Source organism: Coffea eugenioides, chromosome 1, assembly GCF_003713205.1.
Source record: "Coffea eugenioides isolate CCC68of chromosome 1, Ceug_1.0, whole genome shotgun sequence".
In the NCBI taxonomy this organism is placed as follows: Eukaryota; Viridiplantae; Streptophyta; class Magnoliopsida; order Gentianales; family Rubiaceae; genus Coffea; species Coffea eugenioides.
The window spans coordinates 2,525,154-2,638,993 of record NC_040035.1 but is presented as its reverse complement, the minus strand read 5'-3'; the positions used below and the strand labels follow the sequence as shown (position 1 = coordinate 2,638,993).

The following is a 113,840-nucleotide window of genomic DNA, read 5'->3' as shown; positions in this document are numbered from 1 at the left end:
ATAGTGTGATCCAACGGTTCAACCCGTGACCCACTGGTTAAACCACTGACCCTCCAACCCGGTCCTCCTACCGGGATGATGCCCAGTTGGTAATAATAACTAAGCTTTATCTAACCATCTTTTTCCTTCTCTGAGAAATAGGTGGCATTTGCATCTTTTTGCATCTTTTGATAGGTTTCTAATCAGGTACATCTCTATTTCATTCTTATTTTCTTTAGCTATTTTTTTTCATTGAGATGTTGCATATTGATGGGGAAGGCAATTTAATTATATATCTAGAAAGTGACTTTATTTATATAATAATTTGTTATATCTTTTGGTTTTCTATGGCCGCATTGAAATTCGGTCAGCTCTTGTACTACATTTTAGATTTTAAAACCACAGATTTTGTGACTTAGATAAAATGTAGGTATTTTTGCAAAGTATTCTTGTGTCCTATGATTAATGAAAGAAAGTAATTTATCAAAGAACAAAAACTTTGATTAATATATTATCTAAGAGAGGCCAAGTGCATCATCTGATAGAAAGCTAATAATAACTAATGGAAGAATCCAGCAAGATGTTGATTACATAAATTAAGTGAAAGCATAATCACAAAATGAGGAATATTACATTTTGATGGAAAAGTAAGGGCTTGATCTATTCGGAACAACGAAATACTTAAAATCCAATCTTGTACCCTTGTAGTTCTGGGCACCGTTATAGTTGGAGGAACAAAGACTACGAAAGACGTAAACTTGAGGGGATACCTTTAGAGTTGCCGCACGTGTCAAGTGCGGCAAGGTTAAAAAAAAATTAATTAATTGTCCAACGACTAGTTGCATTAAGAAAATAAAATTTTAAAAACATAAATTATATTAAGTTGTGCTTAACTTAATTAATACATGCTATTAATTGAGAAAATAAAATTTTTAATTGCATTAATTAGGAAATTAGGCCTAGTTGAATTTTGAATGGCATAATTTGTGTAAATTATGCGACCAAAAAATTTATACGCCTAATTTTTAAAAATATAAATTGCATTAAGTTGTACGTAATTTAATTAATTTATGTTATTAATTAAGAAAATAAAATTTTCTTAATTACATTAATTAGGAAATTAGGCATAGTTGAATGTTGAATAACATAATTTTTTAAATTATGGGACCCAAAAATTTATACACCTTAATTAAGGAAATAAATTTTTAAAAATATATTAGGTGGTTAAGAGTAGTTATGTTGGAAAATTTTAACTTATTACGGTAAAAATTAATTTTTTATAAGGGTAAAATTGAAAGTTTATAAAATGACAAAAGGTGTTTACGCCGCCTGTTATCCTTTAGGCATTATACATTATAGAGGAGTTCTACAGTACCTTTTGGATATCATATCCATGAGTATTAATTCACTGTTGTGTATGGAAAAAGATATATCAACCTATAGATGAATTTAGGGGTTTAAATTATTAAATTTTACTGCAAGAGTTTATTAAGTTAGGATCATGGATATGGTATCAAAAATGGATGGTTGAATTTTCTTATGTTGTATACATATAATTTTTCATCAAAATTTTTTCAAATAATTCTGTCCATAACATATACATTTTTTTTTAAAAATTTGTCTGCTGTTGCACAGCTTTGGTGGTGAGGCAATAAACACATTAAATTTTTTTTTTTTTAAAGTTCATCTGTTGCCGTATAGAGCTGCGCGGCAACATACAAATTTCTATTTTTTTTTTTTTTTTGTTAAAAAAAAACTTTTTATTTCAGTCCCCCAGTCCAAAAAAAAAAAATTACAACAGTTGCTGCACAGCACTTGTGTGGCAACACTATGTATTGCAAAAAAATAATAATAATAAAGAAGGATGCTTCTTGGTAACCATATGGTGAAGAAGGAAAAAAAAACCTTATTTGAGGGTTGATTTTTTTCATAGTGACTGCTATTTTAGATTTGAAAGTTATGAAAAAAAATGTATATGATTTGAAAGTTATGTAAAATTTTTTGGTTCAATTGAAATCCTAGCCTTACAAGGTGAAAAGGAAGGTAAAAGAGTTTGAAAATCAAAATATAGTTCAATTGAATTGAATTTGGAATGGTAAACGTATGACTTCGACATGGCAGAGTTCTTCCTCATATTCTCCCCACTCCTTTCACTTCCCGTTTCCACCTCATTTCCAGTACCCACGGTTTACCCGTGGGTTTATCATATTCTCTTGCTTAAAAATCTAAACAAATAGCCATTGCTTTTTTTTTTTAAAAAAAATTATATACCAAATATTAGTTTACACCAATCTAATAAAAAAGTGTTGGTTCTGGGCCAAAATAATCATATAATTAACAATTATTTCTCTAAGAAAATTTAACAAAGAAATTAACAAAAATTTCATACCTCAATATTATATTAAAAAATGCAAATAATTTGTACCATAAAAAATTAATTTGGCATGGATTAGATCGCTCTTTTTGAGACGATTCATGCCCTTACGGAGTATCTTTCGGTGTAGTAGGTTTCAGTACGCTGTCTCGAGAATACAACAGCCCAGCCTATCTCACTGTAATATACTCCAATCTATACTATTGGAGTAAGATGAAAATCTCACGCAACACTATTTTTTACCCTATAAAATTCAATTATAGTGAGAAAAAGAAAAGTAGAAGATAGTCTAGAGATGGCAAAGTATATATCAAGTTTGGTTGATAGATGCCTCTATTTATAGGTTAAAAAATTAGGAGTATTAAAATACCAACATTAAGAGGAATTAGCACCTCATGTTTCAGCTATAGATTGAAAAGTCTAGGTTCATTGTATAATGGTAAAAAAATTTACTAAATGAATTCATAAACCTAATCATTACATAGGTTATACAATTCAAGACATAAATCTCATTTTAAATACGTAAGTTACACTTTTGAATGGTTTTATTTGTAGCTGAAAATTCATTGAACAATTTGTAATTTATAGTGTTTGAATTCAAAATAAATATGTGATATTTTTTATTAAAATATCCAACAAAAAGTACATGTATAAAAGTTACAGCAACTTAAGAAGTGTAATATGGGTGTAACACTAACTTATATAACCGAGGATCCGCTGCCACTTTCAACTAATTGGTAAGTTCATGTTTCTATCACTTGAATTGGATTTTAGGGCAACTCTTAACAAGTTGGTTACGCACTTTTAACAAGAATATAAGAGTTTCTTTTCATGTTTTCATCATAGAAATTTCTCCATTTTGTTTTCCTTTTCTCGAAACAATGGGAGCCAGCAAAGCAGCAATAAGCATCCAAGAGCGAATGGATTGATTTTGGCTCAACCATGAAAATCTCAGTCGAGTGGCGAAGCATCGAAATCAACTCAAGATTCAAGAAGTTCAAGAAGGCATGCTTCTTCTTCTCATTCTTCAGTACAGTTGGTTTTCGTTTGAGGTCGACTTCAATATTTCAATGATCAGGGACATTAACACGAACCTAGAAAGGATCAATCGACAAGCCAATGACTTAGGACTGAACGTCAAATTCCAAATTGAAGCTGCACTCCCTGCTGCTGCATGAGCCACAGCAAGCCTCCTGGTTGACACCAATTTTGTTCCATATATAGGAAGAGCCAAAGATGATTATTGAAAAGAGATGTTTAACAAATTGAAAGGATGTTATAATAAGTTAGAATGCCAAAGAAGTGTTCAATTTTATTGCTTCTAAACAATCTTTTCCTCTTAAAGCGCAAATCAAAACGAGGACCACTCGGAAAAGCTTTTAGCTAAAGGAATACAATGATTTCCTTTTCGTTGTAAGCAACCTAAAGCAGTTCTTACCCCAAAAAAGAAAAAAAAAAACCCTAATGCAGTATTCTGTGTACACATAGCATTGAGGGCTATGAACTGCTGTATATGATTGTTCTCAGAAAGTGACAGGGGAGGTGAGAAAAATTATGTACAACTTGAAAATTGAAAATTTGTCATCAAGATTTGTTGTTTTTTTTTTTTTTTTTTTGTAAGAATCAGTGTTACGTGAAAAAGTCGTGGTGGTTGTAGGATGAAATAAAACAAAGAAGAGATTGGCCAGCAATCTTTTCCGAGATTCATGGGATTCTACTGCTTCATGCAATTCTATTAAGCAAGTTTCTTAGGCACTTGAACATTGCAGTATTCGAGTCTTAGGTAGTTCATGCTTTTCTCATGTATGCTATTTCCCTCTTTTTCTTTTTCTTTTTTTTTTGTTTTTGTATTGACTTATTTCAGAAGTTGTAATATTTCTTTGCATAATTTTGACATAGAAGCTTCAGTCAACATTTTGGTAGTGTCCAAAAGTATTTTTCATTTTAAGGAAAGCTACTCTTTATTGTCACACAGGATTTGTAGAGATTAGAGGTTCAATATTACTAACAAAAGTATTGGATTATAGTTTTCCTTCTCCTAGACTTGTTTGATGTGAGATAAATTTAATATAGTTGGTTTCTCTACCATAATTTTCTTTGGACATGTATAACGTTGCAAATCTGAAATATTACACATTTCAGAGATATTTCTGAAATCTTTGAAAACAATTTCACTTTCTTAGGTTCCAATTTCTGAATAATAGGAAGGAAGATTGTCCATTTACTCCCCATATCTTCATATGTTGAATCATTTTGTTTCTTTCGTTATAATAAATGGTATTGAAAAATATTTAGATATCAAAAAAAATTGTTAAACAATTGTGTTTGGTACAACCAAACTCTATGATTAGGTTGAAGTTCTTAAGAAAGACTTGAGAAAGATAAAAACGAAAGTTCCTAAGAAAAATAAAATGCTTACAAGTGACCATCATGTTTGTTGCTATATTCATTTTCACCATCGGCATTATAGACCATGAATTAATTTTTTTTCCCTTCTTCTACTTTCCGTTCTTAATTCTTGAAAGTCAAGATGGTTTAATTCTCAAAACTGGAATAAAAAAAAAATTGTTCATTTTTACTGCTTCCTTTCAGGATATTGCACAAATATATGTGATAGCACTCTGGGATTTTTAAATTGCATGAGATAGAAAGGAAGTCAATATTGGTTTTCTTGTAGTTTAACGTCTTTTTGCAATTATTATTTAACTATAAATCTATTCAGCTGCTTGCATTTTCAGTGCCAGAGACCCTTTGTTCAACTATTCGTAGTAAAATTAACAAAAGCACACCAAAAGAGTAAGAAAAAAAAAATCTTTTGGTTAATTGTTGATTATCTATTTCTGGATGCTAATACTAATTTGGTTATATTATGTTCCATTCATAACATGCTTTTTATGCTTTTGAAGTACTAATGCCTTTTTATGCTTTTGAAGGACTTTATATGTAGAGCTGAAAGATAAATCACACTATTTGATACTTGAACCGAGTTTAACTTGGTAAGATTTCATTCGAGTTTGGTTCGTCTACTAGTCAAGTCAAAATTAAACAGTGTTTTATATTTAATAACATTCAAATTTGATATAAAAAAAAAAGGTCGTTCAAGTTCAGTTCAGGAAATAAATAAATTAAATTTGAACAAAATTTCAAACTCATTAAACTAATCAACAAGCTTGAATATTAGAGTGTTTGGTTTGATTAAATTCGTTTACACCTATTTATATGGTTCTATATGTAAAGACATGAATATATTTGCTCTCTAGGGTATATAATCTAACATGAATCAAATATGAAATCTAAAGATTGTGCAAATTGGCGCCACACAAAAGCAAAAACACCATATGAGAAGTGAAACCACTTTGAGATATAAGATAAATTAGATGGCAACAAATCTTTAGTTACAGCCCTTGTAGAAGATGTCAAAATTTTCCTTTTAACGAGTAAAAAGAATAAAAAATTGAGAATTTATTTTTTTCATATGTTGATAATATATACATTTTTACACTAGTGCTCCAAACATTAAAGCAGACATTGGCCGACTTGCTTAGCCAAGTCATTCTCAAATCCAATAAAACCGTCTGGTGGTTGGATATAATATGGTTATTAGTAGGTAAAATGTTGTCTCACATCTAGAAGAATCGTAGTTTAGATGACTCTAAACTTGTGAAATACAATAGAGACCCTACTTATAAATAAATGTTAGATGACTATGCCTGGGTTGAAGGTTGTCTTCTGCACCCCTTAAAAATCGCTTTCTTTCTTTTGGGTTTTTTATCCTATTCATTTATAAATTTTGATTGTCCAAACTTGTAAACCTTTACAAGAAACTTAAAATGTATACTTCCTATTTTGAACAGAAAATGTTGACATATTATGAACGTATTATGTCATCCATTTATTTTGACTTAATGAATAGCCTTTAAGAAAGTATAATACTCCAATTTATAACTAGTGCTCAAAAATTGTACTCGTTTTTAAGGCTTCAAACAACAAGGAAATTAAATTAGTACCGAAGCTACACATGCCCATTTGTAAATGTATGGTATTAGGAGAAAATTAAATGAGAGAGTAAAATTGATTTGGAGCAATTATCAGCAGAGAGGATTCTCCAAAATAAAAGTGGCACAAGCTAATATATTTAGTGTATAGAGGATGACAGGTGATGGCTAAAGTATAGCCATCGCCTTGTAAATAATTGTTACTTGCTCAAGTTCCTATGTTTTAATTATTATTTCATTTGGTACAAAAAGAGTAGAATAAGTAAACTTTTCTACCCAAATTCCCAAGTCCCTATAAATGCACCCCCAAAAATTTGCAACAAGACATCCCCCAATACAAAACTATTAGGTAATATACTATTACACAAGCTTCAATGGCTGCAATTTCAGCTCTCCATATCTTTGCCATTTCCATCCTCATTTCCTTTATGGCTATTCAATTCACTCTTGCTGAAGAGTACGAATTTGTTAAATCCATTGATCGGAAAGCAATCAAACTGACAAAACAAAAGCTAAGCCATTTTAGGTTCTTTTGGCATGACATTGTTAGTGGACACAATCCAACCTCAATTACAGTGGTTCAACCACCAAAAAACACTACAACATTTGGAGTTCTGAATGTTGTTGATAATCCACTAACTCTGGGACCAGAGCTTAGCTCCAAGATGATTGGAAGATCTGAAGGATTTTATGCATCGACTTCCCTAGAGGAGGTGGCTTTGTTGGTGACCATGAACTTCGTTTTTCATGAAGGTAAGTATAATGGGAGTACAATCACCGTACTTGGGAGGAATCCGGTATTCGACAAGGTGAGGGAGATGCCGGTAATTGGTGGAAGTGGGCTTTTCCGATTTGCTAATGGTTATGCTCAGGCTAGAACTTACACCTTTGATCCCAATACTCGTGATGCTACCGTTGAGTATAACATATTTGTAATGCATTACTGATGGTCCTGTGTATCATTAATTTGTTGAATTGGGCGTTTGCAGTATTGAATAAATATTTGGTTCATCAATTTCGGATCTCTACTGCTTTATTCCCGAGAGAATTCATAGCTTGATCCAAAAATGCATATCGATAAAAACTGGATTAATTTTCTACAAAAATACTGCTTATAAATCATGGTATTAAAACAAATCCTAATGTCATTAATATGGAAAAAAAAGAATAGGAAAACTAGGACGAAAACAGGAAAGTGGCTTGATAGCTCGTGCAGTCTGTTGTGCATTCCTCAATGAATTTTGCTGTAAAAGATGTTTGCCTATATTAGGCCTCTTTTCACCTTATTTGCCTGAACGAACATGTGCAAGACCCAACGAGTCTTGACCATTTGTCCCCTGTCAACTCGTCTCTCATTCTTTTTTTGGGTTGATGAGTAAAAACTGTGTGTCGGAAAAAATAATATATGGGATAAGGGACTTCATTTCAAGATGTATTTGCATGTTCCATAAAACCTTTAAATTATATATGCCAACCTATAAATTGAAAGAAAATTATGCTTATAGTTTAGTAAGTTGGGAAATCACATGTTCTGTTGGTTCCAACTAGAGGTGTCAAAATGGGTGATTTGGACGGGTTTGGGTTGGGTAAAATGGGTAATGGGTATAAGTGAGTCAACTCATTTATACCCATTTAATTAGATGGGTATAAATGGGTAAATCAAAAAATGAATTGGGTAACCCAATTACCCATTTATTTTAACTTTTTGTAAACTCATTTAAATTCATTTTTACAAACTAAGTTATCAATTTATACCACTCTTTGTACCCATCATTAGTTTTAAATATTTATTTATAATGTTCAATAAACTTAATTACCAATTTTTTTTCATTTATACTCTATGTCACAAAATTACCTATTATTTAATAATTGAATAATAAGAATATAAAATTTTGAACTAAGTACTATAAAAATTAATATAAAAACTTAATCCAAAAATTTTGAACTCCTAACATTTTTTTCATATATAAATTTAAAATTTCATTTTAGAAAGATAAGAAAATAGGCTAAAATTTATCATAAATTAACGAGCAAGTTAACAAACTAAGAGAAAATAAAATAATAAGATAAAACCAACAAATAATAATAATAATAATAATAATAATGAAACAAAAGTAGTTAACATCATGACAAAATGAAAAATTTGAAAAAAAAAATGGGTGGGGGAAAAGAAAAGACTTGGGGGGAAGAGAATTCTAAATGGGTTAATTGGGTTTGATGAATTACCCAATAATACCCATTTATTAAATGGGTATTATTGGGTAACCCATTTATACCCATATACAAAAATTTAAGATACCCATACCCATCTATTCATGGGCGGGTATGGGTAAATTTAATTAAGTGGGTTGATTTGCCACCTCTTCCAACTTCTAGGGAACACCATTGTGGTACGCAGGATCTTTTGCAGATTCTCTTTTTTTTTTTTTTTTTTTTTTTTGCAATTCTAGAATGCGTCTTCCAGGATCCAAAAGATCCAAAATCACCTAAGTGGCTACAAGAATATAGTTTTAGTTCTAATCTTTGTTGTTGGATGTCAATTTGAAATTTATGTGTATAATTCATAACAAACATGTACATTGCATGTACATTTTTTTTAGCGTGTGTGTGTGTCTATATATGTATGTATGTATATGTATATGTATATTTATGTATGTAAGTAGGAAAGCATGTCAATGGGATCCTGTTAGAGAGTCATGATTCTAGATAGGATCTAATTTTTTATGATTTATATCCAAATCCAAATTCATATTAGACCCTACATAGATTCATGTATAAATTATATATATATATATATATATATGTAAATTTATAAAATAATCTACTATCTATGGCCATCGGATCGCATACAATAAGATTTCATGACTGTTGGATTAAAAGATATGCTCATAATTAATCTAAGAAAATACCACCTAATCTCACCTATTGATTATGTGCCTCTATGGATGCAAATGAAGCTTTAAAAATAATAGCAGTAAATGAAAATAATTCTTTCCTTGAATTCATTCAACTTCTTGAATATTAATTTTATTAGTTAAAAATAAAAATTGGATGGTATTTATATTATTTTTGAACTTTGTATATTTTTAAAATATATTTACTTTAGCTTTTCACTATGTTCAGAAAAATACTCACGAATACCCAATAGATACCTAAACCCATAAGGACCCGTGTCTGCATCAAAGAAATATAACTCATATCCTAACTATTGATATGCCTATAAGTAAGCTTATTAATGGATAAAGTTTGGAATGAGTTCACTTGATTCAAATCCAGACCCATTGAATTTATTAGTACCTACCTAGAAACTCAAGGGTCTAAGAAAAAAAAATTCCAATTCTAGACTCTCACGGGTTTGGGTACCTAATAGGTATCCACAAGTACAATAATTATTGTGCATATTTTTTTTTTTTTGCACGAGAAGATACCCTCGCTTTTACTTGAGATTTTGTGAGAATTAATCCAAGGTGTAGAGATCTTGTTCCTTGTTGATAGTTTTAAAAGATGAAAGGAGCATTCGTGCAGGCCAAAATCTAGTTGATAAATAAGTCTGTCAATTATAAAATTGAAAACGAACATCTTAGGTGCTAATCTTTTTTTGAGTCAATTAGACGGAAAAACTTCAAATACAAAACATGGTAAATAAACTAACGTTGGATTTAATTTAAACAACCAAGTTAATATGTTTCTCACTCATTTGATCATTTATTAAAATGATATAAACCAAGATCGGGAGGCTATATATTGTAATTCGTTTCTACCACAAAAGTAACGTCTGGCCACCTGCTTTCAAACGACGACGTACGGCTGAGAATTTTCTTCAATGACCATTGCAAAATGTGATTATGAGATAACGTTACTAGCACAAATTGTTAAAAATAAGTGGACTAGGAGACTTTGTTTATAATTAGTTAGATTCATGATAGAAAAACTGTTTAAATCTAATAAATTTTCTTCCTTTTCTCTAATTTTCCCTTGCAATTCACAGGGATTCCTAGTGTAATTTTTTTTCTTTTAATTCTTCTATTGCTTTTATTGTATCTAAATTTTTCTTTATCAAATTTGGTTGTCAAATTTAGGACTCCTAAGATCTATTTTCTTAGACGAAATCTAAACTTGAAACAGTTGATAAGTAAATCTAGCGATTGGAAGCACTCATAGATGTTTTAGAATTGCAGTATTTTCTACCAATTAGTACTCATTTGTTATTTAATGAATTATGATGTATGTTGTCAAAAAAAAAATTGATGATAGTATTCCAAAACAAAAGATGATGCATTTAAACCATGGAGTTTACAACAAATTTATTGATCCATTCCTGAAGGAAACGGAGAGAGATGGACGGATAAAACACAGACCAGAAGTCAACAAAGCGAAAACAACAGAAAGGAAACTGACAAGAAGATTGAAATTCCAATGCAACTTGACATGACAAGCATGGAGGATATATTCGCACTTTTCCCTGTTTTGGGTGATTCGGGCTTACCGACCACCACATTGCTCTTGGCAGTAAGGATCATCAGCAAAACAATCTGGTTTATTTTTACAACTGCAATCGCAACGTGGGTCGGGGTGGTTATGGAGGAGTCTCCGTCCTGCATCCGCCACTTCATCGGCCGCGGGTAAAGAAGCAACTGTGAAAGAAGCTGAATCATCTTTATCTTCACTTGCCATTGCTGACAAAGTAAAGTGGCTGCAAGTGCCAAGAACTACAAAGCTGATGATAAGCACTGGGAGAACGAGTCTTGCGACTTTCGCCATCTTCTTTTTTGCAGAAAATTTTATTTCTTACAAACAAATTCAACCCACGAGTGCTATGTTTCGTGAATGATGAGTAAATTTATAGTAATCTGGATGCCGAATTCGGAATCTGGGGTCCTTAATTTTCTTGCCGGCTTGTGGCCTTTTTCTTTTTGGTTGTAGTTGTTGTTGTTATTGTTCTGTAAGCGGCTTGCGCCTTTATACCTGGTAGATTCGGAACTTTGTTTCAGTTGGCATATATGAACAAAGTTTCAGAATGTATCAAATGTGGGGCACGAAATCCACCATTCAATTGTCGAATTTTTTGTTCTCATTCTAGATTTTGATTTCTTGTCCGGAGATTAATTAATTGTGATAACAAAGACTAACCCTTTTGTTTTTTGAAATACAAATTGTTCGCAGAAAAGTGATACTATTATTACTCTTGATTTAGGCAACAAACTATTTTTTTCCCTACTTTTCATGCTTCTACTACAATACCATACTCAAATACATAATACTCGTACAAGTGTGAATACACACACGCATGCACGCAAGCATACACTCTTGCCCTAAGAAATGTTGAAATTTTCAGTTAAATTTTAGATAAATCTTTCCCTGACCCTTAAAATTTTTATGCAAGTAGAGTTATATGTATATCATGTGTACAGAAAAGAAAGTTTTCAACTATAATGTACAGCACAAACAATCCTAATCTCTTTTTTTTTGTGTAAAACATGTCGTTAATCGTTCTCTCTTTGTAGAAAGTTTTCTACACAAGCTGTCTAGACCTTGACAAATTTTTGCACAATAAGTAGTTTTGTGCATATCGTGTGTACAAAAAGAGAATTTTCAAATATGAAATGAGATTGTATGATGTGCAGTAAACAGCTTTGGTAGCGAATTTTCTACATATTGGGAAAGATTAATTACATGCCGGCCACAAAAAATAGTGTAATGATTTTGTCATATATTATAGTTAATATTAAAACTAAATCATCATACTTAAACAACATGGAAGTAAATAATTACATATAATTGCCTTTTTCGAGGAAGCCTTAATCTAGCAGTTAAAGTTGAAACTACAAGATTTAAAGATTCTGGTGTCAAAATTTCTCCACCCCCTTTCTTAAATCTCATCCATCTTCTGCTAGAATTTTAAAAAAAAATGCATATACTTACTTTTTTCTTCGATAAGTAAGCACATATAGTCACTTTGGAAAGAATTTATTCCTACTTTTACCTTTACTTTTTTTTTTCTTTTTTTTTTTGAACCTGTGCTGTTCATTCTTTTGTCCTTCATTTTCTTAAGAATTGGCCAAGTCCAACTTTGATATCTCCTCCTCCTAAACATCGAGGAAAGTTGCATAGTACGATCTTAGGCAAAAGGGAATAAAATTAATTGAATAAATATCGTATGATCTGTTGGACAGATGAGATAAGTTTAACGTTACGAATTATGCACATACAACAAAAACCCAAACGAACATTAAATGGTTGTTACAAACAGTCTCATGGAAACTGAAATAGGTGAATGATTAAGGCCATTTCTGGCTAAGTGAGGTGGCAGCAGAGTCCTAAAATTATGATATATATATATATATATAAGCGCAATGATTAATTGCGAGTCCTGTGACTCTGGCTGTTGATTAATTATGAGGTCTAGACTTCAAGATGCGTAAGACACAATTTGGCTGTTGATTTTGTAGGTAAATTTTCCCTTTTTATTTTTGGTTATTGAATGTATATTGTTGTTGAAGGGATGATATGTGTGTATTTCTTCTGTTTGTGTCAGTTTGCATGATAAATTTATAAGTAATGCAAAAGAAATTGTGTTCATATAACAGATTTTCTGAAAGTACAAAAAATTTATTGATCCGCATCCAAAGGAAATGGAAAAAGATGAAAGGATTGAAAAAAGAAGAAGAAAAAACTCAGCGGTTGCGTTCTTTTAACGAAAAAACATAAAGCTGCAGATTGAAAGGAAAAAAAAAAAAGTTGACAATAAGATGGAGCTCCACGATCAAGGGTTCCAATTGGGAGACCAGATTTGTTGATGAACCTGACGATCAAGGACTCGTTTTATACCCCAGTCCAGTGACTCTGCCCATTTTGCAACTGGGAATTTCGGTCTGCAGTAAGTTTTGTACCCAATCCACTGACTCTGGCCATTTTGCAGCAAATTACTTGTTTAAAACAATCACGAGTGCCGTGATTAGTGATGAACATATATTTCATTTATCGAGAAGGATTATGATTTCCAGATGTCGGGTTTAGAATCTCCCATACTAACTATAAATGGGAGTGTAGACAAGAGAGTTCTAATAGATCTAATAAATTCAGATCTATAAAGTCATAATCAGATCTGATAAATTCAGCAGTTTCCAGAAATTCAAAAGAATAGTTCGAATGCCTACAATCAGAACTTTCTTCTAATTGGGGCCTATCCACGTTCATAGAGCATTAGAAAAGAAGGATTTTGTTCTAGAAATTTCCGTCGGACATATGTTTTTTGTTGTCTTAGTCGGCTAAGTGGCATGAACAATTTTTAGTTGTTTCTTGATGTGTTTATTGTCCAGAATGCATCATGCTGATTTTTCTTTTGCTAATTTCTTCCGTTGTTGAATTGAATTCCGCTTGTATTACTTTGTATATATGTGTAGTTTACAATATATTCTTTCCCTTTATTCAGGTTTGGGATCTATTATTATCAGCGCAAACGGGAATAGTTCATTGCTTTACTAACCAATTCTTGCAACATAGGTCCACTAACTCTAGATTAGATTTCAATTCTTCCCTCTAAGCGAGGTAAATATAGTGGCTTGTATTCAGATCCAAGGCACTATTTCCTACTGATTTGTAGTTTTTTTGGAGGAAGGGTTCTTCTTCCCATGTAAACCGTAAATTTATGAATAAGCCAAAACCCCACATATCAAGGTGGTATTTCTTAAAAATAAAATAAAAACAAAAAAGATGATGCACAAGAAATAGAGTTAGTACTAGATAATTAGCGAGTAAAATCTTTTTGTATTTGAAACAGAAGGAATAAAAGCCTAAAACTTTTTGAAAGGTACTATTGTCATTTTTAATTTACGTACATTATCTGCTGGCACATTTTCTATTTCAAGAATTTCCTAAAGAGTCGCAGCGTATGATGTTGTGTTCCTCTCACTCATTAAGATGCAAGTTCTTTGTTCGCTCCCCTCTCCTTCCCCACCCCACCACCACCCCCTCCCCAACAAAAAAAAACCCCTTTTAATAGTTTGCAAAGGGAAGACTACATAGAGTGGGATTTTTGATCGTTTAAATATTTAATTATAGATAAATACACTATATATATATATGACTAATAAATACAAAAATATTTATAAAATCCGAAAAGTCTTTAAGAAATTATTGTTGTCTAACAAACAAAATCATAACACAACAAATACAACCTCAATGTTTCCAACAAACTCAGTTCACAAGCATCAATATAGAATACCAAATTAAAAGTATACTCAATTAAAACATAACAAGCTTAAGTAATAAAGTCAGTAGACGAACTTAAGCAATAAAACTTAAAATTCTGAGTTTTAATATATTTTTGCTTGAAATTATGAGATGTTATGACTTTGGAAATGTTCAAATTATAAGTCTAATGCTGATTTTTTTTTTTTTTTGGGTAAAGGTCTAATGCTGAATTGTTAAAACCTAACGCTTATGTTCCTTGAAAAACAAAGAAAAGGAAAAATGATTAGTCATCTAAGTCTAAAGTCCAACTCATAGATTAGCCATCCAATCATTTTACCAGAGAATAATCATCTATTGATATCAAGAAAAAAGTAAACAAAAAAAATGTCGGAAACAAAATTATGGAAATAAAATTACGGATTTGCGATTGAAGTTTAAAAATAAAAACTAAAAAGCCCAAAACGCCAGAAAACCCAAACGTTCACTCATTCAACAACGATTCCCATTCCCAAGCTTCTGATTTTTTAAGGAATTATTGATGAGAATTACAATATCCTTGACAACTAGGATCGGAAGGATAACAGACTTCAGGCACATCCCGGTCACAGCAGCGTTCGCATTCTTCCTCCTGAAGAGTGAAGAAGCTTCCTTCCCGAACCCAAGACAAGTTTATTCTTGGTCAGGCCACTATCTTCTCTATGAAGCTGATTCAGTAAGTTATCAGGAGTAACACAGTCTGGAAATCCTTAACCACAGCATTGTACCTCCTTCCACCAGGCCATCACTACTCATCGTTGCTTATAAAATCTCCAACTTTAGAGGTTACAGTCAATCCCCAGGATTTAAGCAAGGATTCTGGGGTATTTCAAGTATATAGGACCAATAGGATGCCAATCGTCGAACCAGAAAATGTATTACCACTATCGCTTATAGAGATTCTGATCAATGGTTGAACGAGAGGTCTTAACTGGATCAGCTTCCTCCAAATCCAGGAACTGCCATTAGCTATTTTCATTTCCCAAATACTACGACCCTTCAACATCACATAGTGCAGGCATCTAACCCATAGAGTCCTTCTTCATGCAGATATTCCAAATGAGTTTCAACAACAAGCACTTATTCCACTGAATATTGTTCTGTATCCCAAGTCCACCCTTCCAAAGGAAAGAAGTGGAACAAGTGGAAGTCCCAAGCAGGTATAGTGTGTTTATCAGTTTTTAACATTCTTTACTTGTGATTTGTATGCATCAATTTCACGGCTACTTGTAAATACAGTGGCTCTAATGACTTATTCGACAGTCATATTAAGTATTATATTAAGGGTAAATTATATGCAAACCCCCTATGGTTTCATCTGTTGCACATGTGACTCCCCTAACGTTTCAAAATATCCATTTTACCCCCCTATGATTTTATATAAAAGTGGAGACTTGATGGAAAATAACTACATAATATTGTTAGTTGAAATATCAATAGTTCCCTTATTTAAATATTAAATTAATCGAATCACCTTGTATAAAAGTATAGGGAGATTACGTGAATAATGCAAAAATCACAAAATGGTAGAGTGAATATTTATACAAATCATGTATACAAATCATAAGGGGATTATATGGATATTAAGATTTTATCACATAGGCTTTTAAAGCACGTTTGGTATAAACGCTATAACTAATTGTGTATTCGGTCCATTTTTTCACTTTACATAAAACTATAGGGGGTTCTGTGGCTATTTTAAAACCTTAGGAGGTCATCTGGTATTTTGTAAAATCACAGGGGTAATAAGTAATTTAATTGCTACCATTTTTATAATTAAGGGTATATTAACTAGATTCAAAAAGTAAGAAACACTCAAGGCACTTTTATATATAGTATAGATGAATCTAATGTCTGGTAGACTGTTTAAATGGCAATTTCTGATATTCTTGATTGAGGATAGTATGAGGTAGAATCCGGTTATTCTAGTTGTAAGGTTGGAGAATGAATGGAATAGGTGATTTACCTTTCTTTCTTTTCTTTTCTTTTCTTTTTTTTCTTTTTGTGGTTTTGACAAGAAAATTCCAATTGCAAGAAAATGCATTGAAATCACAGAGTTTACAACGAATTTATTGATCCATATCCTAAGGCACTGGAGAGACATGAAAAGAAATACACACGATTGACTTGGGAGTTCACTCCTATTCAGCAGAATAAAGACAAAATGAAACTGACTCTGACTAAAGGTTGAACTTAAGTGGGTATCAAGGATTCCCACTCCCACACTTCTAATCTGTCGATGAATATGGCAAGATCAACGATTCCCATTTCCAGGCTTCTAAAGTTAATGAGGAGAATTACAATATCCTTGGCAATCGGGGTCCGAAGGCAAGCAACCTTCGGGCACACCAGGATCACAATCGCATACACATTGAAGGAGCTTCCTTCCCGAACCCAACACAAGGTTATTCTGGGCCAGTTGATCATGATGAGGGATGGCCTTGTTGAAGAAGGGTGGTTCATTGCGAATGCCATCGGCCATGGCTATCACTGGCAAAGTTATGAAGTGGCTGCAAAGTGCTGAAAAAATGCACAAAAGCACTGGAATTGCTAGTGCCGTGACTTTGGCCATTTTTCTGCAGAAACTTTCACTTCTTACTTTCTTACAAAGACAGCTTTAGTTTATAATGAGGGCTAGGCTTCATGCATGCAAAAGCCAATTTATACACCACAATTCTTGTCTCAGGGTGCCGAATTCTCGAGGATCAAATTAAAGGACTTGCCAATGACTGAATGGTAAATTATTTTCAGGTGTTGTCAGTTAGGAGAGACTTGCCGTTCTTGCAAACCCTTAATATAAGCCTTCTAGATTCGCCCGCTTGGGCCTTGAAATCCGGCAGAATCAAAATTTCATTTCATTAGTTTAGTATTTAATCATGTCTATAGTACATTGAAAGGATCGAGAGGAAAATAAACTACCAAATCAACTCATCAAAACTTGTCGATGAAGTATTAGTCTACAGGTATTATAACAACTAAGATTGATACCTTAAGAATTAGAGGTGCCGAATTCAAGTTTATTAAGTTCATTAGTTTAATGTTGGTTACTTATGATTTGTCTATATCAATTTCATTCATTACTTGTAGATGTAGCTGTCAAACAAACCCATTTAATTAAGTTTATCCATACCCGCCCATGAATAAATAGGTATGGGTATCTTAAATTTTTACATATGAGTATAAATGAGGTATTATTGGGTAACCCATCAAATCCAATTAACCCATTTAGAATTATCTTCTCCCAAACCTCCTCTCTCCACCCTTTTTTTTTTCAAAATTTTCATTTTGTCATGATGTTAACTACTTTTGTTTCATTATTATTATTATTTCTTGGTTTTATCTTATCATTTTATTTTCTCTTAGTTTGTTAACTTGCTCATTTTTCAGCATTACCAATTTATGACAAATTTTAGCTTCTTTTCTTACTTTTCCAAAATGAAATTTTAAATTTACACATGAAAAAATGTTAGAGGTTCAAAATTTTTGGATTAAATTTTTATGTTAACTTTTATAGTACTTAGTTCAAATTTTTATATTCTTATTGTTTAATTATTAAATAGTATGTAATTTTGCAACATAGAGTACAGATGAAAAAAAAAATTGATAATTAGGTTTATTGAGCATTATAAATAAATATTTAAAACTAATGATGGGTGCAAAGGATGGTATAAATTGGTAACTTAGTTTGCAAAAATGAATTTAAATGAATTTATAAAAAGTTAAAATAAATGGGTAATTAGGTTATCGAATTTATTTTTTGACTTACCCATTTATACACATTTGACTCACTTATACTCATTACCTATTTTACCCAACCTGAACCCGCCCAAATCACCCATTTTGACACCTCTACTTGTAGATATAGTGGCACTTAATTAAATGCAAGGCACTATATCCTGCTTTGTAATAAATTTTCATTGAGTGGGTTCTTGATTCATGGTTGTTAACACAAGAAATTATACGCCATATAAGTAACTTTAACATCTTATAATTTGCATACCGAATTACAGCAAAAGGCTGTTCAAACACTCGAGTAATTACTGTAAGATTTTAGGGTTCTTAGGCATGTGGTAATCTTTGCCTAAATATAGATAAGGACAAGGAAAACTTTAGAGCAGACTAAACTCTTTAAAAAAAAAATAACTTTGCAATTGTTTCGCACGCATCGATCACCTAACTACAAGGCCAATAATAGACAAAATCAATCTCTTCTTGACTTGATCTACTACTAGATAAGAGATACAAGTCGACATAACTTTCTAAAGTTAACTACCAAACCAATTTCTATGCAACTTTAACAATTCAAGCCAAGTGAATTTTTGTGCTTACAATAATTAACTTCACTATCCATTTTTCTTGATACACAATTATTTTGAATGGTATGGTATTGTATCAATATCCGTAGTTTTTGTTTAGAGAGTATTGTGCATGGTTAAAAAAAAAAGAATAAATCAAGAACATTAATGCTTTAGCATCTTACAAAACAAAGATTTTTAGTTTTCTTACTATGCCACTTTCTCCACTACCTCCGCTATATATGGAGATTTTTTTTTCGCTATATATGTATATACATGGAGATAGAGTATGATTCTAATTCTTCACTATTGAGAAGCGAATCGATAACTTTATATTTATAATTATTCATACATCTATCTAAATGTTTTGAAACATTCATATGTCTGATAATAAAAATAAAGTCACATGCATTTTTTTAAAAATTTATCTAAAAAGAGCGACTCTAAACATACAATACGACTAAACGATACATACAAATATAAGAATTCTTAAATATGAGAAGGTGAGTCATTTTTTAACTTATGTCTATCCTATAAGTCATATGTCAGTTAGTATAAAATTTTTCTTTGTTTTGTTATTTGTTATAGTTAACAGTTTATCAAAAATTTAGTGGGTCAAAAAGAGATTTCAGAAAATATTTTGTCAACTTATCGAAAAATTTTAGTGGTCCAAAAATTTAAAGATGGACACATGTCTTTCTTTGATTGAACACTGCCTTTCTCTGCTATAGAAGACTCAACCCAGAGTTGCAGAAACCTTCTTCAAAACATGGCACGGTGAACCGTATAGCATGTGGCAACAGCATGCCATCAAAACTTCGCAAAATTTATACTTAACTCCACAATTCGGCCTTTCAATTGATCAAGAATGAGTGCAAAGCTAGCAAATTCCGCCATCAAATTGACGGGTCTAAGCATCAAAACGCAGACAGAAGCACCAAAATAATGGACAAAGATGATCCTCGGAAGTCAGAACCATTAAAACCAGTGAACCATCAATGATCTTTTGATCTAGTAAATATGTAGGTACACAAACAAATGTTTGTGTTCATCGGCTAGTAGGAAGGCATGCGGTTAAAAAAAAAATCGGTGTTTATACTTTTTTTTTTTTTACAAGATCAACATTCAAATACCATCCAATTTTTTAGTTATTAATTTAGATATCAGTCATTCAGTTGCAGCCAGATAACTAGTAATTCCATTAGATAATATTCAAAATTTTGATTTGAATTCTCTAGCTTACATTAGTGTAGTATATTGTGATGTGCAATCAACAAGATAGAGGTCACTAATAAATTAACTAATATGCTTCTAAAGTTACATATTTCTAATCTTTAATCAACAAGTTTGCAAAACACATTTTGTGAAGCAAATTTTTGAAATATTTTAGTGTTTCTTAAAACACATCATAAAATAGAGGCTTTCAAATGTTATTGTACATAAAATTTAGGGCAAATTCCACTTTACCCCCCTGTGGTTTAGCATTTTTTAACATAACCCCCCTATGGTTTCAAAAGCTATACATAACCCCCTTATGGTTTGGATTAAAGTGTCAAAGTAATGGAAATAGTCACTCGTAACGGCGTCACCTAAAATGTCAAAAATACCCTTATGTAAAGTTGAAATTTATGTATTAACCAAGGGGGGTTATGTGTATATTTTGAAAATCATAAGGGGGTTATATGGTAAAGTATTAAACCATAGGGGGGTTATATGGTAAAATATAAAAATCATACGGGGTTGATGTGTCATGTATTTATAAGGGTAATTTTGACATTTTAGAAGTTCCGTTACGAGTGACTATTTCCGTTATTTTGACACTTTAATCCAAACCATGAGGGGGTTATGTATAGCTTTTGAAACCATAGGGGGGTTATGTAAAAAAAGGGTAAACGACAGGGGGGTAAAATGTAATTTACCCTAAAATTTATCTTTAATGAAGACATGAATTTTAAGTTGTAAAGCATAATAGCATGTATACTAACCGACACGCAGTCATTTTGAACTCGAGCTTGAATTTTAGGAACAGTTGAAAACAAGCACCGTAATAAATTGGAATAGCATGTCTTGGATGGAGATGCATTGAAATCACAGAGTTTACAAATTTATTGATCCCTCTACCCAAATCCATCAATGGATAGAGATGAAAAGGAAAAACACACACCATTCACTTGAAGGAGCTGCTGACTCCTATTCTGCAGAATAAAGAGGGGAATAAAAATGCCACCAATGTTGAACTTGAAAATTAATGATTCCCACTCTCACATTGCGAGTTTGTTGATAAACTTGACAGGATAAAAGGGTTAATTCCCATTCCCAACCTTGTGACCTCTATGGGGAGAATTACAATACCCTGTACAATTAGGGTCCGAAGGATAACAACCTTCGGGCACATTCGGATCACAATTGCATACACATTTTTCCTCGTGAAGCAGCTTCCTTCCCGAACCCAAGCGAAGGCTATTCTTGCTCAGTTCATTATGATGGATGGCCCTGTTAAAAACTGGTGCATTGCCAAGTTCTTCGGCTGCAGCCATTGCTGGCAAAGTTGTGAGGGCTAGAACTAAAAGAGTACAGATGAACGCGCTAGAATTGATAGTCCTGTGACTTTGGCCATTTTTTTTGCTGCAATTTTTGCTTACTTCTTACAAAAACAAATGCACGAAGCTTATGGGGGCTAAGCTTCATGCATGATGAGTAAATTTATATGCTACGAGGTCTGGTGGTCTCAGGATGCCCAGTTCTCGAGAATCACCTCAAAAACTTCGATCCCATCCATTGCTATTTGCACAGGAATCACCGTCATCTATAGTGATTTGCCGTTCTTGCAGATCCCTTGACGTTGGCTGAAAAGATTCCCCTAAAAGTTTTCAAGTTAAATTTACTTTTGCACTCTAGTTTCAAAATTAGTTAGTAATAGAACTCTAGTTTTGTTTTTACCAATTAAGAAACTAATTTATTTTATTGCTTTTCCCGCCTCTACTATCGAGCAGTATCACTTAAACTGTAATTGTACAAACCACATTGATTTTGATATGCTAATGATTTTTTTTTTTTTTTTTTTTTTTGGGTTTCGTTAAGTTTTAGGATTAAACTTTTCCAATACCTAAAAAAATTTCAAACAATTAAGCGGGCTTATATTCATATCGTGTTTACAAATCAATTTTAAGTTCAGTTTATGTGACATGCACATAAGTTGCTTGTATGAATTTTTTTCTACAGAAACAATGTAGAGAGTATAAAAGATTAATTCATATTTATATTAAACCTAGACGAGTGTGATTGTTACATTGTATATCAAAATCAAAAGTCAAAGTAAAAAAGTATGTTGTAAATTAAATATATGATATAAAAGATTGCATACAAACACTTTGATAAGAATTCATTATTTTTTGCATTAATTTCAATTTTCCTTTTTTCCTTCTTTCTTCTTTCTTCCAATTTTGTCTTTGATTTCATCCTTCATTTTTTTGAAGAATCCACCCTAACCATCTAACCAAGTGGCCGAATAGGATTTCAGACCAAATGCATAAAAATTAATTACATTGAATGTACATTGTCTACGATTGTGTAGATAAGAGGATAGTTCGATGTTACGCTTAAAATTTTTTAAATATTCACAAGCTATAAAAATCCAAAAGGTCATGGGATTGTGCTTATTCCTATGAATTCGAAAAGAAACAGCTATTGCCGCCTGCTTGTGCCTTTGATACCCTGCACAATTTAGAGTTTTGTTTCATTTGGTGCCCAAAAATATATACACCAACAAATCAATAAGTTAAAAAAAAAAACAAGAACTTTGTTCTCATTCCATATTCAAATACCAAAATAAATTATTTAGTATATCCAAAAGAACCTTTACTGAACACACTTCAGTAAACAATAACTTACAAATTCTTTTAGTATGAGATTAATTAAATATAACTGAATATTGACTGCCTCTCTTTATTTTCCAAAATACACCACTATAATTGAAAATTAATAAACTAATAATATTTCTCGTATTTTAATTAATGAATCAATATATTCTTTGCTTTCATGCCTTCTACAATATATATGTTACTTAATTACAAGTTATATTACAAAAGAAATAAAAAAATATACAAGTGTATGATGTATTAAATATAGTTAGACTTAGTGGTTGTCCAACCACCTTAATTTTAATCTTACAGTAACAAATTATATATTGTGTCTTAATCACTTGTATAGAAAATTTTTGACACAAACAATGTAGGAAAGATTAATTACATCTACATAAAAATTGGGAAGGAATTGATATGTTGTACATTTCAATTAATAGTTAAACTAAATTGTATATGAACTTGTGCGGTGCTCTATCATACTTTATCTTGTTATCTATCCCGAAAGTTTCTAGGGTAGTCTGCCATGGCGGCCGCTTGGCCGCCGAACATTGGTGCCAGCACGGGCACCGTGCCGGCAAAATCCTTTGCCGCAGTGGTGGGGAACCCATGCAGCGCGTTGACGGGCCCAGACCTAGGTGGGCTGGGTGCATATCGCGGCGAGCCTGCGCTGCTCCTGTCCAGAAGCGAACTGTCGTTGCTGGCGGAGCCTTTCAAGAACGCACTGGTGGGGCGTTTTGCCCTGCGCCGCCCATCCATGGAGGTGATTAGGAAGTTCTTTGTGACCCTTGGTCTGAAGGGGGAGTGCTCGGTGGGATTACTGGATGCGAACCACGTGCTGATTCAACCTTCAACAGAGGAGGACTACACACGGCTCTTTGTGCGGCGGACCTGGTTCATTCACAACTCTCCAATGACTGTTTCTAAATGGACGCTAGATTTCAAGTCCAACAAAGACTCCTCCATAGCACCTGTATGGGTCTGCTTCCCGGGCCTTCTCTTACCACTCTTCACTATGAAGTACCTGATGAAACTGGGGTCGCTGTTGGGTCGCCCCTTGCAAGCAGATTCCGCGACTTCCTCCTTCAAGCGGCCGTCGGTGGCTCGGGTTCTGGTTGAAGTAGATTTGGCCATGGAACCTGTCAAGCGTATATGGATAGGAGACGACACCTATGGGCACTGGCAGCAGGTCGACTACGAGAGCTGGCCTGCATTCTGTTCCTTTTGCCAGCGCGCCGGCCACGCGGAAGCGGCATGCTTTAGGAAGAACCCTGCGCTCAAACCAGCAAAGGGTGCCGGAACTCATGGGCTGAAACCCACTGCTACGAGCAACAAGGAGGGTACGACAGCAGCTATCGAGGAGACAAACGGCAGTGAGGAGTCGGACAAGATAACTATGGGAGATGCGGTGACTCCCACGGAGAGGCCTGGGGCTCTTACTCTGACTCCGGAGGTGCAGCGACCTGGGGGCAATGCCTTAGAGGAAGCTCTGGAAAGCGCGCAAGAAGAGGGCGAGTTACGGGTTGAGCATACATCGGCAGGGACTGTCCCATCGCCTGGGGTGCAGCAGGTGATGGATGGTGGATACTCTCCAGCGGCGCCCCCCTCGCCCCAACCCCAGCAGCCTGGGTTGTCTGTCGCTGCATTAGTAGAGGAGACCATTGTTTCTACCGCAGGTGAAATCATTCATAAGTTGGCTGATCAAGTGTTTCGGGAAACTGAAGAGATGCGTTCGGTAAAGCCCCAAGCTACGAACCAACTTGATGAGGGGGAATTCACTGATTCGGAGTCTGAGGATGGCCATTCACCAGCTAATAGAACATTCACAAAGGCTGCATCGAAAGAGAAGGCGATGGATACTAGCGACTCTTCACAGCAACGTAAGCAAATTACGTCTAAAGTGGGAAACGATGCACTTGAGAAGGTAGACAAAAGTCATGATCCACATAATGTGGTATTAGTTGGAGACACACCCCTTGTGGGTACAAGTACAATAACAGAAACGGAAAAGTCCCGGTTTGAAGATGTGCCACAGTTTAAAGATGTGTTCGAAGAGTTTCAATGGGAGAAATTACATGGTAAGATTCCTCTCATTCATCTAAAACCTTTTCTTCATTCAAGTACAAAATACAATGATAACAAAAATGAAGAGAGAAATGATGATTCACAACGTGATAACGACAAATATCACGACCAGAAACTAGTTCTCGAGCAATTTACCCAAGTGATATCAAAGAAAACGAGGAAGCAACTCTCAAAAAAAGGTAAAACGATGCAAACACGTCAAGATGTTAAACCAAATTTCCATGCTCGCTCACAATCCCACAAATGTGGGGCACCCTCATGTGGATGATTTCGTTCGATTGATCTGTTATGTGTTTTAATCATATTGGTTCTTTTATATGTTTGATCCATAACTGTCTTTCTTTTTTACTTCAACAGAGGTCAGGTTTGGTCCCCCTCTAATTCGCTGTATTTCTTTTTTCGATATAAATAAATTAGGGGATGGCATCCCTACCCCAATTTGGGGCTTTAAAAAAAAAAAAAAAACTAAATTGTATATTCCATTTTATTGTTTTGATGGGCAAATCTGTTTAAATAAAGGAATATAACAATTTGCACAGAAACAATTTGATCACGGTTATTGGGGAAAAATCAATATACTTTTAATGTCGAATCGGGATCAACTAGGATAGAAATAAAGCATTGGGTCGAACTCTTCTTTGGTGTCAAGGTAATAGCTATGAATAGTCATCACCTTCCAGGCAAGAAACAGAAGTATAGCACAAGACTGACCATGATCATAATGAAGGCCTCATGAGAATGTTGTTCAAGATCCATACCTAACAAGACAAATATCAATCAACAGTGGGGATAGGAATCACAGCTACAGACAATGCTGGCCAACTACAAGCAACTTGGGCGCTCAGAGAAAGAATGTCAGGTGATTCATTACAAGATCAAGGAGAATCTGTGAGACTAGCTCTATTGAAAGCTGTCAACCAAGGCTGGAGGAACATTAAAGTGGAGCTGGATAACAGCAAACTTGTGGGATATATAATGGAATCAAGACACAACTACTGACGGATTGCTACACTAATTGAGGATATTCAGTCCATTTGTAATTTGTTTCGTCAGTGCTCTCTCTTTTGCCAACTCAGGGAAAGCAAATAGTATTAAGCTGAGCATTTATACTCTTAACATTTGGTTAGATGAAGAATGGATAAACCCCAATCTTAGATGCTAGTGCATTAATGAACATTGTAGGACTGTTGTCTCTTTTGTTTGAACCCTTGTCCAGTTACTGTAAAGCTTTTACAATAAAATATAAAGCTAATGTTTCGATAAAAAAAAAAAAAAAAGATATTGTTGTTATTTTCCTTTCCTTTCCTTTCCTTTCCCCTCCCTATTTGGTTTTCTCTCACTTTTTTTCTAATAACCTTGCCGTTGATTTCTTCCTTCATTTTTTAAAGAATCCGTTTCAACCTCGATCTCTCCTCCTCCAAACCATCAAACTAAGTGGCACAGTAGAATCCAAAGCCGATTGGTACAAAAATAATTGCATTTGATATATATTGTATGGCCGGCAAGACGTATAGTATAATCCAAAAGATGGTTACGTAGTTATGTACAAAACTTCTTATGAAAATTATTAACCTAAGTGTTAAGGGCAATGCAGACACCTGACTATATGATGTCTCTACACAGCTTACATGAGAAAGCTACAGATGAGAAAAACACTGGACAGAACTCAATGATCAAGCACTTCCATTCCCCTACTTCTGTTCTTTTATGAACATATTGACAATCCAAGGAATCGAATTTGCAAACTTCCGGTGTTTTGATGAACTAGGGGCAACAGACTTCTTAGTCTTTTTTGATTAATTAAGGGTAAAGGAATTATCGCAAATCATATGGCAGCAAGGGCGGTTGTTAAGATCCCAATGCAAGCCCTCCTCCGGCCGACAATCTCAATTGCAATCTTCCAGGATTTCCAAGATATTGTCATCCTTAACCTGACCATGCTGTTGATCAACGGCTGAGTTGATTGTCGGTGCATTGCCGACATTGGCCATGGCGCCTGAATTAGCTTAATGATCATCATCTTCATTTGCCATTGCTGTCAAATATTGAAGCTGGCTGTGATGTGCTATAAAACTGATAAGTACTATAATTGTACTTAGTCAAATATCTAGTGACATTGGCTATATTGCAAAAATTTGTTTCTAAGATACAAATTAAAATTATGACTCATGAGGGTTATGCTTCTTCTGATGAGTTTATTTATATAGAACTAGTCTGGTCACTGCAAGATGCCGAATCAAGAACTGCATCGGATAAGTTCAGCGAGTTAATTACAGCCATTCTAGAAGTCAAAGAAAAGTTTGAACTGAAATTTGGGTGGGAGACTAGAATCAGAACTTTCTTCTAGTTGAGAGATATATATACGTCTTTCAGAAAAGGTAGGGAAGAACCCAACAAACTAATCCCGTCCAACTTCAGTCTAATTCGAGAGAAAGTACATTCAACAATATGAATTTTCATTCCTGTGCCTAGCAATTGGGGATGGAAAGGGTGTCGAGAGAAATGAGAAGGTAGGAAAAAAAATGAGTTGTTGGAAAAAAGAAATTTAGTTTGGAAGAGATTTCTTGTTAAATTGTGCATACTTTTGATACGTTTTAAAGCTTTTTCACTTTAATACTAACTTGTCTCCTTAAGAAAATTGTGTTAAATTAATCAACATAAAATTTTAATTCATGGATATTCTTCTATACAATAGATGGGATAAGAAGGATCGTGGTTTAGCAGATCGACTCTCGATTTAAATCGTTTATTTTAAATCTTATTTTTAAGATTTAAAAAAATTAAGGAAAAATTATTTTTAAGATGGAACACTTTTGGTGCCAATTGTCTGGGCAATCAAGTTTAAATCAGACCCAAGTGGGACTATTCTTTTTTTATATTTATGCATTAAATCAAACACAGCAGGAGATTCTAATGATTGGATTAATATTGAATATTATAATTCCAATTTATTAATGCGAACCAAGCGACACTTCAATGAGTAGCCACAGAACTTTGGGTGGGCCTCAAACAGAACACAGGGGAACTCCTCGTAACCAGCCCGATAATCATGTGCCCGGCTAAATGGACCAATAGTGTTTCATATTCAACAATTCATGAGATAAATGGGCCTCGTAATACTTGCCTACTGAATTTTAAACTTGGGCCCACTTCATTTCATTTTTTGTTTCTTCATGTGCATTACCATTTGCAAAATAAGTTAAAAGAAGGGTTAAATACCAAAAACCCCCCTGTGGTTTGACTAATGTTCACTTTATTTCTCTATGGTTTGGAAACCTACAATTTGACTCCCCGTCGTTTCAACTAAAGTAAAAGTCTGACCAAAAACATCTAAACTAACGTCTGAAAAGAAAATGTCAAAATTGCCCCTCTATAAGTCAAACCCTTGGAAGAATGTTTCATGCATTTGAGAATGGGTTAAAAACCAAAAATCCTCCTGTGGTTTGCCAAATGTACACTTTACCTCCCTATGGTTTGGAAACCTACAATTTAACTCCCTGTCGTTTCACCTAAAGTGAAAGTCTGACAGAAACACCGTTATTGTAGATGTTTGGGCAAATTACATTTTACCCCCATGTGGTTTAGCCTTTTTGTACATAACCCCCCTATAGTTTCAAAAGCTATACATAACCCCCTCATGATTTGGATTAAAGTGTCAAAGAAACGGAAATAGTCATTCGTAACGGAACTTCTAAAATTGTCGAAATTACCCTTATAAATACATGACACACTAATCTTGTATGATTTTTATATTTTACCATATAACCCCCTTATGGTTTAATACTTTACCATATAACCGCCTTATTGTTTTCAAAATATACACATAACCCCTTTGGTTAATAAAAAATTTTCAACTTTACATAAGGGTATTTTTGATATTTTAGGTGATTCCGTTACGAATGATCATTCCCGTCATTTTGACACTTTAATCCAAACCATGAGGGGGTTGTATATAGCTTTTGAAACCATAGGGGGTTATGTAAAAAAACGCTAAACCACAGGGAGGTAAAGTGGAATTTGCCCTAGATGTTTTCTGTTAGACTTTCACTTTAGTTGAAACGACAGGGAGTTAAATTGTAAGTTTCTAAACCATAAGGAGGTAAAATGAACATTAGTCAAACCACAGGGGGTTTTTTGGTATTTAACCCTTAAAAGAATTCTATGTACTTGCCTAGAGAGTTTTTTACACAAGAAGAGTTAAATTTATTTTAAACTAATGTGTCATGCATCTAATCCTGTCTTTATAAAAAAAAAAATTTACACTGTGTAAAATAATTTAATCCATATATATAACTAAAAATATTATTCTAAATTTTTTGAATTAATCCTATATACGTTAAATGTATGTGCGCTATCATAATTGAATATATGACACATATGTAAAATTTAGATTTCAATTTCAAATTCAAATCAATTGTCATACTTCCAATAATTATAATATATACACTTCAATGATCCAAATTTTTTACGCGGCAAATTTTTTACTCGGCAAATATGTCTTCATCCTCATATCACAAACTGTCAAGTCGAATCAATTAGCATGATGAAGTTCACTTTGAAAGGTAATCATTTAGTGCTGAGTTGGGGATAACACCACTTTCTTGTAGTCAAACTGCCAATTATGTTAATTAAGAATGATTAAGGTGATAGTCCATCAGATAACATAAGGACAATTGACTAAAGGATTAACTACCAAATGACCGGAGCAAGTGTCCACACGGTCTAGCTCAAAAAAAATGAAAAAACAAAAAGAAGAAAGGAAAAAATAATGAAGAATTTCTTGAAGTTCTTAAGCTTTCTCTCTCTTTTTTTTTTTTTTGCACCAATATATTCCGAATACACGAATACTAACATCTTTTTATTTTTCTTTCTTGAAAAGGGGGGAAAATGGCTTACTTAGGAAAATACATGACAATCTCAAATATTGTTTCCATGGCTTAAAAAACTTGTCATCGTTGCTAATATTGGAAGGATTCTTTCCCAACAAGAAAAGTTAGTACAAGGAGATAACTGCTTTATTACCAAGGGAAGGAAAAGAGAAAGATGAAGGGTTTCAAAGTGGACCAACATTTGCTATTCACTTTCGAGTAATATTCCACCTTACCATCACTAAACCCTAAACCTTTTTCTACATTATTCCTCTCAATCCCCCGTGCAAGTGTCTATGGTCGGTTATAGGTGGCATGATCACATTGATCAGAAGAAACTGTATATGAAAAGAATCTATGCCACTAAAACCCTACACTGTCCTTGGAAGCATCCTGACTTTGGATATCCCATCTCAAAAAAGTCGAATCAAAATGACTCAAGAAAAGAGAAGTTTTTTCTTGGTTAAGAGATGACACCAGTAAATCATCTGAAGCCAAATAATTAAGCACTACCTAAGAACTTTGTGACACTGATCTCATTTCTTATCAAATTATCCTCCCTTTTTGTTGTATATGATTATTGAGAACGAAAATTTAATGAAATGTCATAACTTAGTCTTGTCAACCATGTAATATTACGAGAGAGGATGACTAAATTTTGTCATCAATTTAAGGAATCCTTTTATCAAAACCATATAATTGGCCCTTAATTTTTACTAGCATTTTTTGTCCGAAAATATGAGATCTCCTCTATATAAACCAATCCCCACTTGGAAACATTTCTTCCTAAGCACTCCTACCCTTGTATCCACAATACATCACACCATCACCTAGCTAGCTTTCTAGTACATCTCAGCTACAATACTACTCTTTGTAATAGACATCCAACTCTCCTCACAACACTACTAGCTACTTCCAGAATCAACCACTATGGCTACATATTACAGGTCTTCATACAACCATTATCTACAGTACCTTTCTCTACCCATTCACTTCTTCTTCTTCTTGCTCGTAGTTTTCTTGTTCTTGGTATTCACATGGTACATCAACTACGAGAACAAGTATGAAGACATACTACAGGAGTTGAAGCTTGTGCTGCTGATTTTTCCTGTGATTTTACTCCTTGTGGTGCACTGGCTATCAAGGGGCGAATATTCAGAAAGTGGTCCATCTGTGACATCTTCACCAGAGGAGGACTCACCTCACAGGGTTGGAGGCTCTCCAGTTGGGGTTGCACTTCTGCTCATTTTTCTCCTATTTATGGTCTCTCACCATACTTCTTTCCAAGAACGTTGGTTCCCTTTATTTAGCAGAAGATAGAAATATGTAGTACTACATAGTAGTCGCAGTAGTTTCTATGTATGGTACGAGACTAGTTTCTTGTTCATTTTTAGTTTCCAGTGCAATATTTGGGTTGAAGACCAGCAGAATTTGACCTCTCATGTGTAAATATTTAACGTTTATCAGTATTAGAAGTTTAGTATACAACCTGTTTTGGGTTTTTTTTTTCTTTTTCTTCTTTCGAGGGGGTTAAGAATTGGGTTGTTTAAGGGATGTGAGTTGCTGTTAATCATGTGTAGAACTGAGAGTAATTGTATACCTATGTTTTCAGGTTTTTGTGTGTTTTCTGTGAGAAAATGTGTTTTCTAATCATGCTACTATATATTATGCCATTCAAAATTCAAATCCAAATAAGAAAATGGTAAATTGGTCATAATTTTCTGGTGTTCATGTGAACCATAAAAACACTTGTATCACTGTTTTATTGATTTAAAGCAACCTCCCTATGTTAATCAAGGGAAATTCTACCATCCCTTTAAATGAGTAGTTAAATGATGTAAAGTTGAGATGGATTACAGAAGAAAAAGTGGATTTATGCATCCCGTTTTCTAAAACAAATGCACTTTGCCAATATGAAAATGATTGATGAACTAATTATCCAAGAAAAGAAAAGATCAATATGATTAATTAACTACTCTAAATGGTTAAGATGGACCTTTATCTGAATCTCTAAAGATCATTGGGAATTGGAGCAAAATCTTCACCAACAATGAGACAGACAAATGATGAACCAGAAGCTTCAGTGTAGGGTAACATATAAAGTAGCAGTACTAAAGCAAGCACATGGGGCATTCTCAACAAGTTTCAATACGTTTTCCTAGTTCCCTATTGCAGTCAAAAATATTTTTGGTTAATTTGGAAAATTAATTAAGCTATTAGCCCATTAAATGATTAGATTAGAGTAATTAAGACTCTGTTTAATAATTCAATTCAATATTTAAATACGTTCAGACATTAAGCGTGTTTGATAACAAAAAAAATAGAACATTTTAATTAATTAAATAATTCTAAATTACCTTATGCGAAACTTACTCTTAAACTAAATCATACAAATGCTCACTTATCATTTACTACAAAATACTTTCAATATTAAGATGAAGTATTTAACAATTTTATAAACTTAATAGATTCAGATATCAAGTTTCAACTTCAAAATTCAGATTTCCGTTTTATTAAATGCACCTGAAATAACAAACTTAGAAGGAAATCCAATTGGACATGATAAAAAGAAGAGTAATAGGCCCCTGCGCAAGCATGAGCAACCGTTTCGAAGTTAGAGAGAAGTATGGAGGGAAAGAAGCTGGTGTCCAGATTTGAAAGAAGAGTGGGGGAAAGAAGAACTTGAAATGTGGTTTATCTCCTCCTGTTAATTGTGTTGTGTTCCTAAAACTTCTTTTAAGAAACTAGAATCTTGCTTCAAGGTTTAAACCAGTATTGTTAAATGAAAAAGGGATCAAAAGGCAAATTTCAGCCTTAAGCCTGAACCCTTTGGAACCAATGAGCGTCTAACTTCAGTCTTCAACTTATAAAGATTCCACCATTTTGGTTGCCATTAGATCAGTTAATATTGGCATCAAACAAAAGAATTTGGGGTACAAAAGGGACCATTTTTGTCTGTTCTTTTGTCCTCTGGAAAATAATACTGAACGCTGACAATAACACAGGTTTCATGCATGTGATTTTCGTTGGAACGATTCTTGGACAAAGTAGCTAACTAGTTTACAAAGGATAGCTAGGCGTTGGGATTAGGATCACAAACGAATCGAGCCGCTCAGAAATAATTCGAGTCGAAATTGAATTGGGTAAACCGAACTTGAACTCGAGTTCAAGTTCAAAAATATTAAACTTGTTAGCTCGCTATCTCGAATATATTTTTTTATTTTTTTTATTTTAATAATAAAATTATATATATATATATTCCTAATATTTTATTATTTATTAAAAATATTATTTTATTTATTTTTAAAAATTAAAATAATTATGTTTTATTTTTTCGAATTCGAGCTCGAGCTTTAAATTAGCAGCTTGTCGAGTTTGAGTTTGATAAAATAAAGCAAGCAATTAAGGTTTTGTAGACTGTCAGCTGTCAAAACACATTCAAAGGGATGTTAAATCTGCAGAAGTGACGGTCAGAAAGAGAGGTTCCAAATTGCAGTATAAGTTTGTACACTCAGACCGTGAGCATCAGCTGCCAAACTAATTCAGAAAAAGAAAGCAGTTCTTATACCAAAATGAAAAGTTACTAACATCAAATGGCATCAAAAGCCCCAAAAAAAAAATTGTATTTCCACATTTCACCGGACACATTCATCAGGGATGCCGTTACAGAGGTCAGCTTGATTAGATATCAGGACCAACAATAGGTCAGATGAGCATCTCATGAAAGCCACAATATTTCATCTCTAGATATTTTAGTTGTGACTTAAAACTGTTTACTGCTCTAGCAAAATCCTGAAAAAAAAGGTTCATAACCTTAGAGAACCAACAGGAAGAATAAACTCAATTTGCTAATCACACCCTGGCATGCATAAATTATGTATTCTCTAGATTGCTAGAGCGTAGCCTCCCGTAATTGATGCTCACCTACAACAATTATATGACCTAGATAAAAAACCAGGAAAGCCAGAACTGCAAGATTAGAAGGAATAGGAGCTCTGCAACCTGAAAGTACTTCTGTGATTTCCAAACAAAGGCATTTCCTCTTCCTTAACCTACAAAAGTCAGGTCCGTTGGTCAGCATCCTTTAGAAGAGACATGCAGTCACGAACAGACAATTAGCTATCTACACAAACAAGGCCATGCTTATCATCCTTCTTATCACGGTTGCAAATGCCTAAATCACATGAATAAAGCTAAATAGAGTACATTAATGTTGTGATAAAGGGAGCAATACTTCTCTTAGTAGTGGATCCTCTGGAATTGGGAGCATTTTCTAACAAATAATCTCATTGTTCTTTAATCATCTTCGCAATTCATATACTCGTGCTAGCATGCAGCTTTCAGCATGATATTGTTGCCTGCTGCAACTTTTACTTCATCTGCCACTGCCCACCAATCCAATTTGCCAAACGTCAGAAGAAAATTAAACTGATTGAACACTATAACTTAAGAAGAACACTGGGTCCAGAGAACTTGGACCACATAAATGCTTCTTTTATGATTTTCAAATCAAGGAAATGACTTCCAGATGAACATAGCATTGCATTACGCATAAGTATGTCTAGAGCACAAGTGCATCCATAAGGAAACCAAAAGGCAAGAGATAAATGGCCCATACCCTTAACAAACTAATTCTGAAAAACTCTTATGCAGTAGAGAGCAGAAGACAAGGTAGCAATAGGCATAAACAACTAACTGCACACCACTGCCAAACAAAGCTGAAGCTTGTACTACTGAAATTTGGCCCTAAAGGAAAATATCATCTCATATTTTGCATGAAGATCGAGAATCTTTCACTTTTCTTCCGTGCTCAGGCGGAAACCCGTGGTTTCTTGTCTGTTGTAATTGTTTCACATGAAATTACAGACATGATTCCCTTGCAGTCTGTTACAACTTAATTGGTTCAGCAATTGGATACTGAGCAATTTTATGCACATAAACAATTAATGAAAGTCCCATTTTCAAGCCATTTAACTGCAAGAGCAAAACTTCTGCATAATTCGGTGCTCCAATGAAACCCACTGCAATAGAAGAATCAAGAGACCATGTAATCAATTGCTAGCTAGACTCTAAACTTCTGTGTATCTCATAAATAGGTATTCCATACTACACCAACTACAACCACAACAACCTCAAATTGCCCAGAAGCATTCCTGCATGAAGGTAATTCATGTCATAAAAGCTTTGCAACTCAAACCATGTGTCATCTCTTCCAAAAATTAGTTTAGACTCCAAGAATCCTACCAGCAAACAAAGATCATTTGATTGCAGAAGCAGAGAGCTTCCTCTTAACATCATTATTACCAAGAAAACTAATGGCCTTTTGAACTAGCAAATTGTTCATCAGCTCTTCAGAAAGCAAGTCTCAAGCCATCTGAACCAGAAAAGGAACTTATGGCCTTTTCACCAGTTTCCCGGGATTAGGCACTAGACAGCTGCACCCAACTGCTCCCTGGAACCTTCTTTAAACCTTTTTCATTCATGGAAACTCTAAGGTCATTAGTGTCACTCCAATAGCCAGAAAGAGAGCACATACTCCCAGCAAGCACATAATTTGCTCCAACATCAGGCTCTATTTTAAGAAGAAGTTGCTTAAGATGTTTTTCTTCACAAACAATACGGCCATGATATCTGCATGAACTGATGAAGCTCCTCAATACAATAGAATTAGGCTCCATAGGCATGCTCTTTATAACATGATAAGCTTCTTCGATCTTTCCAGCACGACCAAACATGTCCACCAAGCAACCATAATGTTCCATGGTTGGCCTGATGTTATGAACCTTTACCATTTTATCAAAATAATCTTTTCCCTCATCAACAAGACCCATGTGACTACATGCAGAAAGAACTGCAGAAAATGACTTACTATCAGGCTGCAGGCCAGCTTCTTCCATTTTTGAAAACAATGACATAGCTTCTTCCCCAAAGCCATTATCTGCAAGGCTAGAAATCATGACAGTCCAAGACTGCAAATTTTTATGACTTGTTGAATCAAAAATAAGGAACGCTTCCAGCATGTGACCACATTTTGCATACATCTCAAGAAGAGCAGTTCCCAGTTCAACATTCAATCCAACACCGTTAGTTAGAATGTGGGAATGAATGGATTCTCCAAGCTTGACATTGAGGAGACGAGTACATGCAGCAAGCAGGCTAACCAAAGTGATGGAGTTTGGCTTCTCATGTTGTATGATCATGTCTTGGAAAACAGTTATAGCATTTACAGGACAGTTACTGTAATCATTCAAAGTCAAGTAATAAGTCAAACAAAAACTTCAAGACTATAAAATGTTAAAATATTGGAAACAGAGCCTTAACTACATGCTAAAGAATACAAAGGAAGTAAAAGATAATCCTTAGCCGACAATAAAATCATCAGATACCATTCCACCACTTCAATTTTCATTTTGAGACCAACAATCAGCGCAATTTCACAAGACGACTGCCATGAGTCCCCATATAACAAGTTCTCAAGGGTGTCTAGCACTTAATCGATCAAGCTAACTTGTAAACAAGGTCAGCTGTAAACAGTGTGGAAGAAAGTTTTTTTACAGTGATCATATCTACATCCATACAAGCTATAAGGCACCTAAAACCTAGAAAATAGTAGATAATGAATTGAAGGAGCAGCGCCCATAAAGAGTCTTGGAGTATAAATTTTAGGCACCTTATATTATAAACATTAAGAATATGCTGCAGTTAATAAGATTGAGACTCATTCATTTGGAAAAGTAGATTAATTTTTATTGCCTTTTCCTACCATATACCAAAACCTTCATCTTCAATTCTTGATAATTAAATATTATAATAATGTTTTCGGGAGTCCAGTAATTAAAATGCAATAAGTTGTATATAACTCTATGATCGTGTAAAAGCATATTGTGACTAATAGAGCTTGAACAAGTTGTTTAGGGAGTTAAACCATATCCCCTGGCCAGAATTAGCAGAAAGTAAAAGCAAAAGAAAGAATGAAGAGCATAAGCAAAGTACCACAAGATCAATTGAAGTATGTACGATCTATGCACAAGTCATTATCCTTCAATGGATTTTGTGCAGCATGATATTTACGCATTATAATAGCCTTTGTTACTGGAAGCCAAAAAAATATTAATAATATTAATGAACGTCCAAAAACATAGGAGTCGACTAAGAAGTCTGACTCCCATACTCCAACTGATTTTCTCCTTCCCTTCCCTAAAACAAAAGTACACTCCGTAGTTGGGCTTTCTCCCATGAACAACCCCACTACGACTCATTGCAAAGGAAGTTAGGTGTTTCGAAGATAAATTACGAACCCCTAATTGCTGAGACAAGTAAGAAGGAAATCAAACAAAAGAATTAGCATTACTTCGGTAACTGATTAAGGATAGAACGTACCAATTAACATAAGAAGCAATCATAGAACTCCAAGAAACCACATCTCTGTGAGATATTTCATCAAACACTTGCCTCGAATACGCAATCAGATGAAGCCCTCCATACATTCTGAGCAGTGTATTGCATATATGTAAATCCCAATCAAAACCCATTTTCAACACCATTGAATGCAGAGTCCCACCTAGTCCAACCATTGAGAAACGCCCGCAAGCTTTGAGCACAAAAGGGTATGTATATTTATCGGGTTTTATCCCGATTCTTTGAAGATCAACGAACATTTTTACCGACTCTAACGGTATTGAGCTCTTTGAATACCCTTTAATCAGTGTATTCCAAGCAAAACGTGATGGTGTAATCGGTGATTTGTCAAAGATTTCTCTTGAAATTTGTAGTGATATTAAAGACGAGGCAAGTATAAGTCTAGAAAAGAAGTGTTCTTGATGATCTAGAGCCGTTTTGATGCTGAGAGATTGCAGTTGAAGAAGATGACTAGTGGTTTTTGACCGTTGTAACAGGGTCTCAATCTGGCGGGAAATCATCAGACTTTACACCGATTTTTTTTTTTCTTTTGCCGTTCTTGATGAGGACCAATTTTAACTGAATTTTGATATCATTATACAATGCAGTAAACTTGTGGCATTTGTACCTGCGGTTTCCAAATTACCGTATACTATGTCAGAAGGGGGCACATGACATGACATGTAAATTTAACGAGTTGGAGCCTGAATTTGGTGTAATCTGTGATCACTCTATTTTGGGTGAAAGTGTGAAACTTCATATGCTTGACAAAATCGATGCCAGTAGCCAACGATCGGATCGGATCCGAAGTAGGGCAGTTATCGAGTCGAATCGAGTAATTAGCTATTCGAGCATTAATTAAATAAAAAGGTAAAAAATCTCAACGATCATTCAACTATTGACGGGATCATGTTTTGACCATCAAACTATTTTTTGTCAATAATTGATCACTAAACAATTTAATCCGTAAATTCGTGACCATTTTACTGTTAATTGCTCTTAAATTCTGAAATTAGCATTACACGTCGTGGCAATATCCGGAGGCAATTTTGTCCAACAATTTGCTAAGGACACAGAGGTACAATCAAAACAAAGTGATTGGTCCCTGCTACTAGTTTGGAGCCTATCTTGTTTGTCCTAAATCGACATTTAAAATTGTACTCGAGCACCAATTAGTAGTAATACTTGATTAATTAGGAGGCCTGGCCGGGGTGGAGAAGCGATCTCAAGTCTCTACTACTGTCCACGGTGTCTAGGATCCATGGCGCCCATCGGAAGTGGTGGTTGCGGTTGCACCGGCTTCCTGCTTTTGGCCTTATACAGATATCTACGGTCACCAGAAAATGTCCTCCAATTACCTGAGGGGAAGAATATCTAGCAGAAGAAGAAGCGCAGCGAGATCATTACCCCGATACTCCAACAGGTCTAAAGCGGGTGCTTCATAGCTGAGCTGCAGGCAACCGGCTATCTCAGCTGAACCACCACCACCACCACCAGGACAAAGTTCGGTACTCCTCCCCCACGTCAACAACGGCAACAGGCAGCAGCCCCATCTCTCTACTACTACCAAACAAGAAGCAGCAGCGGCAACGGGAGAGGTTGTGATCATGTGATGAGTCCTGGTTTAATAGACTACTTTCGAGTATCGGAGGATTTGGTCCTCCGATCCGAGGCTGACGCTGGGCCTTCGCGCTGGTTTTGTCTTTTGGACCGCCTCTCCTGCCCTCCCTCTCACTCTGCCTCTTCTTCCAAAAACCACAATCCTCTCTTGCTTTACTTACCAGATCAGCAGTCACTACCTAATAGGAGTAGTAAATTGCTGGACAAAATTGCCCCGGACATTGCCACGTGTAATACTAATTTCAGAACTTAAGAGCAATTAACGACTAAATGATCACGGATTAAATTATTTAGTAGCCAATTATTGACAAAAAAATAGTTCAATGGCCAAAACATGATCCCACCAATAGTTTAATGGCCGCTGAGATTTTTTATCCTAAATAAAAATATTCAAACTCGAATTTAAACTGATTGAGTTCTTTAAAATTGAGCTTGAACTCGACAAAATCGAGCTTAATTGAACTCAATCAAGTTCAATTGAATTTTTAAGATTAGTTTTTAATAAATTTCAAAATTTTAAAATAAATAATTAAAAATTATATTATAAATACACTACTCAATACGCATTACGAATACTCGAGTTTTGATTTTTTTTTCACTCGAACTAAACTCAATTACCTTATCAAGTAACACGAACTCGACTCGAACTTGGCAACTCGATCAATGTCGAGTTCGAGTCGAGCCTTTAACCCAGTTACTCGCAAGTCTAAATCAAATAACATGATTAATTTATATTTCTAATTGGAACTCGAATAGAATCAAATAAATCAAGCAAAATCTAATTTTGAGAATCAAATAATATGATTAATTTATACCCTTAATTAGAAGCACTAAACATAAGTGTAATAATAAGAAATTCTAAAGGCTCTCAAAAAAAGACCTCTCTCTTATAGACAGAAACACACACATCCAATTAAATTAAAAACATTCAGAAAGTTAACAGCTAAACGACTCAGAAGAGTAATTTAAGGAGATGCATAAAAAACCCACATCCAATTAATTGATGACAGGAGGAAACTCCTATAAACCCTAAACCCAAATTGAAGAATGTTAGATGTGGGAGGGAAGGTCCCCCGGGCATCCCACAAACAGCGCACCCTCACCAAATTCTTCTCGTACCGAATTGAATCGCGTGAAAATTCTTTTAAGCAAAATTTTGGGGATGGACGCGTATACTTTGTCCAGCGCTGGACGTGTCAGATTTTCTTTCGAAAAGTTGTGGAACTGTGACCTATTTCGGACATTTTCCATTCCACAGCTCGCAATGACTAGAGTTTGGTGACATAGATTTGTCGTTTGCACCTTGGGAAAATGTAGGCCACAAACCACATGTCATTGTCATGGACTCGTGGGGTCATTGTCTGCTTTTGTCTTTCTGAACTTTGACCTCTTGAACCATTCTGAAATCTGAACTCTTTGCATTTCACTATACAGATACACAGAAGGCAGAAAGCTACAACATGGATGAGCTCTTGAACCCCTTTTGGAATCCTTCTTCTATGGATCATTGAAAAACCAACAACCCTTATTCGAGTCTTTTAATTGGCTAAAAGAGGGGCTTTGAAGGACAATTTTTGAAGCTAGGAAATGCAATCCCAGACAGTATCAAAGATGGAAAAAAACCAGTCTTTACTCATCCATGGTGATGATCTTAGAGGAAGATATTCAGTTTCTGAGTTCATCAGTCTCATGCCAAGTCAACTTTCTCTGTCAGACCAGAAGTCCATCTCCCATCTTATGATCTTCTGTAGCCAAGATGAATCTATTCAATTCAACAACAACAAAGGGATTGAAGCAATCAAAGAAAAGATCAAATCTGCACTTGAGGGTTTGGATGTTTTTCTCTTCCCCACTTTAGTGCAACTGTGGATGCCCAAAACAATAGGCACCCAGCAGCTTCTTGAAACTACAGATCTTCCTTTTGGTATTAGTCTGCTCACCGAAGGACTCTGTTTGTATAGGAAGCGTTGTTTGGAACACAGATATGAGCTTGATTGTCAAGAAGAGCTTGGTCCTGTTGGACGGGTTTTTAGAAATGGGGTTCCAGAATTTAGTCCATATGTGTCTTGTTACTCATCTAAAGAGTTTAAACTGAGGGATTCTGCTGTTAGATGTGGTGTAAATGGATACTTGGCTTTGCCAGTTTTTGAGTCAGTTAGGGATCAATGCGTCGGTGTGCTTGAGCTGGTTACTTCTTGGGATGGGAATTGTTACTTTACTGATGCGATTGGAAAAGTTATTGATGATGCTTTCAAGGTTCGATCTCTAGCTCAACCCATTATTCACCAAGGATAAAGTACTAGCATGTTTAATTCCTCTCTTCATATGGAAATTGTGCTTCTATTGTAAATTTTGCTAAAAAAAACCTGCTAATTTTTCTTGTAGTAAATGTTTTGGTCTTGGATGCAAGGGGAACAAGCTTCTCTTTTGAGCTTTTTCTGTTTTGTAACTCCTTGTTCTTTAGAAATTGGAAGTGACGCGAAGATCATTTCTTCGTTTGTTTTCTGCCAGCAAATAATATGTTTATTCAAAAGAATCAGCTAATTGAGCTTTTACAAAGGTTGTCATCAAATTTCATTACTTTCATGCCCTGAAAAATTGTCTTAGCAAGATTCTCATATCACTGGATGAAATCAGGAAGTCAAAAGGATTGCAAAAGTTCTGTCAGTTGAAGTAATCAGTACTTCTTGTGCTACAGAGTCATTTTCAGATACATTAGCTGTAGGCCTTCTTGGAACTTGGCTAACACATTTCCTGCAATGTCAGCTGTCATCAAATAATTGGAGTTTTTCTGAGCTGAAGCTATCTATTTTGTGCATAATTGACATCTCTGGCTTGAAGTGGAGGATATTTGAAGTGGCATAGCTTCTGCTGAACTCTATGATAGTGAAAGTTCTTATGAATTCTTGCTTTCGCACTATAACAATGACTTATTCAAGTCTAAGCTATGATCTATGGTCTGAGCTATAACTCATGGTGTTGGAAAACTTTTCATGTGAAGAACAAGAACTTTCTATTTGACTTGTTTATGTTTCAATTACTATGCTGTATGGCTGGCATGATGATCCTGTGAAGATCCCCCGTTAGTGAAGATCCCCCTTAAATAGCAAAGGGGTTTCAGCTTCACATCCATCAGATAGGATTCTGTGTTAGTACTGTTCTTGTTGGGTTCTTGTATAGTTGAATCCGGTCATAAAGCTGTCATGTTTACCTGCATTGCATGCTACAAGTCTTAATAGAAAATTTCATTCCAATTTCTGAAATCATTTCGCTATGATAATCTCAAAAATGTATAGTGATAGTTATATTCTTTCCTGCAGGCCGTAGGACTGAGGATTTGTGATGCACATTTGTCACTTCACAAGGATAGAGTAAGTGGTGACTGCATCTAACCACATTTTTTTCACATATATCAGTTAAGTTCTTTTATTGCTGACTCACTTTTCGTACTGTATGATTCCTTTTCTTACTGATAATGTCCAAAGCAGATTTCTCAGCATGAATTTGACCTCAGTCAAATTGAGAACGGTTTGAATGCATTCTGTCATGCACACTGTATACGTTTTGCTCAGACCTGGTTCACAAGCACTGGAGAGAACCATAATGAAAGTGTCATGTGCACAAGTGAAAGGGGATCAGTTATGTCAGTCAAGAAGGTTTCCTCCTTCCAAAAGGATTGCATTCAGTTTGGCTTAAAGAAAGGACAAAGTGTTGTCTGGAGTGCATTTACATCTGGTGCTTCATGCTTCTGCAAAGATGTGAAACAGTTAAGTATTGATGAGTACCCCCTAGTACTTAGTGCACGCAAAGTTAACTTAACTGGCTCTTTTGCTGTCTGTCTGCAAAGTAGATCCACAGGAAATGAAGTTTATGTGCTAGAGTTTTTTCTGTGCCCCTACCAACCTTCTTATGGGAAACCATGGACCCTCTTGAAAGCTTTTTTAGCTGCAGTACAGCAGAACTTTCAGAGTTTCAAGGTTGCATCTGTACAAGAATCAGGGGCGGATACACCTTTGAACATAATTAAACTTGATAGACTGGATGAATCTTTGGAAATGTGTGCAACAACCGGATCTCAACCGTTGCTGAGATTCTCACATAACAAATGTGAGAATGTACGAACACAGGACAATCTTCCTGTTCTTCAAAATAATGAAGACATGGTAAAGGCACCAGGATTGAAGGTTCTCAGAAACCAGTCAAGAAGGCAACTTGAAGATGCTGAGTGTATGTCTGATAGTGAGTTTGCTATCTTGAATTTGAACCTAGCTTTCAGTATGACTGCATTGTTCATTTGCTTATATGGCTGACAAGATCACCTGGTATTAATCTTGATTCAAATTCTCATTTTTACAGTTGTCATACATGAAGAAAAGCAGTTATGCAGAGAGCGTAGCATTGATAGACAGACCAACAAGAGAAAAGCTGATCGTTCCCTTTCTCACGAAGATGTAGGAGAATTTGAAAACCACAATAAGAGAACACGTAATAGAGACCAAGCACGTTCTGATTTACCTCCTGATGAAGGCACTACTTCTGTTTCTCACCCTGCAGCACCAGCACCAGAAAATGAAGGCACAATTATGATAAAGGCAGCATTTAAGGAAGGCATGATTAAGTTTCCACTCTCTCTCTCATCAGGGATAATGGATTTTGAGAAAGAAGTGACAAAGAGGTTAAATTTGACAACTGGAAGCTTTGAGATCAAGTATCAAAAGGAAGATAATAACTGCATTTTAGTATCCAATGATGTGGACTTGCAGAAATTGATGTTTGATATGATGTCACAAAGGAAGAATACAGTCAAAGTTCTTCTTGAGCCTACTCAGAATCAACACCTTGAAATTTCCAGGGGTTCTGTTGGGAGCCCTATGCTGCAGATAAATCCAGTGCAGAACGAGAGTATAAAGGCACCATCAGCGCCAGAAAATGAAGGCACAATTATGATAAAGGCATCATTTAAGGAAGACATGATTAAGTTTCCACTCTCTCTCTCATCAGGGATGATGGATTTTGAGAAAGAAGTGACAAAGAGGTTAAATTTGACAACTGGAAGTTTTGAGATCAAGTATCAAAATGAAGATAATAACTGCATTTTAGTATCCAATGATGTGGACTTGCAGAAGTTGATGTTTGATATGATGTCACAAAGGAAGAATACAATCAAAGTTCTTCTTGAGCCTACTCAGAATCAACACCTTGAAAGTTCCAGGGATTCTGTTGGGAGCCCCATGCTGCAGATAAATCCAGTGCAGAATGAGAGTATAAAGGCACCACCAGCACCAGAAAATGAAGGCACAATTATGATAAAGGCAGCATTTAAGGAAGACATGATTAAGTTTCCACTCTCTCTCTCATCAGGGATAATGGATTTTGAGAAAGAAGTGACAAAGAGGTTAAATTTGACAACTGGAAGTTTTGAGATCAAGTATCAAAAGGAAGATAATAACTGCATTTTAGTATCCAATGATGTGGACTTGCAGAAGTTGATGTTTGATATGATGTCACAAAGGAAGAATACAATCAAAGTTCTTCTTGAGCCTACTCAGAATCAACACCTTGAAAGTTCCAGGGATTCTGTTGGGAGCCCTATGCTGCAGATAAATCCAGTGCAGAAAGAGAGGATCATGACCATAAAGGCAACATATAAAGAGGAGACTGTAGAGCTTCAGGTTTCCCTTTCTTCAAAATTGATGGAACTGAAAAATGAAGTCATGAAGCAGTTCAAGTTAAGTAGTGACAGCTTTGACATCAAGTGTCTAGCTGAGCCCAATGAATGGATTCCATTGACCAGCGACAATGATTTGCATAATTGTGTGACTATCATGAAACCACAGGAAAACCCAACAATCAGACTTGCTGTTGAGCCATGCACCAATCAGATTCCTGAGGAAGTTGCTACTTCTGCTTCACCTCCTATGCCACAAGCTATGACAAAGCAAAATGAAAGCCTCATGACAATAAAGGCAACATACAAAGAAGTCATGATAAAGTTTCAGCTCTCTCTTTCATCTGGACTGATGCAACTCAGAGATGCGATAAAGAAACGGCTCAACCTGAGTGGTGAAAGTTATGAGATCAAGTATCAAGATGTCAATAACAATTGGATTTGTCTATCCAGAGATGCAGATTTGCAGAGTCATTTAAGAGCTATGAGATCATCAGACAGGTCAACAGTCAGACTTCATATTGAGCCCTTGAAGGCATAGCCTCAAAAGGTTCACTATGCTTACTGTTTCAGTTTGAACTTCATTTTGTGGAACATATATACGGGAGCCACAAATAATTTCTTAATCTTCAATATCTAGCTTGTCTGAGAGGGATCAACCTACACATAAATTTTATTGTACAATTAACTACCAACCTGTTGGGGAAAAAAATCTACCTAAATTCTACAGGATCTTTTGTTCCAACTAGTCAACAAGTAACATAGGATAATGGCTAGGGGTGGGCGCGGGTCGGGTACCCGCCCTATTCACCATTTGGCTGACCCGACCCGCACCTTGCGGGTCAGCTATTTTCTGACCCTTACCCGCCCCGCATATCAGCGGGTACCCTATAACGGGTACCCACTGAGATAGGGTCGGATCAGCGGGTACCCGCCCCGCCCCGTTTATCATTTAATTTTTTAAAAAAAATAATTTATACCAATTTAATTTTATATTTTAGACATTCATCTAAGATTTAATAATTTTTTTTTTCTAAAAAAAGGTTTCCCACCAAGAAACAAGCATACGAAGAGAATATAAGATAAAGGAAAAAAATTAAAAGAATTCAAAATCAATAAAAGTTTGAAATAAGTAGCACAATTTTTAATATATATATTCCACATTAATTAAACTTTTTTCTATAAAATATAAGATCATGAGCTTTACAAATGAATCTTGTAAATAAACTATAGTCTCTCATATTTGTAATGTAATTTGTTCAATAAAATTAATTACTTAGTTCTAACTTATTATTTTATAGTGTGTGTATAAAAATAAAAATAAAATATATATATATGTGGGGCGGATCGGGTACCCGCGAATTTTTAATTATGTGACCCTAACCCGCACCGCATCTTAGCGGATACCCGACCCTCTTTTGACCCGATCAAATAATAAAAATCGGATATCCTAATTTTCGGATCGGATCGGATCAGATATGACGGGTTTTCGGGTTAGCGGATAATTTTGCCCACCCCTAATAATGGCAGTATTGAAACCATGCCCAGATAAGCACCAGAAAGTAATTTGTTTGGATACCTCAATTATTCCAAATAATATTTCGCTTACATCATAGACACATTTTCCAACCCATTTTTTTATATTTCCAACCACCTTTTTATCTCACATACATCACATCACAAAAAATGATACAGTAATTATTCCAAATAATATTTCAAATAATACACTATCCAAACAAATAGTTCTTGAATTGAATTTTTCAACACAGTCTCTCTTGCAAATTCTCATATAAATTTCAAAAATTCAAATTTCAAAAGATCATCTTTGAGAGCTGCATTTTATGGGGGAAAATAATTCAACTGTGTGGATATCCAAATGAACTTGTTACAATTCAAATTAGATAGATGCCGGAATTTATGGTAGGAGAGTTGAATGGATGCAATTTCAAATGCAAAACCATGCTACCACTGAAAATCACATAACAAATGTTGGGCATTCATTGGATGCTCTACTAGAGGTGTCTAGATATTTCAATGGGTAGAGGTGTTTAGATATTTCAATGGGTAGGGTTTAGGTTGAATCCTTTTGAACTAGATTCACATCCATTAAATTTAGTTAGACGTAAATCCAGATCCAAAGCGTTATGGGCCTGAAAAAATAAGTTCAAATCCAAACCTTTCTAGATCTGAGTATCCAATGGGTACCCGATATATTTTTCTAATACACTAAAGTAAAAATATATTAAAAATATGCAGATTTCAAAAAATATAAACATCATCCAATTTTTATTTTAAATAATAAAATTAATATTCAAGAAATTGAATGCAATATTATAAACTCAAAAAGTAACTATTATCGACAGTTTCGATTTATTTTTAAAACTTAAACTATATCTATGTCCAATCTTTCATTTATTTGCCTTTACTTTTTCTCCTTTTTCTGAAAAAGTTTGTACTAATTATAATAACAACTAGAATTAACTTGAAAAAAGAAAATAATCACAAAATCTTACTGTATTCTTTCCAATGACCATAAAATATTAAAATATTTTATAAATTTACTAATATATATATATTAACTATATATACATGGGTTTGGTAAGATTTGGTATGGGTTTGGATTTGGATATGAATCATAAAAAATCAAATCTTACCTAAATACATAACTCTTTTATAGGATTTGGGTCTAAGTAGTGTCTAGATTTGATAAATTAAATCCAAACTCTATCCAAGTACATTGGATCTGAATTAAATTTGGATAAAAGCTGATCCATTAACATGCCTAGGTGTCTATAGTGGGAGGGTTAAAAGAAAAGGGTTTTTTTTTTGTAAGTCAGGACTCAAGACAAATGATTATATTAGGTTCTTCTTCTTCTTTTCTTTTTTTTTTTCTTTTCTGTATGCTGGATCCTCTCAACCTAGCTAGACAAAAGCCCACGCTTATACATAATAGAATGGAAGCCCAACGCCTACCAGTTAAACCCACCACTTAGCAAGAACTGAAGAAAAGAATGAAGAAAGCAGCAGCAGAGGCTTCGAGCAAGAGCAACAATGGCGGAACTGAAACGAAAGGCCAGAAAAAACCCCAATTTAGACCTGCTCTCGATGACACTAAGCCAATTCTCAAAGACCCAGTAAGTCAATTTTGATTCTTTTCTTTTTCCTTGTTGTTTTGAACCGTTCAAACTGATTTCAGGTTTTCTTTTTTTACCCCGGTTTCTTTGCAGATATTGAGATCGGACCCTATTGAGACTGAGGAAGCTGTTCTTCGGTTGCCCCCTTTTCCAATCGACAAATTGAAAAAATCCCAAAAATTTGCTTCCTAAAACTAATTCAGATGTATTTGTAGTTGATGCAACAGTTGGTGATTTGAATAGCAAATTCTGTTGTTGAACTCCTTGCTGCTAAATGAGGTACTTCACGTATTTTCTTTAGTACTATCAAGAGTATCTGAATTCACATCAGTATATTGTAGTAATCCAAACAAAAATGGCAAGTGTCAGAGTTACTCTGGGTAGAATTTTGTGTTTCTGACCCTTTCTGTTTTTCATTTGCTCATCTCTGGGTAGAATTTTTGTGTTTCTTCAAAGTTTTGTTGGAGGGAAAATAATAACGGTGAGTTGGTGACCATCAATCCTCAAGAGATCATCACGGGTGTCTTTCAAATACCAGATTGCAATTTCAAAGTCACTAAATTCACTTGAACTCTACTACTACGACCTTGTTCTCAGTTATTTTATAAAATTTGATTATATAAATTATTATAAAGAATAATTAGAATCAGCAAAGGTTATTCTTTGAGTAATTACAGATTTAAACTTTCTTGATCGTTGAAAAGTCTGTAATCAAAGTACAAAAGTAATCAAAAATATCAGAAAAGATATTATTCAAAATCAAAATCTATAATCAATTAAATGATCAATCTAAGAACAAACCCTACAAATCTTAGAAACGTGTCTTGTTGGCACTTCACCCTTCGATCAAATAATAGCGAGTAGCTTGGTAAGACTTAAGTTTTTTTTCTTTTTTTTTGATAAAACATAAGTCAATAATCATCTCACTAAAAATCGTCCAACACGATAGAAAATACATTAAACATGTCACAAATATATTTAATTTAAAAAATCATTAGATTTAACAAAAGTACAAAATATAAAAGATCCATCAAAATAATTTAAACAAATTTGCTTCCATTCTCGAACACAACCACATCCATCAAAATAAGATCACATGAAGACTAGTTTCGAGCTACAGAAAATGTCTAGCATACTGACAGCAGAGAGAAGCAAAATTCTTATTGTTGACATTGACGACGAAAGGCAAGGCAGAATCGCGGACGAGAGGCCTGGACGGTCTGGATGAAGCTTCAAAAATTTATGCAGCTCAGATCACATCTTGTAACTCGATTTTCATGCCGTGTGAGACTCACAAAAATATTGTTCTATTGTTACACCTTGTACAGATGATGTTACACTATGTACAAATAGTGTTACACCTTCCGAAACGGTTGTTCTGACAACCGCTCCAATCCCGCGTCCCAGAATGACTGTCTTCGCACCTGTCAATGATCAAATTATAGAAACTAGAACATTGCTTCGCACGATAATGCTTCTCTTTCAACACGTTCAGCTCATACATCACAACGTGTGAGGATCAGTTGATCAGCAAGAGTTCAGCAGTACTACTTTCAGCACATGCTGTTTCATGGAGTAAATAATAGTAACATGGTACTCAAATTATACAAATTATGAACAATTCCGACAAATAACCAATAAATGTGACCAATAAATGGCATGTACTTTAGTGTTGTATTGGATGGGTTACAAAAACACAAATTTGACTTCCTTCATGAAGACACTTCTGCAGGAAGTTCGACATTATTTGGAAAGCTCTTTGGTAATTGCAGTACTGGTTCGTCGCCTGACAAACCCTTCAAAGCCAAAGCTAAAGAAAATCCTAAAGCGCGAGCAACAGGCACAGCAACTGCGTTGCCAACTTGAATGTACCTGAAGTATCATAAAACATCGAGTCTTACTAATTGCAAACAGATATCCATTCCGTGTTCACATAGGAGGTATTATACTATTGTTGATTACCAAATAAGCCAATCAAAATTTCAGGATAATGAACATGGCTTACTTTCTTGAACATATAATCACGATGCAGTCAAGCAAATCAGCAACTAATTGCTTTATAAATAACATCTCAAACATGTAGCAACATAGGCCTATTGAACATAGGCCTATTGACAATGACCAAACTCATGAAGAAACAGAAGCTGAGTAACTTGTGCTCTGCACACTAAGTAGACACCATTTGGAATTTGGCTCACAGATTATCTGAAGTGCAGAAGGTCCCAGATTTTGCGAAACTAGGTGACTAATACTACTGAAAAGCCTCTGTCTAGTTGAGTTGATATTTTACTTTCACAGTGAAATCTAGATGCAATACATTGAACACTTCCATCTCAAAATTAAGCTAATTTTAAGAGTTCTACAACCTGTTCACCATTTTATCACACAACCCATGCATTGCCATATTCGTCAGCAACATGTCCTAAATCCTCACTGTCATTATGAGAACAGGTGAAAGGGAAAAACTTTTTGGGGTCTAATTTTCTTTCACTCTGACAGGACAAACCCACTGCTACTGCAATTTTTTTCCCTCGTTTCAACATATATCTACAAATTCTAACTAATGGAAAAAGACTAAGTATGAGGCCAAGAGGTAGTTTGTTTTATTCGAGGGTGTAACAAGGATTGAGAGAACCTGAGGATCATATTAGCACGTACTCTATAGAATGCCTAAATATGTCAGAAACATAATTGTTCCTCAGCTTTTACCTTTCTTTAATGGGGCCAAAAAGTTTGTAATAATCAGGAAATCCTTGGAGTCTGGCGTTCTCTCGGATTGTAAGGACTCTGTCTTGCTTTGGATGCAATATGGTCTGACAAAGTCCAAAGAAGATTCATCATGCGGTGAAGTATAAAACAGCAAACCAGAATATTCAATTAAATTAGAAAGTGACAACAACAGTACCTGATTGTGAGGTTCTGCTCGTGTGACAACTGTAGGTACTGTCTCATTCCACCACAATCGTCCAAACGGCCTAAATGGCATGAAAAAATAGTTGTGTGAAAAGCCAACAAAAAAAAATTCATCAAACAAGCAATTTGAGAAACATAGAAGAGAAATGAAGATTACTTGCATGAAGATCCACCAACAAAAGTCATAGCATAATCAGGTACCTGCACAAGCAACTCACTGGGGTAAGGATTATCAATGAAGAAATAAACAAATACATGCTGATCTGCATAATATAGAAATTCAAGAAGTCGTACCAAAGGTTTTCCTGAGGGCAGATAGACACGCTCTATATCTGGATCCCATTCCACCTTGTTATCAGCACGGACTCTTACACCAGGCAAATCTCTAAAGTTTGCACCCTAGCAACCATGGTACAAATAGTTCAGAAGCAGGTAGTATTCAATTGACAATTTACATAACAAGAGCTCCTGAAAAGCATAAATACATGAGAAGGTCCTTTGACTAGGGAAAAAAAAACATAAAAATGAAAAAGACTAACGAACTAAAATATACCTTCTTCTTGGGAATCTGACACACCCGACTATAATCATCCCTATTTAGTTGGAGCGGCCGATGGTCATACAGCAAATGTGGAGCTACTTCTAATCCAAAGCCTAGACTACCTGGCATTTCTGCATCAGAAAGAAAAAATAATGTGAAAGACGACATTCAATAACTTTTCAAACTCAAACTACGCAGAGAACCTGTATCAGAACGTAATCCATGCTGTGCTCAATTAAGACAAGCTAAAAGCCATAGAAAAAGGAAACCTATAAAACAAAGTACTTTTAGTTTCATGGATTTAAGTATTACATTCCAGATTTAAGAATGTAAATAGTTCGATGCTTAGTTGGTAAACCAACTTTTTTCACAACATAAACAATGAATGACAAATATAGCTGGAAACTTTTAAGCACCAGCAAACGTGTATTGTTTGCTCTGGATCAAAAATGTTGGATAAATTTTTTAGCATCCATTAGAATCACGTTACCATGCTCACCAAGACAAGGCAAGAATTCCAAGTTTAAAATAAGGCATTGAAAATTATAAATCCAGAAGTACTTCAAGGAGAAATAAAGAAATATGAACTTACCATCTTTCCTCAATCTGATGAAGTTTTGAAATTCAGTCTTGGACGCACCACCATATGGCATTTCATCTCGTGGCTCGTCATTTTCAACCTAAATGTTAAGTTTGCAAGATAAAGAGAGAGTTTTAAGCATATAAGGAACATTAGAGGCATACATTAATTGAAAAAAGCTTAGTATTGGCAATATATACCGGTGGAAGATCAGAAATAGCATCTTCAAGAAAAAGCTCCTCCTCCAATTCAACTTTTGAACCTTCTTCATAAGCTACAGTATTGGACTACATTGACACAGAAGATTTAGGCTAATAAAGAAGCAAAAATCAAATTGTATAATATTTTTCTACCATCCATAGCCTACCTCAAATTCCTTGGGAACAACCCCTCTCACAACGACATCATGGGTAGGCAATGGGTACTGAGGCAACTTCTGCATTAATAGAAGAGTAAGTACTGCTAATGAGAGAGAAAAGACGCCTTGAAACCTGAATAAATAAATAAGAAAAAGAAAAACTGAGTATCACCTCTTTAGGAACAGCACCCCACATAAAGACACGCATTCTAAACTGTGGGAGACCATAAGCACCAGCAGCCATCATTCCAAGTCGTGCTTGATAGTTCATAGCAAGAAGCCGAGCAAAAGCATACCTCCCAAGATACCCTTTGGAAAACTTAATCAAATCAACAACATTTTCCATCAACACAAATCTAGGCTTTAGAAAAGCCACAATATCCATGAAGACGGCAAGCTGCTTATTTTTTTCATCTTGTAATGGTTGGTCTGTATTCCGAAATCGGTTAAACCCACTTATTCCTTGGCAAGGAGGGCCCCCACATATAACATCGACATTTCCCTGCAAGACATCAAGAAACCAACAAATTAGATAACATAATCTGCAGTAGTCCAGTGTACTTCACATCTCTTTGGAAGATGTTTGAACTTACAGGCAAAGGCAAAATCTTTCTTTTGTAACCTTTAGTGACGAATTCCTTCACCTTCTCTTGACAATCACTAAGAAACACGTATAGAAGGTCAGTGATTGTTTCAAGGAAACAAATAACATCAAGAAATCACTAAGCAAACCAGATTTAATGCCTACCTTAAACCGTCTATAGGCTCCCATGTTTCATCATCTGGTCCATAACCTTTCCAGCGAATCTAAATTGCATTTTAGAGACATTACTACAAGCCAAAGCTAATTGAAAATGTTTAAAAAGGCAAGATAGAGATATAAAGGTACACTGATAATCCAACAAGTATACCTTACAGTAAAGTCCAACAGTACCACTCTCTTTTGGATCCCCATAGCACATAGCCAATACCTCTTTGACTTCAAAAACTTCAGAACTATTACCATCACTATCATCAACATCGTCATCTTCATCATCTCCACCAACTTCATCTACTTGCTCATTTGACGAGTTAACATACGGATGTGGTAGAACATTGCTTTCTACTAATGCATAAGAGACACAAAGCCTCTCCCACTCCTTAATCAAAAGCAAAAAGTTCTCGGCAGATTCATTTCGTACCTTAATCAAAAAGAAATTATCAAGAAGAAAAATGTATCCTGAACAAGGTTATAAATATAGAAATAATGGATACAAAACCATAGGGAGCAATATACACCTCAGTCTCCGGATGGTTCCATTTTAGACTTTCACATGCATACTTGTTTATATCAACTGCCCATTTCTGCATTGAGAAGTTATTTTAATAGTAAAGAACGACATAACAACTAGTAAGAAGTTCAAGAAAACTTATTGTCCTTACGGTAACAAGCTTAACACCAGTGCTATTAGCTCCCAGGCAAAGTCCAGTGGACATTGCCCCACAGCCTGAATACAGGTCCAGTAGCCTCATCTCCAAGTGGTTTGCTTCTTGGGAGACCTCTACACCACTAACCACTGCTCCAGCAGCATCAGCTTCACTCGATATTGTAGAGCCAGAATCACTTCCAGCTCCATTATTCTCTGGACAAAATAAATATCATCCAAAACTTTACACTAAAAAGTTTGTGAAAAAAGAAAGAGTAATTTGTTGCTGACAATATATAAAGGAAAAAAGGTTACCAGGCGGCAAGCTCATAAACGTGCAGTGAGGCAGTAAGAACATCATGTCATAATAATAGTCACAATTTGATTTTGCAGCATCCTTGCATTCCAAATCCATCTGAAATAGCAGCCGGTCCTGTTAAAAAGGTTTACAGAAGCTCAAAGTTGAAAAGACGTTTCTTAGGTAAGTCAGCATACATTTGGTGGCAGCCGGACGATCCTAAGTCTCTTAACCAGACAGTCCAAAGGATTGTCATTCTTGACTTCAGAAAAGAATACTCGCTTTTCGTCTATAAAGACATGACATTCTGTAATGATCTGACCACAGGAAGTGGCAGTATAATTCAGAAAATGGAAATTGAAAATACAGATATTTAAAGGAATGATTGTCAAGCCTTACAGTATCCTCGGCCCTGTAAAACCACTGAGCAGTGAAATACGGCATGCCATCAGTTCCCTCAAACATCTCCACTATTTTGCAGATGTAATTTCTTTTACCTTCTTCAGCCTTGTGACAGCATGTTAATTAGGCAAGAATTAAACAACTTTCTGAACCAGATTTGGATACAAGTGATTCAAAATACCGGCAAAACCAAGACAATGAAATCCAGGCTAACAAAGTTGTCAAAGAAGGCAACTCTCAACAATATAAAATTTATTTTCTCTTTCAAATTTCCTCCAAGTATGGTATTAGCCTGTTATACTCCATAAATGGCACATTTCAAAAGATTATAACTAAAAAATGACTCTCCAAGCTGTTTAAATCCTGAAAAGGTATTTTTGTCTCAATTTCAAAAGCAAAAGTACAGTGGAAAAAAAATCTCTAGAGTTGTTTCTCACGAATAGCTTTCTGATGGTTAAAATAATTTAAATTCACAGATAAAAACAAAAACCTCTAAAAGCAGCTTTCAGCAAAGGGAAAATTGAAACCAAAAAAAGAAAGAAAGAAAAAACTAGAATCAACTTATAAGAAAAAAATATCTAGGCCTTGATTATACAATCTTCAATGCAAAAACGCTAAGCCACCAGGATCACCTGCAATACATAACAAGATTAACAAAAGACCCACAAAAAGTTCTGATATTTATGGGTAGGAAATTCACATTAAATTTTCCGGAAAGATAATGAATCCCGTAGAATTCAGACAGTTGAAAGAAATAGAAACGATGCCACATCCACAAAATCTCATAAGTTTTGGAACACGACATGGTCTATGATATCTGAGACCATTTAAAAAAGCTGGATATCTCAGTCCAAGTAAACAAACTTAAAACCCTCCTTTTACTTCTCCAAAATCATTACTCAATCTTAACAATCATAAGTTAAAAAGATCACATAGCATTCGAGTTTCAAGATATGACAACAACTACATATTTATACTGAGAACAGATTATTTCCTTGTTACATAACAGCACTGGAAAAAGTAAATGCAGGAGCAAGAGATGAATCTTACATTAAGCTCATTGCACACCCATGACAGATGCTAAAAACCTGGACAGAAAACACGATATGTGCAGCTCACCCCTAGACTAGATAGGTTTTGATTTGGTATGACTAGACCTAGCCCACTCAAAATGTCATACTAGCAAACTCTTCCATTTACTAGAAAAAGGAAGCAAAGTTCCTGTACCTGTACATAAGCATCATCTTCCAAGTTAAAAATCTGCCCATCAACTTCTGCTTGAGTGAAGTGTCTTTTAGCATCGATAAATTCTTCAGAGTCATCCTCACTTTCCAAGTGAATAGAAAAAAAAATGCAAGCAATTAAAGAACAACAATTTAAATGCAAACAGTTCTAATAAGTAGAACTAGAATGAGAAAATCAAATAGTCAACAACCATATACTCACCCTTTTGAGTCTTTTAAAACTGCATTTTGTTTCCTCTGTATAACCAAAACAATTAGCTCATTAACTCAGCCAAAAATTCAAATTAAATTTGTGCACATCAACATTCAGCATGATGATTATAGCTGATAGCATGAACAAGTTTTGTTTGAATGACACAAAACCAAACCATTTTTAGTTCATGTTTGGGGTATCTCCTACACTTAGATCCAACCAAAAGTATTTCATACTAAGGCTCTTTCAAGAACAACAATTACCTTTATTTAACTATTAGTTCATAAAGATTCACTAAAAGAAAGGATACTAATTATCAGAAAGATAAAACAATGACAACATACAGCCTCCTATTTGCTAAAGGGAGCTAATGGAAAAATTGTTTGCGCAGAATCCACTTGAAAAGTATTTTTTGCTCGTCTAAAAGTTCCCATTGAGTTCGTGCAGGTTGTGGACAAAATTAATCTTAGCCAAGATGAGTAATCCCCCATTAAGTATGTAAAACCCATACTCGCAGAAGGATACACTAATTATCAAACTTCGAATAAGCCAGATAAAGATTTTATAGTGACAAGTAACTAAAACCAAAGCATTATGCGAAAGCCAAAGTTTTCTACCCAAAAGAGATAGACTCAGAATGAAAAACATATAGATTCACCTAAAGATAAAAGAACGAGTTTAAAGCGTAAGACCAATGGACAAACTTGGCATGATCCAAAAGACAAAACTTTTTACACTAGCAAACAACTGAAGGAAATACAATCCCAATGTCCATAGAACGGTTAAAAATTGTATGTTCACCTAAAGATAAAAGAACGAGTTTAAAGCGTAAGACCAATGGACAAACTTGGCATGATCCAAAAGACAACTTTTTACACTAGCAAACAACTGAAGGAAATACAATCCCAATGTCCATAGAACGGTTAAAAATTGTATGTTAACCTCAGCAGTGAGATTTTAAGAATAAAACAGAGACTTGCGAAGAAACCCAGGGAACTGCTAACATTAGTTTTCAAGGCGTCCATGTTGAAAGGCACTTGAGCTTATTCAGTATAATCTGGCCAGCTATCAATACCCTTTTAATACTCCAAACTAGCTCCATATCTGACATACTACACGGACAATATTTCCAGCACTTGGTTACATGTGCTAGCGCGCCTACTGATTTGTATCATAGTAAAAAGACCAAAAAGTTGACATCGTCTCAAATGTTTCTTTGGAAAAAACAAAAAGTCCTTGTTCTTTATTACTTACAAAAACAGCCAAAAACCAGCTTTGTATCAGGAAAGACATGAAACTTTATTCACATTCAACGTACTTGCAAATATAATCACAATAAAGAATGTCCAGAACCCTTTTAAAAAAGCCCTAATTTTTTCAGAATACGCAAAAAATGGAGAATAAAACCTTACTCTCAGGAAAAAAATGAAGAATCCTAAAAGATATCCCTTTTCAGATTAAGTTCATCTACACTTCACAGGTAAACACATGTACAAATCCATAGCTGTCGATTATAAACAATAAACCAAAACATTTCCGACCTTTTGCTTGACTGCATATCGATGAGGCCACCGACAACGAGCCTCCTTGTCAGCAACAGGCTCACCAAGAAACCGAAAATCACCTTCCTCCTCATTTTCCGCAAGAACGCGCCTTTTTGTCTTCCTCTCAGCCGGCGACATAGACAAGCTCTCTCCCTCGACCTCACCTCCATCCTCCCGTTCATCGTCATCCGACACAACCACCACGTCCGGCTCCTCCATGAAATCACTATCCGCATTTGCCGGAACCGACTCAACTTTCATTCTTTGTCGCTTCGACTTCTTCTCTACCGAAGAAGAAAAAGAAGAAGCCCTAGATTTCTCCCTCGAAGCTGCCGGCGTCGATGAACCCTTCCTCTTCCCCATTTCGGAGGTGAAAGAATTAGGTCAAGAACGATGGAAGAGATTTGTGGAAAATGGGGAAAGAGTAGAAAGGGTTTTTTGAGGGGATAAGGGAAGAAGGTGAAGGAAATGGGGTATTGTTTTTGAAAAGGAGAGCTTCTTCTTCCCTTTTTTTGGTGCGAGTTTTTTAATGTGAATTTGAAAATATTTCTAGGCGGGAACGCGGAATTTCGGGGAGTGAATGAAGTGGATTTGAACGAGGGGAGTGAAGTCCGAGGAAAGTGAACGTTGAGGGGGTTGGGTAATCATTGGTGTTTGAATATGGGTATGGGTATTGGGTACTCAAGTCACGGGTTGATACTGAATAGAACGTGAATAGAACAAGGTCTAGTCTAGATTACTATTTTTTATAATTTTTACTTTAAAAAAATTATATATTGTAACAATTTGATTTGATATGTTAAAAAATTAATTAAAATATACATATACGAAAAATATAAAAGTTTTTCTTTAGAAAATTACAGGCCTGTTTGGCAATTAAGTTTTTTGCCAAATTTGTCTTTTACAAATTTTTTAAAAACTTTAAATATTACTAATCTCAAAAAATTTCCCAAAGTTTTTAAACTATACACTTCAAAATATTCAAAAATTTACATTTCAAAAATTTTTTCTATAACTTCTACAGGAAATTACAGTAAAATTTTAAATAAACACCAAAAAAATTCATTTGACAAACGAGGCCTACGGCGTGTTTGGCATGTTTGGCAAACAAGATTTTGGCCAAATTTGATTTTTACAAATTTTTTAAAAGGTTTAACTACAATAACCTCAAAAAAACTTTTCAAAATTTTTAAACTATACACTTCAACATATCTAAAATTTTATACACTTTAAAAATTTTTCCTGCAATTCTACATTAAAGTTTTAGACAAATATTCAAAAAATTCATTTGCAAAATGAGGCCTTCAATTTAAACAAGAACTGAATTCTTTTGAGATTTGGTTATAGACGATAGAGTTGAATTAATTTGAGATTACATTAAAAGAGGATGTTTATTTGAGACTGAGATTATCACTGGCAAAATTTTGTATTCATTATGTAATTGAAAAGAATAAAAGTGGTGATTCAAATACATCAATTAATTATCTGCAAAGTGTTTAATGACAATATTTTGGAAATGTGAGGTGTGACTGAAGGTATAATAGTAGTAAACATTTTCATTTATTGGGAGCTTTTTAGAAAAAAAATTTCATAAATCACGAATGACAACAAAAATTTTAGATTTTACAATTATACTTACCTAAATTGCACTCTATTTCTGAATAACATCCCAAGCCAGTCATTCTTATTTAGTGTGAAGATATCAAATGAGTAATTTAACGTTGTGGCTCCGTACATATTCGATCGTTGAAAAGAGTTGCAGTAATTAATATGTTAATTTTTTGCTAAAAATCTGTCAAGGTACATATCTCTTCTCATACTTCTAATTAGACGCATAAAAATAGTAAATGACCGCAAAAAAATTGGAAACAATTGACAAGTTAATCAACATTGAAGCTCATGCAAAAATATTAGTGTTTGAGCTAGAAATGGCAATAGGATTATGCCATGAAGTTATAGGAACTTGATTGATACTTAGGTGCATTTAATAAAACTAAAGTTTGAAATATGAAATTTGAATCCATTAATTTATTGAATTGTTAAACATTAAATATAATACATTTGAATGCATATCAGATTCAGTGATAAGTGAATAGTTTATCATTTAATTTTGGGAACAAATTTTGCCTAAAAAATTTAGTGCCACTTATTAAATTTAGATACTCAATATTTGGTTATCAAACGATCTGAATATATTAAAATTTAAATCCATTAAATTTAAGAATTAAGTTGAGTTATCAAACAAAGTCTTAATTAATTGTTTTGTATGCAATGCATCAGTTGGCATGCAGTTTTGCTTCTTCATATGCCTAAAAAGATAGCTATAACAATGGGTTTGTTTGGATATCACATTCTATTTACAAAAAAATTATATGTTTGCATTATAAATATATTTTTCAATCAAAATTTATATCTTTTCAATAATCTTTTGTTATCGCATATATCACAACGTAAAAAATGCTATTGAAACTGCATAATCCTAGCAAGCGATTAATTTTACTGACAAGCCTTAGACTCAAGTCACTGAACAAAATATATGGATTAAAATTAGTCACATAAGTAAGGCAAATTAAACCTAAAGTACACTAAAGGCTCAACAAATTTAAGAAGTCCAGAAAGATTAAATGTTCCAATGCATTATGCATGCTTAGTCAAGAACTTTCCTAATAGATTAATTACCGAAGTTTGCAGTATATAATTGGTTTCTTGAATAGCTTCTTGGACTTGTTTTAGGAGGATTTGTTGATCTAAAGCTCGTTTCGAGATAACAATTTATTGGAATTTTAAGCACACACACTATCTCTCTTACTTTTAGATTCAAATAGGATTAATCTTTCGTACACTGACAGTTTATAAACTATCAGCGTTAGATGAATCACAATTATGCTAAATTTAAATTTAAAATTCAATTTTTGCATACATATTATGAATCAAATGGTGATAGTGTATACATTTTTAGTATATATATGATTTACTTTTACAAATATTACAATTGCCTTGCCTCCACCAATTCAGCTATACTTCTATTTTCCACAACTTGAGTGGACCGACAACCCCACATTTTCTTTGATTTGGAGTTTTTACACATCATCAAGAGTTAAGATTCATTTTTGTGGTTGGAAATCCAAAGCCATATTCCCACAAGGAATTGATTGACTGCTGACATGTGCCCCCATTTGCCAATGGGCATGACCACGGTTCTAAAATCACCACTTCCAATTTAAAAATTGAAGATTTTGAGTTTGTTGAAAAGTAAAACCTAAACCGATACTTATAAGGATGCTTATGGTTACGATTCTTGAACCTTCAGCACTAGTCACGGTTTTGATTTTTTTCGATTAAGGTTCCAATTTTTTTAGTTATGTTTAAAGACTTATTATCGTAAAATTGGTTATAAGAAAAAATGACAATGAATGTAAAAAATATATATATATTATGCTATCATGTGTAAGGAAAAAGAAAAATGATGCAAATTTTATGAAAAATATCTCATTGTTAATTAAATTATATTCGTCTTGGATTTAGATTAGTCATGGAGTATTATAGACTTACTAATGGAATGGGACAATAGTTGTTGGGTCAGAATTGGAGTTACTAGTATTAAATGGTGAGTATTGATATTGAACTCTAAACTGGTTAAATATGTTTAGGTAGCAAATATTTTTTCAAATGGTTTGAGCAGTTAGTAAACCATCGATTCTGATTCTGGTTCAAATTTTTAGTGAATTTGAACCTGAATTTTAGTCACGGTTATGGTTTCGATTTTGGTTTCCAAAATTCAATTCTGGTTGCAATTCAATAAATTGTCAATATGATTTCGGTCCTGTTCCAGTTCAAATTTGAATCATGGCTACCCTTATTTGCCAATTAGATAATCATGATGTCGAGCACATTGTGATACCATATCTTGTAGTCTAAAGAACTTAGGCTCTATTTGGATTCTTCATTTTTTGAAAAACAAATTTTTTCACATATAATGTTACAGTAACACACATAAAAATAATTCTAAAAATACCATATCCATATAATATATCAAAAATAATTTTAAATATATAAAGAATTAAAAAATAAAATCTATATTATCTTCTTCTTTAATCTATCACCACCACCATCACCCCCACCACCATCTTCCTCCTTCCTCTCTTTTCTCCTCTTTCCTCTCCCTCTTTTTCCTCCTCATTCCTCTCCCTCCCTCTTCCTCCTTCTCCCCTTTTCCCTTCCACACCATACCCCATCTCCTCCCCTCTAGCCTCAACCAAAAGGCCTCGATCGAAGGCCACGATCTGGTCTCAACGAGGTTAAATTGGAAAGGGGAAGGAAGGGGAGGGTCGGGTTCCAGCGAGAAAAAGGAAGGAAAGGAAAGGGTGGGAGGGGAGAGAGGGAGGAGGAAGAGGGACGGGAATAAGAGAGGAGAAGGGAGAGAGGGGATGGTGACGGTGGTGGATACTGGTGGTGTGGGTGGAGTGTTAATTTTTAAAAATTATTCTAAAAAATTTTAAACCTTAAAAATACCCTAAAATATATCTCAAAAATATCTCAAAAAACATCATTAAAAATATTCATACTAAAAGTTTTTCATATATATTACTACAATAAAATATTTCAAAAACATCCCCAACTCTTGCACACTCATTCAAATCAAAAACTTTAAAAAATAAATGTAAAACAAACCCCTTCTCTGTTCTATTCCATCCCTTAGGGTTGTTTATTGTTTTTTTACCCATTTGATATGATGGAATAACCGAAACTAAGCCATATTTGATCCTTTAAAACCCATCAAAGACTTCATCTCTTGGTTATCTCCTTAGCTGCAATTTGTAATCATCGAAAGACTAAAAAGGTACAACTTACAAATATGAGGTGCTATTATTATGATATTGCCTATCAATTAATTTTCTCTGCTCATTTATGATATGAGGTGCTATTATTATGATATTGTGAAGACCACGAGTTTGGAAGAATTTCCTGTATGTTATCAATTGTTTTAATTTTTCACACGTAACGTCTTTAAAGATTGATGTGTTTCACGATTTTTTCGAGTTACTTAAAAGAAAATATGTTATAGCCTTATAGGCAATTCATAGATGCAAGTTTGAATACAAACGTTGATCACGTTGATTAGAGATATCTTTTGGAATAGTTGACTATTAAAAGGCAGACGTTGACGGGTTTGCTTGGATTGCTTCATATTTCCCCAATTTTATTTGCTTACATCATCTTTACAATTTTCAATACACATTTTTATCTTTCCAATATCTTTTTATCTCACATACATCACATCACAAAAAGTACTACAGTAAAAATATCCCAAATAATCCCAAATATAACTTACAATCCAAACAGACTATTTGCACTACCAATTTGGACCTGGGCCCTCCTCCCTCAATTTTTTTATTCTTTTATGACAAAATTGTCTCTACCGCTTTGCCTCACATCATAGACGGCCTTATTTGCCAGTTAAGGCCTTGTTTGGATTGCGGTTTTTCGTCGGAAAATTATGTCGTTTTCCGTGATCATATTTTTTTATTACTTTTTTTCCTCACATACATCAAATCGCTACAGTAATTTTTTCATGAAAAATCATGGAAAATGCAATCCAAACACAGGCCTTGTTTTTTGTCAAGTTTATCTGTTATAAGTTTTTTTAAAAATTTTAACTACACTAATCTTCAAAAAAAAACTTTTAAAAATATACACGCTTCAAAATATTTTTTAAAAAAACACGCTTCAAAAGTTTTTATAAAAACTTCTACAGTAAACTGCGGTAAGATTTTAGACAAACACCAAAAAAATTCACTTGCCAAACAGGCCTTAAAGTTTCAAACGACTCACTGAAGTCAACCAACTCTCACTTGTACCTTGTCACCAACACGATTATGATCTCGGAATGTAATCGAGTCGAGTCGAGTCGAGCTCGAGTATGACTACTTGCTCAAGCTTGAGCTCGATGCTTGCTCACAGAACTCAAGCTTGACTCGCATGAGCTCGAGTCAATACGAGCCTTATCGAGCTCGAGTTAAAAATTTTCATTTTCTTGATAATTTTTGAGCAAAAAGACATTATTGTCCTTTTAAAAATTTTTATATGATTTGAAACATTTCGTAAATTCAACAACTCTTTTGGGTATAAGGGTACTTTTATAATAATAATATATTAAATAATTAAAATTAAAAAGCTCAATAAGTCTCGACGAGCCTTCGAGCAATGTTTCTGGATGCTCGAACTCGATTAACCCGAGTTCGAGTCAAGTTTTTTACCGTGCTCACGAGCAGTTCGATTCGATTACATCCCTATTATGACCCATACTCCTTTCTTAGGCCATGATAAAGAAGGCTAACAATGGTTATGGGTATTTTGTTACATACTCTTTCCTTAAGCCATGGCAGAGAGGTTCAATGACGGCTATGCGTCTTCTGTTATATACTAATGTGTAACGCCTATATTACACATCTTGATGTATTAACACGTGCTTTTTCTAAAAGTTCAACTTAATTAAAAGTATAACTGTAATAATTTAAAGAGCGCAGATATCAACATATTAAAGCGTGTAGCTTGAATGTTTCACAACCATTGCATAACAGAAGACTTGTCCCTAAGAACCCACCCCAGCCAACCCCATGTCACCTAGTTGCAACGTAGAACCACAACCACTGCTTCTAACTCCACTGAACCTAACTACGCAACCCTCTACCAAATTTTGCATTACTCATTGCCTTAATTAGCTCCTACCTGCACAAGAACCCCAATCCATGACTAATATAGATACCAATGCCACCAAGATCAAAGCAAAAAGAGTCACTAGGTCCACCATATTATCGTAATAAGCTTTTTGATTTTTCATCCGAGTTGGAACTTTTTGGTTAGCAGATTGCTAGTACTAGTGGATTTTCATGTTGTGACCTTCCTCCCCCCTTTTCCTATGTGACTCTTGTGAGGAGCTACGGGAAATAGTGCAAGTGTAGGAGTGCAAAATCGAAAAATTATGATTTATCAACCGAATTCGAATTTAATTTGGAATTTTTGAAATCAGTAATTCGAAATTCGGAATTGAAATCGGGTTTTCGCATTTTGAATTATGGGAATTTGGTTTGAATTCAGTAATGGGATTTTCAAATCCGAATTTCCGTGAATTTGAAATCGAAATTCGGAATTCCTATTTTGATTTCAAATTCATTTTTCATATATACATATATATAATATTTTTTATATATATGTACTATAGCATTTATATTATAATAATAATTTTTATATTCCTGAATTCGGTGATTTGGAATTCCTATTTCGATGTCAAATTAGTTTTTCATATATATATATATTTATATATATGTAATATAACATTTATATTACAATAATAAATTTTATATTCCTGAATTCGATGAAATCGAAATTTATCGAATTCCGAATTGAATTCGAATTCGAAGTTGGTGAATTCAAAATCGAATTCGATCAGAAATTCTGATGCCAAAACTTCAAAAAATTCTAATTTCAAAGTTCCGAATTACCGATTTCGATTCTGATTCGCACCTCCTATGCAAGTGTGCTGGTTGACGATTGCTATTAAGGCTTCCAAGCCTTTCCTTAATTATTAAATTTGATGCTTGAGCTATCAAGTTAAAATGCACCAGATAAAAAAAATGATACTACATATGACAACTTCAAAGTTTATGAAAAGCATAGATCAACTCAATTGTCAATTTTTTAAAATTATTTTTCATCTTTACTGGACATCAACATGAAAATAACTAGCCAATTTTTAACATGAACAGTAAACAGGGGGTTTGAAAGTTTTTGTTTTTTTAACTTGCTAACATCTGTGTTTAAATAGGAGATTATTTGAAATAATTACTGTAGAACTTTTAACAATGTAATGTACATGAGATAAAAGGTGATTGAAAAAATAAAAAAGTGTATCAAAAAATGTGTTTATGATGTAAGAAATTTTTTTTTGGATAAATAAATCCTATCCAAATGAACTTTTGTTTTTTTTTTGTTTTCCCTTGAACACTTGATATCCCCACCTTCAAATAAAACTAATCCATATTTGACTAGAGAAACGCTTGCAAAGTCTGACTCTTATTCAAAGGTGAAGGTTTGGCAAGAACTTTTTAAGGCATCGCATTACCAGCTACCCCAAACTCATGGGTCAAATGCACTTTTGTTTGGATAAAGTAGTATTATTTGGAATAATTACTGTAACACTTTTTATGATATGATGCATGCGACGTAACAAAAGTAATTGTGATTGGGAATATAAAAGGATGCGTTGGAAAATATATATTTATGATGTAAGTAAAAATTTGGAAAAACATTTATCCGATCTTCTAAAAATTTTTACATTCTACGAATAAATTTTTAATCATATTTTTATATCATATACGTCGAATTGTTATAATATATTTTTTTTATAAAAAAAATTCCAAAAAAATAGCAATCCAAATGGGCTAAATTTGCTTTAAAAAAAATTGTAGGTCACCATTCTTTTCTTCTAGAAAAGTTAGACCACGTACTCATCGAGCAATTCACAAAACATGCAATAATTTTACAAATAAAGAAAGAGCCCAAACTCATACACCAGTTTTCTTTCCTTTTTCTTTGGCACTTTCTCACCTTTTTTCCAACACATACACAGAGAGTCAGAGATATTTTGGCATGCGTGCTTTCCGTCTCGAACCCTAGTCCCAATTTCACCAAAATTCAAACCCCAGATTTCTTCCCCCGATTTCCCCTTTTTCTTTGTCAAGATTCCGATTATAAACACTTTATTTCTATTAATTTTCAATTAATGCTAGATTTCAAGGTTCCGGAAATGATGCTTTCTTAGCTGAAGAAGATCAAGAGGACTGCGACAGAGAGAAAGGTAGTACTGATGGTGGTAAATTCAATTAGGGTTAGGGTTCATTGCATGGGTTGTGGTATCTGCAAATGTCGGAGTTGCGGGCCGGAGTTCGTCTAGGCCTTTGTGGTTCGCCGACAGTAGTTCCACCGGTTTTGCCGCCAGCAGCGGCTGGGGAAGGAAAGGAAATAGTAGAAAAGAAGGCGAGGAAGGGGAAAGTAGAAGGAGAGGCGGCAGGTGTTGGGTTTGCTGGGAAGTATATTAAAACTCGTGCTGCGAAAGCTAAAGCAGCGGCGGAAGCGGCGGGGAAGGTAGCTGAGGTAGAGGAGGAGTTAAAGGTGGTGAAAAGGGTAAGAAAGGGAAAAGCTAAGGCGGATAACAAGGAAAAGGAAAAGGTAAAGGAGGAGGAGGAAGAAGAAGCGGCGGTGGTGGTTGAGGAAAAGGTCAAAAAGATGGGGGATGAAAGTGGGGGTATGAGTGCTAAAGGGAGTGCTGGACTAGAAGATGATGCTTCTCTTGCATCTTTTCCTGATAAGGTTAATTCCTTTTTATTTTTTTTGGGGGGGGGGGGGCGGTTTCATTAATCACTTACGTAGTTAATTGCAGCATAGGCTGGGTTAGTTTGTGTAGGTGGGAGTAAAGATGAATTATAAATGGGCCTGCATGCAGTACTTTGTTGATTTTGTATCTATATGCGCGTTTGTATGGGCTGAAAGATGTAAATGCAGGCATTCAATGTGCTAATTCATCAAGGTGATTTTTTTCCTAAATTTTTGGTTTAACTAATGATATTTGGGTTAGTGAACAAGCTCAATTGCATCTCAATGTGTATCTTCTTATGTAAAAGCACATGTTTGAGAATTTTGGCAGAGGGGTGTTGAGGTAGATCCCAATTTATAGTTACTCTGCAATGCTTTTAGTCCCAAAGACTTCATGCCTTGGGGGTGGCGTTGTATCTGACTGTGGAAGAAATTTGGTGCAGCTCTTGTTCTGATGATTTGCAAGAACTCAAATTGTGCTTTTATAATTTAAGACTAAGAAGTTATTTTTGGTTTGGTATGTTGATAATTGGGTTATGTGGCTTTTTGTAGAGGCCTTGGTCTAATGGCCAGGATTGAGACCTCGGGATTTAGAAGTCCCCGGTTTCATCCCCTTCCCCCTCCTCAATCCTCATCCCCCTGGTATCTTAAATCCCAACCATCCCATGCTGATTTTTTTAAAAATTGGGTTATTTGCTTGCTTTATTAGACAGGAAAGTTATTAGTGGACTCATCTTCTTTATGCATGTTAAGAACATTTTTTCCTTATGTTGGAGTGGATTTTCAGGTGCAAGTTGGAGGCTCACCCATGTATAAGGTTGAGAGGAAATTAGGTAAAGGTGGCTTTGGACAGGTATTTTTGGGTCGTCGTGTTTCTGGTGGAGAGCGGACAACAGGTCCTGGAGCTGTGGAGGTAGTGTTAATTTTCTCCCGTTTTCTTTAAATTAGTCAAGAAACTACATTTATCTATTCAAAATAAACAGCATCACAAATAAATGCAGATGTTGTGATTTAATTTTGATGTTGTTTTTCATTTCAGGTAGCTCTGAAATTTGAGCATAGAAATAGCAAAGGCTGCAGCTATGGTCCTCCATATGAGTGGCAGGTTTACAAGTATGCATTTGAATCCTCTCCTTAGCAAGCGTTTCTACATTTTCTCAATTGTAAAAATCTTTTTGCTTCTATCTTAATAGCACTCTTGGAGGTAGCCATGGAGTGCCTAAAGTACACTATAAAGGAAAACAAGGAGACTACTATGTAATGGTATGATCTGAGTGCTAAATGCATTTAGCCTTTGTACTGCACATGTGTCTTTAGACACGCCCGTGTAGGATTTGTGAATTGCTGTTCTGGCTATATGTATGCTGATAGATTGCTTTTTGAATGTGGTAGGTCATGGACATGTTAGGGCCCAGCTTGTGGGATGTTTGGAACTCCTCAGGGCAGTCGTAAGTTTCTGAAGGGTTGCTTATATAGTGTGCCATGTTCTCTTTTACATATCCATTGGGTTTCATTTTGCACGCTAAAATTTAACGTCCTTTCAGCATGCTTGATGTTTGTTGAAGTAGGAGTTCTCTTTTATCATAGTATTGCACTTGGTTGCTGTTTTGGTGCATTTTGAAGTTCAATTTCAGATGCTTGCTGTTGATTAATAGTATGTGCATAAAAAAGTATAAGAACGGGTCATGTGTCATGATGATGTAGGAGACAAGATAAATTGGGTAAAGTGATAGTCTGTTATCTTCTTTTGAGATGCCAATAGTTTTATTTTAAACTAAGGTTGACTTTTTGCCAATGGTTTTGATATCTGTTGCTGTCTTAGTGTATTTTGAAACCTTGTAGGTGGAGTAGGCAGGGTGTCAGCAGAATTGGTTGCTGCTGTTGTTTCTCACTTTCGCTAAGAAATATATTGTACTTAGTCGCCTTGCTTTTGAACTGATCATGCACAATTTGCAGGATGTCTGGGGAAATGGTTGCTTGCATTGCAGTTGAATCCTTGTCAATATTGGAGAAGCTGCATGCAAAAGGGTATTACACCACCTTTTTCTTGTTCCTACCTTCAGTCTGTATCTCTTAATGTTTCGTATGGTATTGATGGGATCTACTGAAGTTTGTATGTTTGTCTTGCCATGGTTTACGTTTCATGAAATTAGGTATGTGCATGGGGATGTAAAGCCTGAGAACTTTTTGCTCGGCCAGCCATCAACACCTCAAGAAAAGAAGTTGTTTCTTGTAGATTTAGGATTAGGTGAGACACACAACCTAATAGACTTCTAATTTGTTCTTCTCTTTTTTTTTTAACAATTTCCCATACTTTCCATTTTACTTATGTCTATGCGTTTATTGCAGCAACTAAGTGGAGAGACAGCACCAGGGGGCAACATGTTGAATATGATCAACGTCCTGACATATTCAGGTGAATGTTGCTCATACTGTAAAGTCTGATGTTCGAATAACTCTGCTTCCACTAAATACCCTTTTCCCCCTATTCTGGTGATGTCCCAGAGGGACTGTCCGCTATGCTAGTGTGCATGCTCACTTAGGAAGGACTGCTAGTAGAAGGGATGATTTAGAATCGCTTGCATATACGCTTATTTTTCTCCACAGAGGCAGGTTGCCATGGCAAGGTTTTCAGGTACTTCCTTGTCCTACTTTCTGACCTTTAGATTGGAGTATTCAGCTAAGTCCTATGTCTACTTTATTTTTCTGATGTCCTCTTCAGCTGTTTTACTCGTGTTCAATCTTTTTACCTCAGGGTGATAACAAATCATTCCAGGTGGCTAAGAAAAAGATGGCAACAGCTCCTGAAGCGCTATGTTGCTTTTGCCCTGCCCCTCTCAGAGAATTTCTTGAAACTGTTGTTAACTTGAAATTTGACGAAGAGCCAAAGTATTCAAAGTTAATATCTATTTTTGAGGGTATGATTGCTGCCGATCCTGCAACCCGACCATTAAATACAGATGGTGCTCAAAAGGTGATTCTTTTATTACCCGAGTACATGTTCTGCTTTCCTTTATTTGATGTTCATAATCATTTTATAGCTTTTATTTATTAACTTTTTTGCTAGATTATCCAAATCGGCCAAAAGCGACCCAGATTGAATCTTGATGAGGATGAAGAGGAACAGCCGAGGAAGAAAGTTCGTATGGGAGTCCCAGCATCACAATGGGTTTCAATTTACAATGCTAGGAAGCCTATGAAACAGAGGTTAAAAAAAAAGATCTTTCTCTTAGAATGGTGGTAGTTCAGTTCATGCTATCTGATATTGTTTTATTTCTCAAGTTACCGGGGTGTTCTGTTGTCTAATCTGAATCCTGAAACAGTAAGTACTTGGTTTGAACATAGATTGGAAGCATTGTTTCCTCTTTGTTCTTTTTTGGTTCCGGCTGCTTCTGTTAAAGGGGGAAAATAGACCAGAATATATTTGTCAGTGGTTCTGGGATGGTGAAGCTTACCCACATAACCTAAAAGAAAAAAAATTTTGGATAAAAAGTTGGGGAAAATGACAAAAGGACTATTGTGTATGTGTATATGTGTGCGTGTGTATTTATATATGTAGATAGTCCTCTGCCATTGCCATAATGTCATTGCCTATTGAATACCCTTTTTTATCCTCTTTTTGTTTGGTTCTACACAAAAGGTACCATTATAATGTATCGGATGCAAGATTAGCGCAACATGTAGAAAGAGGGGTAGAAGATGGGTTGTATATAAGTTCTGTGGCATCATGTTCCAACTTGTGGGCTATTATTATGGATGCTGGGACTAATTTTACAAGCCAAGTTTTTGAGATATCACCTTTTTTCTTGCACAAGGTAAGTTATTTGCATAACCTGTTTTGTTGACAAACAGAGATATTGTCCTTATCTGGAACTTCACCGACCAAGTGACCTCTAAGTGCAATTATTTTTTTATTACAGGAGTGGATTATGGACCAGTGGGACAAGAACTACTATATCAGCTGTCTTGCTGGTGCAACCAATGGAAGTTCGTTAGTGGTAATGTCAAAAGGTAAGATTGCAAAATATGGTGTCTGTTATCAATCAGTTAAACATAATTATACTTGCTAAAATGCTTTCGGATGAATCAAGAATAGGGAAACAATTCTTAAGTATTGCTACCATTATTTGTGCATCTTGTCCATTTGGGTGAGCTGTAACAGTGGCTTGTCTCTGTGGAGATTAGTCTATGTGAACCATTGTAGAGCTCAGATTGACAGATTTCTTGTGCTAAGTATTTGTCTCTTGAGGGAACAAAGTGAGACTGGGATGTGCTAATACTCTAAAATTGCTTCATTCTGGTTGTGCTGTATAATTTCAATTTTTGTGCTAATACTGGACAGATGACTCAATTTTCATTTTGCAAGTGTCCATGCCACATCAAGTTGTGATTTATTGTTCCTTTGCAACCCTTGTCCCCTCCACCCCAAAAAAAAAAAAAAAGAAAAGAGGAAGGACCAGGAGTTTATCTCCTTGGGCTTGGGAATTAGCATGAAGCCTGGTTTAGCCTGGTTTACTATTTTTACTTTTCCTCTTTTTGAGCAAAAAGTTGTATGCATAATAATTTTTTGTAACCTTGGACGTGTGATCGATCAGTTTTATTAGTTGAATATCTTGCCTCTTAATACTAAATTCCTGTTACTCTGCAGGCACCATGTATAACCAACAATCTTACAAAGTAAGTGATTCCTTTCCATTCAAGTGGATTAACAAGAAGTGGAAGGAAGGGTTTCACGTGACATCTATGGCTACTGCTGGTACTCGGTGGGCTGTGGTCATGTCCCGAAACTCTGGCTTCAGTGATCAGGTTAGGTTACTTGTTTCTTCGTTTTCTGGTTATTTTGCAGATTTGACCCAATTCACCCCTTATCAGCTGCACAAACTTTTAGACATTTTGCCTCAAAACCATTGAACTAATTTGCATTTTTAGACATTTGTGCTAGGGTGGGAAAATGGAAAAATCGCCATCTTAGATTGATTCAACTTAGACAACAGTGGATGCTGTGCAACTGGTGCAAATTGCCCTTTTTTATCTTCTTCATGCAGTGGAATGTCTTGAGAATTTTTGCCTAGAAGAGTTTTATGTCCCTTCTTTATTATTTTTTTTTGGGGTGTATGCATGCCGTTTAAACTTTAAAGTCTTATTGGTGCTGTTCACAGTTGTTATGTTAATTGACAGGGAGAAGGGAAAGGAATTGAGCTATGAATTAACAGAAACTTGGCATTCCCCACCTCTTTTAAAAAAACATGGGCTGTTACCGTCAGAAGAGTGCCTTGTGTTCCCTATTACTGTCCTGGATGTGTCTTTATTTCTGTTAAGCATAAAACGTTTTGACTGAGATATCTTTGTTTTTCCAGGTTGTGGAGCTTGATTTTCTTTATCCCAGTGAGGGCATTCATAAACGGTGGGATAGTGGTTACCGAATTACAGCCACTGCTGCTACCTGGGATCAAGCTGCTCTTATCTTGAGTGTGCCTCGGCGCAAACTGCTTGATGAGACTCAGGAAACTCTAAGAACATCTCAGTTCCCAAGCACCCATGTTAAGGTAAATATTTGTTGGGATGTGCTATTTGAACCTTGTAACCTGTCGTTTTCAATCGTTGTTGCTTTAACTTTATTGCATACCGAAGGGCTATCCTGCAGTTTGGTTTGGCGGACAAGGATCTTGTTATCAAAATACTTCATTTATTGTGGAGGTTAACTTTGTTGTCTCTGTATGTGTTTACTATAAGCAGGAAAAATGGGCAAAGAACCTCTATCTTGCTTCCCTGTGCTATGGGCGGACTGTGTGTTGATTCTGAGCATGAACCAGGAAGTCTGTAGTTAATTGTGAGGATCCAGCGGAGAAGATTGAATTATGTTTGGACATTTGTCCAGATTTTTTCCTCATTTCTTGCCCTTGATATTTGATAACAAAGTTGCTCTGGGATTAGATGCCTCGGAAGAATCCATGGCCTAATGTAAAGATTGTTCTTGTGGAAATATATACTTGATGGTGATTGTAGAGGTGCCTGTTATGAGCCTGGAATCCCCCCCCCCCCCCCCTTCTTTTTAAACATGTTTTGTAGTGATAAAATGAGGCAGAGAAAGTTCAGAAATCAATGCGTTGAAAAAAGGAGTTAATTGAAAATATTTATCTATACCCGCATATGAACCAAAAGGGGGGATTAGGTAATGTACATAAATTGAGTTGGTTTAAAACCCTTGAAGATAGAAATCTAGACATCTGAAGTTGAAATTACAAAAAATGAGTCTGCGAGTTTCTGCTTTGGCTAGCTATTCGTGAATAATCATATAGAAAAAGAATTGGCATTCTTATTCCCTTTTTTTTTGGTGAATAGAAGAAGCGCGTGACTTGCTATTCTTATCATTAGCACCAAACTTTCCTATTTCCACCTAAAAATAAATGTTACTATGTTCTTTGTTAGTCTACCTAAAGATCACAATTTGATTTTTTCCTTCATTTTTGAATTTTACAGTGTTTAAATTGTACAATTTATTTGTTTTCAACAAATGGAAACGATTTAAATTGTACAATTGCTATTAAGAATATGAAATGTACCTTTAATCCTTTTATAATCAAATTCAATATGACACAATCATCTCTCACTTTCACTAATTAACTTAAGATAAAAGTTGATTTGTTTATGACAAATACTTTTACTCAACAACCAAACAATTAAATTTGAAAATAAATAAGAGAAAGTGACTAACATAAGTGTGACCAACTCACATCAAGCTTCCTTCTTGCACAACAAATAACGAAACCTTCAATTTGGGATTGCAATTGGAACGGACATTCAACCATTTAGATGAACTCTATCTGAACCCTATAAAAAGTTTCCAACCTTTATAAAACCATTGAAAATTTCATAAACTAATCAGGTTCCGAGTCCTAGAATTTTTACGAGCCGAATCGAACACAATATTTGGTGTTCAAACTTTGTTTGTATATTATACGAACAGAGTTTGAGTTCAACAAAATTATTAATGGGTTATGAATATTATTCGAATTCAATTCGTTTATTTGTATAAATATTTGAGTGCCGATTTATTTATTAAACGATTAACCTTTTTTCGATTTCGAACAAGTCGAACACGAATACGTTTACAAACAGTTGGATTCGTTAAAAGCTCTATAAGTATCTAAAAAATGTTTAGTCTAAACTCTCTCATGTTTCACATTTACCTTCACTTTTTCATTTTTTTCCTCGAAAACTAGACCTCATCTTAACCAAAGCCTATTGGCTGAGTTTTTTTGTACATTGTTTAGTGAGCAATAATACATAATAAGTAGTATTTGTATTATCTTAGGTCTAGTTGCGCTTTTGGACCAGCTCACCCATAACACTACACACTGAAAACGGTAAATCATTAGAAAATTTGCATGATTTCCATTTATGAATAATTTTGACTAGTGGGTTCTGCATTTTGCTCTCCCTACGGCCAATCTGAACCGGCGATACTCGCCGGAGCTCATTATTACAGCGGTTGATTTCAATGACTTCATCACAACATAAATGAAGAACAACAGCGTGCCGCCGCCATCCCATATGTTTGCATCCTGCAATGCCCTTTCTCTTCTCCCCAACTCGCATTCTCAAGCCGTCATTTAAGCCCAGTAACAAGAATAATACTTGCATAGTCCAAAACTTTCTGAATCTTTGCTCTCAAGGTCACCTTCAAGAAGCTGTCAAGTCTTTAGACCTCTTAGCGCAAAAGGGCATTCGTTTGGACTGTAAAAAATTAACTTTTCTCATACAGAAGTGTGCTGAGTCCAAGAATTTGAAATTGGGCAGATGGGTTCACCTCCATCTAAAGGTTACTGGTCTAAAACACCCCAATACATTTTTAGCCAATCATTTGATCAATATGTACGGTAAATGCGGCGATCACATTGAAGCACGCCGAGTGTTTGATAAAATGAGCTTGAGAAATTTGTATTCTTGGAACAACATGCTTTCTGGGTATGCTAAACAACTTATGGTAAAGCCTGCAAGGAGGTTGTTTGATAAAATGCCCGAGAGGGACGTTGTATCGTGGAATACTATGGTAATTGCCTACGCGCAGGGTGGTATATGTGATGAAGCTTTGAGGTTTTATAAAGAGTTGAGGAGGTCAGTTATTGGGTTTAATGAGTATAGCTTTGCTGGAGTGGTGACGGTTTGTGTGAAGTTGAGGGAGTTGAGGCTAACAAAGCAGGTCCACTCTCAAGTTTTGGTTGCAGGGTTTTCACTAAATGTGGTCCTTTCTAGTTCCATTGTTGATGCATATGCTAAATGTGGGGAATTGGGTGATGCCAGGAAATTATTTGATCAGATGGGAAGAAGGGATGTTCTGGCTTGGACCACTTTGATATCAGGATATGCCAAATGGGGTGATATGGAGTCAGCCAGGGTGTTATTTGATGTGATGCCTGAAAGGAATCCTGTTTCTTGGACTGCTATGATTTCAGGTTATGCTCGTAATAACAAGGGACATGAGGCCCTTGACTTGTTTATGAAGATGATGATGCTTTGCATTAGACCTGATCAGTTTACTTTTAGTAGTTGCCTTTGTGCTAGTGCAAGTATAGCCTCACTCAAACATGGTAAACAAATCCATGCACATTTGATAAGGATTAAATTTAGGCCTAATTCAATAGTTTTAAGTTCTCTCATTGACATGTATTCAAAGTGTGGTTGTCTGGAACTTGCAAAGCAAGTTTTTGATGTTGTGGGTGACAAACAAGACGTAGTATTGTGGAACACAATGTTATCTGCACTTGCACAGCATGGTTCTGGTGAGAAAGCAATAAATTTGTTTGCTGAAATGGTGACAGCGGGCGTTAGACCAGACAAAATCACCTTTCTTGTTCTTCTCAGTGCATGTAGTCACTCAGGGCTTGTGCACGAGGGACTTAGGTTATTTGAGTCAATGAATCGCGATCACAATATTGTTCCAGATCAGGAACATTATTCTTGCTTAATTGATATTTTAGGTCGAGCAGGACGATTCCATGAGGTAATGGATCATCTAAGAAAGATGCCATGCAAACCGGACGAACATGTCTGGAATGCCTTAATTGGTGTTTGTACAATGCATGGAAATATAGAGCTGGGAAGAATAGCAGCAAAACACCTTCTTCAGTTGAATCCTCAATCACCAGCAATCTACGTATCACTGTCAAGACTATATGCAGCACTTGGCAAGTGGGACTCTGTGATGAGGTTGAGACAGCTAATGAATGAGTGGAATGTTAGCAAAGAACAAGCACTTAGTTGGTTAGAAATAGATCATAACTTGCATCAAACTACTGTATCTGATAAAGTCAATTCATCAGCATTAGGAGAAGCTAACCCACTTGTTGAACTGTTGGCTGATCGCGGTGGAATATGATCACCCAGTAACAAATGGTGAAGACAGAACCTTTTCCTATTTTGAAATGTTTTGTCCTGGTGAGTAAAAAAGGCATACGAAGTTACTTTTTTTTAAACCCCTGTATTTCTTATTGATTAGATTATTAATGAAACACCCCACTAGATGGGAATCGGAGAGGAGATTTGTCTTTTTTCGGAAGCTTTGTATAGATGGGATGGAAACATCCATATTTGTCTTTTTCATTGCTTTCTTAGTGCATTCTTAAGATGAGCCCTACAATACCATATCTGGTCAATTTTGCTTTTCACATTCTTGATAGTGTTGAAATATCTTTTCCTAAATTGTTCATGAATTTAGTATTAAGAGGTCTACTTGTCAGTATAAGATCTTCCCACACAATTGTATCTTTGCTTTCCTTCTCTTCCTCTTTTGCTTTCTTGGATTGTAATTTTTTAAGTACCTGCTGTTTATCTTTAGAGGAAAACTTTTCTGCTTGTTGAATTCCTTTCATTGTTCTTTTGTTCAAAGTTTCAAGGTTTATTATGGGTGGGTAGGGAGATAAAACCTCTCATTCCTACCTATGAAATAAGGAAAAATAGATGCTTCAAGGTGAGTATGTCCCTCACCCACTTGGCTATCTGCAGTAATTAATTAAGCATTGATTAACAAATCAAAATGCAAGATTTGGGTTTTAAGATGGTATCTGCTACTTGCACATGCTCAGTCAGCTAATAGATTCCTTGAATCTTTGTTTGATGGACCTTTAAAAGTTTTATTTTTAACATGATAAAATGAGAAATGTGCTGTTCTTGGGGGATTCTATCATGCATTGGTTTCCTGGTTTTCAACTATTCTCCAAGAGACATTGCCAACATTGTGAGTTTTCTTTTTGCGGAAGAAATCCTGGGTAACCAGTAATACCAGGCAAAGGATTTTTTTTCCTAGTCTTGTGTTTTGTATTTGGACTGCTTTAACCCTGTATGGTGCATCAACCTCCTTATTACTGCACATAATTCTACTTACTTATCTGTTCCTTTTTAACTTTTTTATCCTTTGACTGCTTATTTATGTTTGCTTTTCTGGTTGATCTGTTTTGGTGATGTACTTGTTTTCTGTCTCGTCGCTGGTGATTTTTTTGTCTGGACTTTTGCCTGTTATGTATTTCATTCATGTTAATAACCATCATGTTTTAGGTGGTCTGGCTTATTCTCTTGGCTTGGCAGCTAAGTTTAGTATTCTGATCTATTTATAACTCAATTCTTTCTTTTATATTGTTTGGTTCACATTATATGCTATGAGTCCCAAAAAGCCAGTTTGGAAGGTAGGATTAGGGATGTTAATGGATGAAAATGAAATTTAATAAAAAAGGAGAGATATGGTGTGGCGGAAGGCTATGACTTTCAGCAATAATGGAATGTTAAGAATTCCCTTTTTCTTTTTCCTTCATATATTTTTCGAAATTTAAACAAAATAGTAATTTTGCTCAGTTGTAGTAAGTGGAGGTTTTGCTGATAGGCTAAATGGACAACTTCACATGATAAATGATCCGTTTGGATTATTGAGATGGACAAAAAATTGGAGGATTTGTAGCTCAATTCATAGAAGCATGGATACTCTTAAGATGTTTAGCAAATGAAGATGCATTGTGGCTAGCTGGATAGGGATAAGCCCATGACTTTACATGGATCGAGCAAATCTATACTTTCAGGCAGTTTTGAAGATGGAGGAAATTAAATTTGTACATAGAAGCTGTTCTGAGTCTATTATGGTGGTAAGTTATTGGAAATGATATGTTGAGAGTGTGACTGTCTTTGCTGCTTCTTTTTCTTTTTTTTTTTTTAAAAAATAAGAATTCCATTTATAAGATGATTTTTTTTTTTTTATTTCATTTTCTTTCCCTCTCTTGATAGGATTTTATGCTTGAGTTGGAGTCTTGTTCCTCTTTTCTAAAATGATTGCATAACAGAATGGCTTCGTTCACTTAAATTTGTATTTCAGTCCCTTCTGCTGTTTTTGTTGGTCCTTTTTAAAAAAAAAAATAAAAAAATAGACATCTTACTTCTTTTCTCCCCTTCACTGACTTGTATCCTTTAAGGTCTATGAAATGATGATTTAACGCCTTAATTGTATTTTTTCCCCTGGTTTAAGAAGGTAACATTTGGAGTTATTGAAGGAGGTCTTTGTTGCAGCTAGTTAGTGAATTGGGATTGTGGGAACAATGCAGTTGGTTCAATGACAAAGAATGCAAAAAGGACTGTGCCATTCTTTTGAGAGAGTTAGATCTGGGAGTTAATCACAGACATATTTCTTGAATGAAAAAATAGAGTGAAAGCACTTGCTTCGAGAAATGATTATTTGAAGCTTATAAATCAATGAATTGTATGAAGCATACCCATATGCTTGAACTGAAGATTTGGGCAATCCATGGCATAGAAGTACAAATCAAATCAGTTGAAACAGTACCAAAAAGTGGTTTTGTAATTTGAGGTCTCATAGATTGAAGTTCACGTAAGCAATAGTCACTCTACATCTAAGCTGGTCTATGGCTCCTGTGAAGATAGATTGCAGTATTTCAGCTCATTATTGTTTTTATTTCTTGTTGGAGTTTAATTTGTAGGTATAAGGGAGTCTTTTATTTTGCAGCTTGATTCCTTTGCTGAGGCAAAGAACAGCTTGATGATATCTCATGTTTTTGGGGTGCTTTCTTGCTTTGCAAGATGCCTTGGAGAAAAGGTTTGCCAGCATTTTGTGAAGATCACATGCAGTTGATGATGTCAGATAGGTTGGTATTCTGAATTTACGTGTGGTCTTATAATTGTTACACTTACATTTACCCTTTTGTGAGTGAACTTTTTGGGAGGTCCCTAAAAGGGGGAAAAATAGATTGGCAAAACTTATTTAATTCTGCTTGTTTTGGTCAATATTGCTGGACCTTCATTTTACACATCTCGTAATGAGTGTAACTTTTTCTTACAAAAATTGGTAACAATTCCTCGTGCCTTGGAATAATAATGGTCTTATTACAGGTAGTTTGATTTGTGTGTTAAAGCAATTGGACTAAAGAGTGGCTACCTCTCCTTCTGTTTCTTTGTCATGAAGACTTATCAGTCTAGAAAGTATGGTGAATGATAAATTTGGCCACATTTTTTGTTTGTGGATGTTCATGTAAACTTTGTTGAGCACTTAATGGTTCCATTATGGAGATAGCTTAGGCAGTGCTTATTACACATTTCTGTGGTTGTGTAGGCATGTAAATTTTCACGAGAGATCAAATTATGACACTAGTAGAAAATGAGTTAACCTTCGTATGTGCCACACGTTTTCACCTACAATTCTATATTCCTGTGAGTAAGCCCATCAAAAAATTAAAGATATTTTACCATCTCATTTATTTCTTAGTCTTCCATTGTAGAACTACTTTTTTTTTCTTTAATGACACCTCTCTCCCTTATGAGCATAATTTTATGAATGTGTCATCTCCAGTTTAATACTGTTCTTAATTCTGTTTATTGACATGCAGTTTTCTAGTTATGTGCATTTTCTTTTATCAGATAAATAATGGGCTTTTCTGTTTCTTTTCCATCCATGTCTCTTCCAGGCAGTCATGAAGTTTGGAAGCAACGTTTAATTTTGAAGGAAGACAGTGCTGAGCTTGGACATGATCAAACTAAGGCCATGGGATAGTGGTGATATATTTTTGAAGAAAACAAATCACTGCCTCTTCTGGCCGTTCTAAAAGAAGATTTGTCTTGATTCTGGCCATTTAGATTTTTTACCCCCATCTCACTGCTTGTCTCCTTCCACCAGGATACTCTGTTTTGCTTTTTGGTTGGTCAGGTTGGAGTCTGTGGTGACCAGGATTACTGACACAATTGGAATTGGATCCATTGATACTCCCGATTTCACTGATTCCATAACACCATTACTGATGAAACTGCAGCCTTGTATCAATGCCAACTCAATTTGCAAACTTGAAGATTCTGGGAATTGGGAGTAATCTCATTTCCATCAGACCCATCCTTGTCTGCACTTTTCTCAAGCATGCCTAAAAACACTTCTTGTTCTGAAGCAGACAGCAGTAGTTGAAGGGAGTGACTTTGACAATTTTACCTTTACCTTCAGCTGTTGAATGGGTTTTCAGTTTGACAGTAAAAGTAGGTCAGAGTATTTGAATGCCAACAACATAGTAAAAATGTAGAATTGGATAAACTCTTGAATGGGGATATAACAGATATCTCTCTTTTTTTTTTTTTATCATTTACTTCTGAATGACGGTATAGTCAAATGCTCGAATTTGTTCATAGCCCTTTCTTGGTTGATGTTAGTAACTTCTGAAACTATTTCTGTGAAGTTATGGCATTTGCAGTTGCACTTAACAAGACTATTGGAATGAACTTATTTAGATGCAATCCAGGACAAACTCTATAAAGCTGTACAATCGAATTCAAGTATGTGTGTTTTCATCAGAAGTTTTTCAAGAGTTTGATTAGTTTAGAATGTCAACTACTAGTGATTGTGCAAGTACTTTGAGCTAGCTACTGTGGATAAAGTTTACGCTAGCAAAGACCCAGTCTCAACACAAATACATGGAAGTAAAAGATCTAACTGATGGAAAGGTCCCTCGTATTTCCAGAAGATATCAATTTAGTCCCTTCCCATACAGGGAAGTATTCTGGCTTTGGCATTATCAAATTTTTTTTATTGCTATGCAGTTCCCAAGTGCTACTCTTTTTTTTTTCCCAAAACCGCCAATGATGTCTGACGGGTGAGTTTGGTTACCCATTTTATTAATAAAAATAAAATAATTATATGTAAATTGAGGGGAACATAAAATCTTATCTCTTAATAATAATTAAAGAATGACAAACGTTTACCATGTCTAGGGCTCTGTTTGATAATCCAGTTTAGTATTTAAATTTAATGGATTTTAGATCTTAATACATTTAGACCGTTTGACAACTAAAAATTGAACATCTGAATTAATTAAGTAACACTGAATTTTCTAGGCAAAACTTGGTTCTAAAATTAAGTGATAAACTATTCACTTATCACTGAATGTGATACGTACTCAAATATATTAAATTTAATACTTAACAATTCAATAAGTTAATGGATTCAGACTTCAAATTTCAGATTTCAGTTTTATGACTTTTATCCAATCCCAAACCTATCAACATTACATAGGCCTTTCATCAGTTTTGGCAAATCTACGAAGGAACTAATAACAATGAAAGGAAAGCCTAAACTACCCATGGTAGTCAAAGAATTAGCCAGTACATTAGCTTGACAAAAGTAATGTGTAAGAGAATTAATAAAAATGTTACTTATAGTCATTTTTTGGGCTTAAAATGTCACATCTACATTTCCCTTCTCCCTTCTAGTCGACTTAGTGGCTCCAATTTTCATTCATATTGAGGTTCTCAAGTAGCGAGTCCAGAGTAAAATGCATAGTCAAAGCTCACAATTTTAATGTAAAATATTACACCAAGCTATCACAATCTAAAGGACCAAAACTCAAGACACCAAACTAAAACCAACCCGAGGATCCTGACTTCTTACAAGATCTTCCCAAATCCTATTTATAAGAATGGTGAATTCATGGATTTTTAACCGTACGTGAAGGCTGAAAATTTGCCTACATTGTTATAGCTAAGATTATCTACAAAATGAAAGAAAGAACTTGGTGACTTTTCACATAATTAATTTTTGAATTATTACATATTATGATTAATCTTTCTATATAGACTGATAGGTCTAAATGCATGCCATATCACACTAACTAATTCTTAAACTCTATAACTAATTCTTAAACTTGAATTATTATATACTATATGGATTAATCTTTCTACTAAATTAAGTAACAATTTTAGTATTTTGATCATATCTTTGTGTAGAAAAGTCGAAATTGAGTGTTACGTTGTAAACTATAGTCAAAGTGCTTCAAATCCATGTAAATAACTAACCCTAATTCCAAACCTAGAAAATTTGATGAATCTTTAAATTTGACTCATATAATTCACTAAAGTGAATAGATGATCTTTGTTATAGGTTATCACATGGAGCTAGTGTTTTGTGTCTTTATTATAATAAATTAATATGGTTTAGAGTCTTTAGAAATGAATTAATACTTTTGCTAATTATAAGTGGATAAGTGGTGGATTATAAATTTGAACAAAAAATACACGTTTTTTAGCACAAAATTCTATTCTCAAAATTTTCTTTAATTATTTGTTTATTGTATACCAATTTTTCTATCAATTAAAATATACTTGAAACATTTTATTATATATGTAATATTTAATTATCCTATTATATAAAAAAATGATGTAATAATCAATCACTAAATCATAGTTAACTAAATGTATTGTGTTTAACTATTTTATTAATAAGATGATTTATACACATATAAAGTCAGCTTTTCCATATATATTGTTCCATAATTGAATTTGGATTTACAACAAGAAAGAAGAAGTTGTTAAGTTTAATCAATATATTATAAGTAGTCCCAAATTTCTCTCTATTTTTTCAAATTGTCCGAAATACTTTATATAGCACAATTTTAACTATGAATTACATAATTTAGTTATGAATTACATACTGCACATGAATTACATTATTTGTCACTATATTTATGAATTGCAAACTTAAAAATTATAAATATGACAATTTATTACATTTTTTTGTAGGATCTACTGATTCTATGATCCGATCCTGCCAACCAAAAAACGATCCTAGGTAGGATTCCGATTTTGAAAACCTTGATCTGAATACATGTCATATCATCCAGAATTAAATTTAAACAACAAACTTTGCATGTTTGGAATGCAATTAGATATGCAATTGTGTATATAAATGCATGTGTCATCATCTAAACTTAAATTTAAACAACAAATTTTACATGTTGGAAATGCAATTGGATGCACAAGTGTGTATATTGTCACTTGTCAGTGCATGAAATATTTACTCATAGGATTTATTACAAATTTGGTAAGGTTTATAATATTACCTGAGTAACTAAATTGAAGTCATTAAAAAAAAAAAAATTGAGAGCCCATTGTATCAATTTACCCAAATTCACACAAAAAAGAAAAGGAAAAAAAAGAAAGAAAGAAGCAATAAAGGAATACCATAAATTGGCAATATCCTCCACACGCGGAGAGCGGAGAGTGTAACAGAGCAGAAATGGCGTCTCAACTCTGTTCCCATTATTCTGCAACGGTGGCCTCAGCTTTCCCGCTCTTCTCTTCACCACGCTCCAAATCTTCCCCAACCCATTGTCAGATTCTCCCTCTCTTCTTTATCTCTATGGTTTCTTTTACATACATTCATGTTTTAGAGCAGCTATAGCTTACATAGAAGATAGACAGATAAGATAACTGCATAATTTACAAGTGTTTTCATCGTATCTTTCTTTATCTTTCTCTATGTAGCTCTTGCACTGGTATGAAGCAATTTAAAAGTTTTAGCTTACTGGTTTCAACTTTTGGTTTTTGCTGATTATCAAATTATATCCCACAGAACTGCATAAAGCTGATGTTTTTATACTCTTTCTACTGTTTTTTTTTTGTTTTTTGGTTACTAGAATTTCTTTGCACAATTAACTTCATTTTTCATATTTCTTTCGTTGTTCAAACTAGATAAAGAAAACCCAAAATTTGAAATATAATGGGCGTGCTCCCCCCGCCGCCCAAACCCCCTGGTTTTTGGATTAAAGAATTGATTTTCTGCTGTGGGATTGCAGCCAAATTGGAGCCAGCCAGGTTTAATTTGAGATGCAGCTTGGGTGATGAGAATTGCTCTCCCTCAGACCATTCATCACAACCCAGTGATAAAGTGGTCTGCCCCTTTCTTTAATCCTTTTTCTTATTCAGTTTGTACTTTATATTGAGTTTCTTATGTGATCATTGACAGTTTTAGACAGACTGCAGTCAACAAATTGTTGAAGCTATATGAAACTTCTCAATACCTTGCACAGTTTTACGAAATGGAAAATGCTCGTCTGTGAATTTTGAATTTTTTGGGTGAATTTAATTATCTGTAATGAAGATGAGTAGAACTTTCATCAGGGAAATGCCACATGAGCTCGTTCTACAGTTGTGCTATCAACTATTCCTGCCTGAAAATTAATTTCTTTGTTAATCTCTGATAGAGTCTTAGTTGTTTCCAAGGAGCTCAAAAGCTAATTATGGCATATGCTTCTTTAGTTTTACATCTATGCACCTATGCAACATTGTTGTAAGACTTTAGTTATCTGCAAATGTCGAATGCTTGAGCCCTTTGAACCTGAACTTATATGAATACAATAGGCACACATCAGTAGCCACATTTGTAGTTTAGTTGTACCAAAGAATGATGATTTTAAATTTCTTAATGACAATGTTTATGTGAATTAGAAACTTGTATGTCTATGCTGCTAAAATTATCGAAGGGTTATATTGTACAACAATTACATCTGGGATGGTTGCTTCTTCTGAAACAGGGTTTGGAAACATCAATTTCACGACGCTTGTGTCTGACTTGTTTATGTTCAACAGTAGCACTGATAAACATTTCTAGCAGTTCTGTTTCTGGACCTAAGGCAATTGCTTCAGAAGCAAAGGAGCGAGCTGTTTGTCGGAATTGTGGGGGTAACGGAGCAGTCATTTGTAAGTTTAGAAATTCGCTATTTGTTCTCTTTGTCTCTTGTCTTCATTTTGTTTACATTCTGTATAATTCATTTTGTAGATCCAAAACTGTTAGAAGTCTAAGGCATAGATGGAGTTTGACTGTCCACTCGATTCTTTGATTTATCGAATTCCGTGGACAAAGTTTCATTATTTTCATGAAGCATATATATTATCCTGTGGTCAAGATGACTTGAAGTGATAACAGGAACCGCCATAATGCATGATAACAATCTCTGTTCTGATAAACGATAGCTTGGTCAATCTTAGATATTGGGGGTTCCTCACTTCATTTCTTCTTTACTATGTAATGTCATTTAAAGGGATGCTTGTAAACTTATAACTCACGAAGGCAAAATGCCTAGTGTTTGTCAATTACAATGAGATAAAAAGAAAAACATAAAAAGAGACTATTTTTCACTGATCAACGGGATTAATTCACTTCCTATGACTACAATTATAGAATCATGCCAAGCTTGTCCTAGTGGCAGGGTTGAATATTCCAGTCATCCTTTTTTGGTAGAAAATGTAGTTTAAATAATAAAAGCCAGGATAGAAGTTCAGTGACTTGATGCTAGCAAAGCTCTTATGACACTAAAGCTATTTTTCTTCAGTTCCTTAAATTAAATGAATCTTCATTACCTAAGGTTCTTTGTACATAAGCTGTAATCGCAACACAAATCTCTTGGTAATTATTTTTCATCAAAATTCAAAAGACCATATCCCAGATATGGCTCATTATACAAAACACATATGGTTTACTGAACTATGGAAATGCAACTGGGCTGAGCTGTGAAGATGAACCTCGTTGTTTACAAAGACAATGCTCATTTGACACATGACATGACACATATTTTCTTGCCTACATGTTCATTTCACCTCCACCGACTATGTTCAAATCTTTTTCTCTAGGGCTGCATGTAGAGTATCATACTCTATTATGCCATACATGTATCAGTTAACATTGACAGGGTACATTTAAAACTAAATTTGGTTTTGTATTACAATTGTTTGTAATCTTCTGCAAATATTTCAAATATATGATTCCTGCATTACTTTTCTATGTCTCAAGTATATTGTATTAATCATAGTCAAATGCCTTATATACAGCACGTCAATGAAACTGATATGTTATTGTTGCAAATATAAGTTATAATTAGTTTCACGTTGACAATATGTACCTATAAGATGGTTGTTGCTTTTTATTTAGGTGATATGTGTGGTGGTACAGGAAAATGGAAAGCTCTCAACAGAAAACGGGCGAAAGATGTTTACGAGTTCACTGAGTGTCCCAATTGTTATGGTATGCAAATTTTCACTACTCATAAATTCTTGATTTCCATGAAAACTTCTGTGCTATAAGCCAGTTAGGGCACTTAACTTTAGTAGCCTCACTGCATTGTATCTGTGTAAAGATGGCATTATGTTACTGATTATTTACTATATTACATGTTCACTTGAAAGAAAGCTACCAGAAATGATGCTAGACATTTTTGCATATGAGTTCAGAAAGTTTCAGTCATTCAGCAGGATATTTTTATCCCTTAATTACTTTACATCAAAATGATTTGTTTTGTTTTACTAGATTTGCATTTCGCATATGTGAGGCAGGCAGGTTTCTGTACCTTTTGATGTTCTTGATCAAACTTTCAGGGAGAACACCCAAATATTGGAACTTTGACTTCTAGTAAAAGTGAAGCCTGAATTTGGAATATGTTTCTCTTGTCTTTCGACTACTTTTAGGTCGTGTTTTGGAAGATGGATTTGCTGACGAGTGGTTCATGTCTGCATATACTGGTTTCGTTGATACTGAACCAATAAATTGGACACTTATGTTAAAAAAGGAAAAAGAAATTGTTATGAGAATAGAACAATGCTGGTCTATATTAAACTCTCAATGGAAATTTTTTAGAATTGTTCCTCAGAAGATTGATGAGGAAAACCCTGTAATTATAATGAAAGATTTTACTAGAATTGAACTGCAACAGATTACAAAAACAACATTTGCGTCAGGGAGTTACTTGGTAGAATGGTTATTACTATGCAGTTACACTAATATGACATTACCCACTAGCCATGGAGAGACAAGTTAGCTGTTTGGTGAACATGGTTGTTTGTGATCAATGTTTCACCACCTTAAAATGGTGATTTTGAAGGAATATCTCCTTGAATTGTTTTCCAGCAATTTACATCTTCCATTTGCAAACCAAAATCTACATAATCAATAGAGATTATATTGTACATTTATGGTGGCTTTCAGAGTCCACTACCATCCTCCTATACTGACATGTCATAGAGAAAGTTGCTTTTCAATGTAAAACAGATATCCATATACAAGAAAAAAAAAGGTATCCATATACACATCACGTACATGTTTTACACTTGTATGGCTGCATAAAAACACAGCGTTGATCGAGTCCCAAGTTACAGAGAACAGGAATGAGTGACAAATATATTAAAGTGGTACTTTGAATTTTTAAGGAAAATGGTGGTTTTGAGATGTACAGAAGAGTACTGATCCAAAACAGCGTCGACATTGGTTAAGCTTTGATATTCGATACTTCATTGCAGGTAGAGGGAAACTCGTGTGTCCTGTATGTTTAGGGACTGGTTTGCCCAACAACAAAGGTCTGCTCAGAAGGCCAGATGCTAAACAACTGCTTGACAAGATGTATAATGGTCGCTTGTTGCCGAACTCTTAGGTAACTTCTGTTTCAATCATTCTTTTTTTTCACATTTTCCATCAGTTGTTATATTTTAACCCTGCTCATCAACTATTGTCTTTTTCATTCAGTGGTTTTACACTTTCTTTACTTAAACCGTGTGTCCGTTTTTCTTTTCCTTGTTCTTCTTCCAATTATCAATTTTCTTGCCTCTTCGTTTACTCTCAAAGGCATGAACTTGTAATGCAGTTAACAGTGGAATTACAGAGTAACAAGTTGGTGGAATGGCACACAACTGAGGGCAAACGGCTGTGGATAGAGTAGATATTGGTTGTTGCACTTTGAACATGACCTCTTGAGAAACTATATGTTCTCTCCTGTGTATCCCGATTTTGCTACAGTTTTGGCTTTACATTTGTAATTTATTTTTCTCTAATATTTCAAGCACGTCGGTGTAAATAAACTGATCTTTCCTGAGGCTTTTCATAAATGTAGAGATGTGTCTTTTAGTTTCTAAAATTGCTGCAGGCTGTAGACTCCCTCTTGTTATTAAGCTTTGTAAGCTTTCTAGATCAGTCACAGTGACTTTTGCTATCTTAAGTATCATTCTATATGAAAAATCAAAACATTTTTACTTTGCACAAACATTTGGGCAGGGATGTTGACAGCCAAAGATCACTATGAGAATGCACTGCAATCTGAACAACCAAAGTCCCGATTATGCTCAAGTCCATTTTAAGTTTATTCTCGAGGATGATTATCAAGAAATTTTTTTTTTTATTATTGAGGATGTTGTAGTTAAGGTAGAGAGGCAATTGGTCTCTGTAGCTCACACATTGCAACTGGTGCAAGGCAAATATAATGTAATTCTTACTTGTCTTGAATAAATTTTTAATATTAGCAGTTTGGAAAGTCGTTTGTTGAAGTTAAGTCTCAGGAATTAGAGATCTTGAGTTCAAATTCTCCTCCCCTCTGAGCTTCTTATTTCTAAGTTCAAATCCTTCTTCTTTCCTGCAACTTCTTACATTTCACTCTTTGTTAGAATTCTTTTCTTTTTATTTTTTTTAAAGTCAATTGCTGAGACCAGAAATCCAGTTTGTCAAACACCTTGAATAATCATTCGAGCATGACTGGTAGGATATAAAGGGCCAAGACCATATCAAATTTTCTCTATTTTTAGCAAAAACCACTACTCACCACAAGGTTCTAGAGCCAAAAAGAACCCAAGAGGAGAAAAGACCTAATAGACAAAATCCAATAAAGCATGCAGCAGCCAAATGGACAGGTGGTGTCAGCAAGGGATGAGTCTGCATGCTAATGTTTGCACCGTTTGAAATTCAGAAACAAGTGTTATAATAAGACTTTCTCATGCAACCATTTTTCATGGTAGTTTTTATGTAAGGAATACAGAAAAAGAAAAGCAAAGATAGAATGAGGGAAGCCAAGAGGAATTCTGAATCTTCATCAACAGATGAAGTGGGACAGGGAGAGTTATACTGTCCAGCATATGCACTTAAAGTGGAAACTGGACCACAGAAGAAGCAGCATCCTCCAGGCAAAGCCAAAGAAAAGGTTGGTTTAATTGCTATGAGCAAAAGCATGGTATGGTTAAGGGGTTTAGGACCCATAATTCTCATTCATTCAACTAGGTATTTGGATAAATCTGCATAACCGGATCAATGACTTGCTCCCAAAAAAATTGAAAAGAGTGTTATTCCTATTGGTATTCGTATTGTTGATGGTAAGGCAATCTCCTCTCACCTAATAGCATTCATATTCTATTTGGTTCCTGCAAGATGTAGTAGCCTTGCAAGCTACAAGTAGTTGCTTTAAGGAGTTTTCTTCCCAGAATAATCTCTTCAATATTGTTTCTTATGCAAATACTTGTTCAGGCTGAACAGGATGACACAAAGGAGGTAGGAAATGAAAGCAACAGAAGGGGTGAAAGAAAGGGGAAAAATGGTAATGAAGAAGGTCATCAAGGCAGAAGGGATGAACATGATCATCTTGAACTGCTGCAAAGGGAGGAAAGCAGCAAACCATCTTCCAAGCTTTAACTTTCATGCTTTATTACATATGTACATCCATGTTCTGAATGAAGGGCTCCATGAATTTGGGGATGTCAAATTTCTGTATTTTTCTTAGTGATTTATTTACTTTTTTTCACTTCGGTTACCCCCAAGCTTATTCTGGAAAAGTTGATTCCTGCCAAACCAACTTGAAGGCGCTATTCCTGAACAACACCTCAAACCACGCCTTCCTTGCTTATGGGCTTATAGTTTGTGACCTTCAAATAACGCAAATGGACACGCTTTCGATATTGGAGAAGGAAATAGCAGTCATTGAGTTTTGAAAGAGACTGACATTTCTGTCGATCTAAATGACTAAATCTTGTCGGCATGTAGCTTTAGCTCAGAATTTACCGTTTCGATTGCTGTTTTTAGGACTTTTTGTAGAAGAATGTACTATAACGATTTGATGCATGTGAAGTAAAAAAATGATTGAAAAATATGTTCACAAAAAACATAAAATTTTTTCTGTAGAAAATCACAATGCAAAAGTAATCTAGGATAGGTAACTATTAATGTTGAGAGAAAGCATGAAGAGTATTGCAAGTTCCAAACCAACTACTTTAGACGTAATTGACCTTAGATGTAAGTTAAAGGATTGAATCCCTTGACTTGCATTCTTATTCAGAATTTTGTGAAAATTTCGCTAGCAGGTGCAAAGGCGTCCGTCTAGTTTGATGGCAGTTCAGTCCCCTCCGAGTTTCCCATTGACCTTCTTGGGTCCACTCTTTCCCTTTGGTGTAAGAGTAGGTCTAGAATATAATTTATCGTATCCGAAAAAAAAAGTATTGCAAGCTCCAAGAGTGTACTCAAGATTCTGATTCCGGGGTTTTGGTAGCCAACTCATTGTACAAGATTCTCTTTCAATATGGCCAGCTATCGAAGCAAAACTGCTATGGTAGAGATCTAGATGGAAAGAGAAAGGCAGGACCTGCATTGCCTGCCATTTCCACTTAAAAAACCATGTTTCAAGCCGGGAATTTTTCTAGTTATAAAGCCATTTGCTGCGACTCCGATGAAAAAATTCAAATCACGCTTTCAGCCCAAAACATCTTTCACAATGTTTGAAAGATCCTTGATACTCAACCAGAACGCTATTTTGATGATTCTAAAGCTACTATTGATCTTTCCAAAGGACCTGTCCCTGATTAACTTCACGAACTGAAAATTCACGGGTCGGTGCTGGGGAGCCTGCTGAGAATAGAGTGCTCAGGTTTGTGTGTACATTCAAAGTCAAGATGGACAAACGCACGTTCAACTTCAGGAAGTTTCTCAAGCTTGATTTGCAGGGTCTCCCCAATCGTATGTGCCTCCTTCAATGGCAAATCTTCCGGGAGTTCAATGTCAACCTGTTTTCATCAACAGGCAGACAAAAGATTCGACAAAATTAATCTGGAGGACAAAGGAAATTACAAAACCAACGAAACTAGTTCACAATGCGAGATGATGACTTGTAAATGACCAACCTCAACAAAGTACAGGGCGCCAAACGTGTATGCCCGGACAGTGTCAATCCGCTTGACTTGAGGATGTCTGAGGGAAAGGTATGTCAACTTCTGCAGCATTTCAGGAGGGGCAGATTGTCCCACTAGTGACACTGCATTAAGAAACCCCATATCAGGTTAAGGATTTCTTCTCAAAAAACATGTTCATAGTGATATTGACTAAACAGTTCAATTTTCACTCTCAACATCTGGAATAACAGACAGTGCTGCAAAATTTTTACTCAAATGATCTCATCAAAGAGTCATTTCCTATGGAAGGGGATGCATTGCTCACCATAGATAAATAATAGATTATAATAAGCAATAAAATTACTTGCAAGGATGATCTCTAGATTCTAACTTTCTAGAGTTGGCTACCCTTGTACAAGAAACAAAAGTCCAAGAAGCTAAGAAGGATGAGTGACAATGACCACAAACGAGCCTAAGCACTTGCTTGTCCAGTGATAGTTCTTTTGCTAACAAAGAATATCAATGAATTGTGGATGTTTGAATTCAACTGATACTAAAGCTAACATTTCTATCTTATTCTACAGGTGGCACAGAAGAAAAATGCGTCTTAAGTAGGAGAAATTCGTTAGACAGTCTACCAGCATTTTCTAGTACAGTCCCAGACCAATTGGTGATTGTATAAAGAGCAAGAACAATGGCACCAGCAGGATCAATCCACCAGTAGAACGTATCACCAAGTATAGCTGCAACCAGTCCTACCACATTTGTTACCACATCAAAATAGTGGTCCTGAAAAGTGGTACTCAAACAAGTCAGGGAATTTGCTCAAAAGAAAAGAAAAGAGTACAGTCAAAGACAGTTTAAATACCTTCGCATATGCACGGACAATCTCATTTCTAGAGCTTTTGCAGTAAACCCAGAGAGCAAGTTTCACTACAGTGGCAGTTATCATGATAGAGTACAACCACACTAGCTGATCGTCGGTCATCTTTGCAGAAGGTTTATCTTCAACTAGTTGTTCTACAGCCTGGACCAACACCTGAAAACCTATAACCAAATGCACAACATGATTTCACAAGGATAACCTCAATGAAATGTATTAAACATGAAACTCTTGTTTATTATTACTTTAATGAGTGAATTTAATGATATTCATAAAGATATTAGCGTTAATTTTTTCTTGCTTGCTCCTCGTTTTTCTATGGAATCTCAGAGCTTCAACTGACCAACTGGGAGGAATTATAACAGCAACATGAACCTCGTGAGTCATGAACGATAAAATTGTTTAGGGATAAAGGAAAGTTAGATGAGGACGTACCAAGTGTTGCCATGACGGCAGCAAAAATAATTATGCCCACAGGCTGGACCCTCAATTTGCCAATGGGATACTTGTAAATGTTTATGCTCTTCATAGACAGGTGAGTTAGCCACAGTATGCCACCAGCCATCAGATCGAGCAATGAATCAAGTGTTGATGCAGCAATTGCCAGGGACCGACTCTCCACAGTTGCATATATCTGTAATTGTGTTTGTGTCAGATATAGTTCCAACAACATCATATTATCTCAAGACCTTATGGAACAAAGCCTGCAAAATAGACAATCAAGACAATTTTATTTTACAGAATAGATAATAAGCTCCTTTTGTTCTTGAAACCCGACAAAGACAATGGAAGTATTCATGTTTGCAACCTCCATCCCTTTATGCATTGCAAGAGACAAATGGCTTAAGTGGACTTCTGGATGCATTTACAGGTCTTAGGTCAAATAAATGAACCTTCAGTACTCCTACTTTATTACGAACAAAAACCAAATCCCGCAACAGGCATGTGCTTGACTTCCAGCACCAGGTGCTCCTACACGAACCACTGGCATTATGCAAGTAAAGAAAATTCATCTTTGTTAAAGAGAAGCTGGTATTAATCATAAGGATAGGAGCCTTTTGGAGACAATTAGGTAGTGATCAAGAAATTACAAGTACTAGCAAAATCTGCAGGTAGTAGCAGAAGGAACTGCTGAGATTAGAAGAAAAAATACTGAATGCCCAGAGTGCATGATTAATGTTGATATTCTGTTGTGTTTAGGAATTTCCACATAAGTCAAAAATAGTGTGTTAATATCCTGATCTAGTTATTGAGTATTATACAAGCACAATATTGATTCACCATTGGTAGTTGAACAAATTAATCAACCATTACTTCCTTGCATATTGGGGGGAAAAAAAAAGAGTTGGATATAAGATGTCAGAATGATGTCTGCAATAGGACTCTCACTTACAGACTTCTTTTCTTTGTCTTTATCAGAAAGGAAGGTCAAATAGTCATAGAATTAAACAAGTCGAGATGCTGGAAAAGAAAGTCCAAAAGTGTTTGGAACCATTCTTTGGTAGTTATGGCTAAGGCTTCAATAGCACATTGACCTCAGGAGAAGTCTTCAGGGTGCTTGCCCTTCCCAATGTAGATAAAAGTCCAAGTTTCGTTGCACTGACATTTGAGCTGTAATGATTTGGATCAAAGGCACCCTCTCACTGGTTAAGACATCAATTTAGATGTCCGCTTCACATCTTTGAAAATATCATAAGTATGATAAATCCTCTTCAAGCAAGGGGCTCATCGCTTCACATGCTTGCTGTGCACTATCACCTGCTACGGTAATCTCACTTCTCATCAAAGAACTCCCACCAGCCTTGCCTTGACGGAATACTTTCTCATCCCTTAGAGATCTCATATTAATGCTTGTACCATACTCCTTCTAGGTGATATGTAGTCCAAGACGGACCAGGGAGTAATCAGAAGCATAAAGTTCCTATCACCAAAAATCACAAGCCAAACGTGCAAAACAAATTGCGACCCATTCTAACACATAATGTCAACATTTCTTCACAAGTTCTTCCAAAATAGATTTATTTAGGATAGACATTTTAATTCAAATAATTTCAGCCATGTAGCATTTGAATTGAAATGAAATGCCAATCAGCAAATTGTACAGCATAAAGCCCTAAATGAACACCTTTTAACCAATGCAAAAATTGAAATCCTATCGGAGACTGACATTGGAAATGATTTACATTGTGCTAGGTAACTTCAGACAAAGTTCATCATTAAGTAGCAAGATGTCACCTTTAATAGAAGCAGCACAATATTTGCATAATTAGAGATTTTCATAGCTCGTTCTTGTTTGGATTGTTCTTCCACATCATCCTCATCAAGTCTGTCAGATGTCACTATAGCGTCAACCTCCTCAAATGATTTTAAGTTGGCAAATTGGCTCTCATAGTAATCCTTTTCTCCTACATTTTGGGTTTCTCAGATTATGGAAAGGACCAGATATAAGGAAGCAGAAGCAAAAAATAAAAGAAAAGACAAGCTGTTGACAAAAGTGATACTAAAAGCAGTGTGCAAATCTTTCGGTTTTTTCTTTTCAGTTAATTTCCTCTGTAGGGCCCTTCTGCCAGATTATGTTAACGGATTCCATGGCACAAGATTCTGCCATCATTGTGATGACATCTACTCCAAGTTCATAGGGTAATCCAACATACAAGGAAAGAAAAAGAGAGAACAGAAAGATGCTTGGAAGAACTTATGACAAGTGAAAAGGGAAATTCAGCTTATTCATAATGAATTCTTGATGACAAGATGCTTGGTATGCATCTGAAGCTCAATTCAGACCAGAAAGCCATTGACTCTCAATTAACGGTCATCCAGATTTACCTTGGTTTTAATCTCTCCTCCTGAATCTGTAACTCATGCTTGTATGAGGATTTTCCATTCTTTTCCCATTGTCATCCCTTTTCAAGATTTGTCACAAGTTCCACTTTTTCAATAATTTCTGCTACTGCTGGCAAGTTCAGTATACGTATATAAACCTTAACCATTTGTTTAACCTTCTTATCTCTAGACAAGACATCAACTGACATGAAGCAATATGAAATTGTTTGGCACTACAATCAGCATTAGAGCAAGGTCATGACCAAAAGAATAAGCAAAGCCATAAAGAAAGTGAATTTCGAATCCATCTAATCTATCGTCTACTAGAAAAACAACTAATTCCTGTCTAGGCAAAGATTGTGTTAAGAATCCATCACTATGGTCGCGCAATTTCTTAGCACAAACCCTTTTTCCCCTTCTAGTTTTTGCTTTTTACAAAAGAACAGTTTTATAAAGGTTCAATTCACCATTCTGAAACTTTAGATATGACCGAAAGACCAAAAGACAAAAACCTGAAAAAGAAAAAGGATAACTTGCAAATCCGATGCCTAATCAAATCTTCTACGACAAGATGCATGGACTATATTCTGTAAACACACAACCAGACACACATTATTCCAAAATTAGCATCTTTTTTCTTCTTATTCCCTTTCCTAGAAAATTTTCTTCTTTCCCAGGAATCTTGCCATACAATCACATAACAAATCTTAAAGTTTTAGCCAAAGTTTATTCCTATTCCCAAAGATTCTCTCCCAGCTTTGAATTCCAAGTATTTAAGCTTTAGATATATCCAAGTTTCCATTTTCCCCCCGTTGTGGACTTACCTTTCTTCAAGAACTCTGAAAGAAGCAGTGAAGCACAAAGATACAGATTTCAAATTCCCAGAAAGAAAGAAGAAACAAACCTTGAGTCAAGCCAGAGGCTTTGGAGAGATCAACAGGAGAAGAAGACTCAAGATCAACACAACCCCTGACCTTATCAGGCAGCCTTGAGATAAACTCATTCCTGAGTGAATTCACGGAGTACAACCGGCTGCGCCACCCAGCTCCGCCCAGCTGAGTCTTCCCCTCCACCAACAAAGACTCCTTTACATCACCATCACCATTGCCATTACTCATGTCCATTTTGCTTCTTCTTCTTCTTCAAAACCCAACAAAAATTCTACCTTCCTGACTCTATTTACGTCAAACCTTAGCGTTTTAATTAATCACTAACTGATTAAATTAAATGGGCTCTTTTTTCTTGCGCCAGTTATGGAATTCAAGAACGGCGAGCAGAAAGTAGAAAGTAGAAAGGCGTCCTTTTCAGGTGTCTTTTTCTACTAAAACCATTTCTTTAATACGCTACCGATTTCTTGTTTAGTCATTTTGTTCCATAACGGAAATGACATGGTGCCATGTGTATGATTTATTTCAAATATCAGCTATTCTCGGATCAGGTAATGTAATATTTATGTCTTGAATTTACTGTTAGTTTAATGCATTTCTACAGCGAGAACATGTGTTTTCAATGTGAAGCCCCCCCAGAGTTGGTGACTTTATGTGTTTGTTAATTGCTTATTGGACTTGGAGCAGACTGCAATAATTGATAGTCAATTAGTACTTTAGAGTTGATGGTATGGTAAAAATGTCACCGACAAGGTTACCAAATTCAATTGAGTTTTTTTTTTTCTTTTTGGTGATTTTGTCGAATTCCGGTGTAACTATGCGATTGGTACGCTTAGATTTTTAACGGCAAAAATGTCTCACAAGCTATGGCGTGCATTGAATGAAAATTGAAAGACGTTTTCAGTTTCAGACTTGAGCAATTTTCTCTAGATTACGATTGTAATCTTTAACAACGGTGCTTAGGAATTTAGGTCGATATATAATGAACATTAGTAAAGTTTCAAAATGCAAAAGGTCCTTAATTTTTTCTCGATTGGTGCCAAAGATTGTGCTATACTTTTGCTTTTGAAAATTTAAGTGTACTGCTTGCACGGATGCATTTCTTGCTATTAAAACATCAGAATTCAACAAAATGACTGAAAAAGGTACACTTTTACGAGTTTATAGACCTTTTTGACTATAAAAAAAGGGTGACTGTGGGTGTTCATCTTGACCCTTATCGGATCTTCAATGCTGAGGTGATTACCTCGATTCCTTAACGCTAACATGCATTTCATCCTCGCCTTCCCGAGACGAGTATTGTCTCGATTTATTGATTCGGTTTCACTCTCGAGTATGGTCACTCACCTTGACACATGACACCGCAGGCAAAGCTGATTAATACATGGCAGGTTGATATGACCACCACCACCCTCCTGTCTAGGCCTACTTTTGATACCACTGCCCTACAGTGTCACACTACAGTTGATAAGGAGTAGAATTCATTATTTCTTCCATAGGTCTTTCTACTATAAATACCCTTCTACTATTTGTGAAAAAGATACGCAAAGACTCTAATTCAATTGGTTTTATTTATAACTTCCGACTCATAACTGACTTCAACTTCGGAGTGGGATTGGGGGATAAAACATCAGACATTTCTATACCTCGACAAGTGAGTTCTTGCTGCCGACTTGGCTCACTTGCCCGGAAACCACCTCGTCAGTGACCAAATAGTGCAATCTTATATAGTTGAGTGACTTCTTTGCTCGTTACTATTGTATAGAAATCTAGTTGTTATATTTGTTTCAAGCGTTCTTTTTTTTTTTTTTTTTTAAATAATTTGTTGCAAAAGTTGATGCATTGTTCTTTATATGATTGTATAGAGTACGTGTGAAACTTTTTATTCATCTGTACCAATTTTTACAGCCATACAATAATATTGTGTTTTATATATCAATTAATAAAAATACTTATTCCAAATCCGTGGGCAATTTGTCCACTTGCAATTGTTAAGGGATTGGATCTGAATTATATGTACAGGTTCCTAGTTCTAACATATTGTAGATTTAATGTCTTCCATTGGATATTATTTCATACAAATAGTAGATTCACAAATTCTACAATTTTTGAACATATTCTGAATAACAACCTACATCATGTAATTTACAGCCTTATGCATTAACAACAGCAACCTACACTTACACTTTTAAAATTACGTCGAAATTTCTTCGTAATGCTTTATTTGGATTGACATTTTTTCTCAAAATTTTTTTACGTTTTCTATGAACATATACATTAATTTTCTAGACAGAATCTGATCCTTCATCATCTGAAGCGATTTTTGCTGCATTTATTCTTGCCCCTCCTTCAACAGGGCTGCACGAATGAGTGAGCAAAATGTATTCTTTATCTTGTTCTTGGAAAGTAAATTCTTGAAAAAAAATAAAAATTTTGATATTGGCAAGGAGAAATGCAATTTAAATATCGTGCCAATCTATTGTCTATTCCTTAAAAAAGTAAAATTTGAAACTTACACTATTTTGACAAAAAAAATTGCACTAATTTTACAGAAAATATTTCCTCAAATGTTCTACGAAAATGTTGCCATAAATATTTGGTCCCACGACTTTTATTAAGAAATTATGACAGCATAAACGTGGCAGCAACAAGCCAGAAAAGTAAAACATTAATTAAGAATCTTATCCTACAACTTTTCTTAAATTTTTAGCTGCTAAATTTCTATTGAGTAGTCGATGAATAATTGCTATCTGAATGTGACTGCAAAGGTTCTTCTTATCTGCATCTATATTTATTGTAATTCAAAGTTTGAATAATTTATCAACTTCGACATAAATGCTAGCAACAAGATTAGGACAGCATCTTTGAACGAAAATATACAATTTCCAATTCCGTGTTGTAAAAATTTACCCCACAAGAACATTAAAGTCTTGTTTAAATACTTTTTTTTTTTTTTTTTGGTATTGGTAGGTATGTTTTCTCATGTTAACAAGCCATTTTAGAAGGTCACTAAAATTGTAAGTTGGCAGCCAATTTTATTTTCAAATACCACTTCAAACGGCCACATAGAATTGAAAAATAGACATGAAAAGTAAAAAAATGAAAAAAAAAAATCCCACATCCTCCCATGTAAGATTGTAGACCTGATCTACAAATAAATTATTTCACAATTAAGTGAAGTTAATAAATTTAGAATTCATCTGCTTGTACGATGGTCTACTATTAGACCTGATCCTGATCAAATCTTCGACGTAGGTCTTTTTTTTTTAATAAGTGAGAAGGTTTGAATTTGGAATCTCTGATCTACCGTTCCTCGGCTGAACCATCCAACCGATCCTTCGCTCCCTGTCGCTCCCTGCTTGTGTATAGTTGTAAGGCGTTAAGTTGTAATTTGTAATATAAAAATGTAATTTAGTTCAACAACATTGACCAACAACTCTTTTTCAATCTATACATTAAATCTCAGTTCCAAGTGCTCTTCCAGGATTCTACCCACCTTTACACCAATTATTTTACTTCCATGTCTATCAAGAAATAGTCTATGAGGATAATCCACTAGTCCCTTAAACTAGTATTATTTATATATGGTTGACCCATATCTAAGACAAAGATTTCTTTGATTATTTTCCCCCTATTTTATTGTATATATTTTTTTCTATTTGGATCCCAAAGAGACATGAACAGAGTAATAGCAATCATTCTAGAACTCTCAGAAATGTAAAGCATTTCTAACTGTTTATAAATGATCAAAATATATTGGCTAGTAATCATGACTAAAAAGCTCAGAACCTGCCCAAATTAACTGTTCAAATACAAATATAAAATTTGATCTCTACTAGACGACTAACTAGAAAAGTAGGATGCATGTCTTGGTGGACATCAATGAGCATGCCTTCTTAGAGCAAATAATTGCTTTAGATTAAGCAAGACAATGATACATGCCCATCAAATATTTACTATTCCAGCTCCTAATTCTTAAAAAACAAAAGTAGTAAAGAAAACTATATCAAATTATGCTACTGAGATTGACAATTTGAGCCCAAAAGTTAAGGCAATTTAAAAAAATAATTCTCAAATTAACTTGAGAAGTGAACATTTGATGAAAAAATACCCTGTTTCTTGATGCATGGATGACAAAACCTTTCTAACAAACACTGACGTGTTTTTCTAAACAAGAAAAAGTGATCACCTAAAGTTGGTTGAACTGTACATGACCTGTAATTTTAATTCGAGTCTATGATCCCAAAGCATATCTTGACCTGTTTTTTTGGCGAGTGGTGAGTGGTAACTAGAGTCGAATTCACTCGAATCTTTTTACACCCAAAATTAAATGAATAAATGAAGTTAGATATAGTCACAGATTCCATTTTTGATGTAACCATGTTGCTTAGTAGTGTTTGGAGCGACAGCCTCTACAAATTGTGAACAAGCCAAAATTGAGAGGAAAAATAAAAAGAAATTCAATGAATTACTTGAAATAAGAAGAAATTCAATTTATGAACAGGCACTATATCAGCTCACAACCCCAGAAATTTACGAGGAGCTGATTGTACAGGAAAAAATCCAAATATATATTTCCACCAGAGATCAATACAGAAATGAGAAAATCAAATTATGGTTTTATTGTTTGACAATCGAATTCGCAAAATAGAAAGATAATGAAGACTATGAATAGGAATATCTAATCAGAATTTATATAAAGTTAAGAGTTATTTTTTTTGGCAGGAATATATTTTTTTTTTCACTTTATGTCATATCAAAAGATTCCGTTTGTAATTTGTGTTCAAAGTATTCAACCCTTTTTTCCGTCCGTTATTTTGAATGCAATAACTTCCTTTAAAAAAATTAATTATTTTTGAACAACACTCACATTTTTTTCGTCATAGTATATATTAATTTAATTTGACTGTTGTGGATAATTACGAGTTTGACCATCAGAGTTCTGCATAGTACAAAATAAACTCACCAAGATTTAATTCATTATCTTGTGTTACTACTTGATTATTGAAAAAAAAATAAAAAACGAAATCATATAGTAAGTATATGAATATTAATGTTGTTCAGATTATCCCCTTACATTTTTATCTTTTATCTAGTATGAACTAGGCGCAAAAGCCATGACTTGGTTTTCATTTCAGCTAATTCAATAATTTTTTGTCTGTTGTTTTAACAAGCCAATTCACGTTATCAATATATAACCAAAATGAAATTCTTCCTAAATTTACATGGTAAAATATACATTTTGTGAACAATCCTCTCTTATATTTCTTTTTTCTTTTATTTCATAGGGGTCATACTTTGTGATTAGACAAGGGTAAAAGTTATGCACTTATCCAACGCTTGTTTCTGAACATACACCAGTTTTTCCATTACAAGATTATTAGTCAAATGGTATTTGGCATTAGGAAAAAAAATCCTCTTAGAAGCTTTTTTTTTTCTGGTACAACGTTGTAGAACTATAAATTGAAATCAATACTTTGAGAACAATGTTAAGATTTCATGTGGAGGCATTGTTTCGCAGTTTTTCTTCCAAAAGTTGACATAATTATTCTTTTCTCTAAACTATTATTTATCATTCAGGATTGACTGCTCAGGGCGTGAGGAGGGATGGGAGGGTAAAAAAAAAAAAAAGCCTCAAGGTTTGTTAGAGAACAAGGACAAATAAAATGTATCCCTGCTGGTTGGGAAATTATCAATATATGTTGGATATGTCCATTCGATTTTAGATAGCCATCAGTTAAGAAGAGTTCTAGTGTTAAATTTTTTTTACCAAAATAAAGTTTAGTGGCAAAAGTGTCTAACTGGCAATAAATGTGATGTATACATTTTAAATGACAAAATATGTGTACATTAGGTGTACTAAGAAAAAAAATTCATGTATGATTTCAATCCAACGTTGGTCCTACATTTGCACCTGATATATATAACGTATGTGTATTCAATATATCCTTAATCAGAATTTTCGTAAACAAGTTTTTGACACACAAGCTAAACGTAGATTTTACAGTTTCTGTTCAGATGTTAAGCTCTTTGCTCTTTCTGCTTTGTCCAATTATAGGCTCTGCATCAATATCAAAGATGGATGGAGCTAAAGAATGTGTGGTCATTATTCTAATTGGAAAACCTTGCCAAAATGATGCATGCAAATGCAAGATGTTTGAGAGGGAAATATCAACTTTCTACTCGTGGACTATGCTCCAAAGCCAATACGTGCCTTTTTTTTTTTTGATAAGGAAATGTTTGGGTGGATTCGACTCCGGTCACCATCACGGGTTAGGGCATGCTTTCAGGATCATAGATTGTTTATATGTGTTCTTACAGATCTCTCACCAATACAGTTCTTACATCGACAGCAAGATTTGAACACACAATCTTTTATAAGAAAGTGATTCATTATTACCAATTGAATCAACTTGTGTTGACAGGCTTTTGCTTTTATTATTGCACCATCGATTGCTCGTAGGAAGAGTACAATTATAGTATAAAGAAAAATAGATTCACGTAAATTTTGTCTTTCAGCAATCCCTTTAATTATCTTCAATTTTGTGTTCTATCTAACACGGTTGAGTTGACGAGGCAAATGGACAAAATGTTGTTTTTGGACTTCTACTTTAGTTGATGCATTTCATAGGATCTATTATGGCAACTGGGAAAGCAACATATGAGCATTTTAAGATGATGGTATTTGATCCTTTGGATGACTTTCTTTTGGCCAATTCACTTTCAATAGTTCTGTTCACTGCTTGATTAGAAGAGCTTACTTTCTTTATGCACTATTGGTAATTGAAAATTCTGTAACAGATCTGTGCTATCTACCATGGGAGTGACAATTATGTGTCCTAACTGTGGGATCCATAGAATACCAATTTCACTACCCAGAAGGTCCTAAGTCATATTGTTTCAAATAACACCTCAAACAACCAGCTAATATTTTATCAAGAAAAAAGGAACATAGCTTCTAGGTACACTAACTGGTAGAAATATGCAAATCCACATCAAAATATGATACTGAGATTGATATTTGAGCCCAAAAATTAATCAATTTTAAAGACAATTCTCAAATTAGCTTGAGAATTGAACATGTGATATAACATTAACATAGCCTGTGTGTTGATTCATGGATGACAAAATCTCTCTGACATATACCAAAGTATTCTAAATTAAGACAAAGTTGCATAATTAAGTGCTTACTGACAAATGATATATATCACTAAATCTGAATATAGGCCTAGATTCCACAACTAATGACAAAGCAATGTCCCGGAAGCATGTGGTGCAACAGCCTCTACAAAATTTCTCAAGCCAAAATTGAGAACATAAAGAAATAGAAATTAATAAATTACACAAATTAACCTCTTATTCTTTGGCGGGGGTGGGGGGTGGAAAAAATTCTCACTCAACGGAGAAAATATTGAAGCATTTTCGGGCAGCAATATTCATCACACAACAAGGTGATTTAAAAAAAAAAATTTTAAAAACGTGTTTATGATGTAACAAAAAATCTTTGTAGTCATAGCGCAGATATCAGCTTATGGCTATTAAGATTTACAAGGAGTAAAATGTATAGGAGAAATTCAATATTTCCACTGGCGATCAATACTGAAATGGAAAAAATCAAACGATGGTTTTATTATCTGACAATTAAATTTACAAAATAGAAAGATAATAAACAGTATGAGTAGAAATATCTAATCAGACTATTCATAAAGTTAGAGTCTCTTTTTTGTGGCATACAAGATCTTTTTCAGTTTATGTCATGGCAAAAGGTAGTTGTTAATGGCACTTCAACCATCTCTTTTACTATATAACTTTTACTTAATAACTTTTACTTATTCTATACATATGACGAGAATATATATATATATATATATATATAAAGTAGTTTTCCACCATGATCTTAAAATACGATAACTTAGGCCTTATTTGGATTGCAAGTTTTTAAAGTTTTTGTAGAAAAATGTACTGTAGTAATTTGATATATATGAAGTAAAAAGATAGTTAGAAAATATGCTTATCAAAAAACGTAGAAATTTTTTGAGAAAAATTGCCTTTCATCAATTGTAGATTTTGAAATAAACATGCACATGGGACGTGTAGTATTTCAGCTTGGTTATCGTAGACATTTACAGAGTATGGAATTGAACGTTGTTCACAATTTCCTATTAAAATTTATCTTTTAGTAATAATAAACCAACTTACCAAGAATTTATTCATTTTCTTGTGTCACTGCCTGATTATTGACACCAAAAAATAGATAGTAAGTACATGAGTTTGAATGTTGTCGTTCATATTATCCCTTCAAATTGTTATCTTTTACCTAGTATGAACTACGAGCTAAACATGACCCGGTTGTCATTTTAGCTGATTTTTCCTTTTCAAAGCAAGCCAATTCAAATTGCTAATAACCACAAGGGTATTCTTCCTTTTATGACAAAACTCAGATTTATCTCAAAACCGTTAGATTTGCACCTATTTACATGCAAGATTTAACATATGTTAACCATAACCTTGCTACTTAAAAATTTCAGAAATACAAATTCATCCACTAGGGAAAAGAAAAGATGAGGAATTACTCCATTACTGCTACCACAGTTCTTCTACTCCTTGTCTCACTTGGTAAAATTTCAATTCTCTGAGTATCCTGTCCTGCATTTTTCCCCCAATGGTGGGTCATTATTTGTGATTAGACAAGGGTAAATTTATGCCCTTAGTCAAGGCTTGTACTTGCCATTTCAGACAAAGGGTCTTGAGTTTTGTGCTTGTCAATAAATTCTTTATCATTTCTATGTACATCAATGCACATACATAAGCTCTTCTATTAGGATGTTAATTAGTCCAATAGTGTTTGGCATTAAACGGGAAAAAAAAATCTTTTAGAAGGTTGTTGATTTTCTTGTACATCCTTGCATAGCAAATGTACATTTATATATTTTTTCTATATATATATGCTATTGAGATGTTAACTCTTTACTCATTTTGCTGAATCCAAATATAGGCTTTGGATCAATATCAAAGGTGGATGAAACTCAAGAATGTGCGGTTACTATTCCCCTTGGAAAAACTTGCCAAAATGATACTTGCAATGGAGAATGTGTGAGACAACACGGAGGGAAATTTCACAACATCGCTCGTGGATTTTGCTCAAATGCAAATATGTGCCTTTGCTTCTATTGTTGCAAGCAAGATTGCTCTTAACGATGAAGGATTAAGGATACAACTAAAGCATAAAAAGAATAAGATCCAAATAAATTTATCATGGAGCCCTTTCTTTATCTTCAATTTTCTTTTGTGTAAGATGGTTGAGTTGATGAAGCAAATGGAGCAGATGTTGTTTTTGGACATTTTTACGTCGGGTAAATCCATGTTATAGGAGGGAGCTATTATAGCACATGTGAAAGCAATAAATAATAATGGTACTCATCTGTTTGACAACTTTCTTTTGGGTAATTTTACTTTCAATTCTCCTGTTCACTCCTTGTTTGCAGAAAATTTTCTTACTTTTTGGATGGACATTGATAATTGAAAATTCTATTCTACATTTTTTCCGTGTAAGTGGGAGGTTTTGACTCCGAAGTTTCTCACTCATATCTCCTCTCTCGGTATCACCCTGCTTATTTCCCCACCCAGCCCATTTCATTACGTTATTTTTTTTTGCGACTTTTTTTTTCCTTTAATGTAAGTGAGAGATTTTGAATCCGAAACCTCTCTCTTACGCTCCTTTCTTCCATATGATCCAATCCATCCCTGGGGTTATACGGTATCTGTACCTAATGAAAATGAAAATGGAATGAAAATATTTATACACTATGAAATGATGAAAATTATGATATAAACCCATTGTCAGTCGGTTAAACTTCAGTCTGATCCGACATCCTAACAGCATAAATAAACTACCCAAAAGAGCCTGAGTAGTGAGTCATCTTTTAATTGAACTTGCATTCTTTGATTCCTAGCAACCATCTTTGCCATTTTTCGCTTGACACTCCTGCAATGCAATTTTGTGATCGAAAAAAAGATTTCCACATGAAAATAGAATGGAACTACACACACACACACACACACACACTAAGGAATGAGATGTTAGTTTCCATCTAAAAAGAAGCATCTCCATTTTCCTTCAGAATTCAAGACTCCATGTATGAAGAACTTGTCCTGCTGACTGCTATCCTGAAAAGCCTCAACTTGACAAGCCTATGCAAAGCGTAAACTGAATAGAGAAGAGCAAGAATGCAAGATGGGATTCTACCTCTTCTCAGAGAGGTGATTAAATTCTCTGCACATATTTTAGTAAAACGCAAATGTAAAAGAGACTGCACATCTCTATGTAGCTCTCCCATTGTGGTCAGATATTTTCCAAAAAGAGTCCAAAGTGTCGGAATATACACTATCAGATACTAAGAGTATGCGCATATGCTTGTGCATGTTACGGAAGGTCTATTTATAACTTCATCGCTCCAAAATGTTATAATTACCACAGTTTCAGACTGGTTCATAATTGAGCTTGGCCTTGACTTTTTTAAGCCTTCACTTTTCCAGGTTTTGCATAACAGCATATGAAGGATAGCAGTCCAACAACGACAACTAGATTACCAGAGGACAGAAGACTAGCATACATAATTTTAGGTGCAAAATCCAACTGGTTAAACTAAAACTTGTATTTTAGAAGAAATTAACATAATGATCCATTTGAGAAAAATTCTGGTTTCGACTTAGTCATTCACGTGAACTAAATACCTGCTCCTCTTGTCAGTCTAAGCAAAATCTCATCACTTGTTAAATCCATGCTTGCAAATTCTCATCATTTGTCTTCAAAACTAATCAGCCCTTCTCCTACAAAATAAAAATGAAAATCTGAAGCATCAAACCACCATTTTAACTACAATGATATAGTCCAACCATCTGATACAAATATGAGTCAGGAAAACTTGTCTGCAGTCATGTCCTTCAACTTCACATTATGCCTCAATTGTAACATCTACAGAAAAATAGATTGCATTGGCAAATTCTGATAACAATTTCTGGATTTTTGAACATATGAGGCACAGCCGCACAAGAAGCTTGATTGAAAAAACACCTTCCGAAATACTGGAATCTTATGCTCATCAATCATGCGAGTTTTTATCAACAGGAGACTTGTCATTGGGGATTTAGGCGTGTGCATTATTTAAAACTCCAGCTTTTGGGTCAGAATCTTCTCTCACGCGATAGGTACAGCCAGGCAAATGAGGAAGCATAGTTAAGTAGCATCATCTTAATTTCCACGTCCGATTTTGAAGATCATCAGAAAAGTGAAACTCAAACAAGTCCAAAATTGACTTGCGTGAGAAGAAATAGGTAAAGATAACTACACTTTGAATACCTATTCCTATGCATGAACAATCTCTTTTCCTGAGCTTCTACAGTACATCTGAAGCAATTTTCACTATAGCAGCATTTATCATGATACAGAACTCCTAAGGCCAGCAAAATTCAGGTCATCATGTTAGCAGATTTATTGTTAACTAGTTTCTGCAGATAGGACCAAATCTGAGAACCCAAAACTAGAGTTCAACATGATTTCAAAAGTAAGGCTTCAGTGAGGAAATACCATCCAAATGCAAGATAGAAAAGGTTTTAGATACTACCTTCTCTATAAACAGAGAAATATTTCTCAAATAAATCTATCAGATTAGGGGACATAAAATACTTATGATGAAGCACGGAATACGTACTCGAGAAATTTAGTTTCTTCCATCATACTCAAAATATGAAACTCTTGTTTGTTTTGCTTAATATTTATTCAACTTAACTGGTAGTTTCATGATGAAAGACAACATGAACACTTGTAAACCAGCAAATGCACCACAAATTCATTAGAAATCAATAAAAGGACTAATTTACAACAGACCATGTAAAGTGAAAACAAGGTTATCATAAAGTAGCAATATATTACCTGTAGTTTGAGCAGCAAAAAGTTTGCATAGGCAGAGATTCCCATTGTTTGCTCTTGTTTGACTTGTCCTTCAAGATCTTCCTCATCGAGGCAGTCACAAGCCAGTGTAGTGTAAAACTCCTTGAAGGTGGCCAATGCCTTTCATAGCATTCTGTTTCTTGAAAATAATTCTCAAATTAACTTGAGAAGTGAACATTTGATTAAAAAATACCCTGTTTCTTGATGCATGGATGACAAAACCTTTCTAACAAACACTGATGTGTTTTTCTAAACAAGACAAAGTGATCACCTAAAGTTGGTTGAACTGTACATGACCTGTAATTTTAATTCGACTCTATGATATCTTGACCTGTTGTTTTGGTGAATGGTGAGTGGTAACTGGAGTCGAATTCACTCGAACCTTTTTATACCCAAACTTAAATGAACAAATGAAGTTAGATATAGTCACAGATTCCACGATTAATGATATGTAACCATGTTGCTTAGTAGTGTTTGCAGCGACAGCCTCTACAAATTAGAACAAGCCAAAATTGAGAAGAAAAATAAAAAAGAAATTCAATTTGTGAACAGCCACTATATCAGCTCACAACCTCAGAAATTTACGAGGAGCTGATTGTACAGGAAAAATCCAAATATATATTTCCACCAGAGATCAATACAGAAATGAGAAAATCAAATTATGGTTTTATTGTTTGACAATCGATTTCGCAAAATAGAAAGATAATGAAGAACTATGAATAGGAATATCTAATCAGAATTTATATAACGTTAGGGTTTTTTTTTTTGGCAGGAATATAATTTTTTTTTTCACTTTATGTCATATCAAAAGATTCCGTTTATAATTTGTGTTCAAAGTATTCAACCCTTTTTTCCGTCCGTTATTTTGAATGCAATAACTTCCTTTAAAAAAATTAATTATTTTTGAACAACACTCACATTTTTTTCGTCATAGTATATATTAATTTAATTTGACTGTTGTGGATAATTACGAGTTTGACCATCAGAGTTCTACATAGTACAAAATAAACTCACCAAGATTTAATTCATTATCTTGTGTTACTACTTCATTATTGGAAAAAAAAACGAAATCATATAGTAAGTATATGAATATTAATATTGTTCATATTATCCATTTACATTTTTATCTTTTATCTAGTATGAACTAGGCGCAAAAACCATGACTTGGTTTTCATTTCAGCTAATTGAATAATTTTTTTCTGTTGTTTTAACAAGCCAATTCACGTTAACAATATATAACCAAAATGAAATTCGTCCTAATTTTATGACAAAACTCAAAGTTATTTCAAAATCTCTACCATTTGCATTTATATAAGTGCGTGATTATATTTCTTTTTTCCTTATTTCATATGGGTCATACTTTGTGATTAGACAAGGGTAAAAGTTATGCACTTACTCAACGCTTGTCAATGAAATTCTTTACGTTATCATGTCTTTGTACATCTATGCACATACACAAGTTTTTTGATTACAAGATTATTAGTCAAATGGTATTTGGCATTAGGGAAAAAAAATCCTCTTAGAAGCTTCTTTTTTTTTTTTTTTTCAAATTTGTAGAACCATAAATTGAAATCAATACTTTGAGAACAATGTTAAGATTTCATATAGAGGCATTGTTTCACAGTTTTTCTTCCAAAAGTTGACATAATTATTCTTTTCTCTAAACTATTATTTATCATTCAGGATTGACTGTACAGGGTTTGTGGAGGGATGGGAGGGTAAAAAAAAAAAAAAAAAAGCCTCGGGGTTTGGTACAAATAAAATGTGTCCTTGCTGGTTGGGAAATTATCAATATATGTTGGATATGTCCATTCGATTTTAGATAGATGTGATGTATGCATTTTAAATGACAAATTATGCGCACATTAGCTGTACCAAGAAAAAAAAATTCATGTATGATTTCAATCCAACGTTGGTCCTGCATTTGCACCTGATATATATAACGTATGTGCTTTCAATATATCCTTAATCAGAATTTTCGTAAACAAGTTTTTGACACACAAGCTAAACGTAGATTTTGCAGTTTCTGTTAAGATGTTAAACTCTTTGCTCTTTCTCCTTTGTCCAATTATGGGCTCTGCATCAATATCAAAGGTGGATGGAGCTAAAGAATGTGTGGTCATTATTCTAATTGGAAAACCTTGCCAAAATGATGCACGCAAATGCAAGATGTTTGAGAGGGAAATATCAACTTTCTACTCGTGGACTATGCTCCAAAGCCAATACGTGCCTTTTTTTTTTTTTGATAAGGAAATGTTTGGGTGGATTCGACTCCGGTCACCATCACGGGTTAGGGCATGCTTTCAGGATCATAGATTGTTTATATGTGTTCTTACAGATCTCTCACCAATACAGTTCTTACATCGACAGCAAGATTTGAACACACAATCTTTTATAAGAAAGCGATTCATTATTACCAATTGAATCAACTTGTGTTGACAGGCTTTTGCTTTTATTATTGCACCATCGATTGCTCGTAGGAAGAGTACAATTATAGTATAAAGAAAAATAGATTCACGTAAATTTTGTCTTTCAGCAATCCCTTTAATTATCTTCAATTTTGTGTTCTATCTAACACGGTTGAGTTGACGAGGCAAATGGACAAAATGTTGTTTTTGGACTTCTACTTTAGTTGATGCATTTCATAGGATCTATTATGGCAACTGGGAAAGCAACATATGAGCATTTTAAGATGATGGTATTTGATCCTTTGGATGACTTTCTTTTGGCCAATTCACTTTCAATAGTTCTGTTCACTGCTTGATTGGAAGAGCTTACTTTCTTTATGCACTATTGGTAATTGAAAATTCTGTAACAGATCTGTGCTATCTACCATGGGAGTGACAATTATGTGTCCTAACTATGGGATCCATAGAATACCAATTTCACTACCCAGAAGGTCCTAAGTCATATTGTTTCAAATAACACCTCAAACAACCACAAAAAAATGGAGAAAATAGGCATGAAAAGACACCCAAAAAAAAAGAGGCCTTCCTCTCGTGTTTGGTTTTCTTCTGATATGGACATGATTTACAAGTAGACCATACTACAATCAAGTGAAATTAATTATGTATAGGATTAATTTACTTGTAAGATAATCTATCAGTGGACCATATGAGTAAATACTATATACATTTTCAGTATATATTTCCAGTAAGTGAGAAGATTTGAGTTCAAGATTTCTTAATTACAACCCCTCCCACCTTACCACCTAACCCTCCCCCAAAACCCCACCCTACAAAAAATTGTATTGTTTTCTTTTTACTAGCTTTTTTTTTAAATTTAAGTGTAAGTGGGAGCGCTCGAATTCGGAATCTCGAATTCGGAATCCGCAATTAATGACAAAGCAATGCTCCCGGTAGCCTGTGGTGCGACAGCCTCTACAAAATTTTTCAAGCCAAAATTGATAACATGAAGAAATAGAAATTAAATAAATTACAAATATTAACCTCTTATTCTTTGGTGGGTTGGGGGGGGGTTGGAAAAAATTTTTACTCGACGGAGAAAATATCGAAGCATTTTTGGGAAGCAATGTTCGTCACACAACAAATTGATTTAAAAAAAATTAAAAGACGTGTTTATGATGTAACAAAAAAAAAAAATGTTTGTAGCCATACGCGCAGACATCAGCTGCCATTAAGATTTACGAGGAGTAAATTGTATAGGTGAAATTCAATATTTCCACTGGCGATCAATATTGAAACGGAAAAATCAAACGATGGTTTTATTATCTGACAATTAAATTTAAAAAATAGAAAGATAATAAACAGAGTATGATTAGGAATATCTAATCATACTATTCATAAAGTTAGAGTCTCTTTTTGTGGCATACAAGATCTTTTTCAGTTTATGTCATGGCAAAGGTAGTTGTTAATGGCACTTCCACCATCTCTTTTACTGTATAATTTTCACTTATTTCAGCTTGGTTGTCGTAGACATTTACAGAGTATGGAATTGAACGTTGTTCACAGCTTCCTATTAAAATTTATCTTTTAGTAATAGTAAACCAACTCACCAAGAGTCTATTCATTATCTTGTGTCACCACTTAATTATTGAAACAAAAAAGGAAAAAAAAAAGATGGTAAGTACATGAGTTTGAATGTTTTCATATTATCCCTTTAAATTGTTTTCTTTTAGCTAGTATGAACTCTGAGCTAAACATGATCTGGTTTTCATTTTAGCTGATTTTTCTTTTTCAAACAAGCCAATTCAAATTGGTAATAGCCACAAGGATGTTCTTCCTTTTATGACAGAACTCAGAGTTATCTCAAAACCTTTAGATTTGCACGTATTTACATGCAAGATTTAACATATGTTAACCATAACCTTGCTACTTAAAAATTTCAGAAACTAGGGAAAAGAAAAGATGAGGTATTACACCATTGCTGCTACCACAGTTCTTCTACTCCTTGTCTCACTTGGTAAAATTTCAATTCTCTGAGCATCCTGTCTTGCATTTTTTACCCCCCTATTATGGGTCATTCTTTGTGATTAGACGGGTAAATTTATTCCCTTGTTGTACTTGCCATTCCAAACAAAGGGTCTTGAGTTTTGTACTTGTCAATAAATTCTTTATCATTTCTATGTACATCAATGCACATACATAGCTTTTCTATTAAGATGTTAAATTGGCCTTGTTTGGTAGACAAGTTTTTTGCCAAATTTGTCTGTTACAAGTTTTTTCAAAAACTTTAGTTACAGTAACTTCAAAAAACTTCTCAAAGTTTTTAAACTATACACTTCAAAATATTCAAAAAAAAAAACACACTTCAAAAAATTTTAAAAAAAACTTCTACAGTAAGTTACAGTAAAGTTTTAGACAAACACCCAAAAAATTCATTTGCCAAAAGGGGCCATAATTATGTTTGGCATTAAATGGGAAAAAAATCTTTTAGAAGGTTTTTGATTTTCTTGTACATCCTTGCATGGCAAATATACATTTATTTATTTTCTATATATATGTATATATATGTATATTGAGATGTTAACTCTTTACTCTTTTTGCTGAATCCAAATATAGGCTTTGGATCAATATCAAAGGTGGATGGAACTCAAGAATGTGCGGTTACTATTCCCCTTGGAAACACTTGCCAAAATGATACTTGCAATGGAGAATGTGTGAGACAACATGGAGGGAAATTTCACAACATTGCTCGTGGATTTTGCTCAAATGCAAATATGTGCCTTTGCTTCTATTGTTGCAAACAAGATTGCTCTTAACGATGAAGGATTAAGGATACAACTAAAGCATAAAAAGAATAAGGTCCAAATAAATTTATCATAGAGCCCTTTCTTTATCTTCAATTTTCTTTTCTGTGTAAGATGGTTGAGTTGATGAAGCAAATGGAGCAGATGTTGTTTTTGGACATTTTTACGTTGGGTAAATCCATGTTATAGGAGGGAGCTATTATAACAATTGTGAAAGCAATAAATAATAATGGTACTCATCCGTTTGACAACTTTCTTTTGGGTAATTTTACTTTCAATTCTCCTGTTCACTGCTTATTTGCAGAAAATTTGCTTACTTTTTGGATGGACATTAATAATTGAAAATTTTGTTCTACGTTTTTTTTTCTTTAGTGCAAGTGAAAGATCTCGAATTCGAAACCTCTCTCTTACGTTCCCTTTTTCCCTACCATCCAATCCATCCCCCAGGGTTATACGCTCTCCTTTCCCGTACCACTTAATTCATCCCTCGAGGTAATACGGTATCTATACCTAATGAAAATAAAAATGGAATGAAATTATTTATACACTATGAAATGATGAAAATTATGTTATAAACCCATTGTCAGTCGGTTAAACTTTCAGTCTGATCAGACATCCTAACAGCATAAACAAACTACCCCAAAGAGCTCAAGTCATCTCTTTTAATTGAACTTGATTTCTTCGATTCTTAGCAACCATCTTTGCCATTTTTGGCTTGATACTGCAATTTTGTGATAAAAAAAAAAGATTTCCACATGAAAATGGAATGGAACCATACACACACACTAAGGAGTGAGGTGTTTGTTTCCATCTAAAAAGAAGCATCTCCATTTGTTTCCATCTAAAAAGAAGCATCTCCATTTTCCTTCAGAATTCAAGACTCCATGTATGAAGAACTTGTCCTGCTGACTGCTATCCTGAAAAGCCTCAACTTGACAAGCCTATGCAAAGCGTAAACTGAATAGAGAAGAGCAAGAATGCAAGATGGGATTCTACCTCTTCTCAGAGAGGTGATTAAATTCTCTGCACATATTTTAGTAAAACGCAAATGTAAAAGAGACTGCACATCTCTATGTAGCTCTCCCATTGTGGTCAGATATTTTCCAAAAAGAGTCCAAAGTGTCGGAATATACACTATCAGATACTAAGAGTATGCGCATATGCTTGTGCATGTTACGGAAGGTCTATTTATAACTTCATCGCTCCAAAATGTTATAATTACCACAGTTTCAGACTGGTTCATAATTGAGCTTGGCCTTGACTTTTTTAAGCCTTCACTTTTCCAGGTTTTGCATAACAGCATATGAAGGATAGCAGTCCAACAACGACAACTAGATTACCAGAGGACAGAAGACTAGCATACATAATTTTAGGTGCAAAATCCAACTGGTTAAACTAAAACTTGTATTTTAGAAGAAATTAACATAATGATCCATTTGAGAAAAATTCTGGTTTCGACTTAGTCATTCACGTGAACTAAATACCTGCTCCTCTTGTCAGTCTAAGCAAAATCTCATCACTT

The 113,840-nt window shown here is 34.7% G+C and overlaps 9 protein-coding genes across 11 annotated transcripts; 6 read left to right on the top strand and 3 right to left on the bottom strand.

Annotated features, from left to right (window-relative positions):
- Positions 1-6,722: 6,722 nt before the first annotated feature.
- Positions 6,723-7,295, top strand: LOC113768550 (dirigent protein 19-like). The gene has a single exon (XM_027312991.1). The coding sequence runs from the start codon at positions 6,723-6,725 to the stop codon at positions 7,293-7,295; it is 573 nt and encodes a 190-aa protein (XP_027168792.1).
- Positions 7,296-33,297: 26,002 nt separating this feature from the next.
- Positions 33,298-37,604, bottom strand: LOC113783108 (pentatricopeptide repeat-containing protein At2g36730-like). The gene is made up of 4 exons (XM_027329149.1): positions 37,066-37,604; positions 34,304-35,922; positions 33,920-34,070; positions 33,298-33,737 (listed from the first exon to the last, which is right to left on the bottom strand). The coding sequence occupies exons 1-2, from the start codon at positions 37,602-37,604 to the stop codon at positions 35,106-35,108; spliced, it is 1,356 nt and encodes a 451-aa protein (XP_027184950.1). The 3' UTR covers positions 33,298-33,737; positions 33,920-34,070; positions 34,304-35,105.
- Positions 37,605-40,143: 2,539 nt separating this feature from the next.
- LOC113764693 (protein NLP5-like) lies at positions 40,144-45,103 on the top strand. Of its 2 annotated transcripts, none has more exons than XM_027308671.1 (4): positions 40,144-40,959; positions 42,024-42,074; positions 42,192-42,930; positions 43,060-45,103. In XM_027308671.1, exons 1-4 carry the CDS (start codon positions 40,291-40,293, stop codon positions 44,910-44,912), a joined length of 3,312 nt encoding a protein of 1,103 aa, XP_027164472.1. In that variant the 5' UTR covers positions 40,144-40,290; the 3' UTR covers positions 44,913-45,103. The 2 variants fall into 2 exon arrangements, with proteins under 2 accessions (XP_027164472.1, XP_027164465.1); XM_027308664.1 differs by having other exon boundaries at positions 42,192-42,942.
- A 2,182-nt stretch (positions 45,104-47,285) lies between these two features.
- Positions 47,286-47,765, top strand: LOC113783332. The gene is made up of 2 exons (XM_027329437.1): positions 47,286-47,505; positions 47,599-47,765. Exons 1-2 carry the CDS (start codon positions 47,383-47,385, stop codon positions 47,695-47,697), a joined length of 222 nt encoding a protein of 73 aa, XP_027185238.1. The 5' UTR covers positions 47,286-47,382; the 3' UTR covers positions 47,698-47,765.
- A 776-nt stretch (positions 47,766-48,541) lies between these two features.
- LOC113750696 (DNA (cytosine-5)-methyltransferase CMT3) lies at positions 48,542-57,463 on the bottom strand. Its single transcript, XM_027294647.1, has 21 exons — positions 56,982-57,463; positions 55,450-55,484; positions 55,231-55,330; positions 54,001-54,108; positions 53,799-53,918; positions 53,619-53,718; positions 53,320-53,519; positions 53,176-53,241; positions 52,809-53,078; positions 52,646-52,704; positions 52,491-52,557; positions 52,070-52,399; positions 51,907-51,975; positions 51,740-51,826; positions 51,552-51,639; positions 50,972-51,090; positions 50,713-50,817; positions 50,576-50,619; positions 50,411-50,480; positions 50,215-50,318; positions 48,542-49,377 (listed from the first exon to the last, which is right to left on the bottom strand). Exons 1-21 carry the CDS (start codon positions 57,345-57,347, stop codon positions 49,218-49,220), a joined length of 2,667 nt encoding a protein of 888 aa, XP_027150448.1. The 5' UTR covers positions 57,348-57,463; the 3' UTR covers positions 48,542-49,217.
- An 8,108-nt stretch (positions 57,464-65,571) lies between these two features.
- On the top strand, positions 65,572-72,369 carry LOC113761207 (casein kinase 1-like protein HD16). The gene is made up of 16 exons (XM_027304080.1): positions 65,572-66,353; positions 67,144-67,269; positions 67,396-67,469; positions 67,550-67,619; positions 67,749-67,804; positions 68,313-68,384; positions 68,510-68,604; positions 68,706-68,772; positions 68,862-68,991; positions 69,112-69,330; positions 69,424-69,563; positions 69,997-70,171; positions 70,277-70,367; positions 71,005-71,162; positions 71,714-71,902; positions 72,093-72,369. Exons 1-16 carry the CDS (start codon positions 65,907-65,909, stop codon positions 72,150-72,152), a joined length of 2,169 nt encoding a protein of 722 aa, XP_027159881.1. The 5' UTR covers positions 65,572-65,906; the 3' UTR covers positions 72,153-72,369.
- Positions 72,370-73,770: 1,401 nt separating this feature from the next.
- On the top strand, positions 73,771-79,764 carry LOC113781661 (pentatricopeptide repeat-containing protein At2g21090). Its single transcript, XM_027327635.1, has 3 exons — positions 73,771-75,794; positions 78,361-78,499; positions 79,316-79,764. The coding sequence occupies exon 1, from the start codon at positions 73,927-73,929 to the stop codon at positions 75,733-75,735; it is 1,809 nt and encodes a 602-aa protein (XP_027183436.1). The 5' UTR covers positions 73,771-73,926; the 3' UTR covers positions 75,736-75,794; positions 78,361-78,499; positions 79,316-79,764.
- Positions 79,765-82,855: 3,091 nt separating this feature from the next.
- Positions 82,856-87,615, top strand: LOC113777229 (protein PHOTOSYSTEM I ASSEMBLY 2, chloroplastic). 2 transcript variants are annotated; one of them, XM_027322270.1, is made up of 6 exons: positions 82,856-82,993; positions 83,459-83,553; positions 84,197-84,362; positions 85,591-85,683; positions 86,952-87,082; positions 87,311-87,615. In XM_027322270.1, the coding sequence occupies exons 1-5, from the start codon at positions 82,900-82,902 to the stop codon at positions 87,080-87,082; spliced, it is 579 nt and encodes a 192-aa protein (XP_027178071.1). In that variant the 5' UTR covers positions 82,856-82,899; the 3' UTR covers positions 87,311-87,615. The 2 variants fall into 2 exon arrangements, with proteins under 2 accessions (XP_027178071.1, XP_027178066.1); XM_027322265.1 differs by having other exon boundaries at positions 87,293-87,615.
- Positions 87,616-89,910: 2,295 nt separating this feature from the next.
- Positions 89,911-95,731, bottom strand: LOC113782691 (metal tolerance protein 4). The gene is made up of 7 exons (XM_027328592.1): positions 95,177-95,731; positions 93,685-93,854; positions 91,885-92,083; positions 91,435-91,613; positions 91,205-91,355; positions 90,579-90,709; positions 89,911-90,461 (listed from the first exon to the last, which is right to left on the bottom strand). The coding sequence occupies exons 1-7, from the start codon at positions 95,394-95,396 to the stop codon at positions 90,282-90,284; spliced, it is 1,230 nt and encodes a 409-aa protein (XP_027184393.1). The 5' UTR covers positions 95,397-95,731; the 3' UTR covers positions 89,911-90,281.
- Between the last annotated feature and the right edge of the window lie 18,109 nt (positions 95,732-113,840).

Excerpts from the sequence above, each read along its gene's own strand:
- LOC113764693 (XM_027308664.1), top strand. The coding sequence starts at position 40,291 with ATGCAATCCCAGACAGTATCAAAGATGGAAAAAAACCAGTCTTTACTC. Across the intron at positions 40,960-42,023 it reads TTATTGATGATGCTTTCAAG|GCCGTAGGACTGAGGATTTG; the intron begins GTTCGATCTCTA and ends TCTTTCCTGCAG. Across the intron at positions 42,943-43,059 it reads TGCTGAGTGTATGTCTGATA|TTGTCATACATGAAGAAAAG; the intron begins GTGAGTTTGCTA and ends TCATTTTTACAG.
- LOC113782691 (XM_027328592.1), bottom strand. The coding sequence starts at position 95,396 with ATGGACATGAGTAATGGCAATGGTGATGGTGATGTAAAGGAGTCTTTG. Across the intron at positions 90,710-91,204 it reads GACTGTACTAGAAAATGCTG|TGTCACTAGTGGGACAATCT; the intron begins GTAGACTGTCTA and ends TTCTTAATGCAG. Across the intron at positions 90,462-90,578 it reads GCGCCCTGTACTTTGTTGAG|GTTGACATTGAACTCCCGGA; the intron begins GTTGGTCATTTA and ends TGATGAAAACAG.
- LOC113750696 (XM_027294647.1), bottom strand. The coding sequence starts at position 57,347 with ATGGGGAAGAGGAAGGGTTCATCGACGCCGGCAGCTTCGAGGGAGAAA. Across the intron at positions 55,485-56,981 it reads GATATGCAGTCAAGCAAAAG|AGGAAACAAAATGCAGTTTT; the intron begins GTCGGAAATGTT and ends TTGGTTATACAG. Across the intron at positions 51,091-51,551 it reads CATCAGATTGAGGAAAGATG|AAATGCCAGGTAGTCTAGGC; the intron begins GTAAGTTCATAT and ends TTTCTGATGCAG.
- LOC113781661 (XM_027327635.1), top strand. The coding sequence starts at position 73,927 with ATGCCCTTTCTCTTCTCCCCAACTCGCATTCTCAAGCCGTCATTTAAG.
- LOC113768550 (XM_027312991.1), top strand. The coding sequence starts at position 6,723 with ATGGCTGCAATTTCAGCTCTCCATATCTTTGCCATTTCCATCCTCATT.
- LOC113783108 (XM_027329149.1), bottom strand. The coding sequence starts at position 37,604 with ATGATTTCCCGCCAGATTGAGACCCTGTTACAACGGTCAAAAACCACT. Across the intron at positions 35,923-37,065 it reads ATTGCTTCTTATGTTAATTG|TAACTGTCCTGTAAATGCTA; the intron begins GTACGTTCTATC and ends GAATGATTACAG.
- LOC113761207 (XM_027304080.1), top strand. The coding sequence starts at position 65,907 with ATGTCGGAGTTGCGGGCCGGAGTTCGTCTAGGCCTTTGTGGTTCGCCG. Across the intron at positions 68,773-68,861 it reads CAACGTCCTGACATATTCAG|AGGGACTGTCCGCTATGCTA; the intron begins GTGAATGTTGCT and ends GTGATGTCCCAG. Across the intron at positions 71,163-71,713 it reads ACTCTGGCTTCAGTGATCAG|GTTGTGGAGCTTGATTTTCT; the intron begins GTTAGGTTACTT and ends TTGTTTTTCCAG.
- LOC113783332 (XM_027329437.1), top strand. The coding sequence starts at position 47,383 with ATGAAGAAAGCAGCAGCAGAGGCTTCGAGCAAGAGCAACAATGGCGGA. Across the intron at positions 47,506-47,598 it reads AGCCAATTCTCAAAGACCCA|ATATTGAGATCGGACCCTAT; the intron begins GTAAGTCAATTT and ends GTTTCTTTGCAG.
- LOC113777229 (XM_027322270.1), top strand. The coding sequence starts at position 82,900 with ATGGCGTCTCAACTCTGTTCCCATTATTCTGCAACGGTGGCCTCAGCT. Across the intron at positions 83,554-84,196 it reads CACAACCCAGTGATAAAGTG|GGTTTGGAAACATCAATTTC; the intron begins GTCTGCCCCTTT and ends CTTCTGAAACAG. Across the intron at positions 84,363-85,590 it reads GGGTAACGGAGCAGTCATTT|GTGATATGTGTGGTGGTACA; the intron begins GTAAGTTTAGAA and ends CTTTTTATTTAG.